The 144179-nt window shown below is 38.6% G+C and overlaps 5 protein-coding genes across 5 annotated transcripts; 2 read left to right on the top strand and 3 right to left on the bottom strand.

The window, feature by feature from the left end:
- Positions 1-4085: 4085 nt before the first annotated feature.
- On the top strand, positions 4086-15038 carry ORMDL1 (ORMDL sphingolipid biosynthesis regulator 1; the record flags this gene model as incomplete). The annotated part of the gene is made up of 3 exons (XM_080690037.1): positions 4086-4259; positions 10040-10191; positions 14903-15038. The coding sequence occupies 3 exons, from the start codon at positions 4086-4088 to the stop codon at positions 15036-15038; spliced, it is 462 nt and encodes a 153-aa protein (XP_080546163.1).
- Positions 15039-22726: 7688 nt separating this feature from the next.
- OSGEPL1 (O-sialoglycoprotein endopeptidase like 1) lies at positions 22727-32243 on the top strand (the record flags this gene model as incomplete). Its single annotated transcript, XM_080690039.1, has 7 exons — positions 22727-22947; positions 26482-26869; positions 27988-28192; positions 28271-28419; positions 30100-30230; positions 30353-30424; positions 32165-32243. 7 exons carry the CDS (start codon positions 22727-22729, stop codon positions 32241-32243), a joined length of 1245 nt encoding a protein of 414 aa, XP_080546165.1.
- A 4132-nt stretch (positions 32244-36375) lies between these two features.
- On the bottom strand, positions 36376-89406 carry ANKAR (ankyrin and armadillo repeat containing; the record flags this gene model as incomplete). The annotated part of the gene is made up of 23 exons (XM_080689361.1): positions 36376-36626; positions 38073-38119; positions 40071-40267; positions 43278-43387; positions 44567-44684; positions 45358-45516; positions 47832-47954; positions 50319-50425; positions 54091-54252; positions 54328-54481; positions 54667-54908; positions 55575-55743; positions 56594-56835; positions 59890-59994; positions 63696-63904; positions 64322-64523; positions 67889-67924; positions 69864-70083; positions 72592-72772; positions 80121-80224; positions 82042-82205; positions 84983-85420; positions 88806-89406. The coding sequence occupies 23 exons, from the start codon at positions 89404-89406 to the stop codon at positions 36376-36378; spliced, it is 4341 nt and encodes a 1446-aa protein (XP_080545487.1).
- A 4286-nt stretch (positions 89407-93692) lies between these two features.
- ASNSD1 (asparagine synthetase domain containing 1) lies at positions 93693-98856 on the bottom strand (the record flags this gene model as incomplete). Its single annotated transcript, XM_080689362.1, has 3 exons — positions 93693-93978; positions 96544-96725; positions 97399-98856. 3 exons carry the CDS (start codon positions 98854-98856, stop codon positions 93693-93695), a joined length of 1926 nt encoding a protein of 641 aa, XP_080545488.1.
- A 21-nt stretch (positions 98857-98877) lies between these two features.
- On the bottom strand, positions 98878-104263 carry ASDURF (ASNSD1 upstream open reading frame; the record flags this gene model as incomplete). Its single annotated transcript, XM_080689839.1, has 4 exons — positions 98878-98948; positions 99630-99705; positions 102188-102241; positions 104156-104263. The coding sequence occupies 4 exons, from the start codon at positions 104261-104263 to the stop codon at positions 98878-98880; spliced, it is 309 nt and encodes a 102-aa protein (XP_080545965.1).
- Positions 104264-144179: the final 39916 nt, after the last annotated feature.

Genomic DNA, 144179 nt, shown 5'->3' on the forward strand with positions numbered 1-144179 from the left:
TCTCAGAATCTTCTCTAATTAACTTCCTCTCTATACTTGTTTAATAAAAATAATAGCTAACATTAAAACTTTACATATATACATATATGTATACTATATATATATTAACACTTTATACCTATTATCCCTTTTTAGGGGAGCAAACTGGGGACTGAACCCAGGGGAGTTTTACTTTCAAACAAGGTTGCACTAAATTACTCTGCAATGATCTTGAGCCTGAGATCCTCCTGTCTCAGCCTTCCAAGTACTGAGATTACAAGCACACACCACTGCACCTGGCCTACAGGATCTCATTTAATCCTCACAACAATCCTGTGTATACTACTGTTCTATTACAAATGGGATTTAAAGGCTTGGTACTCAGCTCAAGATCACACAACTATTAGGTGGTAGACACACCCCGCATGTTTAATTCTAAAGGCTATACCCTTGAAAACTTTCCATCTAGGCACACAAAGCAAATTCAGATACTGAAAACATCACAGAAATTCTCACCCTCTACATTTTAGTCCCCAGTCTTATCTACTTCCTAAATATTTCTCAAACTAGTCTTCTCAATACTGCCTCTGTTCAGCCCCTTAATATTTCTCCTCTGAACTATTACAATAACTACCTAATCAATATTTTGAATTGAATCTCAACCACTATAGGGTTATTTCTATAATATATCATATTGATTCCCTCCTTAAAAAGGGTATATAAGGTTTCCAAACTCTTTTAACAACTGGATCTCTGCCTATTTTTCTAATTTCACCCCACCATTCCCCAATGTTCATTAAGCTAATTATACTATACAACTTGTCTCCCTTAAAACATGGTGAGACTCACTCCCCTGGTTCACATGGCTCCATCTAAGAGGATGATTTCTAATCATCCTTCCAGCTTAGTTCAAGCAACACATCTCAAGGAAGCCTTTCTTCCCTGTTCCCTGATGCCACCCCCAGTCCTCAACAGATTAGGCATGACTTCTTCTGTATTCCCACAGCACCTTTTCCTTATTTTTAATTCAGACTCATCACAAGTTATTCTGTTTGTCTGCTCCTTCCTCCTGTACCAGAGTGCTTTGAAGACTTTTATTTTAATCACATATCCCAAAAATGTAGCATCATGCTGTATGTGTATCAAATGATGTCATGCTTACAAGTCACAGCATAGACTGTCTAAGAATATCAGGAGAGTCAGTCTTCCATATTTGCTAGGAGGGAAATGGAACACTCCCAAAAGTGTGCTGATGCCCAGGAAAGTCAGTTATAATGCCAACAGATGTACCTAAAAAAGAAGTAGATGTCAGAGGACTCACAGATTTTTACAGTGAACAGAAAGAAATAATTTAAAAAGCAGGATAAATCTAATTCAATTGTTTCCACAAATTATATATATACACAACACATATACATGCCTGTATGTATAGCCAACAGTCTCTTAAATCAACTTTGAAAAGTTTCTGAAAGTTATTTCAGCATTGGAAATCACAAGTTTTATGTACTACCAAACTAAAGGAAACTTGATTTCAAAGATGATTCAAAAAATGTAATCAAGTCTTTCCCTCTTCGTCCTCAAACAAGATCAGTTTTTGGTAACCGCATTTCCTCTGGATGTAAAACAGGTGCCGGTCTTCAGCATCGGTGGATAACACTAGCAAAAATCTTCATTGAATGAAGTTTACTTGTACCCCTGGTATGTCACACATTATAATATGCCACACTCACTTGCAAGACACATTATGGTTGTTGTGGACTAATCTTCTGCTAGAAACCAACTTCTACGTCCTGCACCCAGAAGGATCCGGGAAACAGCCGCAACAAAACCCAAACCAGGACCCTAAGGAGCCTGGACCTGCGCAGAGAACGTTTCCCACGTGTGAGCGCGGGAGAATCTGCAGGGTCCTCTTCCCGTCCAGGGAGAGGCGCCAGGGCGGCCTGCTGCGCTCGAGCAAAAACCAGGACGAGTCAGGGGTTTACGCCCTCATTTCTAAAAGAATACGTGAAATAATGCCGGTTCGCCGCAGGACTCTACCTTCTAGCTCGCCCGAAGGAGGCAATGACCTGGGTCCAGCAGCTGCGCACGGCCCGGAGCGCAGGCTCTGCCGCACAGGATGCCCCAAGGCTCACTGCGCGCGCGCGGAGGGGCGGGCCCCGGCGTCCTTAGCCCCGCCCTTCTCGGGGCGGGATTGGCGCGACTCACAGCCAATCCGCTGGCGGCGAGTCCGCTCGGAAGGCCCGGCGAGCGCTGGGAAGCACCGCGGGCGCCGGGAGCCGGAGGATTCGCCGCGGTCGCCGCCGGGCTGGTCCTGCGCGGTGCGGGCGGCCGGGAGCCGGCGGCGGGTAAGTGAGCCGGGGCCGCCCGAGGCTGCGCTGCTGCGTGGCGGGTAGCGAGCTTCGGGGGCCCGGATCGGCCTGAGGCGGAGGGGCTGGGTCTGCGGCGCGGGGCGGGCGGAGCGGCCGCAGGTGCCGACCCTCCTGTGCGGCCGCGACCGGCGGCTCCACGGCCCCGGCCCGCGGTCAGCGGCGGGGAGGCCCTGCCGGGGCCGCGGGCGGGCGGCCTCCAGGGAGCCGGGCGGGGCCGAGCCTCCTCTCCAGCCGCGAGGTCATGGTGTGCGGGTGGGCGAGGCGCGGCACACCTGCCGGCTGCGGCCCCTCCATCGCTTCCAGCTGAGACGCAGGTTCTAGTGCTCTTTGGAGCGTTTGTGTCCCTCCAGTGCAAAGTGGGAAAACAGTCTTAAGTGGTGACAGGTTTTAAATGTAATGTACGACATTTAAAAATAATGTATGATAAACGATGGATGCTTATAGTAAGAGAAATACGTTAACTTACAAATGAAACATTGGCCTTTGTCTTAAAGTAGCTTTCATCACCTTAACTTTGATGTCTATTCTGTACCCGTCTAGACGGTGAAAGGGACTATACTGGAGAAACTTGCTGGGGGCAGGATTATGAGATCTCTCTCTCTCTCGATCTCTCGATCTCTCGATCTCCTCTATTATAAAGGGCCTATACGTGTTTTTTTTTTTTTTTCAATAAGAACTGTTACAAATGAAATCTAGCTCCACGTCCCCCCGCCCCGACTGCGATGATATTCTTCAGGACAATTCGATATTGTTTAAGGAAATTTTTACACCCAAGTAAACATCAGCCATTAAAAGGACTGAGAAACATTATCAGCTCTTTGGGCGTTCATCTTGGATGCAAAAGGGGAAGGGAAATTTTTAAAGAAAACAAAGAAGAAAAAGAAAGTAAAGTTTTAGACGAATTGAGTAGAGAAATATTCAGAAGAAATACTCATTGCTTTAACCTAGTTCTCAGTAAATTGAGAAACGAGCATTATCCCTCGACCGTGTGAAATTTACACATTATGTCAACAGCACGTTTCTCCCAGGTTCAGTATTCAAAGTGGAGTACTTTGAACTCTGACCACTGTGTGAATAGAACATTAGAACATTAGTCTGGCTATTCAGAAAGGGCTCAATGGGTCAGTTCTGCGCTTTTTTAACTATTAGTTTGTTCTGCTGTGCATGGTGGCTCAGTCTTGTAGTCCTGTATCTGGGAGGCTGAGACAGGAGGATCACAGGTTCCTGGCCAGCCCCAGCAACTTACTGAGACCCTGTCTATTTGAAAATAAAAATAAAACCTAAAGGGCTGAGGGGTGGCGTAGCTCAACGGTGGAATGCCCTTGGGCTCAATCCCTAGAACCATGCACACAAAAATAAGTTTATTCTGCTGGTAAATTTTATACCTAGCCGTTCACTTTTTGCTCTCAGGATATTAAAAAAAAAACATGTAAAAATGTGGATTTCTTCTTTTATTTTTTTCCTTTCTATTATTTCATTCAGTAAATCCAACATGCTACAAGACAAGCTTTAGAAAAAGAGAACCATAAAAATAAGTTTTGTTTATCTTACCCTAAAGTCAGACATTGAGGATTCTTTACGTCAGCATCTGTAAGTAGCTAATTTTGGAGAGTGTGTATGTTCTATTTCATAATGTGAGAAAAAGAATCCTGACAACATTCTGTCATGTCAGAATTGGGGCTATTTAGGTTTCTAGCTATATCAGTGTTCATTTCGTTTCTTCCCTGCAGAGCAAACATGAATGTCGGAGTTGCCCACAGCGAAGTCAACCCAAATACCCGCGTAATGAACAGCCGAGGTATGTGGCTGACATACGCACTGGGAGTGGGCTTGCTTCATATTGTCCTTCTCAGCATTCCCTTCTTCAGTGTTCCTGTTGCTTGGACCTTAACAAACATTATACATAATCTGGTAAGAATGCCTCCTTATTCTAAACACTTAAAAGCTTAAGGTTTAGTGGTTGCTAGAGGTTAAGGGGAAGAACGAATGGGAAATTATTAATGAGTTCTGAGGGGGTGTGTGTGTGTGTGTGTGTGTGTGTTCCTGGGGATTAAACCCATTCTACCTCTGAGCATTCTACCTCTGAGCTACACCCCTAGCCCTATTTTTTTACTTTCTATTCTTGAAATGGTTTTGTTAGATAGCTGAGGCTGTCCTCAAACCTGTGACCTGCCTTTCTCAGCCTCCTAAATACCTGGATTACAGACATGTACCACCACACCCATAGGGTAAAAATTGCAAGGTGAAAGAGTTCTGGAGATAGATTGGATGGTGATGGTTCCGTAACAATATGAATGTACTTAATATATTATCTTTTTAAAAAAAAACACAATTTAGTGGCATTTTGTGGGGGTTTGTTGTTGTTTTGTGCTGCTGGGGTTCTAACCCAGGACCTGAGCTAGGCCAGTACTCTACCACTGAGTTGTACCTCCAACAGCTTAGTGTTTTTAGCAGCTTTATTGAGATAGAATTCATATACTCTAAAATTAACTAATTTAAGGTAAGGTTCATCCCTAGTAATACAAATATAAAAAATAAGATTTAGTGGTTTGTAGTATAAAACAGTTAATTTTAAAGAATTCTAATCTATGATAAAATTTTACTTTTTTCTCTCATACTTTATCATTGGGCCTTTTTCTAAACAGAACTTTATTCTCCCATTTTGTATAGAGTCTAGAATATTGTAGGTAATTTTAGTAAAAATAATAAGACCCTATAATAAGACAGGTTATATTGATTAACCAGAATACTTCAAGAGCAATTATGTTTTTAACTAATGAAAATCTTTAGTTTCAAGTATACTTTCCAGTTTTGATAGAAATTTTGAACTTAATCATATTCAGCTGCATATTGACTATTATTCTCCCCCCTTATTTGCTGCATTGGATTAGCTCTGAAAGTATAAGGGTTTATTGACTTTACTAACCATTATTATGTAGCCTAGGGAATTAAAGGCACCACTGCCTGCCCAGGAAGCCAGACAGACAGCTGGATGTCAGTGGCAAAGAGATCGATATAAAGTTACCATCCAAACTGAGACTATTTTGAGAGTAAAAGTGGGATCCAGTACTAATTAAGATAACTAATCTCAAGTACTAAGATTAATATCAGCTAAAGAGAGCACCTCTTTTGCTTTTTACTCCATATTCATTTGGTCTATTCTGCTATAGTATCAACTTGATTCCCACATCCTCATTCTTTCCTCAGGTAAATTGCTCCAGTAGATCAAATGGTCTTCTTGATGTTCCTTTATTTCTACCCACCTCTATTCCAAGTTGACAGAGAAATATTTTTTAAATATATGTCTGCTCGCCGGGCGTGATGGTGCACGCTTGTAATCCCAGAGACCTGGAGGATCGCGGTTCGCGGACAGCCTCAGCTACTTAGTGAGGCCCTCTGCAATTCAGTGAGACCGATTTCAAAATAAAGAATAAAAACTAGGGCAAGGGGTGTAGCTCCGAGGTCAAATGCCCCTGGGTTCCATCCCCAGACCTGCAAACACACACACACACACACATATGTCTGCTCATATCATACTTAAATCCCTCAAGGATTCTTCATTGATTTCATGGTATACACAACGAACTTCAGATATTAGTTGATAGTACAGAGGCAAGAAAGAAACTCAATCTTTTCTCAGCTATTTGTAAACACTGGCTCTGCTCTGACAAAAAGGAAAATCATCTTCTTGTCACCTTTTGCTTTGGCTTAAGCTCATGTACTATTTCACTGTCCCTCCCTTTTTCCTACCTGCCCGGCTAATTCCTGTCTGTTCAGCAAAGTCATTCGGTATCATTTCATTCAGGAATCTGTATAACTGCATTCTGTTTTCATGTATTTATCATAATTTTATAATTTGTAGTTGATCTCTTAATTTGGGTCTCTAGTGATCTATTTAAATGTTTGCTGAATGGATTAGTCTTTTACCTTCTCCACAATAGCACCGTCTTAGGTGTATTTTAGGCACCATTCCCTATCCTCATACTCTCAGGGTTTTTGTTTTTGTTTTTTGTGGTTATGGGGATTGAACTCAGGGGCATTCTACCTTGGGGATATACCCCACCCCTAGTTTATTAGTTTATTTTTCTTTTCTTTTCTTTCCTTTTTTTTTTTTTTTTTTTTTTTTGAGGGTCTGGGGTTGGAACCTAGGGACATTCGACCCTGAGCTATATCCCCTGCCCTATTTTTTTTTATTATTTATTTTGAAAAAGGGTCTCACTAAGTTGCAGAGGGCCTCACTGAGTAGCTGAGGCTGTCCACAAACTGCGATCCTCCAGTCTCAGCCTTCTGAATGCTGGGATTACAAGCGTGCGCCACCACGCCCGGCTCCAGTTTATTTTTATTTTAAACAAAGTCTTGCTAAGTTGCTGAAAGTCTCACTCAGCACTCAGTGGTAGAGCACTTGCCTAGGTTGGCCTCAAATCTTGGATCCTCCTATTTTGGCCTCCCAAATACTGCTATTATAGATGTGCACTATCATGCCCACCTAAATCCTTGTTTTTCAAGTTGATTGATAGGAGATTGAGGTACAGTATGTGACCATGAACAAATAATAGGCAATTGACACCATTTAGGAACACCAACTTCTGATTTATTATTAGTTCACCATATTAAAACCCTAACTTAACCATCCATAGATGTAGCAATTAAATGACCAAATTTAATTTTCCTTTGAAGCCAGCTTACATTAAACCAATTAAAAATGTGCTATACATGTTGAAAGCTTTTAAACATGGGAAAATAATTATTGTACCTGGTAGAAAAAATATACTGTACTTGTCTCTTTGAACCATAAGAGAAACCTACAGTAATTATATTTATTCATTGCCACAGTTCACCCTTAGAGATATTAATGCTTCACAAAACTACTAGTCTAACTATAAAAATGAGAATTTCTTGCCTCTGTACTATTATCTTCTCTATTTTGATTCAGTAAATATTAAAAGGCTAGCCATGAACTACATATTTATATACATATTTTTATAATTCTTTTGATGTGCAAATAATCATGGTGATCATTTTTATGTAAGAACTATTAAAAGTTTTCTAATACTGGGGATTAAACCCAGGGCCTCACCCATGCTAGGCAACTGCTCTACCACTGAGCCGTACGCTTAGCCCAAATGATACTCTTCTTCACTGAAAAGGATAAATCAGCTTAAGATATTACATTCTAAACACTGGCAAGCACATATGGCTTGAATAGTCAGAGGAATGTTCTCTTAGATTCTACCTCATACATGATCTAGAGGTAGAGGTTCTTGCTTCGCAGGGGCTCATAAGAGAATCTGAAGCATACACTTTCCAGTGCATTGGTCTATTTAAAGGCCTTGTGAAAATGGTTTGCTTATGCTTACCACATAAGTACTCCTTAGCTTAATGTCATTTTCCAAAATATGTCATTTATTCTCTGTACCAGTCCTTGTTCCTGAAGTATTCAAGCTAACCAACGAGAAAATTATTAACAACTCCTAACACAATATAGTGTGCTGTAAAAGGATTTTTTCATAAAATTCTAAGTGAGTACATAAGAGGTTAATCATTACTGAGCATTTCTCTAAGGAGATGTCGTTCAAACCTTCAAAGATGAGGTAGTTGGCAAGGTAGCAAGGCTTTTCTCCCTCACCTACAAGAATCCTTACCCTCCAGTGCATTTCCTGAGCACTCTGTACCTTGATAGAAGTTTCTGCCCTTTCTACTAGTTGTTTATGAATCAATCTCTCTCTCTCTCTCTCTCTCTCTCTCTCTCTCTCTCTCTCTCTCTCTTTCACACACACACACACACACACACACACACACACACACACACCATCCCTTAGAATACTGAATTTTTAATTTTTATATATTTATTTATTTATTTATTTTGCAGTACTGGAGATGGAACCAAGGGGCATTCTACCTTTGAGCTATACCTACAGCCCTATTTTTTATTCTTTATTTTGAAACAGGGTCTCACTGAGTTGCAAAGGGCCTCACAAAGTAGCTGAGGCTGTCCACACATCGCGATCCTCCTGTCTCAGCCTCCCAAGTATTATTACAGCTAAATGGCTTTTGAATTACCTAATAGGTTAATTAGGAAACAGATTTGAAAGGTAGGGTTCTCATAAGCAGGTACAATATAAACCTTCAAAACACTAATTCTTCTATTTTTTTCTGTGTACTTATTAAAAGTAGAAATGGAAACCAAGCATGGTAATGGGATTACACACTTGTAATCCCAGTACTTGGTAGGCTGAAACATGAAGATTGCAGGTTCATGGCCAGGCTCAGCAATCGAATGAGGTCCTCTGCAACTAAGTGAGACCCTGTTTCAAAATTAAATTTAAATTAGGGCTAGGGGTGTATTTCAGAAGCAGAATTCCCATGGGTTCAATCCTCAGTACCACACAGGGGAAAAAATTGAAGTGGAAAAGAATGACACCATATCATGGTTTTCATGATAGCATTTAGACTTTGGCTATTACCAGTGCTTCAACAGTGACCTTGAAATGAAGTGCTGCTTACCATTCTAAGTCGGCATCATGATCTCAAAGAAAGCAAATCTAGTATACATTGTATTTTCCCTAATTAAGTACAAAATTAGATGTTTAATAATATCACAGTCAGAATGGATGTGTTTTACTTTGTTATTTAAAAACTGACTTCAAAAGAAATACCATTGAGGCACAGTGTTGATTTTATTTATTTATTTCAATTTTTTATGTTTTTGTGGTACTGGGTACAGAACCCAGGGGCCTTCTACCTCCAGGCTACACCCTCAGACCTATTTTTTTACATTTTATTTGGAAACAGGGTCTCACTAAGCTGCCGAGAGCCTCACTAAGTAATTAAGGTTGGCTTCAAACCTGTGCGATCCTCCTGTCTCAGCCTCCCAAGTTCTGGGATTACAAGTGTGCGCCACCATGACTGGCAACACAGTGGTGATTTTTTTTTTTTTTTTTTTTTTGGTACTGGGGGTGGAACCCAGGGGCTTTTCTACCTCTGGGCTATACTCCTAGACCTATTATATACTTTATTTGGAAACAGGGTCTCACTAAGTTGCTGAGAGCCTCACTAAGTAGCTGAGGCTGGCTTCGAACCTGTGCGATGCTCCTGTCTCAGACTCCCAAGCACTGGGATTACAAGCGTGCACCACCATGCCCGGCCAATACAGTGGTGATTTTAAAAGTGAATAAGCAATCTTTTATGCTTTGGAAAAGAACTCTTGAGATAAGAGTCCTATTATTTAATATTTCAAAACCATTTTCCACAATAGAGAGATTTCATTTATTTTTACCAACATGTACATCTTTTTACAAGTATCAGATTTACTAAGATGATACTCTGGAGAAAACTTTCCTATACATTTGGAAAAAGGTAACCTTAGTTTTCTAGAAGGAAAATAGTTAATCTAACTGTAATGATGTGAAGCTGCTCTGAAGGTACTTTTTATTTATTTTTAATTTAATAAAAATAAAGTAAAAGAGGTTACTTTAATTGATTTTTTTATTGATTTTGACCAAATAATATTTACTTACCCCAGAAAGTTTATTGTACAGAAACTGACCACAGTCTTTCATTATTATGAGAAAGCTTAAAACTTGAGCTGTTAAGTTAAATCACACACTGTATCACAACCTGAAACATCTTAATGTTTACTGGATTAATATTGTGTTTTGTATTTTTTTATCTACATCCTCACTATTTTTCAGGGCATGTATGTGTTTTTGCATGCAGTGAAAGGAACACCTTTTGAAACTCCTGACCAGGGTAAAGCAAGGCTCCTAACTCATTGGGAACAGTTGGACTATGGAGTACAGTTTACATCTTCACGCAAGTTTTTCACAATTTCTCCAATTATTCTGTAAGTATTAGAAATATTTAGATATAAAGATAAGTGGATAGCAGGAAGGTATCCACTGACCAGATTGAATTAAGAGTAGAAGGAAAATATGTTTTTGAAAATATCTACCAATAAGTAGCTACCTCAAAGTATAAGAGGCAGACAAAATTTAGACTCTTATTGGTGCAGTGTAATCTTATTGTAGTGAGATTTAAAGTGATACAAACATAAATGCACATATCACTTGGTATATTTCCCTCCTTATTCCCACCTCCCCTCTTTTTTCCTCCCTCCCCATAAATAGATTGGTAGTGATACCTTGTATGGATATAACTTTTTTTTTGGTTGCGGTACTGGGGTTTGAACCCAGAGGCATTCTACCTCATAGCTACACCCCAACCCCATTTTATTTATTCGGAAGCAGGGTCTCACTAGGTTGCTGAAAGCCTTGCTAAGTTGCTGAGGCTGGCTTCTAACCTTCGATCCTCCTGTCTCAGCCCTGCCAAGTACAGGAATTAGATGCATGCACCATCAGCCCCTACCAGACATAACCTTATTTGAACTGTTCCTTTCATCAGTCCTCTTTTTTCCCTCCTCTCTCCCCTCCCTTCACTATTTTACTGTTCAATCCCTTCCACTGTTTTACCATTTTTTTTTTCCTTCATTTAACTGAAGTCCATGTTGCTTTGTATTTTTGTTGTGGCTTCAACATAGGGGAGAAAATATGAGCCCTGACTTTCTGAGACTAGCTGCTTTCCTTTACAGGCTTTTTTTTTTTTCAGTACTGGGGATAGAACCCAGGGCTATTCTACCTCCAGCTACACTCCTAGCCCTATCTTCATTCTTTATTTTGAAACATGGTCTCACTGAGTTGTGAAAGTCTTCACTAAGTAACTGTGGCGGTCAGCGAACCGAGATCCTCCTGTCTCAGCCTCCCAAATGCTAGGATTACAAGTGTGCGCCTCCACGCCCAGCTGCAGGCAGAATTTTTAACAAGTTTATTAGAAGCCAATGTTCAGTCAGTACATTTGGAGACATTGTATGTTTGTTCATCAATATACCTAGACATTCTAAGATATCCAGGTCAAATATATTCTAGCTCCTTTGCCTAAGTTTCTTATAAGAAAATTAAACACATACATAATCATATTCTGCATTGCACTATCACATTTTAATCTCTCTAAAGAATAATTTAGTTGATCAGAAGAATTTCACCCAGCTCTATCTGGATTTTTAAACTCCTTACGAAGGAGAATTTGGTTTAGGAAAAAAGAGAGGTCAGGCTTTTAGTGTAGGAGACACCTGGCTTGAATCCTGTATATTTCATTCAACTAGCTTGGTTTGCTCAGATATAAAATTCTAGCTAATGATATCTAACTTAATATTGACACTGTTAGAAAAAAGTTAGATGGTATCTATAAATCAACTAATTTTGTATCTGGTACCTAATTTCCTCATAGTATCTACTATTCAGGGACCTCCACAAAATAGTTTCTACCTCATGCCCATTTATGTGAGTATTTTTCCCCCATCCAACTCTCACCTGATCAAACCCTTCTAAGCAGCATTTCATGAATATTTGATAGGTCATCCTATTTCTACACCTTTGTTCGAATAAATTGTACATGAAAAGCCTGCTTTTTCTTCTTTCCGATTTAAGTATAACTGATAAATAAAATTGTACATAGGCTTTTTTTCCCTCAGTGTATAAGTATATAGATTGCTTTTAATCCCACACTTAGTGGTTTGTACATATTTGAATCCCACCCTTAGTGATTTGCACATAAGTTTGTAGTTTTACACACACACGCACACACATTTTAAACAAGGGATTAAACCCAGGGACATTCATTCCTCCAAGGTATACCCCAGCCCTTTTTTAAAATTTTTATTTTGAAACAGGGTCTTGGTAAGTTGCTGAGGGTCTAACCAGATTTTAAGGCCAGCCTCAAACCTGTAATCCTCCTGTCTCAGCCTCCTCAGTAGTGCGATTACAGATGTTTACCTCCATACCTGCTTGTTTCATATAGATCTCAATACTCTGTACCACAGAGTTCATACATAATACTATATCCATGATAAAGTTAGTGCACTCTGGAGTAGCTGGAAAGACTTTCTGCAGGTGTTAGAATCTTTAAGCTGGACTGAACAGTAGGTAAGGTTTTGGGTAGATGTTTAAGTAAGGCAGGACATCTTTCAAGTGAAAAAAATAAACTGGTCATACAGCGATAGGTTTCTTTTCCTTATAGTATTTTGTGGAAATTTTAAATTGTTTTAGTCTCATGTAAAACTAACTTTAAAAGAAAAATATCTATATGGTCTAACAAAAGTAAATCCAGTACCAAGAATAATGGTAAATTAGACGATCCTAAATTTGGATTTGGGCTCTATTGCTTTCAAGCTAGTTTTGCTGTTATCTTGAAAGCCTAGTTACTTCAACTGTAAAATGTAGAGAATTGCATTTGAATACATGTAAAAAGCTTGATGTATATTGAATTTCCAAAGTAAGATGTCCCTGTGTACAATCTCCATATTTCTCAAAACATTTTTGACCCACTGGTACGATTTCAAGTATTTTGATTAAATTCCTTACAAAAGTGAAGAAATGTTATTAAGCCATTCCTACAGGAAGCACTGACCCCCCCCCCCCGCCCGATGCTGGGAATGAAACCACGAGGCAAATGCTCTCCTCCTGAGCTAGTCCCAAGCCCTAATGCTTTTCAAAGTGCTTTATATCTTTGAATTCAATCCTAATTTGTGACGCTCAATGTTATCCCAGATTTTTAGGTAAACATGCAAATGCACGACTTCGCTAAAGATATTGCAGCTATTTGGAGTAAAAAACCCAGATCAAACCTTAAACCTCTATTGTCTACCACAGGTCTGTTTCCACCAGACCTCTTAGCAAATAAACACTGTCTCACTGGTCACCACCTTGTTTTCATTCCCTCATTGGATCATCTAAGTTTTTTTAAGAGTTGGGTAATTTCTATATACTCTATACACACAATTTTTTTAAAAAGACAGGAAACTTAGGTACAGAAAGAAAAATATCGGTATGGCCTAACAAAAATAAATGCAATACCAAGAATAATGGTAAATTTGTCCCAAATTTGGATTTTGGCTCTATTGCTTTCAAGCTATGTGGGGCTATAAGGAGAAGATATGCCAAGATTTATTATCCATCTTATCAGTAAACCCATAATGATGATGGCAGATCAAGTGGGCTTACTACATGCGAATGATAACCCTATTTTGTTGAGTGAAGGAAGGATAGTCTTCAAGTTTTGTGGAAGCAGAAAGACATTTCTTGCTATTTGTTAAATAGGTGGAAGTTTGTAGGATTCCTCTGTCTAAATTCCAAAATATAAACAGTTCTTTCACTGTGATGTTTTTAGTCATACTTGGAAGTAGCTGTATTTTTGTGACCATACTAATCAAGATAATTTTCTCCCTTATGAGAAACCAATGATACTAGAGGAAAGGCTATCTGAATACTCTCCTGTGTATTCTAAAAGTAATTAACACCTGTGTGAATATTTCTTAGTTATGATCAAGTAAGTCATGATATTTTATTCTTTGCATCTTATCTATGTTAGGATGCTTGGAGAAGCCAGATGATATGTCTGCATTCTGATGCACACTTGGGGGAAAACTCGATAATCTGGACTTGATGATCTATACTCTTAAAAGTGGTTTATGCTTATTAAATTCTCAGATGTTGGATGTCCAAAAGTGCATGTGTTCAGTTATAGCAAAACAGCTGGAAATTTTACAACAGTGGCTTGCAGGTTTCCAGTTAGACTGGTTATATACCTGCTCAACAACACTATAGAATGAGAACATCTAAAGAGCAGCCAAGTATTTGTTTCTTAGAAAAATATTAGATTGAGCCAGGCATGGTGGCACATGCCTGTAATCCCAGTACTGGGGAGGCTGTGACAAGAGGATTGCAGGTTTGAGGCCAGCTTTACTTATTTCAAATTTTTTAAAGGGTTGGTGCTGGGTGTGGTGGCGCACGCTGGTAATCCCCGCGCTTGGGAGGCCGAGATAGGAGGATCGCGCAGGTTCGAAGCCGGCCTCTCTGGCTTAAGAGACCCTGTTTCCAAATAAAATATAAAATAGGTCTGGGAGTGTAGCCTGGAGGTAGAAAGGTTTCCAGGAACCCCAGTACCACCAAAAAAAAAATTTTTTTTAAGGGTTGGTGATGTGGGTAGAATGTCCCTGGGTTCAATCCAGAACAAAAATAAATAAATAAAATACTGAATTATATTAATACACTTCTACTAAAACCCTATTTTTCAGAGCTTTACAGTACTGGTTCTTAACCTTTCTGTGAGTCACAAAACCTTTGGAGAACATGAGAGATGCTTTGGATCTAGATCTTCAGAAACACAAAAATGCAAAACTATATATGAAATCTCAACGGACATATTAGACATACTTTGAAAGCCTTCTGCTTTAAAGGATGCTAAATGGCAATGAATTCTATCAAATTTAACATAATTACAGAAATGCAAAATGCCCACCTCCATTAAACACATTTTTAAATCCCAAATTGAGTACACTTGGACCAAATTGGAATGTTTTTAGTACTCAAAAGTTGTTTTACCTTTACGTATTTGTGTTTAGTGGCCCTCCTTTTAAAATCCCAAGAAATTGTTTGTAAAATTATTTTATTAGTGGAAATTTGATTTTTGGATACTATATATATATTCTTTTATCTCTACAGATACTTTCTGGCAAGTTTCTATACGAAGTATGATCCAACTCACTTCATCCTAAACACGGCGTCTCTCCTGAGTGTGCTTATTCCGAAAATGCCACAACTACATGGCGTTCGGATCTTTGGAATTAATAAGTATTGAAATGTTATGAAAGTGAACAAAAACTTTTACAACTACTGAGTTTCCTATGAGGGAGGAGTAGTTAGTTAACTGCTCCATTTCTGAGATAATGTGAAATGAGAGATATCTCATTGGAGAACCGATTGCTGGTTCTTCATATGCTGTCTTGAAGTGCAGAATGCTATTAAAAGATGCCTCTGTTTAATGCATCGAGTATATTTCTAAAGAGACGCTCAATAGGCAGGCTGGGCAGGCCCAGCCTATAAGTTAATGGCAGTACAATAAGGATGTAGTAGATAAATCCAAGGAAATAGAGGTTTGTAAGAAACTAGAAACAACTAAACCTAAAATGATGGGCATTATGTTTGTTAGGAAAATAAATTTTCCAATCATTCACTCCTAGTCAGTTTAAGCAGATTTACATGGGAACCAGAATCATCTCTACACAAGTTTACTGTGGATTGTTTTCATTACCAAATGTATTTCTCTTATTTTATATGAGAGGATATAGACCCGTTTGTTTTACATGATCCAGTTTCCACCTTATTAGTGCACTCTTTTGGTTTTGTTGGCTTGGTATTGTGTGCTGACAGATGAAGTCATTTTTGCTTTATTACATTATAAAGTCCATGAAGGTCTACCTTTGTGACTGATTAGAAAATAGCCAGGTACCTGGGTCAGCATTCTATATTTGGAACACAGTGGGGGTTACTTTTTCAGACATCAGGCTGCTAAACCAATTAAGAAAATAATTTATTTCAGGCAGTTATAGTAGATAGTAGTAAAGGTATATGCTTACTTGGTAGAGCAACTTAATTAATCAAGTCTGTCATTCTTTAGAAAAGGAAATATAAAATGGACAACTACATAGCTCCCTGTAGTCTGGCAGAAACTGCTTCTCTAGCAATAGTACCAACATCAAGTAATGGAGTCTTTTTTTAGCAAGTCTGTAATAAAAGATAATGTTCAGAGTCCTCCTGCTCTCAAGCCCCATAGTTTGCTCTTTAATATTTTGCCTTTAAATATGTGGGTCTTAGTGAAGATAACCCCAAATAGTAACTATTTTCAGAGTAGCAACTGTATTGAGTTCTTGTGCCTTAAGCAAGCTACCCATAGTTGCTAATATTAATTGCAAGAAATAACTACATATTACTTTGAAAACATCAAAAAAGCAGTTCTGATATAAGGTGAAACTGAAAAACTTGATAACATATTCAAACAAAATTGAGTGAAAAAGAATTGTAGAACCAACTTAAAATTCAATTTGTGTCAATAAACTGACTTACATGTAATTATCATTGTTTTGTATTTTAAAAGCATTAAGTTTATAAATCAGTTGTATGATGCCACCTTTGTATGTTTCTCTTCATGTATTTTTAAATACCTGGTAATATATACTTTAATAAAATTTTTCCTTGGTGTAAGATTATTTCAAAAGTTTCCTGTTCAGTCATCAAAATTACACTGACTTTGTTCAAGTTTAGTTTTAAGCACTTGAATTTATAAAATTAAGATAACTAAAAATATTCCCCTGTTAGGCTAAGACAGGAGAAAGGCAGGTTTGAGGCCAGGCTCAGCAATTTAGTGAAATATGTTTCAAAAATAAAAAGGGAGCCAGGTATGGTGCCGCATGCTTGTAGTTCCAGTATTTGGGAGGCCAAGACAGGAGGATTGCAGTTCATGGCCAGCCTCGGGCACTTAGTGAGGTCCTCTGCAATTCATTGAGACCCTGTTTCAAAATAAAGGATAAAAAATAGGGCTGGGGATGTAGCTCGGAGGTAGAATGCCAGTGGGTTCCATCCTCAGTACCAAAAAATAAATAAATAAAAAGGGCTGGGGGTATAGCTCAGAGTATGCCCTTGAGTTCAATCCCCAGTACCACACATATACACACACCAAAACTTAAAAAAAAAAATTCCTTTGTTTTGCTTTTTTTGAAATAAAAATCTTCTTCCCCTATTTTCCCTGCTTTCTCCTTTCAGTGTTTTAAGAATATTTGCTCAATAGATACATGAGGGCCCATTCTGTTGTAGGTATCGTTTTTTAGGTATCACAGATATTTGTAAACAAGACAAGCCAATACCTGAAAGCATTTACATTTTAAAGTTGGAGGACAGATAATAAGCAAACACATGTTATTTCATGTAGTGATAAATATGAGGGGGGGATTAAGCAGGTAACAAGCCTGCCTCAGAAAATCTTCCCTGAGGATCCTCTCTCGGATGATATTTGAACACAGGCTACTGATGTGAAGAAGCAAGCAGTACAGTGATCTGGGGAAAGATAATTCCCAGTGGAAGTAATGACAGTAAGGTCCTTTGACAGGAATGAGACGTGTGAGGGAGAGTAAGAGCCACTGAGACTAGAAAGAAGTAGCAAGAAGTAGAAAGAATGGTAGGAAATGGGGCCCAAAAAGTAGGTAGGGGCCAGATAATAAAGGACTTCATAGGTCAAAGGAAACCAGGCATGGTGGTGCATACTTGTAATCCCAGTACCTGGGAGGCTGAGACAGGAGGATCTTAGTGAGGCCCTCTGCAATTTAGTGAGACATTGTTTCAAAATAAAAAATAAAAAGAAATAGGGCTGGGGTGTAGCTTGGAGGTAGAATGCCCCTGGATTCCAACCTCAGTAATGCAAAAATAAAATAATAGTGTCTTTATTTTCAAGGCACCCCCACATCCCTCTTATGTAGTGCTTCAATAATTCTGTCCTTTCTGCCTTTGTAATAATAAAAATTGCTTAAGCTTGCAGCAGTTTAAAAAAAAAGTTAAAATAGGTCAAAGGAAGCAGATTTTATTCTGAGAATGACAAAGCCATTGAAGAGTTTTATACAGAAAATGATAGGGATCTAATTTTACTGTAAAAGTTACTAATGTTGAAATAAACTATGGGACTATAAAGCAGAAGAATAGTCAAGAAACTAATGAGCAAGAAGTAGCTCCAGCTTAAGGAAATAGATCAAGTGGTAAGAAGTGATGAGATTTGGAGTATACTCTGCAATACAGGTCACAAGACATACTGAATCTAGAATGGCAGGAGAAAGTAACCTCAAGTTTTTTGTCCTTAGCACATAAGGCAAATGGCACTAATTATGGAAACTTGACTGTTTCACAAATTTATGCAATTTTACTTTTAAAGTCTATGGCAATGGTTATAACAAAATCTATGACCTTGTACTAATTGCTATTAAACTGAAGTCAGGAGCCGTAATGGCAAGTTCTAAGTAGGCATGAGTTTGCAAATGCCACTAATTTTAGCACTCATCAATGGTTCTTTCCTGGAGCAATTTCTTATCGTGGAGTGCTAGTAATGATTTTCTGTTTCCTTCATTCCTCCTACATTTATTTATTGGAATTATTCTATAAAGATAATATGTCTCAGCCGGGCGTGGTGGCGCACGCTTGTAATCCCCGCGCTTGGGAGGCTGAGACAGGAGGATGGCACAGGTTCGGAGCCAGCCGCACTGGCTTAAGAGACCCTGTTTCCAAATCAAAATATAAAATAGTTCTGGGAGTGTAGCCCGGAGGATTCTCCTCTAAAGGTTATAAATGGTACTCTAGACAGGCAACAGTTGAGGCAAATTAGGAATACTTAGATTCAATTATAATTTAGTTCAAGTTGAAAAAGATTAGGCCACATTTTGTTGAAAATGCTCAAGAATAGCATTTTAACCACATGATATGATCTGCATGAAATTCTAGAGACCATACATACCTTTTCCTTAATAATTCTCTCCTACAGTATGATTTAATAAAAAATGGAGCCAGGCATAGTGGCGCACGCTTGTAATTTCAGCATTTGAGAGGCTGAGACTGGAGGATCACAGTTTGCGGGCAGCCTCAGCTATTTAGTGAGCCCCTTTGCAACTCAGTGAGACCCTGTCTCAAAATAAAGAATAAAAAATAGGGCAGGGGGTATACCTCGAAGGTAGAATGCCCCTTGGTTCCATTCCCAGACCCTCAAACAAAAAACAAACAAACAAAAAAAAAAACCACAGAAGATGTATACCTTTGCTTGCTAAATATGTGGGACCAGTACAGGTGCCCTTCATTCAACCAAGGCAAGAATAAAATTTCTTTCTAATGTGCCTTAGTGCTGTGCTATTTCACATAATGCAGCATTCAGATACTACTTTCTTAGTGTGCCTACATGAGGAAATAGAACCAATGAAAGCACACACAAGAGGTACAACTCTTGACAGTACAGGAGTGCTGGAATACACCTGCTGAACATAAATTGTAGGAAAAGTAATACTAGATATGGAAGGCTTTATGTTCAGACTGGATTCCAGTGTGTATCTTATAAGTAATCAAATAGTATGACTAATTTTTCTTAGTCTATAGTTCATTTTTCTTTCTTCCTTTTGGGATGGAAGGTCAATAATACACTCTAAGAAAAATGTTATTTAATCTGTTTTCTGACAGTTAAGGAAACAGGATCCAGAGCCAGATGGCCCAACTTTTGCTAGCTCTAAAGTTACTAGCTGTATTAAGTGGTTCATACATCATCTAAACCGTGTGGCCCAGTCGCCTGTGCAATGGGAATAGTAACTACCCCATAGAGGTTGCTTTAAGGATTAAATAAATTAATCTGCCACAGTGCTATATACAAAATAAGTGCCACTTTGTTGTTATTGTTATAAATTTAGTTGTTGTTGTTGTTGTTGTTGTTGTTGTTGTTGTATTGTGGTACCGGGAATTGAGCCTAGGGGCATTCAACCTCTGAGCTACATTACCAGCCCTATTTTTTTATTCTTTATTTGGAACAGGGTCTCACTAAGTTGCAGAGGGCATTACTAAGAAACAGGCTGGCCACAAACCTGCCTTCCTCCTGTCTCTACCTCCCAAGTACTGGTATTACATGGGTGTGCCATTACGCACAGCTTAAATTTTTGAAAAACTGAAGTTCCAACTTAAAAAAAAAAAAAAACTTCTCAACAGTATTCTGGCAATTATGCATTCCTTTATATCTAAACCTAGACTATATTCTCACTTCTCCCCATGACTTATTCATCTTTTATACGCAGACCTTCAAACACTGTGCAAGGCACAGCTGTATATGTCAGCCCTGTCCAACCTTGCATTACAAGGTCCTTGCTTATTAATACCGTAAAGCCTAGTAGTGAAGAAGAAAGATTCTTGGGATAAATCTATTTAAACAACTGCTAATACGTTAACAAAGGCAGGAATTAGAGAAATAATGTGGAAAACATTATTTTTTAAATATTTACCTTTGCCTGTTATTTATTTTTAGATTACAAAACTGAGCCACCATACTTTTTCTTAGTTAAGAAGTGAGGGTAACTAGACTGTCAAATCAGAAGCACTTTCGACCTCTGAGAAACCTTGGCAGATTCTTGGAGATGTCCCTAGTTCACACACTTTTTCTGATGAAAGCAGTCACTGGGTATCTCAGGCCTCATCTTTAGATTTGGTGATAGTTCTTCTAAGATGGAATGACAAATAATACACCCTATCCTTTCACAGCGGCATCTAAACAGCCAAAGGCAAAAAAAAAAAGTACCATACTATGGAAGCTAATGGCCTCCACTGTATCATCAGTCACTAGCTGTGTGACTTTAGAAGTCTTGTGACCTACAAACCCGGGAGAAAGGTGCGAGCGCGCTCGGCGCCGGTGCCCAGTGACGCCCTCGGGGGCGGGGCATCGCTCGCCCAGGAAGCGGGCGCGCCGCCGTGACGTCAATTCCGGGCGCCAGGTTCGGGCTTAGAGACCGGCTTTGCTAGAGAAAGCAGTGCCAGCTGCTGTCATTCACGAGGAAGGTGAGTGGAATTGCTCACACCTCGCCCCACTGATGCTCTTGCGCAGCAGGGGTGTGGGGTCCAGACCTGCTCGCACCCGCGCTGTCCTCAAGAGCAGAGACCTGCGCTGCCCCAGTCACCTGGCTCCCGCGGGAGTGCTCTTGGCCAGTAAGGGAAGTAAGCGCTTTTCACATTCGGCCCTCCCCAGGTTCATTACCGCAAGTTAAATTCCGCTGGAGCTTGGGGAGAAACTTGTGATAATAAACTTGGACTACACTGCTCGCTACTCTCTGCGAATAGGTCGCTAATCTTTAAGCCCTGGATGTACTCTGTCCCATTTCCGATCCTGTTTATTGCAGGGTTATATTGTTTGGTTTGGGGTACTGGGGATTGATCCCAGAGCATTCTACCTCATAGTTACACACCCAGTCCTATTTTATTTTTCTGAAACAGGGTCTTGCTAAATTACTGAGGCAGTCCTTGAACCTGCGATTCTCCTGTCTCAGCCTCCCAAGTACTAGGATTACAGGCATGTGCCACCATGCCCAGCTTCCTTCCATGCAGCCTTGAAGCGCTAAGTTTTGTTCATGTGGTAACGAAGGGATTTTTTTGCAGTGTAAAAATACTAGGGTGCTTAAGTGATGGGCTGCTATTACTTTGTAAAAAGGAGCTTGGTGAAAAACTTGTGATGACAAACGTGTGACAAAAGTAGATATTTTAGTTGTAAAAATTATAGCCTGCTGTGGTGGCTCACATCCATATTCCCAGTACTTGGGAGGCAGAGACCAAGGATTGCAGGTTCAAGAGTAGTGGCAGTCATTTAGCAAGACTTTCAGTAACCTAGAGACCTGTTCAATACAAAAAGTAGAAAAGGCTAGGGGGTATAGTTTGGAAGAAGAATGCCTCTAGTTTCAAGCCCCAGTAACACACACACACACACACACACACACACACACACACACACACACACCAAAATTGTAATTAAGGATAAAATAGGTGTTAGGTTGTAGTTGTCAAGTATTTCTTTTAGGATGAACTTTATGTGGCTATTATTGTAAAGTAGACTAAAGCTTGGTTGGTGTGCATGTGTGTTTTAGTTTTATATAAATTCTTCTTTTAGAACCAACTGATTAAATTTTACTTTGAAAAAAATTTCCAGGAAATGGGATGCATTTATTTTTATCTGTACCATTTGCCTTGATGTTTTATTGTCCAAATCTAAATTTTGTCTTACTTTAACTATCAAAAATAAGCAGCACTTTTCAAATAACTATTTGAGCAACTATTATTCTATGATCTTTACTGTTTTATAAGCAATAATGAATTTTTTGGGTAGAACTGCATGAAAATAACAATACTGGTTGTACATCCTTATCTGAAAAGCTTGAGAGCAAAAGTGTTTCAGGATTTTTTTTGGGGGGGGGAGTTGTTTGTTTTGTTTTTTAGAATATTGGCATATACGTGAGACATCATGAGGATGGGCCCCAAGTCAAAACATGAAATTCATGTATGTTTCATATACACTTTATACACAGTCAGAAGGTAATTTCATGTAATATTTATAATGTGTCCATGTTTTCACGATGTCACATGAAGTCAGGTGTAGAGTATTTCACTTATGCCATCATGTCAATGCTCAAAATATTTCAGATTTTAGGATTAGGGGTACTCAGCCCGTAATACCAAAAACTTTTATATCTCACTTCTCTTTTCCCTTTTGAAACACCTCATACACAGTCACATTGTTATTTATATTCATGAGTTGCTAGGGCCCTTATAAAAATTTTCATAACTTTTACAAACTTCTCTATAATTCTGGAAAGCTACATATTAAAAATAAGCCAAACATCTGATATTTTGTTTAAGTAAATGGGTTTATTGCTAAGTTAGTTCCAAAAATAAGTTCAGCTCTGTAATTCTTTTCCAGGAGTTGTTTGTAAAGTAATAAGTATGCTAATATTGAGTAAGACAGCTGGAGTTTTCTTTAAACCATTGAGAAGGAAAGTTGATGGATTTTTAAGAAGTTTTAATTTTCATCCTGGAACACTGTTTCTTCATAAAGTAGTATTGGGGATTGAAACCAGTTGTGATGATACTGCAGCTGCTGTGGTGGATGAAACTGGAACTGTGTTGGGAGAAGCAATACATTCCCAAACTGAAGTTCACTTAAAGTAAGTAGACATCGTAGTCATCCCCCGCTTTAAAAAAAAAAAAAATAGAACAGTTCTTGAGGGGAAAACTGGAAAAAGATGCTTTAACAATTCTATTTGCATAGCTCGTCTTAGCATTAATTGAAAACCTACAATTGCCAGGTAATATCTGGGACACCACAGGTGCAAATCTTTGATCTTTGCCTCACCATATAAAGTGAAGGAAAATATAGTTTTATAATCTGGTTCAGCCACTTGTAGCTTTAAGATTATATACAACTTTTTGAGCCCTGGTTTTCATATCTGGAGGAATATGGAGCTAATAATGGCAACTAGCTCATAGTAATATTATGAAGATTAAATTCTTTTTTGTTTTTAATGTGAATTCTTTTAAAAATTTGACACAGTTCTTGAAAAATAGAAAACACTCAATACAAGCTAGCTATTAGTAACAATAACTACTACTACTATCCAGAAGACAGACAGTACAGATCATTGCAATAAAGTATATAAAAGGTGCAGGGATAGAAGATTGTCTAGAAGGGTTGTCCCTTCTTCTAAGACAGAGCCTGAAGAGCATCCTTCACTTCTTCCTCACCACTCCACAAGCAAACCAGCCATCCATTCATAGTAAGTCTAGCTCCCAAATATTTCTAGAAACTTTTCTTTCTCACCAACTTAGTTCAATCCCTTATTGTTTCTTGCCTGGACTCTTGGCTTTAGCTTTCAAGCTAAATGGTTTCTCTCTTTATTACCTTTCTTCCCCCATCCATCAGCCACACTTTATACAAATTATGATATGTTGAAATTATGTTCTTATTAGTAATTCCTTGATAATAAGGCCATGATCTTGCTCTTCTTTTGTTTCTTGTGCTTAGCATAATCTGTAGAAGAGACACAGAAAGAAAAAGAGACATGCAAGGCAAGGCAGAAGGAAGAAATAAATAGGAAGGAGAGGATTTAAAGTATCTCAAATTCCAAAAAAGTAAAGGTTTTGAACAGGAAAATAGCAGAGCCAGTAACAAGGTATGCTTTATGGTATTCTGTGGCATCATGATATGGGTGGTACTCAAGGATCAGAGGACACAGCAAGGAAAATGCAATTAGAACAATGTCGAATAAACAGATAGTGAGAGCCTTTTTACTTTGATGGTGGCGATGGTGTTAAACATCAGTGTGGAGAGTGAGAGAAAGAAAGGTAAAGATGTACCTTGAAGCCCAAATGATGTGAGGTTATTGATGCCACTAAGATATGCTGAATATAAATGAAAATATCTTTGAAGAATCAAGGAAAATTGTATTATAATCTGAATGTGTTAAATAAGATAAATAATATGTATTATAACTATTAAGTAAATATTCATTGGGTGTTCTGCTGAGGATTTTTATTTCTTTGTATAGAATCAACAAGTTTCAAGACATCAAATACTTGAAGATGATTTTTATAAGACTATGGTATATTTTATCAACCCTATTTTGTATTATCTTTTTTCTCAGATTGTAAATCCGTCATATGCTAGCATATTTGTTGCTAGCAAATTTGCTTCCTAGTTTCTTATTTACTTTTGAGTAAAGAATAAAAAGTGGAGTGAACATCAACTCTTGCCACTGCGTCCATGGATCAAAAAATCTCAATTACCAATTCCAAGCACTGGGTTCCCAAACTTTATTTTAGGATTGCAAGCTATCTACTGTCCTGCTGTGACCTCAAGTGCAGTGCATTTAAAAATAAACTCATCTTCACAAAACTGTCTTCATGTTTCTCACTGTTAGTATTCTTTTCTCCCAGTCATTCTAGCCTTGGTTCCTAAATATCCAATTTTTTTTTTTTTTTTTACAATTTTCAGGGCTCTGTCCCTTTTTTTCCATTGAAACAGTCACCCAGCATAAGATATCATCACTCTACACAAATACTTTTTATTTTGCAATACTGGGAATCAAACCCAGGGCCTTGAACATGCTAATCAAGTGCCCCACCATGGAACTATATCCCCAGCCCTTTAAGAAAGTACTTTTTATTACAGTCTCTTTAAAAATCTTTGTTCAAAAATCTTTCTGTCTGCAAATTAGTTTTCATTAATATAATTTTATTCTGTCTGTCCCTTGTTTAAGACTTCTATAAAATGCTTTACAAGATTGTTTTGGTAATTTCACTCATTAGCAAATAAATCTATGGGACTTTTGTGTACATGTTTGGAAAGTCAAAAACATTTTTTTCTTAATCACTTCATATTGAGTTCTTTATTTTTAGAAAATTGTTCCAATATAATTATACATTTTAGTAAGATTTAAAGTGATACATTCATATATGCACACAACATCTCTTGGTGTTTCCCTCCTAAACGCTATCCTGCTACAAGTGCTAGTAAGAGTGATACCTGCATAAATGAACATAAATTATTGGATCTTTCCTTCCACATGTCTTTTTCCCTCTTTCAATCTCCTTCCACTATTCTACTGTCTCTCTCCTTATTGTCATGAAGTCCCATTTCTTTCCTGTTTTCTCTCTAGCTTTTTCATATAAGAAAAAACATATGACCCTTGACTTTTTTTTTGGGGGGGGGTACTTGGGTTCCTGGAAGCCCTTCTACCTCCGGGCCACACTCCCAGACCTATTTTATATTTTTATTTGGAAACAGGGTCTCTTAAGCCAGCGAGGCTGGCTCCGAACCAGCGCGATCCTCCTGTCTCCGCCTCCCAAGCGCGGGGATTACAAGTGTGCGCCACCACGCCCAGCTGACCCTTGACTTTCTAAGACTGGCTGATCTCATTTAGCATCATGTTTTCTAGTCCCATCCATTTTCCTGCAAGTTACATAATTTTGGTCTTTATAACAGAATAATTTCCATTGTATGTATCTACTACATGTTCTTTATCCATTCATTTGTTGACATATACCTACATTGGTTCATTAACCTGGCTATTATGCACTGCTGCCATAAACAACATGGGCATCCATGTATCACCATAGTATTCTAACTGTATTTTTTTTAAAAGATACTGGGGAGTGGTATAGCTGGTATATATATATGGTAATTCCATTACTAGCCTTTTGAAGAACTTTAATACTAATTTTCCTATTTTATTTTTGGTACTGGAGATTGAACCCAGAGGCATTCTATCTCTGAGCTACACTCTTAGCCCTTTTTAATTTTTATTTTGAAACATGGTCTCACTAAATTTCTGAGTATCTTGTTAAATTGCAGAGGTTGGCCTCAAGCCTCTCTCATCCTCTTATCTCAGCCTCCCAAATACTGAGATTACAGGCAGGTACCTCTGTGCCCAGCTGATATTTAGTACTGGTTGTACTAATTTACAGTCCCATCAACAGTGTCTAAGTGGTTCTTTTTCCCCACCTTTTCCAGCATTTTTTATTGTTTGTATTCTCGATAACTGTCAATTAGTGTGCTGCATTATAAAGCACACAAGTTGAAAAATATTATCATTATCAGCTATTTAATGATTTGTTTAAACCATGTCTTCAGCTATCTCATATCATTTTTCTTGTTTTTACCACTTTAAAGTTATAAAAATTTGTCTTTTTGTCTCTTTCAGGGCAGGTGGGATTATTCCTCCAGTAGCTCAACAGCTTCACAAAGAAAATATTCAACGAATAGTACAAGAAGCTCTTTCTGTTAGTAGAATCTCCCCAAGTGAACTCTCAGCAATTGCAACTACCATAAAACCAGGACTTGCTTTAAGCTTAGGAGTAGGCTTATCATTTAGCTTACAGCTGGTAGACCAGTTAAAAAAGCCATTCATCCCCATTCATCATATGGAGGCTCATGCACTTACGATTAGGTTGACCAATAAAGTAGAATTTCCTTTTTTAGTTCTTTTGATTTCTGGAGGTCACTGTCTATTGGCATTAGCCCGAGGAGTTTCAGATTTTCTGCTTCTTGGAAAGTCATTGGACATAGCACCCGGTGACATGCTTGACAAGGTAATTATTTAAGAATTTCTCTTATGTGTGTGTGTGTTACTGAGGATCAAATCCAGGTCCTCATGCATACTAAGCAACTCCTCTGCTACTACGCTACATCCCCAGTCCCTCTGTTCTCTTTTGTTATGATGTCTGTTTCAGTTAAATAGTAGTAGATGTGCTACTGTTGTTTGTCTTCAGTATCTCTCAGTATCTTATTAGACCAAAAAAAAAAAAATGCATAGTAAGAAAAAGAGGTATATAACTTTTCAGTTATTATCTGTTTCTAATACAATAGTAAGAGGTTTACAACAGTATATAAAAGCTCAAGTAGGCCAGGCATGGTGGCACACGCTTCCATACCCAGTACCACCAAAATAAATAAATAAAAGCTCAAATAGTGTGCAGCTGCAGTTATTTATTTAACCAAATACTGTATATGAAAGTACTTTGTAAACTATAACATACTGTAAAAAATGTAAAATAAGAGGATATATGAAGATTTACATAAGCCATTAAGATGCACCAAGTTCTACTATTAACTTTTTTTGGGGGGGTGTGGTACTGGGGTTCCTGGAAGCCCTTCTACCTCCAGGCTACACTCCCAGACCTATTTTAAATTTTTTTATTTGGAAACATGGTCTCTTAAGCCAGCGAGGCTGGCTCCAAACCAGCATGATCCTCCTGTCTCCACCTCCCAAGCGCAGGGTTTACAAGCGTGCGCCACCACGCCCGGCTCAACTATTAACTTTTACTATTGTTCACACCATAGACTTTTCTTTTAGAATAATACTGATCACTGCTGCCAACAGATGAATTGATAGAAAGAATAGGAGAGGTTCTTATTTGTGAGGTTTATCATTATCCAATCATTGTCAAATTCAAACTCATTTTTTTCAACTCAATATAAGAGCTAAGGTAGTGGGCAGTGATTGACCACTACTGTTAAGAAAGAAACAGGGTTATCTGCTCTACTGAACATCAGCTATAACCCATATTTGTTGAAGTATAGCATTTTTTGTTGTTGTTGTTTAGGGCATTTAAGGTTTTAAAAGCAGTTTTTCAATTTACTACTTATATCTCTTGTTTTCAAAATGTATAATGTATGACTAATAGAACTATGTTTTTGTTTTTGACAGGTGGCAAGAAGACTTTCTTTAATCAAACATCCAGAATGCTCTACCATGAGCGGCGGGAAGGCTATAGAACATTTGGCCAAACAAGGAAACAGACTTCTTTTTGATATCAATCCACCCATGCAACGTGCTAAAAATTGTGATTTTTCTTTTACTGGACTTCAAAGTACTATTGATAAACTAATAATGCAAAAGGAAAAAGAGGAAGGTATATTTCTAACTGTAAAGTTGGGCAAATAAATATCCCTATATTGTACCTAAAAAAAATCCCTGCTCATTTCTGCAGGCATTGAAAAGGGGCAAATCCTGTCTTCAGCTGCAGACATTGCTGCTGCAGTACAACATACAGCAGCATGCCACATTGCAAAAAGAACACATCGTGCTATTCTCTTTTGCAAGCAGAAAGATTGGTTACCTCTAAATAATTCAGTACTAGTAAGTCTTGTCATTTCATTTTCTTACAGTGTTTTCCCCCCAAGACTTTAATTGACCTTGTGTTTAAGATGAACAGGTTTATGCCATCTGCTGTTCCCAACTGTGAAATTATGCAGAATAGAAAAAACTAATAGCCATTTCTTGTACAGATATGGCAGCTTCACGAGACATCCGTACAGCTTATGTGACAAAGAATCCCAAGGCCACATTTTCTCACTGGACTCAAAGTGTACAATGAAGAATCCAAATACAATAATTACTGTCACTATTTTTAGAAAAGTAGGAAGGTTTCCTCCATCTTTAAATGAAATACATTTAATTATGCTTAAAATCTTTGATAATTTTCTTATTTAGTGTATCTTAAATCTTACTCTTTTGAACCAGGCGTGGTGGTGCACACTTTTAATCCCACTACTTGAGAGGCTGAGACAGGAAGATCACAGATTTGCAGCCAGCATTGGCCACTTAGGCACCACAACTAAGTGAGACCCGTGTAAAAACAAAGAATAAGCCGAGCATGGTGGTGCACATTTGTAATCCTTGCACTTGGGAGGTGGAGACAGGAGGATTGCGCAGGGTTGAAGCCAGCCTCGCTGACTTAAGAGACCCTGTTTCCAAATTAAAAAATGTAAAATAGGTCTGGGAGTGTAGCCCAGAGGTAGAAGGGTTTCCAGGAACCCAAGTTCACCAAAAAAACAAAAGAATATAAAAAATAGGACTGGGGGTATAGCTCAAAGGTAGAATGCCCCTATTTCTTTCTTTCTTTTATTTCTTTTTTTTTGGGGGGGGGTGGTGGTGGTACTGGGGGTGGAACCCACAGGCTTTCTACCTCCGGGCTATTCTCCCAGACCATTTTTATATTTTATTTGGAAACAGGGTCTCACTAAGTTGCTGAAAGCCTCACTAAGTAGCTGAGGCTGGCTTTGAACTTGTGCGATCCTCCTGTCTCAGCCTCCCAAGCACGAGTATTACAAGTGTGTGCCACCACGCCCGGCTGAATGGCCCCTATTTCTAAAAAAAAAAAAAAAAAAAAAAAAACTTACTTTTTTAAAGATTAAAAAGTAGAAAAATGATGATAATTTACAAAATGATTATTACATGAATATTAAAGATAATGATTTTTATGAGCTATGTAATATGTCGGGTGTGGTGGCACACACTTGTAATCCCCGCATTTGGGAGGCTGAGACAGGAAGATCTCGGTTCGCAGACAGCTTCAGCTACTTAGGCCCTTTGCAACTCGGTGAGACCCTGTTTCAAAATAAAGAATTAAAAATAGGGCTGGGGGTGTAACCTCAGAGGTAAAATGCCCCTGGTTCCATCCCTAGTACTGAAAAAAAAAAAAAGGTCTATGTAATAACATGAAAAAAGTGCTTAAGTAAAAAATGAAAAATGCAGGGTCTAAACTATTAGTGCACTCTGATTACAATTAACAGAAATATTTAGAAAAAAGGCTGAAAAGAAATAAGCAAAAATTTTAGTGGTGATGATAGGCTGACATTAAAATTGTTAGTGATATTTTTCATCTCCAAATTTTTATTATACAGACATATCACTTACCCATTACCTACTCCAAAATGCAGTATTTTCTTATAATGTTGATATTTTCCCCAGGTTTAGTTAGTAGCTTGGTTCATACCCATATGTGATAGTTATTAATTTTGTTCTCACTTTCTTCAGGTTGTATCTGGAGGTGTTGCAAGTAACTTATATATCAGAAGAGCTTTGGAAATTGTAACAAATGCAACAGAGTGCACTTTGTTGTGCCCTCCTCCCAGACTGTGCACTGATAATGGCATCATGATTGCATGGTAAGCCACAGAGTGTATGTGCTTCACTCTTGATCATAGACACAGCAATTACCATTTCATCATTCTGAATCTTCTTCCTTTATATCTTGGAGATGTTGATTTTATTTTGATGATATTTTTAGGAACGGTATTGAAAGATTACGTGCTGGCTTGGGCATTTTGTATGACATTGAAGGCATCCGCTACGAACCAAAGTATGTGGTATCATTTATAATCTTGGTATATGCAAGTCGAATTATAAAAGCTATAGTTTGAATTTTGCTTTTATATGTGAAGTTTTTCATTGACATACTGGTGGTACTTGAAAAAAATTACCTTAATTTTTTTCATAAACCTAGCAGAGGTTACACCTCACACGAATTTTTTTTTTTTAACTTCTGAATTGAATTATAAAAACTTTTTTTTTTTTTTTTTTTTTTTTGGTGGTACTGGGGTTCCTGGAAACCCTTCTACTTCTGGGCTACACTCGCAGACCTATTTTTGTACTTTTTTTATTTGGAAACAGGGTCTCTTAAGCCAGCACGGCTGGCTTCAAACTTGTGCGATCCCCCTGTCTCCGCCTCCCAAGCACGGGGATTACAAGCATGCCCTACCACGCCCAGCAGTGAATTATAAAAACTTTGACAAGTCATAGGTGAGCTGGGAACAGACTATAGGTAGAGGTGATGCATTTCCTTATTTGAAACCAGAAAGGGAACCATGTCTATGGCATGGACTTTTGCAATGTCAAGAGTTTCTCAGGACCAGCAGTGTGCTGGGAAACTTAAAACACACAGAAAGCATTCAGTTGTGAGATTTAGTTATTATTATGTTCTTATAAGGGCCAAAATATAGCTGTTTACTGCCACCCTTACTTCAGTCCCAAATTGAAGCTCCAATAGCACAGTTTTATAATTTGCTATCAAGTTATGATCAAAGTTAATTCTGGAATAGTAAGGACAGTTATATTTCATAATCTAATAATGCTATTTTGAACACTGTTTTGTCTGATATTTTAAAACTTATTGGCATTATAGTCCATAACTAAACAGTTGTAAAATATGATATAAAAATGTTACTACTGATGGTGAGTGAATAGAGTTGAATGAGCATTCTGCTGAAGAATCCCTTATTTTGGTGGCCTAGCCACAAGTAGATGAAATTGCCTAATCCAGTTGTGCCCTCTTGTGGTAGTGTTCAAACTGGAGATGATGACTTTGTTCAGGACAGAGTGAAGTCAAGCCTTATCTTGTGAAAAGCAGAAATCTGAAGCAAAACTTACTTATTGAAGAGGAATTAGAAAAGGTAATAGGAACTATGACGTCTTCAGTCAGTAATGACAAAGGAAGGTTAAAAGGGGCAAGCCAACTTTTGAAACCTTAGAAAAGTATTTATAGAAACTTGGGGAATTTCTAAAATGTAAATGTATATGAAAAACTGCCTTAAGCTGGGCATGGTGGAGCAGGCTTGTAATTCCAGTACTTCGAAGGCTGAAACAGAAGGATTTCAGGTTTGAGGACAACCTCTGCAACTTAGTGAGACCCTGCTTCAAATAAAGAATAAAAAATAGGGCTGGGCGTGAAGCTTAGAGGTAGAATGTCCCTAGGTTCAACCCCGAATACAGCCAAAAAGGAAAAAAACTGTCCTGTCTTTACCATTTTTTTACCATGTTATTTTTATATTTAATTTTAAGTTTTTAACATATTTTTAGTGTTTCAGAGTAATAGAACTCTCTTTCAAAAAAGATCTTAAAAGTTAAAATTCTTATTGAGATGGTCTTCATTATCCTTTCTTAATTCCACTGTGTATGTACGGAGAAACTATCATAGGATTATGAATGATACATTAAATACTTACACTGCTTGTCAGAATTCTGTAGCAAATACGTCTAAGGAACAGCAATGGATTATGAAGCAAATATTTGAAATAATATAGTTTGCCTGATTATGATGCAGATGTCCTCTTGGAGTAGATATATCAAAAGAAGTTGGAGAAGCTGCCATAAAAGTACCACCACTAAAAATGAAGATTTGACTTTTGCTTTTCAAAACAGTCTGTTCAGGTAGTATTTCAACATTAAAATTACTTTCATTTTTGTGTATTGAATTGTAGAAATTTATTACTTAGTCATCAAGTTATTTTTTTTTATGCCTGCTCTTCTGAGAAGATAATAACAACATATTAAGTAAAACATCTTGTAGGGAAAGGGAAAACCTTGGAAAAATATAGTGAACTTGTTGATCCTATCCACATACAATCTAGATCTTTCTTGGCTTTCTCAAATCAAAATAGTAGAAACTAATTTTTTACTTCTACTGAAAACATTAGCCAGACTTCTGTAATGAGACAGCAAGTTTAAAAAGTAGCCAAGTTAGCCAGGAGTGGTGGTTCACGCTTGTAATCCCAGCACTTGGGAGGCTGAGACAGGAGGATCGCACAGGTTCGAAGCCAGCCTCAGCTACTTAGTGAGGCTCCCAGCAACTTAGTGAGACCCTGTTTCCAAATAAATATAAAATAGGTCTGGGTGTAGCCTGAAGGTAGAAAGCCCCTGGGTTCCACCCATCAGGACCACACACACACAAAAAAACATAGCCAAGTCAAAGTTGTTTCTAATCAAAAGAATTCCAAATCAAGACAAAAGCTAGCAATGTATTTCATTAGTTATAAAATATATCATTAAACATTCTCTTTGGAATAAATGGGATGACTATATGGTTTTAAAAATCCATCTGAGATTTTAAAAATTTGAGATGCAAGTTACCTCTCAAGTACGTATTATACTGTAGGTGACCACATAAATTCACATCCATTCTTTTAGAGCTTGTATTTACTAGGATGGAAGCAAATGAAATGAGAAGAGTGTTTGTTTTTTGATAAACATATTGGTGAACATATGTGCAAAATTGTTTTTCCTTTAAATCTGAAATTGCATACTGCAGATACCATAACTTTTTTCACTTTTTTTCTGCCTTAGGTAACTGATAATACTGTTTTTTGACCATAAGGACTATATGGCTGTTTGATGTCTCTCAGAAAGTTGTGTTTTGATGTTGTTTGTTTGTTTGTTTGTTTGTTTGTTTGTTTGTTTGTTTTGGTGGTACTGGGTTGGAACCCAGAGGCTTTCTACCTCTGGGCTATACTCCCAGACCTATTTTCTATTTAATTTGGAAACAGTAGCTGAGGCTGGCTTTGAACCTGTGCAATCCTCCTGTCTCAGCCTCCCAAGCGTGGGGACTACAAGCGTGTGCCACCACACCAGGCTGTTTGTTTATTTTGAAACAGGGCCTCATTGAGTTGCTGAGGGCCTCATTACGTTGCTGAGGCTGGCCTTGAACCTTCAATCCTCCTTGAACCTGCAAATCTCCCAAGTATTGCTTTGAAGAGATTTTTAGCAGTAAAGGTTTATAGTACATCATCCATACTGGAACATGTTGTTAACATTCTAATCAGTAAATTGCCTTATATTAAGAAAAAAAGTTAGAATAAATATCTAGAATGGAAACATTTTTAATTTGAATTCTGTTTTGTGTCACTTTCAGAATTTCTGCAAGTATAATTATTTCTTTTATCCTAGAAAATTATAGATGAGGAAACATATCAAAATAGTTAATTTTTATGCCGGGCGTGGTGGCGCACGCTTGTAATCCCCGTGCTTGGGAGGCGGAAACGGGAAGATCGCGCAGGTTCGAAGCCAGCCGCGCTGGCTTAAGAGACCCTGTTTCAAAAAATAAATAAATAAATAAATAGGTCTGGGAGTGTAGCCCAGAAGTAGAAGGGCTTCCAGGAACCCCAGTACCCCCCCCAACACACACACACACACAAAAGTTAATTTTTGTGTTTAGCATTCAATATGGATAAGAGGAACCACAGATTTTAAAAATATGCAAATTTTGGAAGCTTTCATATCTTTAAGTCTTTCAGTACTTAGTGGTAAGTAAGTAGGGGAGGGAGGAAAGAATAAAGGGACAAAAATTAAGAGAAACAGTTGACTCTGTTAGGCAAACGTATGTGTCAAAATTATAGTTCAGCTAAGAACCAGCCAAATTGTTGAAGGGCATATATATTGAGGCTTTTTCATATATAATTTTTAAAAAGGAATAAGAAAACATGGTGTAATAAAAGTAATCTTTATGGAGGCAAGCTGTTCTTTAGAAGTACTGTAAATAGTAAAAGTGGTAGGATGGTCTGGCTAAGCCAAGATACAGCACCTATGATTAAATACAAAGAAACTCTGCCTAAAAATAGTCTTAAAATATAGTCTGGAGCCTGCCCTACGCCAGTTTCAAAGCTCAAAAATACCCCCCCCCAACTCCAGGTGTGGTAACATACACCTGTAATCTCAGTGCTTGGAGGCAGAGACAGGAGGATCACAGGTCAGAGGCCAAGTTTTTTTTTTTTTTTTTTTTTTTCAGTAATGGGATGGAACCCAGGGGCATTCTATTTTTGAGCTACACCCCCAGCCCTATATTTTTATTCTTTATTTTGAAACAGCATGTCACTGAGTTGCAAAGAGCTTCACCAAGTAGCTGTGGCTGTCCTTGAGCTGTGATCCTCCTGTCTCAGCCTCCCAAATGCTGGGATTACAAGAGTGTACCACCATGCCCAGCTTAGTCTCAGCTACTTATCAAGGACTTTAACAACTTAGTGAGACCCTGTTTCAAAATTTAAAAAAATAAAAATAGGGTTGGGGTATAGCTGAGAGGTAGACCACCCCTGGGTTCAGTCCCCACTCAGTATTATTCTCTCCCCCCCAAAAAAAATTGCTCTCCAAGGTTTGTTTTATTTTGTGTTACATATACAAAGGCTTAATATTACCATTGAATTTTTATGCTTAATGGTGCTGAGTAAATGACATAGTTTCTTATAATTAGATTTATTTCTTTTCAGTATAAAACATATCTTTTCCCCTCTGCATTTCCTATATTTTAGTTCACCTACCAGAAAATTCCAACTCGGAGCAGTTAACATAATTTAGAATTGAATTTGAAGATGTAAGAGGTATTTTCTTTGGCAATGGTTAAGCACACAGACTTTGAGCTCTACAAAAGCCCTGTATACATGTACTACCATTATCACCATAATTACTGTTATATTACGACACGTTGAAGAAAATAACTACTAATTTATGTATTCAATGCTTACTGCAGCCCAGGAAAAGAATGGATTATAGCAAGACCCCAAACCGTGTCGACACAAGAGCTTGTGGATGTAGAAAAGGGGAGCTTTGAGGAGCACAGTGAACACAGTGAAGCCCAGCTTGCCTTGGTTTTACATCTGCCTGCAGCTGTAAAACAGAAGAAGCAGACATACATCAAAACTTGCACTTGCCAGGCATGGCGATGCACACCTGTAATCCTAGTACTTGAGAAGTCGAGATAGGAAGATGGCAGGTTCGAGGCTAGCCCCAGCAATGTAGCAATACCCTTAGCAACTTAGTGAGACCCTATTTCAAAATAAAAAAGAAAATGTGCAGGAGGGTGTTGCTTGGAGGTAGAATGCCCCTGGGTTCAATCCCTAGTACCACAAAACAAGCAAAGAAACAAGAAGAAAACTTAAATCTGGAAACAGTGTTTTCTAAGCAAAGACATCATGTGGTTCAAAGCCACAAAGAAGTATCATCTTTTCTAGCTGCAAACCAATGACACTCTACAGCTAGGAAAATGGTCAAAACTGGTGGCCACATTTTTAACCATACCTGTGTATCTGATAACCAATGATTTCAGATTTTATTTTTAAGTGAAATATTTTTAGAGCATACATTTCAAGTTTTAGGAGTCTCACATATTTATAATATTTATTATTAAATATTTTAAGGTATGAAAATAAGTGTTAATGTGCCAGCTGCTTTGAACTGGGCCTCTTTTAAATCAACATACCAAATCAAAATGTTTCTAATTCTTGGTACATATGTTGGTTATACCACTCATGTCAGTTGATAAATCCTAAGGGGTTTAAATACAGGCATTCTGTTACAGAAATTTTGCTTATTTTTTAAAACTATAATTCTGACTTGATGCTAAATTACAGTAGACATGCTAAGCAAAATCTGTTTAGTATCAACATCAAGAACTTTGACTCAAGAATATTATTCAGTTATATATATTTTTATCATAATTAAAAATAAAAGATGATTCAGAAATCCTTTTCTGGTGAAATGCTTTTTGTTTTATTGGCCTTCTGCAGGCTCTGGGTTGGCTTTCTGTTCATGTTTCCCAAGTTGGTTCAAGCACACTATTCTTGGTCTTGACACACTTATGATATCCGATGAAATTGCAGATGAAAAAGAAAAAATATTATGGGAAACATTGGTCTTTTTTGTTATTTTGAACAGTCCCATGAAGTTAGTTGCAGGTGGTATTAAAGTCAAAGAATCTTTTGGTTGAATTTTAGGTTTTGCTTTTCTTCGGTGCTCTTTCCCTAAAAATTAGAAGGTCAGAATTAATTGTCTCATAAGTCTAAGGGGCATCAGTATAGATTTCAGTTCTATGTAGTTCTATTTTATTCCATAACTAGAACACTAAGAAATAGATCAGTAGCTTCCTGACTTTCAGATTTCAGAGATCAAAGATTTGTGGGGACCACACATGGCTTTCCAACTTTTTATTTTGCCAAGTTGGCACTAATAAAAGAACAAATACAAACAACTTTAAAAATCAGTTTAGCCGGGAGTGGTGGTGCACACTTGTAATCCCCGCGCTTGGGAGGCAGAGAGGAGGATCGTGCAGGTTCGAAGCCAGCCGCGCTCGCTTAAGAGACCCTGTTTCCAAATAGAGGTATAAAATAGGTCTGGGAGTGTAGCCCGGAGGTAGAAGGGCTTCCAGGAACCCCAGTACCACACACACACACACACACACACACACACACACACACACACACACAAATTCAGTTTATAAAATAAAGGAAGCACCAAAGGAGAGTGTAAAGGACATTATCTTAAAATAACAGACTTGGCACTGAATGAAATTAATTTTAACAGAAACTTCCTACATTGTCCTTATTTTTTCCTGTTACCACAAACCTGTAAAAACTTCACTAAACTATTACTGATGCAGATTGTTTAAAATCCAGTGTTAAAGAAAGACTGATGTTGACTTTATTCTTTTGTGTAAATTACTCTTATATTAAAGAAACTGTAGGGAAAAAAAAGATATTCTTCTACCCATGATATTTACAAGTACAGACTACACATACTTAGCTTCCCTCAGATGCTTCCTGAATAAAAAGTTTCTCCTCTCCTTTTACTGTCTATAGCTATTCTTTATCTTTTTCTGTCTCCAGCAAACTAATCTTGACTTCTGAATGTTTCTACCCTTGATTTTGGCTCTAGGACAACATACCAAGTAACACTGATTTTGGTCCTACACTAAGCTGAGAACAAGCACATATATGAAATTAAGTTCTGTTCCCTATTAATGTCTAATAGGAATGAATAATATAAGATCTAGACTTTAAGTTCCCTTGGATCTAGGCTCCTCAACTATTACCTACCTACTACATACCAAATTATGTTAAATATCAATGGAAAATAAGTGGTCTCTGCCCTAAGTATTGACAGAAAAGACACGAGAAACAAAACAATAGTAAGAGCATTAGGTCATACTTACGTGTTGTTTAAATAATGACATTTCTATATTGACTTGAGAAAAGGCAAAGAAAGAATAGGATGTATGGCAAGTGAGTTAGTAGCAAAGGCCCTAAACAATGTTGGCTTATAAATGGGAAGGTATTTTAAGTATATAGAATTATAGAAGAGAAGTTACAGATGTTTTTAGTTGCCTCCATATTTCAAATTTTTAGAGATGGAATACAAAATTATAAAACTTTAAGGGCTTGAAAGTATCTGAGAAATAAAAGAAAAATTACCTTTTTTAAAGATAGGAATTATGGATGGTCCTCCATTCTTCTCCAGACTAAAAATAAAATATTTTAAACAATAACATAAGTGAAGGTATTGTATTCTGAAAAATGTAAGGAGGGTTATTCCAAATACTACATTCAATGCCTAATGGCTTATTTCATGCATGTTAGCTAATCTGTAGGTATTTTATATTTTGTCACTTCTTTACTGACTCCAAACAATTGGTGCATTAAATCTGCTTGAAGTAACAGGAAGAAAAGTCACTTTAGCTGAGTTTTAAAGAAATCATATCTGAGAAAGGGGAATTTTTTTTTTCAATTCCACAAGGTCGCTATTTAGGCTAAGTATGAGAATAACTATGAAAATACTGCTTACATTATTTATTGAGTTAATTCTTTTTATATAGTGCTAAGGATTGAACCCCAGGGCATTCAACTCTAAGGTATACTGCCAGCTGTATTTTACTATTATTTCTTTTTAGTTCAAAATAGTCTTACTAAGTTGCTGGGGCTGGCTGCAAAACTACCATCCTCCTGTCTCAGCCTCCCAAGTACTGGGACTACAAATATGTGCCACCATCCCCAGTTTAAATAAATTCTTGAATCAATGAAAATTATTGAACATTGTCAGTTATAGCGATGAAAATTTTGATATTCTGGAATCTAGTAAAATAGTCCAATTTTTAATTTTTAGCTTTTCAAAGAGTTAAAGTGACTAAAGATGTATACACCTTTCTCTATTTTAAAAATTGATTTATACATCCATAATACAAAATTGAATTCTATTTTATTCTAGTATCATAAAGTTAATAATATTTTTTGAGTAGTTCTATTTCCTGTATGTGGATATTGATATTTGCAGAGAACACTTGCAATTTTACTTTATCTACAGAAAAGGAGAAAATATGCCCATAGGAAAGAGAGTCTGCTTTTTCAGAGAATTGTGGTTTTGTTGAAAGTATAACCCTAGGGCAAAATCTTCCAGGAAATGTCTGGCAAACATCACCATAACTCCAGTCACTGCATCCAATTTTAACCCTATTTCCACTCTGGGAGTTTGGGCTGCTTTGGATCAAGTCCAGAAGACCCACTAAAGTCCTGATGGTGTTTCTGTTTGGTCCAGAGCTCTCAAAGTACTGCTAAGTCTAATCTAAAATGGCTTGATCTAAAATGGTTTGATCGGATAGTCAACCAGTCTCTCCAAAACTTTTCTAAAATGCCAGCAATCCTGTCACAAAGGTTCCTCAAGATCTGGTTGTATTTTCATCATCACCCATAATTCTGGTGCTCAGATGGAATTAAAACAGCTTTGAACAGTGTTGTGGTGTGTGTCTGTAATCCCTGTGACTCAGGAGCCTGAGGCAGGGAGGATCTCCAGTTTAAGGCCAGCATGGACAACTTAACAAGACCCTGGCTCAAAACAAAAAGGGTTGGGGATGTAGTTTATTGGTAGGGTGTCCTGTTCCATGTCCAATACTAAAAATACAAGTGAGGTTTAAGCTGATCATAGGAATATGCTAATCCTAGCTACTTGGGAGGTTGAGGCAGGAGGATCTCTTCAGCTTAGGTGTTCAAGGTCAGCCTGGGCAACACAGCAAGACCTATATCAAAAATAAATAAAAGCTGAACATGGTGGTGTATACCTGTAATCCTAGTACTTGAGAGGTTAAGACAGTAGGATTGCAGGTTTGAGGACAACCTCAGCAAATAGATTTAGCAACCTAACAAGACCCTGTTTCAAAACAAAAAATAGGGCTGAGGGTATAACTTGGAGGTAGATTGCCCTTGGGTTCAATCTCCAGTACCACAAAAATAAATAAATAAACGAACAAGTAACTAAATAAACAGGCTTTGGCAATGGACATTCAGCATTAAGTTCATCTTTGATACGCAGAAAATGTAGTTACATCAAGTATACTTCCCATGGCTGATCTTCCTAAAACTTTCATAAAATCTCCTCTATTAATAATTGCATTGCTGCAACTTCAAATATAGGCACAGTACCTTAAAGAAGGAAGTCCCACCCTTTGTTGCCTTTCAAATTCCTTTAAAAATGCTGGGTTAATATTTGCATCTCTACTGATGCTATTTGTTATACGGAGGAACTGATTAGGTTTGTTCCTGCATTCATTTAACAGGATGCGGAAAGCATTTGCATTGTAAGTTAAGTAGCCCAGAGCGCAGGAGCAGGCTGCTCGAACCTAAATAAAGAAGAAACAATTCTTCCTTAACTTACACATTTTTATTCTTCAGATATCTAACCCAGTGCTCTAATTAGATACTTCACAGCAAAGTCTCTGTAGCATACATACAACAAATATGAACATAAACTCATGATCATCTAGAGAGAAAAACAACAGCCACATTTTTAGAGATGACTGAACTGCCATTGGTTTCTAGTATATATATATATATATATATATATATATATATATATATATATATATATATATATTGCAGTACTGGGGATTGAACCCAGGGGCATTCTACCTCTGAGCCACACCCCCAGCCCTATTTTTTATTTTTTATTTTGAAACAGGGTCTCGCTAAGTTGCAGAGGGCCTCACTAAGTAGCTGAGGCTGGCCGCAAACCTGTGATCCTCCTGTCTCAGCCTCCCAAGTACTGGGATTACAAGTGTGCACCACCACACCTGGCTTTGTTTGTTTGTACAATCTTGACTACACTTTAGAATCACCTGGAATATTTTTTTTTACAAAAGCCTAGCATCTACTCATAATTTTAATAACTTTTGAAGTTGAACCAAGGGAAAGATTTCAACCCTGTCCATGCAAGAATCACCCAGACTGCTTTGATAATTATGAGGAGCTTTCACTATTAAAAACTTGTTTAATTATTATTCTGGGTTCAGCCAGAGCTTCTGGATTTTTCAAAACTGCAGAGGTGATTTACATGAGAAACCAGGAAAATAAGCTAAAAGTAACTACTTGGGGACGAAAGCACTGTTTTACACTGACAAGAACAAAAAGCCTAAGTAAGTAAATTTTAGGCCACAGAAATCTAGAGAAAGTCATTTTCTTTCTTGAAGGAAGTACCCTTTGCCTATGACTTTGAAGTTATGAGGTTGCTCATATTGAGATTAAAATAAAGATACTCCTGGGAATTGGTGGGTAATTAGGTAGTTGATAGCATAAAACATTTTGTGACATGAATATAAACAGGCCTGTACAGGGCATGAGAGAGCTGACATACTTCCCTTTACACTGGCACCTGACTGTTCTGTTTGCCCACATGTCTTCCATTCCATGGTCCTGGGGCTCTGTTTTCAGTGTGTGGTTATTAGACCAGCAGCTTCAGTTGCTGAGAACTTGTCAGAACTGCAAAGTCCGGGGACAGTCTCAGATGTATTGAATGAGAAATGTACTGGATCTAGGAATGGGTCCCAGAAATCCATGGTGCGAATAGACCCTTTGAGTGATTCTTATGCTCCCTAAAGTTGGAGAAATATTTATCTAAACCTTAGGAGAACAGGAGGGGAAAACTCAGAGGCCAACTACTGCGGTGGCCAGCATGAACTCTCACCTCTGACCCTGTGAAGCAGGTAAGGAAAACTGTCCTCTAGATTCCACTTTTATTTATCCCAAATCATAGAAACGTCTTTATGAGATCACAAAAAAAGTTCTTCTATAAACAATTTAGTTATACATTTCTGTATCATCAGTGTATTTATTCCTGGGTTAAGTCTTAATTTTAGCATTAAGATGATTGTGTGTGTGTGTGTGTGTGTGTGTGTGTGTGTGTGTGTGTGTGTGGTGTGTGGTGTGGTACTGGGAATTGAACCCAGGAAGATACTACCTCTGAGCTATATCCCCAGCCCTATTTATTTATTTATTTATTTATTTATTTATTTATTTTTGCAGTACTAGGGATGGAACTCAGGAGCATTCTACTTTGGAACTACACCCCCAGTCCTAATTTTCTTTCTTTCTTTCTCTCTTTCTTTCTTTCTTTCTTTCTTTCTCTCTCTCTCTCTCTCTCTCTCTCTCTCTCTCTCTCTCTCTCTCTCTCTCTCTCCCCTCCCTCCCTCCCTCCCTCCCTCCCTCTCTCTCTCTCTCTCTCTCTCTGGCGGTACTGGGATTTCTGGAAGCCCTTCTACCTCCGGGCTACACTGCTACACTCCCAGACCTATTTTTACATTTTTTTTTATTTGGAAACAGGGTATCTTAAGCCAGCGCGGCTGGCTTCGAACCTGCGCAATCCTCCTGTCTCTGCCATCTCAAGCGTGGGGATTACAAGCGTGCGCCACCACGCCTGGCTTTATACTTTATTTTAAAACAGGGTATCACACTAAGTTGCAGAGAGCCTCATTAAGTAGCTGAGGCTGGTCTTGAGCCTGTAATCCTCCTGTCTCAGCCTCCCAAGTACTGGGATTACAAGCATGCATCACCACACCCAGCTTTCATTTTTTATTTTGAAACAGGGTCTCACTAGGTTCAGAAATATGGCCATACTTTTTAAAATTTAATTCAGAGACTAATTTGAGCAGATGTTCTTTTTAATCTTTAACAATGGTTATTTTATACTTTTTTATAATTAACATCCTGTTTTAATCTTGGAGTTAAGTGTGTACTTTTTGTGGTAATCAGAATTGTGGATGGCAGATATGACTAACTAGTACTAGAAAACTCATCTAAAGTTGAGTTAAAAACACAAACTATATTTATTATATAACATAGTTAACTTAAGGAGAAACTCTTAAGAGAATGATGGGCAAATTAATTTTTTTTGCAGCTCACCTCTTTCATCCCAGTACTTGGGAAGCTGAGACAGGTAGATAACAGGTTCAAGGATAGCCTCCGCAAATAATGACACTCAAGCAACCTAGTGAGACCTATTTCAAAACAAAATATTAAAAAGGGGAGGGGAGGAGCCAGGCGTGGTGGCGCATGCTTGTCATCCTCGCAGTTGGGAGGCTGAGATAGGAGGATCGCACAGGATCGAAGCCAGACTCAGCTACTGAGTGAGGCTCTCAGCAACTTAGTGAGACCCTGTTTCCAAATAAAGTATAAAATAGGTCTGGGAGTATAGCCTGGAGGTAGAAAAACCCCTGGGTTCCACCCTGATTACCGCAAAAAAAAAGGGGGGGGCAGGAGATGCTAGGGGGATAGCTCAGAGGTAGAATGTCCCTGGGTTCAATCCCCAGTACAAGAAAACAAAGAAAAGAAAAGAGAAAAGAAAAGGCTTTGTTTTACCTCTTCCCTTCCTGAGTACAAGTGGTAGCAGAGTCTCTGGATGGTTCCTAGTGTAGTGAATGCTTCTGGAATGCCGGCTCTAGAATGAGCCAGAGTAGCTATTAAGTTCCCTATAAATTAAAGAAGAAAAAGTACTTATGTCATTTAAAAGGAAGATGAATGAACTGTACCAATGATAGTTTGATATAGCATTAGAGTTGATAAAATTATGGCTTGGGCTGGGCATGGTGGTGCACACTTGTAATCCCCGCGCTTGGGAGGCTGAGACAGGAGAATCACACAGGTTCGAATCCAGCCTCAGCTACTTAGTGAGGCTCTCAGCAACTTAGTGAGACCCTGTTTCCAAATAAAATATAAAATAAGTCTGGGAGTATAGCCCAGAGGTAGAAAAGCCCCTGGATTTCACCCTCAGTACCACACACACACAAAAATTATGGTTTTTTTTTTTTTTTGGTCACAAACAGCAAAATTAAACAGGTTTACGTAAAAATGGAATTTTTAAAAATTAGATATTTCCTTCCATTCATGACTTAAACTGTATTATATTTTGAGATTTTTAGAATTTTTCTTTTTGATGACAATGAACATAACTATTGAATTAACATAAGAAAATTTAATATGTCCCTTTTGTAGTTCAGGTAATGGTATTTTAAAATCAAGCAATATATTGTTTTTTAAAACTTAAATCATTGAGGGCCTTACTATAGAAGAAAATATTTGGGGACTAAAATTAATAAAATGATCTATTAAGTAAATTAAATCCATACCTACCAACTTAATACTATTTCATTCATATTGGTGTTTTATTTCAAGATATAAGTGTATTTCCATGTTTGTGGGTGAATACCATATGTTGTTTTACTGTGTTGCATGGAAATATAGAGAATGCTTAAATCTTAAGAAAAATGTGCAAAATTCATCAAAAGAAAGCCAGATAGGGGTATATCAGTGAAAAATCTGATACCATTTTATAAATCAACATATAAGTTTTGTTCTTGGTTGTTCATAATTGAATTATTATATCATAGGAAAAATAATTAGGGGTTTGAAAAAGTAATTAGGAACATAAAAAGGCCATATCCAGAATTACTCTGTTCATGTGCAGGGTGCAGAGTGGATACCCATTGTTCACTGTAGACTTACTCCATAGTTTCATATAGATTAACAGTAATTCATTCATCAAACTGTGTTTGTTACTGCTGTCAGATTTATTATTTTGTTATTACTCAAATTACAAAAATTAGAAAAATAATTTTATGTGAGTACAATAGATTCTAGTCGTATCTTACCTGTTAAGGCAATGGTAGCAGCCTGAATTGAATACAGACTATCAACTAATATAGTAACACCTCTTGCAGACAAAGTGATGTGGTCTACATCTATAATCACTTTAGCTAGTACAATAATCTAAAAACAAAAAAGCAGCATATAATCATTGAAAATGTCTCCTCAGCTTCTCTAATAAAATTTTTATTATTTACGGGGATACTTCTTAGGAGGGTAAAGGGAGTTTTGGGTGTCATCTAACAGAAGAGCAGCACATGGTGGCAGAGAGGAGAGTACTTTTTTTTAACTGATCATAGCAGTGAACCTTAAAGGCAGAATTAGTCCTCTTACAATGTTTGCAACTTTTGCACCCTTGAAGTATAGGTTCAGCAAAGTACTTCTCCTTATGGTCATAGGATAGAAAATGAACGAGAATAAGATTAAGAAGCACCCAGATAGAAATAGTTGTTATACAATTGTAGAATTAGTGTGATCAGGTATGTAGTTAGAAACCTGTCTTGCACACAAACATATTCTTCTAGTTATTTTCTTATAACATGGGGTGATGAAAATAGTCCTACCTGCCTATAAACCACAGAGGGTTGTTTTGAGCATCAGATGAGGTATAAAGGCAAGAGTGCCTTATAACTTGTAAAAATCTATATAAATGAAGAAATGTTTATAGATAATGGTGTTTTATAAGGTAAATGCTGCTGATGTACAAAGTATTGAATTATATGAATCAGTAAACATTTTACCAAACCCCCAATTTTTAAGTCTTCACTAAAAATACATATTTGTCCTGATTTTGTACCTGAAATGCTGCCATTGCCTTTTCCGTTTCAATCGTTGATTCAAGAAAAGGTTCAAAAATCGATATGGTCATTATTCCACTTTCCAATATTAAGTATTGCTGAAGGCGATTATTGAAGGCAAAAAGGGTTAATGCGTAGCCTGCTCTTAAGCGAATATCCTAGAAATAGGAGAAATGTGTGTTATCTTTAATTTGCTTCATTTACTGTGTCACTCTGCTGAGACTGGCCTAGAGCCTTCAATCCTCCTGTCTCAACCTCCCAAGTACTAGGATTAGAGATGTGTACCTCCATGCCTGGATACTACAAAACTTTCAACTCACCATTGTAATGATTCTTAGAATTAAGAATTATGGGCCAGAACAGGTAACTCCTTTAGTTTAGTTCCCTAAAATCCCCTTCACCTGTACAACTGATGGACAAAGATGAATATATTATGAGCCACACAAAGGGTCCAGAGAGTAAGGCAGGTGGTGATGGCTGAGGTGAAAGAAAGAATGCTCAAGAATGACCTATGCAGTACAAGAAAAGGGAGAAGAAGGGTGTAGATGAGAAATAGGGAAACAGCAGTAAAACATTAGAAAGAGCAGACTAGATGAGGAAAAGAGGTGCTTACAGAGTCAGAGATGAATTCAGTTTTTGTTCCCTATCACTTCCCATATTTTTTGGCATTTCTCTGTCTTTTTGTGTACCACAGTAGAGTAAAATCTTATATTTTTAAAAGATGATATTTTTAATCCCCACCCCAGACCCTCCTAATGTCCCTCCAAAATATCACAGAACTTAGAGACCCTCTTGGCAGTTTTCTTCCCTGATTTCAAAATACAGTGTAGGCAAGAAGGGCTCCCATTTTCTAGGATAGCACTATTCAAAGTGGGACCCTCGGACCAGTGACAGTTCTCAAAGTTATTGACAATAGGATAGCAGATGTATCAAGAATAAACACTTAAAAGAAACAACTCTTCCTTGTGCTTGAATACTAATTATTAAATGTAGGGTCTAGTGTCATATTAATCATTGTTGCATCAATGGGTGCTAAAATTTGTGACCAACACTATGAAATTTGCAAAATATCAAAGTCTCTTGCCTTAAGATACTTAACTACAATCATAAAAACAGTAACAACAGCGGAGAAATGTGGCAGATACCACTTTAAGTAACTGATTTATTTTGTTTTATTTGGAAACAGGGTCTCACTAAGTTGCTGAGAGCCTCACTAAGAAGCAGAGGCTGGCTTTGAACCTGTGTTATACCTCCTGTCTTAGCCTCCCAAGTGCAGGGATTATAAGCGTGTGCCACCACGCCTGGCCTTACTTTAAGTAACTGAAGTTAAGATTGTCAGTAATAAGACATGTCATTATCACACACCCTTTGATCTGAGGCATTGGGAAGGAGAGTGAGCATCCACATTACTTCTGTTATGTTTACCAAAATGCACAATCATGAGAAACCATCAAATGAAGTCAAATTGAGGGACACTCATCAAAAATGTCAAAATTATAAAAGATATGAAATCATGAAAGGCACAGGCTGACTAAGCTTCACAAACTGGATACTAAAGGGATGGGACAATTAGATGTAATGTGAGATTCTGAATTGAGTTCTTGAACAGAAAATGGGTATTGATGAGAAAACTGGCAAAATTCAAATAAGGTCACACTATTACTTTTGTAAAGTTTTGAAAAGTCTAAAATTATTTCAAAACTTGAAAAATTAAAAAAATCTCTTCTTAACAGATTGCTTGGGGGTGGGGGCCTGTTTCTTCATCACAAATCGAAAAAGCATCACTTTGGGGTTTTAAGAAAGAAATGTATGACTGAGTGTTGAAAGGACATAAAGTTATTTTATTTTATTTTATTTTATTTTATTTTATTTTATTTTGGTACTGGGGTTCCTGGAAGCCCTTCTACCTCCGGGCTACACTCCCAGACCTATTTTTTTTATATTTTTTATTTGGAAACAGGGTCTCTTAAGCCAGCGAGGCTGGCTCCGAACCAGCACGAGCCTCCTGTCTCTGCCTCCCAAGAACTGGGATTACAAGTGTGCGCCACCACGCCCGGCTAAAGTTATTTTAAAAGTTTGATTCAGGACAGAAGAAAGTACTAAATATGCTACATTTCAAAGGTGAGATGAGACAATGACGAAAAATAATTATTACATTATTATAAAAGAATAGCCCACAATGAGATATTTTACATTTTTACATTTTTTTTTCTAGTACTGGGGATTGAACTCAGGGGCACTCTGACACTGAGCTATATTCCCACGCTTTTTTTTTCCCAGTTTTGAGACAGAGTCTTTCTAATCTGCTGAGGCTCTCCCTGAACATGCAATTCTTCTGCCTCATCCTTCTGAGTCTCTGGGATTACAGGTGTAATTTAAATAGCATCATGACGAAGACTGGAGAATAACTTGAAATGTGGCCTACAAACAGTTCTCCTCTACGGTGAGCTCTAATATTTCGTAAAGGCATTACCTTATCTGTCGAGTGAAGAAGATAAAGGACGTCGGAGTACTTAAATCCTTCATCTTGTTGCAATTGCTTCTGTAATACTTCGTTTCTCAGGACAATGCATGCCAAGGAAAATGCCACTTCGACCTAAATATGTGGTTGCAAACACTCTCACGCATTCTTTATCAGACGACATATTGCATTGAACAGACATATATAGAATATATTGTGGAAGAATACTATAAAATCCACTAAGGTATGATTCACTGATTTAAATCCTCTGAGTAGTATTTAAGAATGACACAACTTCTGGAAAAATATTCGTCATAATTTTTAACAGCTAGGAAATATTCTTCCTCTCTGTGTGCAGGGACAAGTGTGGAGCTTCATTTGAGAGCACGAAGGAGGTGACCAGGGCCAGCAGGGCATGTAAGGAGGTGTTACCTACAGGGATAGTTGTATCTCTTCCACTTCAAAAAATAAAGTATAAAAAACACTTTCTGGCATGGGCTAAAAAGCTGGTTCACCTCTCAAATGAAGCTCCATAGTTGTGATTCCATTGTGTGTATTTCCCATAATTTTGCAATCCATTCATCTGTTGATGGAGACCTGGGTTGGTTCCATATTTTAGCTATTACAAATAGACACTTCACAAAAGAAGAGATACAAATGGCCAATAGATACATGAAAAAAAATGTTCAACATCATTAGCCATCAGGGAGATGCAAATCAAAACTACACTGAGATTCCCTAATCAGAATGGCAAGTGTAAAGAAGTCAAATGATAACAAATGCTGGCGAGTATGTGGGGAAAGAGGAACTCTTTTACACTGTTGGTGGGAATGCAAACTAGTTCAGCCCTATAGAGATCAGTGTGGAGATTCCTTAGAAAACTGGGAATGGATCCACCATATGATCCAGCTCTACCACTTCTGGGTATCTTTCCAAAGGGGTTGAAATCAGAGAACTACAGTAACATATGCATACCCATTTTCACAACAGCACTTTTTATTTCTTATTTTGAGACAGGGTCTCACTAAGTTGCTGAGAGTCTCCCTATGTTACTTAGGCTGTCTTACAATTTGTGAATCTTCTGTCGCAGCCTCCCAAGTATTAGTGTTACAGGGATGTGCCACCAAGCTCGACTAAAACACACATTTTAAAATAAATATTTTTACATGGCATTTTCCATAATCTTGAGGAATTTACTTGTACTCTAAAAGTCAACATAGTCTTTATCTCTAATTTAAGCCAAAAGATTGCTAGCATAGCCGGGCGTGGTGGCGCACGCTTGTAATCCCCACATTTGGGAGGCAGAGACAGGAGGACCATGCAGGTTCGAAGCCAGCCGCGCGCGCTGGCTTAGGAGACCCTGTTTCCAAATAAAAATGTAAAAATAGGTCTGAGAGTGTAGCCCGGAGGTAGAAGGACTTCCAGGAACCCCAGTACCACCAAAAAAAAAAAAAAAATTGCTAGCATACTTTTTCTTAGCCAACTTTCACAATAAAATAATCTTTTTCATAACTAGAAAGGTCACATAGCATTTTCTGATAACAAGCATATGCATTATAAGAAACATTGCTATTTACTTATGTCTTTTTCTCCTATATTCTATTTACTTGTCTCCAACAGAGTCTCTGCCAAAGTTTTCGAAGAAAATGCATTTCTGTTGTTGCAGTTGTTACAATTTCTGGCTTAAATATAGATGTTATGCATTTTAAAGCTTTGCTAAAAGGATTTGAATAGATGTGAATGTCATTTTATTACGGGCATTTTACTAGAATTAAATAGAAATGTGAGCTCTTCAAAAACTTACAGTAATTCTTTGTAATGGATGCCCTTGAGAAAACTCTATCTACCAGCCAACACAGGCTGCTTGGTGGAAGGTAGGGCCGTTTTGATGGTGTGTAACTGACAGTATTCTCTTATGTTTGAAAAATAATTGCCATGTAAGTTACACATGCCCTCTATCCGTGTGTGTGTGTGTGTGTGTGTGTGTGTGCGTGGTACTAAACCCAGGGACATTCTACCTCTGAGCTACATCCTTAGCCCTATATTTTATTCTTTATTTTGAAACAGGGTCTCAGTAAGTTGCAGAAGGCCTCACTAAATAGCTGAGGCTTGCCGCGAACCTGCAATCCTCTGTCTCAGCCTCCTAAATACTGGGATTACGTGTGTGCGCTACCATACCTCACTTTCCCACCTACTTTAAAAAAATCAATATCTGAGAAAGTAGGAAAGAGAATATATGAATAAATAACCAAATATCTGCAGGAAAATTCCTTAAAGAGTAAGGACATACGACTTTCTTGTCATATTGGAAAAATTCATGCTTTAATAAAATTTACTACTATCTTATAGGTTGTCATATCCTCTTTATTTAAGCCTTTAAATTTTTATTTAAAAGGCTAAACTTTAATCGTATGAATATTCATAAAGAGACTGTTCTTAAAAAGCAATGTTTATGTTAATTTTTGCTATATCAGAAAAAATTTAAACCTTAATATATACCTTAATGATAGGTGAAGGGTGGTTTCTTAGTAGTTGGATAAGTACTGGAAAGGCATTTTCATCTGCAATAAATTCTTGACTAACAGGATTGCTTGTATGGGCTACACCTGCAAGAGTTCAATGTCAGGAAGGTAATGTTTTATTCCATCTTGTAAATGGTAAAGTCAATCTTAGCTTGGTATTATTGGTTGACCAAGTTCTCACCGAGTACTGTGTGCACACATGTATCTATTGCTCTTAACGTTGGCATGATATATGATTACAATGCACCAATAAAAATGAAAAAAGTGCATGTGGGAGGGGCTACATGAGTGATGTGTGCATGTGTTCCTCTACCACTTTGTACTCCATTATGATGTATGATTATCATGCAACAATAAAAAGTCTTAAGGTACTATTGTCAGTAAAAACAAAAGGAAATGCTATAGTTATACTATTTTAATAGTTTTATATTAAGTTTTAAGAGGCACAGTGAATAAAATATGGAATTTATTTATAATGAAATAGGCACACAATATTGAAATAGATATACAATTTAATATTGAAATATTAATATTGAAATAGACATAAAAACTAAAAATTCTATATTATCAAAGAATTAATAATAGCTATCATTTATTGAAAAATATTATGTGCTAGGTACAACTCTAATATAGTTGCTATTATCTTATATAAAAAGTTTATTTCTACAAAAATGACTAAAGTAACTGAGTTAAAAATGTATATATTTCTTAAATGACATGGGCTAAAAATATAATCTTATTGTATCCCTTTATAGCATACTACTTAATTTTTTATTTTGAGGAAGTAGTTTTATTAGTTCATATTACTTATACAGAATAATGGGTTCATTCTGGCATATTCATACATGCATGTAGCACTTTTACCATTCCTACCTCTCTATCAATCCCTTGCTCTCTCTTCCCATTTCTCCCACCCCCTTTTCCTTCTCTAATAATTTCTTTTCTACTTTAATATTGCCTTCTCTTCCCTATGGTTCACAAATGAGATAAATCTTGTGATACTTGCTTTCTAAGTCTGGCTCAATTTGTTTGACATGATCCCTCCAGTAAAATTGCAGACCTAATTTCAATGAAGAATTCAAGTCTCTTTTTAGTGGCCATGCCTAGTTTTAGTTCTGGGGTGTTAGGTGATTTTTTTTTCAAATATCAAACTATTTACACAGTAGGTTTACATATTTAAATATAAATTGAAGATTTAGCTTCTCTACGAACAAGAAAAAGAAGGCGACCACAAATTGTTATTTAGGAATATTTGAAAGAACTAGGGGAATTAAAAGGAGCAAAGAAGGCTTTCCTTTCCATATTCTCCTCTACCCCTCACTGATAAGAATACCTTTGAAGTGAACTAATGAGAAGAAATTGTGTATGGCGTGACATGTGACATATAGACTATTGTGTAGGACAGAAGGGGGCAATTTACATATATTATTATTTACTAAAATTTTAGTAATACCTATAATTTTTGTATTAACACAGGGACATTTTACCTTCACCCTAGGCCTTTTATTTATTTATTTATTTTGCAGGTCTGGGGATGGAACCCAGAGGCATTTGACCTCCGAGCTACACCCCCTGCCCAATTTTTTATTTTTTATTTTGAAACAGGGTCTCACTGAGTTGCAGAGGGCCTCACTAAGTAGCTGAGGCTGTCCGCGAACCACGATCCTCCTGTCTCAGCCTCCCAAATGCTGGGCTTACAAGTGTGTGCCACCACGCCCTGCTCACCCTAGGCCTTTCTAATGTTTTTGTTTTGTTTTGTTTTGTTTTGTTTTAAAAACGGTCTTCCGGGTGTGGTAGCGTACGCTTGTAATCCCAGCATTTGGGAGGCTGAGACCGGAGAATCACGGTTTGCGGACAGCCTCAGCTACTTAGTGAGGCCCTCTGCAATTTAGTGAGACTCTGTTTCAAAATAAAGAATAACAAATAGGGCAGGGGGTGTACCTCAGAGGTCGAATGCCCCTGAGATCCATCCCCAGACTAATAATAATAATAATAATAATAATAATAATAGTTTCTGGTCTGATTTTGAACCTGTGAGCCTACTGTATCAGTCTCTCAAGTACTGGGATTACAGGTGTGCACCAACATGCCCAGTTAGTAGTATACATAAGCAAGGAGAAAAAAAGAATTAGGAAGCCAATTCCTAATACTTCATTAAGCTGGATTACTATTGAGGAAATATTGTGGAAATACCTAGAAATAAAAATATTATTTTCTTCTTGTTGGCCCTGCATTCATAGAGATCAGCAAAGAATCCAAATTTTAACTTTTGTTAAGTAGATCACTGACAATTCCGCACTTTCCAGGTACCCCTAAACATCAATTCTTTTGCAATTAAGGTCCCATTATAAGCAAAGAATATTATGGAAAGAGACTGAAATTTTTAAAATGTATCTCAGTATTAGAAACTTTTATAGAGCTTGGGAAATGTAGTTCTTGAAATTCAAAATACGAAATAGGAAGAAATATTTTTTTTAACTTAAAAAATGAAGCCAGGCATGGTGGTACACATTTGTGATTCCAACGTTGGGAGTCTGAGACAGGAGGATTGCGGTTTGTGGACAGCCTCAGCTACTACTTAGGCCCTTTGCAACTCAGTGAGACCTTGTTTCAAAATGAAGAATAAAAAATAGGGCTGGGGGTATGACTCAGAAGTACAGTGCCCCTGGGTTCCATCCCCAGTACTGCGAAATAATAAATAAATAAATAAATAAATAAATAAATAGATAAATAGATAAATAAATAAATAAAACTTAAAAAATGAGGTTGCTTGGTTGCTTTAAGTCAAAATAGTTCCGGCTCACTATCTTAATTTTCTACTCTACCTGAAGTTCAATAGCAAAGTTCAGTGTAAATTTTCTTTCGTTTTTTTCCTTTTTTCTTTTTTTGTTTCTTTTTGTGGTGCTGAGGATTGAACCTAGGGGCACTCTACCTCTGAGCTACACCCCCAGATTTTAAAAATTATAATTTGTTTTGAAAGAGGGTCTCACTACGTTGCTGAGGCTATCCTTAAAACTGTGATCCTTTTGTCTCAAGCTCTCAAGTACTAGGCTACAGGTGTGTACCACCACCTTTTACCGTGGAGCTTGGCTCCAATGTAATCAATGTAATATTTTTTTTTTTTTTGTATTGAGGATGGAACCCAGGAGCATTCTACCTCCAAGCTATATCCCCAGCCCTATTTTATTTTGATTCTTTATTTTGAAACAGGGTCTCACTGAGTGGCAAAGGGCCTCACTAAGTAGTAGCTGAGGCTGTCTGCGAACCGCGATCCTCCTGCGTCAGCCTCCCAAATGCTGGGATTACAAGCATGTGCCACCACGCCCGGTTCAATGTAAAATTCTTAATGACAGCACTATTATGCACTATGATCTTGGGGAAAACTTTTTTTTATGTATGTGTGTGGTACAGGTAATTAAACCCAAGGGCATTCTACCTCAGAGCTATAACCCCAGCCCTTTATTTATTTATTTTATTTGGAAATGGTCTCGTTAAGTGGCTGACAGTTTCATTAAGTTGCTGAGACTGACTTTGAACTTGTGATCCTCACGTTTCAGTCCCTCAAGTACTAGGATGACAGGCATGTGCCACCACGCCCAGGTGAGAAAATTTTTATAAACCTTTCATGGATTAAATATAGTTTAGGTCTCTAACAGTGAGGATTCAGAGGAATCTCTTTAATATCGGCTTCTCTATTAAGTCCTTTCTCTTAAAGATTTCTTAAAGAAATGAAGAATAAATATACAAACCAATGCAAATGGATCCCACTGCTCTGATGACACTGAGCAGCGTGCCTTCAGCGACCTTACTAATTCGCAGTAAGCGAACCAGTGGTGCAATTCCATTCCCTTCACAGATTTGATTTTGATGCATCCTGCTGTCCTTACTTAAAGCAATGACTGCCTCGCCTCCTAATAAAGAAAGAGACGGGCATGACCTCCATGTGTAGGTACCCTGTGCAGATTTATGTACAGACAGGAACTTACCAACATACTGCATTTTAGCTGATGGCGACAAAAGCATATTAATTATAAAGTTGTAACCAATTTGTTCTGCCATATACTTCTGTTGTTTCAGTGTTTGTCCTGCCAAGGCCCAAAGTGCTACAGCTCCTTGTTCTTTGACATCTATTTGAAATGCCTGTTTAGAAACAAACAGCCCTTCCATTCATTCAGTGAACATTTCTTGAACATTTTAGGGAGGTGTGTTTTATAAAATTCAAATTCAGAATTGATTTTGATTTCTTATTCACCAAACAAAATTCAAATGGAGTTAAGTCGTCTATGAAAAAATGGCCAGTAATGATAAAAAAAAAAAATTCCTACCTTTAGAAGTTTTAATAGATATTTAGTTAATTTTTTTTCCAGAAATGCCTTCTGTATAAGAGGGTTGTTACTTGCTAGGGATTCCACAGCCATTGCACCTTTCATTTGGACACTTAGATGTTTTCCTTTGAAAAGAGCCACCAGGGGAGGAATCCCCCCTTCCATGGCGATAGCATCCTGAACGTCCTTATTGTTACGCCCAACCTCAGCAAGTGTAGCAGAAGATATAGCCTTCAGCACATCTTCAAACGAATCCGAGAACAAGTTAAATAAGTCTTCCAGAAAGTAAAAATATTAAAACGCAACCTATCGTTGGTTTCCCATATTACAAGATCAAAATTTTAAAAGCGCGAAGAAAAATTAAAAAACAAAAAAATAGAAAGAAAAGTGAAACTGTCCAAGTTTACCACCTAAATATAACCCCTTTCCCTTCTTCGGGGCCCTTTCTCTATCCTCCTGGTCTCCCTTCCATTCTCATGAGATCCCCTCAGCGTGCTTTCTTTCATTTTTTCTCTTTAATGTCCACATATAAGAGTAAACACATGACCCCTGACTTTGAATCTAGCAAATATAAAACTCCTTTTGTAACCTGCACAAGAGTTACCAATGAGACATCTACTCCCCAGGGTATATTATCTGCATTAATTTCATTACTCATGTCACTATTTCCATTTATAAAAATGTCTAACCAAATATTTTTAAATCATGCTTTTATGGGTCAATGCTATATAAACCCAATTCTATATAAACTTAAATATAAATAGTACTTAAATATTTGACTTAGATAACTTATATCTAGATTCATTTAAAGAACCCAGGACAACTGCGCATACAGCACAATTCCAAATCCATGTTTGCTTTACTTAATAGTATAATAAATTTTAAATAGCACAGAGGTAGAGACTCACCAGAATTAGAACTCAGAAATCTGACGAGGTGTGGAATACCGTTATGATCTCTCACTGCTTTTTGATTGTTTTCATTCCCAATACATAATACACGTATACAGTTCATTATATTTATTAGCACACTCTCAATGTTTAAGTTCAAGAGATTTATCAGAGCTGGGATACCATTCTAAAAGTAAACAAAAAAGTAATTACATTTGAATTTATTTAAGGTCATTGCAATCTCTGTTTAGAAGTGCAAGTCTATATCATCTTTCTTCCTGTAAATATCTGCTTATTTAGGAGAGCGCAATGGCCTATAAATAAATGTGTTTATAGATAATGACCTTAAACAACAGTTGCCATAAACATTTTCAAAATCCTAATGCTTTCATATAAGGTAAGTACTTAATAAATATATTTTAAAATAGTACTTAAAATAATTTGAGGCTGCTTCAGTAATTTAGTGAAATCCTCTGGAACTTAGTGAGACCCTGTTACAAAACAAAAAATTAAAAGGGCTGAGAGTGCAGCTCAAAGGTAGACTGCCCCAAATTCAATCTCCAGTACCAAAAATAACAACAACCCAGCATACAAAACAAACTGGATTGTGTTTGAGGAAATATAGTGTGGGAAAGATTGCCTGGTGTTCATCAAAAATAATTTTCTTCTAATTTTTTATTTCTGGTATATAATTAGACTACCTTTCTCAGCCAGAATAGAAATAGCTAGAATGGTAGTGTTTAGAAACAATCAGTATAGTCTAACATATGAAAAAAAAAGTCCCTCTTTCTATGTCTGGGATACACTCACGTGACAACTTCTTAGTGAAGTCTTTTTCCTCAGGTTACCTCCTTCCCCCTTGGTCTTTTAATTTATCGCTGAGTTTTATCACTGTATAACAATATGGGTCTCTATCTTTCTAGCCTGGGGACATAGCTCAGTGATAGAATGTTAGTCTAGCATGCATAAGTCCCTGGGTTCAATTCCCAGCATCACACATAGACACACATGAATGATGTTCTATGAAAAGAGCTTACATATTCAGCAATAGCATTCTTGTTTGCACCCTGAGCAATATCATAGAGAATGACAGCGCAGCGAGAGTGTAGTTCAGGTTCCTCAGAAACCAGCAGGTTGATCAAAGCTGGAATACCTCCCGCTTCTACTATAGCATGCACTACGCTTACGTGGGTTGAGATGTTACTCAATAACCCGACAGTTTTGCATTGTAATTTTATTTTGGGAGTTTTTAATATATTGATTAAGGCAGGAATGGTGCCTGCAAATAAAAGACAAAAAAGCACAAATTATTTGTAATGATCTGTAGTCAGTTTGTCATGACAAGATTTAAACAATCTTTATGGACGTTGCAATATAAATGATTAGCAAAAAATTCTATAAAATACCATTTGAAATTACGTGAATATATTTTTGTCTCATCTATAGTATATGCCACTATTATTGTTTATGCATTTGATATCATGTAGCACACAACCATTTATTTTATATTGGTGACCCTAAATCATCTTTAAAACTCAAAAATTTGGCTTAAAGATATTAATAAATTATTTGAGCCACCATATGGTAGAGTTCAGCTTTAGCTCATCTACCAATTTTGTGCGACAGTGTTTGTACAATTATTTGAATATTAAATTTATCCTTATTTTATGCTAGTGAGGAGATAGAAAGGAAATAGGCAGATAGGGAAAAGGCCTTGGTAGAAAAAGTTAATTTCCTGAGTTCCCTGAGGGGCAACAAATGCCTGAAACTCCAAAGGCTCAGAGATAAGAAGGTCACAAAGCTTCACAAGGCCATCCTGAGTTTCCTAATCAACAAACCCACCCAGCAAGTCTGGCATTCCTGAAAGGAGACCCTTCAAAGAACTTGCAAATGTCCTATGCAAATTCTCCTTGGAGTCACCACAACCACAAACGGACTTGCAAGCGGTCAGGCATCAGCCAGTCAGATGGCAAAAGTGGGTCACTTTCCCACTCGGGACCCCCTCCCCTTTTGGGGAGCTGTTCTCTCTCTCGCAGGTCGTGTTGGCCCTGAGAGAAGGCAGAGTGCATCTGAGGGCACGTGGCTCGGGCGACTCTCGAGTAGTGACCTGAAGGCCTCTGCTGGACATCATGGCTGACCAGGCCCTTAGGGGTGACCTGTACCTCTTTTCTGGCAGATCGCGTGGACTCTGGGACGGCACTTGGCTCGGGCAACACTCGAGTAGTGACCTGAAGGCAGCTACTGGACAACAGAGACCCGACAGCCCTTAGGGGCGGCCACTTTTCTCTATTCCCTTCTGGCAGATCGCGTGGACTCCGGAAGAAAGCAGCCTGCACCTGAAGGCAATTGACTTGGGCTACTCTCAAGTATTGTCCTGAAGGCAGCTGCTGGACCCAGAGTTCCAGCCCCTTTGGGGGTGTTCAGCCACCCTTGCCCCATTCCCTGCTGCTTCCAATAAACCTTTTACTCCCCTTCCTGAGGTCTGCGGGTGTCATTCTTCGCTCTCCGTAGACAAGAACTCGCCGGGGTTTTCTCGCAAGAAACCCCCATTTCACTAGCAAGTGAAAAAAAGTGTTTGATTGATTAAAATTTAACACTAACCTCATTGATTATAATTGGTTCAGAGGTGGAAATCATTGGACATAGCAAAAACAGAAAGTTTGGCTTTAGTTGGATGCTTGTTATGTCAGTTCAATATGAAATTTAAAAAGAGAACATTATAGAACACATACAAAGTGCTAGAAAAACAATGGATATAATTGGGGCTTTACTTATCTCTTTAGCTACCTGAAATGAAACATCTTCATTATTTGTTTAAGTTTATAGTTTAAACTTTTGGACATAGAATTTTTTTTACATGCTCTTAGGAATACATTAGGTGACTGGCTATAATTAAATGCATCCACAGCATCTCACATGTGCTCAGTATCCACACTGGGGTAGTGGCTACCATGTGTGATAGTACAGATAGGACTTTTCTGACATTTCAGAAAGTCATAATGAACAGAGCTATTTTCGAAACCAACCCTAATGAGGTGGAACCATTTTGTTAAGAGGGAACTAGGCTAGAAAGGCTAAGAAATTAAATTCTAATTGTGAAACTAGTTACAGACACTTGCTCTGATTTTTTAATTTAAAAAATAAGTTATGAAAATACATAATAGAAATAATTTCCAAGTGGAAGTAAATGTAAGAGCAGTATGGTAAGCCAGACATGGTAGTGCCTGCCTATATTCCCAATTCTTGGGAGGCTGAGATAGGGAGCTTGTGGCCAGCCTCAGCAATTTAGTGAGTTCCTCTGAAACTATGTGAGACCTTATTTCAAAATAAAAAAATAAAATAGGGCTGGGGGTGTAGCTCAGAGGTAGAATGTTCCTAGATACCATCCCAGTGCCACCAAAATAAAAGAGAGAAAGAGGAGAGAGAGAGAGAGAGAGAGAGAGAGAGAGAGAGAGAGAGAGAGAGAGAGAGAGGAGAGAGGAGAGAGGAGAGAGGAGAGAGGAGAGAGGAGAGAGGAGAGAGGAGAGAGGAGAGAGGAGAGAGGAGAGAGGAGAGAGGAGAGAGGAGAGAGGAGAGAGGAGAGAGGAGAGAGGAGAGAGGAGAGAGGAGAGAGGAGAGAGGAGAGAGGAGAGAGGAGAGAGGAGAGAGGAGAGAGGAGAGAGGAGAGAGAAGAGAGGAGAGGAGGAGGAGGAGGAGGAGGAGGAGGAGGAGGAGGAGGAGGAGGAGGAGGAAAGAGGTATGTTAAAGTAATGTAATGACAATTTCTAAATGGAAGTAAATATAAGAGTAATGTGGGAAAGTAATTTAATACCAATTTTTAAGTTACCAAACCTTTAGAGAAATAGTTCCTCTAAATTTACATAGTTTTTTGGTCTTGTGCAGCTTTCACATGGAAAATAAAATATAAGCATTGATAGATTTTTAAGAAGTTTAAACTCAACTAAAAATATCCTTTTACAATTAAAAACATATATTAGAGCTGGTGGTATAGTTCAGTGGTAAAGGACATACTTTGCATACACAAGGCCCTAGGTTCAATCCCCAGCACCACCCCCAATATATTTTTAAAAGTTATTGATCCGCTGGGCGTGGTGGCGCACGCTTGGGAGGCAGAGACAGGAGGATCGCACAGGTTCTAGACCAGTCTCGCTGGCTTAAGAGACCCTGTTTCCAAATAAAAATATAAAATAGGTCTGGGAGTGAAGCCCGGAGGTAGAAGGGTTTCCAGGAACCCCAGTACAACAACAACAACAACAACAAAAGGTTATTGATCTGAATATAATATAGATCTACTCAAAATAGCATTAAACATAATTAATAGACTTTGCATCACCTGCATCCAAAATACATTTCCAGTATTGATCATTTGATAAGCAAATAACTTCTAAGGACATGACGGCCATCATTCTCCGCTTAAAGCTTTCACACTGCAACATTTCTGGAAAGTGTAGAACAGAAAAACAAAAGCCGTAATTTACCCAAGTAGTAATAAAATAATGGATTCTCTTTCCATGTAGGCAGTGAACCTAAGAGTTGAAATCACCACTATGACCACCAACTGTATACATTAAATTCCCCTCTGTGTACTGCCCTTTGTGAGATGCTGAACAGATTAAAAATGTGCTATAGTTTAGACCTGGAAAGAATCCCCAGAGGCCCATGTGTTAAAGGCATAGTCCCTTTTGGTACTATTGGGAGGTGGTGGAACCTTTAAGAGGCAGGGCTTAATGGGAAGTTTGAGGACATTGGGGGTGTGTCCTTGAAGGGGATTGTGAAACCCTGCCTCTTCCTCTTCTATTTTTCTTCCACACTCAATCATGAGATGAATGGGCTTCCTCTGTCACAGGTTCCTGTCATGATGTGCTTACTGACTTGCTAAAGGCTGAAAAGCAGTGGTGCCAGTGATTGTTTTGGTACCAAAACTCTGGAGTGATTGTTTTGCCTCCAAAACTCTGAGTTGAAATAAACTTGTCTTCTACGTAAATTGATTATCTCTGGTATTGTTACATGAATATAAATCTAACTACCACATTATACCTTTCATCTTTGAGTTCTAATCTATATAGTTAGTGATTCTTAAATTCTTTATCTTTGGTCCAAATGGCTTAGGCTGGCTAGAAACATAGTTCAAATTCACTCGCAAAACAGTGTCTCTCTCATGCCTAAAATCAGTTTTGAATAAAATTTGAATATGGGTTTTCAATGATGGCAAAGTAAACTATATAATCTAATAAAATTTTAATATACATTAAATTAGAGGCAAGGCTTTGTATATTTATTGAGTATGGAAATATTCTTTTTTTTTGGGGGGGTGCTGGGGATTGAATCAGGGGCATTCTAGCTCTGAGCTACATCCTAAGTCCCCCTAACCCTGGTTTAATTTTTTATTTTGAAATGGTCTTGCTAAGTTGCCAAGAATCGTGCTAAATTGCTGAGGCTGGGCGCAAATCTATGCTCCTCTTGTCTATAATCCCAGTGCTTGGGAGGCTGAGACATGTGCCACTACATTCAGTTTAAAGAACAATAAAAAAAATCTTAGGTGAATTTGTACTCTAGGCAAAAGATAATATGAACATTCATATCCTTCTAAACAGTGTCTATGGCATGAAGAAAGACTAATAGACATATTCCTTCTTCACCTCTTTATCCAGCTACTTTTCTCAAATTCATCCTGACGCTATCTCTTAGATGGATCACTCCATGGTGCTCTTTTAAAATTCAGCTTCTACTCCAAGGGCTAAACCTGGAGGCTTCTAGTAAACTAATTATTCTATTACCCATGGTGATAATGGACAATATGAGGATAAACTTCCCAAAAATGGCTATAGGAAGCAGTGGCCATTGGGCTTCTTTGGTACCATCAAGCTATTCTTGTTAGGGGCCAGACTCCTACTATTAAGGTAGGATTTGCAATGGTTTAGTGCATTAAAAGTAATAGGACGGAGCCAGGCACAGTGATGAATGCCTGTAATCCCAACTACTGGAGTTTGAGGACAGCCTTGGCCACTAGCAGGATCTTGTCTTAAAATAAAGTAAAAAGGACTAGGGATGCAGCTCAGTAGTAAAGTAGCTCCTGGGGTAAATTTCCAATTAAGGAAAAAAGAAAAGTAACAAAAAACTAAGATATAATTATATATCTGCATATAAATAAACACTGAGCATTTCCAATATCTCTCAGGGCTGATATTCTTAGAATATGTCACTAGTACCCAGCAAATTCCAGGGTTAGTACTAAGTCCATTTTTTAAGAAAATATTCAGCTGGGCGTGGTGGCACACGCTTGTAATCCCTGCACTTGGGAGGCGGAGACAGGAGGATCGTGCAGGTTCAAAGCCAGCCGTGCTGGCTTAAGAGACCCTGTTTCCAAATAAAAATATAAAATAGGTCTGGGAGTGTAGCCCGGAGGTAGAAGGGTTTCCAGGAACCCCATACCACCAGAAAGAAAGAAAGAAAGAAAGAAAGAAAGAAAGAAAGAAAGAAAGAAAGAAAGAAAGAGAAAGAAAGAAAGAAAGAAAGAAAGAAAGAAAGAAAGAAAGAAAGAAAATATTCAGACTTCTTGAACCAGTAGAATGGGTTGAAAAACCTCAAATCTATCTTGTTCAATCCTAAAATAAATTGGAGGAAAAATCAGCCCTCACTCTCCTTTTCTTTTTGATTCAATTAGTTTTTATTTCCTTTTCAGGATTCAAAGTCAAATATTACTTCAAGGCCTATAGCAAAATATTGTGTTATATGGCCCCACACCACCTACTTTTCTGGGTTCATTTCTCCAGATTTAACTAACCACTTTAGACTCTTTTCTCCAAACCTTTGGATATTTATGTCTCCTTATTTCTATGCACTAACACTACCACATTTCACCATACCAATTTGAGACATGTTCTTTCCATTTCCTCTTGTTGCCCTTGGGCTATATTTATGGTTTATTAAATCAATGTTCAGTACTTACATTAAAATATCCGTACAAATATAATTCACAGAGGACTATTGCTGTATACTACCGTTGTGTCTGATCTCTGGCCTTTATTTTTTCTGTAGGTAATAATTTTCTTATTTTATTTCTTTTTCTTATATTTTTTGTATTATTCTCCCCTAGGCTGGGTGCAGATCAATTCTGGAACTTCCTGTTGCTGACACCCTTGAAATTCCCTTTGCTTTTCTTTTGGGTCAGACTTCCAGTTTCCCAGGGTCCTTTACCCTTCTGTCTATCAGAAGGAATTCCAGCCTTGGTCCCTTTAGATACTTTTTGGCTGGGTTCTGAGGAGCACCCTCCTTACCAGCCTTCCCGGGTCTCAAGTCTTCTGAGGATTTGAGGGTGTGAGTCTAGAGGTTCTCTTCTTTCCCAGCATTGTTCTGGAGTGGTTTTCTCTGCCCAGATAAGTGCTAAGACTTGCCTGTTTCCATTGTGTAGCATTTTTACTGCTGCTAGAGCTTTTGTTTTTCCTTTGAATGTTTGTCTTCTACATCTGATATTATTATCTAATTTTCACGCAATTTTAATAGGGCCTTTGTAAGGAATAAAATTAGATGTTTACGTTCAATTGGCTTCGTAACTCTTTCCCTTATATTTCTGGTTAGATCAATCACAAACTTGGTGGGGCAAATCTCAAACAGAATTTTTTATAAAATATTTATAAAAGTATGAAGAAGACTTGTTGAATTTGTCTCTGAAATTCGGGGTTCAGGAGTAAATTGGAGGGTATCTTTTCCACCTAAATTGTAATTTTCTTTTTTATTCACTTTTTATGGAGGAGAGTATGGTTTGATTTATATGAAAGTTGGGAAGTAAATAATAAATATTATTGTGTAACATAGAGCCTATGGAAGGCTAAAATATACAGTCTGATGTGATATATAATTACAATGCACCCATAAAAAGTACATAAAATAAATGCAATCAGTTTGGGTCACAAATCTTTTAACTTAGCCATAAAACTACTTTTGCATGCAAAATATAGCTTTTCATTCAGTTGTATTTTTATTTCTGATTTTAATTCCCATGTTTTATTTAGATTTTTAAGTGTTTAAAATATAGTATGTACATTATTCATTTGCTCTATTTCAGTCTAAGCATCAACAATTAAACCAAATAATAACCAGAACACATATTTACAAAGACACTATGTGGTCTATACTCACCTACCAAAGTTTTCCAAACTGGGAGTTCAGGAATATTTAATTCTATTATATGCTTGAGTACCTCTGTGTGAAAGGTTAACACTGATAAATGAATTATATTATTTCCTTTAATATCTGTTTTTCTCCAATTAGCACCAAGAGAAAACAGGTATTGAATCGTGTCCAGTGCTCCTGATGTGGCAGCAAGTAACAGCGGAGTACATTGATTCCTGAAATTCAAGGAATATATTATAGCAATACTATAATATATATTATATATTATATATAATATATATGTCACATATATATAATATATTATATATATATATATAATATATTGGTGGGGGGCTCACCAAGTGCTGTGGCTACATTATGATGCAAGACTATAATGGACCAATAAAAGTATGTTAAAATAATAAAAATCTTGATTTTAAACAAAAAAAATTATAAATTATAAAAAGATATAGCAGGAGAAGATAGTGAATAGAAATTACATCAGACCAAGCCTAAAAATATTTTCAAAATCAACCATATTGATTTTTCAAGTGAACCATATTGATATTTCAAATCAGTCATGCCTTTTATTGTCAATGTGTGGGGAAAGCATGAAGAGAAATTTATGTTTTCAGAAATGCTTAATCTCTTACTCAGCTGTTGCCTCCGCTTCTAACAAAGTAGGATCTTTCCTGTAGAGAACAATGATGATGCAGATGTTGTCATAGAAAGCGGCAAAATGTATTGGCATCCAGCCTCTTTTTTCAGAAAGTGTGTAATCAGCTCTAAAACCGAGTAGACAGATGGTTGATTCTAATGAGCAAGCCTGTGCAGCCAGATGTAAAGGCGTTGGACCTAGAATGAATGAGCAAAAAAAAAAAAAACTACTTAAATGTTAAAAACACTCCTAAAAAAGCATGCCTTTTTGGTATTCAACCACAGAGCTTACTTTGTTGTTGTTTGTACTAACGATTGAACCCTGGGGCATTCTAACTCAGAGCTATGCCCTGCACCCCCCCCCCTTTTATGTTAAACTGGAGTCTTGCTAAATTGCTGAGGGTCTAATTAAGTTGCAGAAGCTGGCCTTGAGCCTGTGATCCTCTTTTCTCAGCCTCAGAGCTTAGTATTATATGGTTTAAAAAATTTCCAAAATAAGCACTAAAATGTGGATTTATTTAGCTCAGGGTATATGACCATTAAAATATTATACTTCTTAATATATGAGGAAAAATAAATAACATTTAACATATTAAATATCCAAGTGTCTAAGTTAATATTTAAGATAGTATTGTGATAAAATAAGCTATTTTAAAAAATATTTCCCATTCTACTTAAATATTTTGCAGTAGGAGATAAGGCCTCCTTTCTCACTAATTCCAGTGGGCATTTTTAAATTCGTATCTTATCTCTCAGTAGTGTTTTATTTTATACTGTTGCCCACTTCTTCCTATTTAAAATAGTTCCTTCCCTGGCTTTTGTGATGACACAGTCCCTATTTTTCTATACCTTTCTGTTTCTGGCTACCCCTCTGCAGTCGCCTTCAGGTCCTTCTCAGTGTCCCAGTGTTCAGCTGGACCTTGAGGCTCCATCTCCTGCCCTTTTCTCTCATTTGCCATCTAAAGTTGGTGACTCCCAGGATTATGTCTGATTCTTTCTCTGAACTCCAGATCTATATCACCAACTTCTCACTAAGCATCTCCACACATCAGCTCAGACAGAAACCTCTGGAACTGTGAGTCAAAATAAGCCTTTCCTCTTTTTCGTTTGTCAAAGTAAACCTTTCCTCTTTTTTTGTTTTCCTCAGGTATTTTGCCACAGTAATAGAAAGCTGAGTAATATACTTCTCCACGGGGATACTGGTGTCTCTCCAGAACATGCCCAGAACATGTCATGGGGAAATCAAGTTTAGCTATCTTCAAGAGAGAAAGTTAAAGTTGGGTGTCAGCACAGGTATAGGCAAGAATGAGTCTGTACTATGTCTGGCTGAGGTTGGAAGTTGTTGAGTACTGGGAGACATGTTATCTATGAATCTGAATTGAAGCCAAGTCAGGTGAGTACTCTTTAATGGACTGAGCAGGCTTGGCAGAGAGGGTGAGAACATAGGTAATCAGACAGGAATATGGAGAAATTCTGGTCAATCGGTTGGGTTTGTACAGAAGGACAGCAGAGGGATAAATCAAGAGTTGAAACAAAACCAAATAAATAGCAAAGTTCCACCCACAGGCAAGCCTCACGGTGAAGGTCTGTAACAGCATGCTAGTGAGATTTCCAAGTAGCCTCAACCAGTACTGGTTCATCTCAATCCATGAAAAGCACTGAGCTGAGAAATATCAAAATGACCTGAAGAGCTTCTTCTAAACCATGCCAGACTCCCCACGGATGTCTCTTCCTTCCCAAAAATATATTTCAGACCAGCCTAGGGGAAAGGATATAATTCTTATCTCCCCCCTTTTCCTGCTGAAAGTGTGCTAAGTGTTCTCAGTGGGAATGCAGAATCCTGACACCCACCCCATGTCTTTGGATCAGACCCTGCATGTTAACAAGATTTCTGGTAACTCCTGTGTACAACAAAGAATCACTCAGCCCATGGTATGAATCATGGCGAGGGTAAGAAATGCCGCTCTAAGATCTGTGAGAGTCAAGAAAGTTATGGAGGGACTTAGATAGTCTGAAGAAGCTTCTCTCTGGTTGTGAACCATAATGTATGAAGAAGATGCCCCAGTAGGATCTGAAAATCATATTTATCTTCTTTTTCTCTGAATTTCCATAGTAGACTTCTATATATTAATTATGCCAGGGGTGAGAAAATGCTACCCTGCACTGAATTTCCACATAATAAACATCACATAAATATTTCCTGAGCACCTATGAAAGCATGGCTTTGTTCTGGGTGCTAGAGGACTATGGCAGACAAGAGATGGAGTCCTTGTCCTTCAAGGGACTTGTATTCAAGTGAAAGAGATACAATAATATCATATAAAGTAGTCACAGTGGTATTTAGAAAATAAAAGGAGGAAAAACAGTGGTAAAACAAGAGGCACAGAATGCTGCTGTTACCCATCTGAAAGCTCTTGCAAGCAGGTGGGCCAGGCACACTTTCTTTGTCCCTCTGGGACCACTAACCTCCCTTTACAATCTCCTTGCAGAGTTAGTAACCCATCCTCCTGCTTCTTGTCAGAGAAGCCCTCCCAGGAAATTGGGAGGGAAAGGAGAATGAGGTCAGATTCCTTCTCTGAGGTCATCCCAAGTTTTCTGTTCCTCCATCAATATAAGGTGATCAGTTTAAATAACAATTCCCCTTCCTCCCTTTGCAGTTCATCCTTCTTATAAATAAACTCCTAGAATTATCTTTTCCTTTTTTTGGTGATATTGTGGATTCAGACCAGAGGTATATAGCCCTGAGCTACACCCAGGCTCTATTTGTAATTTTTTATTTTGAATCAGAGTCTCTCTACATTGCTGAGGCTGGCCTTGCACCTGTGATTCTCCTGTTTCAGCCTCCCACATACTGGGACTACAGCAGTATGCCACCATATCTAGAACCTTAGAGTATGAAGATATAGCCTCTTAATATAGGAAGGTAGAACCTCTTAATATTTTTGCTTTTCTTCATACCTAATACTTATATGTAATCAATTCTAACAATAATGATCATTCCTAAGACACCATAGATCATTACAGTAACTAGATGACAGAGGATCTAAATTATATCAACTGCTTTTTATAAAAGTGTAAAAACAATTTGGATATAGAATTTATAAAAAATAAACGGAGGTAAAAGAAAATTTCGTATGAGAGGGAGGGATGAAAAAGAGAGCCTCAAACCCCAAATTTAGGAAAAATCTCAATGAATAACCACGGATTTCAAAATTACACCTAAAGCTGGGCGTGGTGGCGCGCGCTTGTAATCCCCGGGCTTGGGAGGCGGAGACAGAAGAATCGCGAAGTTTGGAATCCAGCCTCGCTGGCTTAAGAGACCCTGTTTCCAAATAAAGAAAATATAAAAATACATCTGGGAGTGTAGCCCGGATGTAGACGGGCTTCCAGGAACCCCAGTACCACCACCCAAAAAAAAAAAAATTACACTAAAAATGAATATAAAACGTCATTATGTGACATTCCCATGCAATGGAGCATTTAGCAGATTACATACAATAAGGAAAGTTTTAATATATTCAGTAACGTTTAAAAACACAACAAATAATTTGCTTATGTCTTACCATTTCTTTCTTTCTTCATGTCCATTTTGGAGGAATCTGTTTTAAAAGGTAGTACACATAGATGTGTGATTATTAATATAGACACGTTTTCTAGATTAGTAAGAAAGATGCTTATAAGTCAGAGGAATATGACCGTTTAGGTACCAGAGGAGGGTTACGTCAGACAAGACTGAGTGTAACTTTTGCTCAAACCACCGACGCACATTACGTGCACCTGACACGTCAGAGCAGACCCAGAAACTCTGCCTCTCAAGGGGCTCATCAAAACTCAGAGCTGAGCCGGGTGTGGTGGTGAGAGTTTATAATCCTAGCATTCGGGAAGCTGAGACTTGGGGGATCGCGGTTTGCCATCAGCCTCAGCTACTTAGTGAGGCCCTCCGCAACGGAGTGAGACCCTGTTTCAAAATAAAGAATAAAAAAATAGGGCAGGGGGGTGTAGCTCGGTGGTAAATGCCCCTGGGTTTCATCCCCAGACTTGGAGAAAAAAAAAACCTCACAGCTGGGATAATTTTATACTGATTAGGCAATAATATTGCCAGTAGATTTATACATGCTTTAAATCTACCCAGAGCCGGGAGTGGTGGCACACACCTGTAATTCCAGTATTTGGGAGGCTGAAATAGGAGGGTCACAGGTTCCAGGACAGCCTCAGCAAGTAGCGAGACTCATCAACTTAGTAAGACTCTGTTTCAAAATAAAATTTTTAAAAAGGGCTGGGGGTGTGGCAAAGAGGTAGAATGTCCCTGGGAGTTTAATTCCCTAGTACCAGAAAAAAATAAAAAAGAAAGAAAGAAAAGTAAACCTCCCCAATTTTTAGCAAACAGAAATCTATGAAGTGAGAGAATGAAAGAGAGACTTCGATTTACCAAAGACTTTTCACACTAAAAGGCTTAAAGACAATATATATCTCTAAGTAATAGGCTACTATTGTATTTGAATTTGACTCAATTGTGCAATTGTGCTTCATTTAGCAAGATTAATTCTATATTGAACATTTCATTTGAGTAATGAATGAATCTTGGTGCCATATAAAACTTTAAAAAACATTTTTTTGCAGTGCTGAGGATCATACCCAGGGCCTTGAACAAGCTAGGCCAGTGCTGTACCACTGAGCTATACCTCCAGCCTACATATAAGATGTTTTAATCATACTGATAATACTACTGAATTTACTAATAGTCAATAGGATTAAAGCATAACTTTTTTGGTGTGTGCAACAATTTTTAACACAGCTAAGATACTAATCTCACTGAAATATAAGTTCATCATCTTTTCCTGACAATTTACCTTTATTTCTCCTTTTAGCTATGGAAAACCACTGCTTTCATTTTCAACTTTACTAATTTTTATGCTAGCTAAACTTATTTCAGTGAAAATAAAGATATATAGCAAAAATGCCTTCTTTTAAAAGTGCAAACTAAGCTTTGAGGAAGCTATTGATCCTAAAATTATTATAAAATAATGTTTTAGTTATTAAATATATGTAATTTAAATGTATTCCCTGTTTGAGAATCTTGGGGTAAGGATAATAACATTCTACTGGGACCTAATAGTCATATTGGTCAATTTTTCCTCTGAACCTCTATAGAACACCAGTATATATTCTAGCAGTGCTTATCAAAGTCTATTTTGAATTCATCCATCCAGACACTCATTCAACAAATATTTCCTGAGCAAGTATTAATGCCAGGCTTTCTTCTGGATACTGATGCCATAGCAAATGAGGTAGAGAAAATCCTTGCCCATTATAGTTTATACTCAACTGAGGGGAACACAGCAAATATAATACTCTGTAAGCTAGCCATAAGTGATACTTAGAAAACTAAAAGGAGCCCTTCTGAGATAAAAGAAGCAAAACCCTCAACTTTGCTTAAGAAATCAATACCAAATTTTAAGCTTTCTCGAAGATTAACATGTACTGTTAATGCTGAATAAAATTAAAAAAGACATTTTAGGTCTAACAACTTTATGGCACCTTGGCTGAACATAACAAAACGTCTCTGGTTGACGTTGAAGTTCGCATTGCACAGCTGGCATATGATGGAAACTCTGTTGTGCAGAGCCGCGTGATGGAAAATCGTATAACCGGCTTCATCTGAAACATTGATTGTGGAGCTCGAGGTTTTTCGACTAAATGTATGGAAAACAGCAGATAGCCCTCTTTCAACGGCAGACTTCATACCAAATGGGATGCTCTAAAATTATGAAGAAGAACATAGTTGGTTTTTAAACCATATACCTAAAGTTTGCTTTAAGAAACATAAAAGACATGAGATACTCTAACAGGGTCACATAATTGCTGCTCTATTATAGGAGAATGTTCACGAGATCTGGGTGGAAAGTTTCTCACTGGGAAATTCTTAGTCATTAGAACTATAAACACTACAAACTTTTAATGAATAAACATTGGAAAGTTTTCTTTTCTCCTTTAAGAGTAAGTCATCGATCCTTTTTTCAGACAGTTAAAATAGAAAAGACAAATATGTTTTTGAAATATTTTAAAAGCAAATGGAAAGCCCGCATGGTGGCTGTAATCTCAGTACTTGGGAGGCTTAGACAGTAGGATCACAGCCAGTGGCCAGCCTCCACAACTTAACAAGGCCCTCAGCAACTTAATGAGACCCTGTTTCAAAACTTAAAAAAATTAAAATAGGGCTGAGCAATCTCATTATCATGTGTGGAGAAGGGGAAGTACAGAGAGAGCTGGGGGAAAGCTTACCAACTGCTGCGTGCATGTATGTCACTATGACTATGAACTACATTATGACCAGAAACTATAATGCACCATTAATGTGTGTGTGTGTGTGTGTGTCTGTGTGTGTGTATATATATATTTATATAATATATAATATATAATATATATATATTATATATATATAATATATATATAATATATATAAATATATATATTATATATATTATATATATTATATATATAAAAATATATATATATATATTTTTGTGGTACTGGGGTTCCTGGAAGCCCTTCTACCTCCGGGATACACTCCAATGGGCTACACGCCCAGACCTATTTTTTTTACCTTTTTATGTGGAAACGGGGTCTCTTAAGCCAGCAAGGCTGGCTCCGAACCAGCGCGATCCTCCTGTCTCTGCCTCCCAAGTGTGGGAATTACAAGCATGCGCCACCACGCCCGGCATAAATATATATTTAATACAATAAAATAGAAGCTGGGGTTGTAGCTCAGAGGTAAAATGCCCCTGTGTTCAATCCCCAGTACCACATAATAATAATAATAATAATAATAATAATAATAATAATACCAACAATAATATTTCTAAAAAGTAAATGGAAGGTTCCTTTTTAATTTAAGAACAATCTAAATGTCTAAAAACTTGAAATATATAGCTATGGAAATACAATTTGTCTTCTTTGCTGTAGGACTCAAAATGGGTCAAAATGAGGAGTTAAAAATATCACACACTCCTTTTTTTGTGGTACTGTGGATTGAATCTCCATCCCTTTTAATTTTTTTGTTTTGAAACAGGGTTTCCCTGGGTTGCTGAGAGTCTCACTAAGTTGCTAAGGCTGGCCTTGAACCTGAGATCCTCTTATCTCAGCTTCTCAAATACAAGGATTATAGATGTGTGCCACTATGTCTAGCTCACACACTTTTTTTTTTTTTTTTTTACAGTACAGGGGATGGAACCCAGGGGCATTTGACCTCCAAGCTATACCCCAGCTCTATTTTTTTATTCTTTATTTTTTGAAACAGGGTCTCACTGAATTGCAAATGGCCCAAGTAGCTGAGGCTGCCCATGAATCGCCATCCTCCTGTCTCAGCCTCCCAAATGCTGGGATTACAAGCCTACACCGCCATGTCCAGCTAGATCACACACTTTTAAATGTTCTGGATACTAAATATTGTAAAATTTTAGTTTTTAAATATGGATTTTTTTTCTGTACTTGAAATGGAACCCAGGGGGGCATTCTATCTCCGAGCTACACCCCAGCCCCATTTTTTTAATTCTTTTTTTTTTTTGCAGTAATGTCTCGCTACATTGCAGAGGGCCTCACTAAGTAGCTGAGGCTGGCCACAAACCTGCAATCCTCCTGTCTCAGCCTCCCAAATGCTGGGACGACAAGTGTGTACAACCACGACAGGCTTTAAATATATTAAAACAAAAAATGGAAATTAAATACCAGTATACTTTTGAAGTTGCTGCGCCTAATTAATCAGTTCCATAAAAAGTCAAAGTTTGTTAAATGGGTGCAGAGATGTGATTCAGGATGTTAGGTTTCCTCCTTTAGTTTCACTGAAACCAAAGTGGTTTCTTTGGAGGACTGAAGCCAGGCTCTGCCATTTATCAATTGTGTGATTTGGTGAAGAGCCTTACCTCTCAGCTTAAATTTCTTATTTGTATAATACAAATGATAATAATAGAACTAATACCTTAAAGTAGTTTTTAAAAATCTATAACCATGTCTGACATACAACAAAAAAGCAATTAGCCATTATTAAGATTAATTACAATCTAGTTCATTACCAGGTTATGTATTCTGCCAAATATATAAAATCCACAATTGTATAGCTTTTTAGCCATCAAAATATGGAATTTTAAATTTATACTGAAGAACATCATTTAGCCTATTATTTATCTCTAAGATAAAATTTGTTTGAGACATATACTTAATGATAATACATATCTTCTTATCCTAAAATATGTGATCATTATTGAAATACCTTGCATTTCATAGCTTTTTTGAAACCAAATTTTTTCTTAAATTGTTCGTGTAATTGAGCATCCGTCAGTGGAAGTCTTTTCACTCTCAGATTATTCACTATTTCATTTATGGCTCCCCACCACTGGGTCTTATACAGTTGCTGATAAAAAATTTCAAGTTCAAAACAGATCACATAGTAGCTACAAGAAATAAAGAGTTATGATTTGCTACTTTTTCTATGCTAGCAAAACTCGAGTTTTATAATAAAAATGTGAAATGTAGTTTAAATTGTACTGGACTATAAATATATTAATAACACAGTTATCAACTTATTAACCAGATCTTTATATAAAAAGTACCTTCTCCATATTAACCCTTATAATTGACTTTGTTTTTCCCATGCCAGAGATTCAAAGTGCCCAGAATGATGGCTGGCAAAAACAACAAAAAATCCGCTGGGCGTGGTGGCACATCGCTTGTAATCCCATTACTTGGGAGGCTGAGACAAAAGGATTGCAGGTTCACGGCCAGCTTCAGCAACTTGTGAGGCCCTCAGCAATTGAGTAAGATCGTGTCTCAAAGTAAAGAATAAAATAGGACTGGGGGTGTCTCTCAGAGGTAGAATGCCCCTGGCAGTACTAAAAACAACAACAAAGTCACTGGAAGCCCCAACTGTGACTGAAAGAGTCCCAGGTTTAACATCAAAACCTCTGCTTTCCCTCCTCTTACTTTTAAATATAATTACATCCATGTTTGTTTTCTCAGGGGTTTTCCTCGAGTCTGATCTAGAATGATGCTTTTTGGATAATGGCTTTTTGGCTTTTACCCACTGAAGCAGAAAACTAGAGAAACACCCACCGGTCAGGTCCCTAGGACATAGGTGGCTGACCCTGGGGCCCTTTCAGTCTAGAATGGAAAAATGATTAACTTTTGAGTTATTCTGTTTCATGAGGTTGCTTATTATCACAGGTAAAAAAAATGGTGACCTTCCTCCACTCCCCCCAATACAAGGTAATTTTCAAATGACCAAATTTCGATGGTGAGTACATCAGTTTCTAACCCTACCAGTCAGTGGGATGCCTCTTAATGTTTCCTAGGTTTTTCCTCGAAATGCAATTTCTTTTTGCTGTACATACAGTGTTCCTGACAGTGGTTCCCCTCTCCTACTGCTCTGCAGTCTGCAGCTCAGGGATATCAGCTTTCCTGATGTTGTGAAATTTGCTCTACCATACTAATTTCTAAGGAAGTTGGTTATTCTCTCCGCCAAGGAAACTTCTTGCCCACTGGCCGAGGGAGAATAATTGGGCCCCATGGGTCAGTTACAAGAAGCTCTTAGACAGTAACACTTTTTTTAAAACTTTACTTCTAGTTTTCTGAATATAATAGATCTCAGTGTATAGATGGAGGTATGTTTGGAGACTGTGCACATTTATTTGAGGATGTCATTATTTCTTGTTGGGAGCTATCTTAAAACCATACACTAAGATTAGCATGTTAAACTGGTGTGGGTGTGTACATTGTACTGCTGGGTGGAATTTGTCCATAAGCAGACAGACTTCCAAGGGACCTGATGGAATCAGTAAGAGCACATGCCAGGTGTGGAGGCGCACGCTTGTAATCCCCGTGCTTGGGAGGCAGAGACAGGAGGATCGCGCTGGTTTGAAGCCAGCCCCGCTGGCTTAAAGAGACCCTGTTTCCAAAAATAAAAAAGTATAAAATAGGTCTGGGAGTGTAGCCCTTCCAGGAACCCCAGTACACACACACACACACACACACACACACACAAAGAGCACAGACTTTGATGTCTTCTCCATCTACCAGTAATGTTTAACCTTTTCTTTCTCCAGGCTTGTCCCATGACTGCTTTGATGTCTTTCCTTCTCTTTTTTAATTCTTTTACTGATGCATTATAGTTAATCTTCCTGTAGTACAAGATGGTAGAGGCATACAGGCACACATCACTCATTTAGCCCTTCCTCGATTCCCACCCCATTCCCTTCCCCTCCCTCCTTCTCATGTTTGACTTAGTGACTGATTTTGATATGTTTGTGAATGTACATTATGTACATTAGAGAATTCCCCTCTTCTCCCCTGCCATCACCCCAGTTAGGCCTCCTTATTAGCTCATCTATGGTTTCTCCTTCTTCATCTAGAGTTCCTCCTATGCCCCTTTCCCTCTCTAGCTTCCACATATTAGGGAGAGCATCTAATTTCTTACTTTTTGTGACTGACTAATCTCACTTAGTATAATGTTCTCCAGTTCCATCCATTTCCCTGTAAATGACATAACTTTGTTCCTCTTTATGACACAGTAAATTTTCATTTTGTACATATCCCATAGTTTTGTAATCCATTCATCTGTTGATAGACATCTTAGCTGGTTCCACAGTTTGGCAATGGTGAATTGTATGGCTATGAATATAGATACACATGCATTAATTTGGTAGTTTGGGTTCCATTCTTTTGAGGAGACACCCAGTAATGGTGTTTCTGGCTCATTTAGTAGGTTTGTTCCCATTCTTCTGAGGATTTATTGTACTGTTTTCCTACGTGGCTGCACTAATTTGCAATCCCACCAACAGTGTATTTGAGTTCCCAATTCTCCACATCCTTACCAGCATTTGTTGTTTCTGTTTGCCATTCTAATTGAAGTTAGGTAAAATCTCAGGGTAGTTTTGATTTGCAGCTTTCTGATTGCTAATAATGTTGAGCATTTTCTTTCATACATTTATTGGCCATTTGAGTTTCTTCTTTGGTGAAGTGTCTATGTAGTTCACTTGCCCATTTTTTGATTGGGTTATTTGTTTTCTTAGTGCTGAATTTCTTGAGTTCTCTGTATGTTCTAGAGATTAGTTCTCTCTAAAAAAAAAAGGGATAGTTGGCAAAAATTGTCTCCCATTCTATTGGCTCTCAGTTAAGGTTCTTGATAGTTTCATTTGCTGTACAGAAGCTCTTCAGTTTAATGCAATCCCACATACTGATCGCCTTTTAGTTTCTTGTGCCTTTGAGGTTTTGTTAATCAAGTTTTTACCTATGCCTATGTATTGAAGTGAGCTGCAAGGTCTCTGGTCTGATTTTCAAGTCTTTGATATATCTTGAATTGACTCTTGTGTAGGGTGAGAAAGTGGGGTTTATTCCCATTTTTCTGCATATGATTAACTAGTTTTGTCAAACTATTTGTTAAAGAGGATATCTTTTTTTCAGTGTATGCTTTTGGCCCCTTTGTCAAAAATCAATTGGCTTAAGTGTGAAAATTTGTTTCTGAGTCTTCTATTCTGCTCAATTGGTCTATGTGTCTTTTGTGCCAGTACCATGCTGTTTTTATTCTTATGGCTTTGTAGTATAGTTTGAAGTCAGGTAGTATGATGCTTCCTGCATAGTTTTTGTTGGAGAGAACTTCTTTGGCTATTCTGGATTTTTGTTGTTCCAAATGAATTTAAGGACTGATTTTTCTATGTCTGTGAGGAATGACCTTGGTAATTTAATGGATATTGGGTTGAATCTGTAAGTCACTTTTGGAAATATGGCCCTTTTGATGATATTTCTTCCTATAAAAGAATATGGAAGATCTTTCCATCTTCTAAGGTCTCCCTCAATTTCTTTTTTCAATGTTTTATAATTTTCTTTGTAGAGGTCTTTTACCTTCTTGGTTAAGTTTATTCCTATTTTTTTGCATGGTATATCCTGAGTGTAAGTGTTTTCTGTATTTCATTTTCAGTGGATTTATGGTTGGCATATAAGATATAGGCTTGTAGTTTTCTTTCCTTGAGCTGTCTTTATTTGGTTTTTGTATTACTGTGATATTGGCTTCATAGAATGTATTTGGGAGAGTCACGTTTCTATTTCATAAAATAGAGTGAGGAGTATTGAGATGAGCTCTTCTATAAAGGTTTTATAAAATTCACTTGGGAAACTATGTGGTCCTGGGCTTTTTTTTTTTTAATGGTAGGCTCTTTATTGCTGTTTCAATCTCTTTGATTGCTATTGGTTGGTTTAAATTTTTTTCTTTCTTTTTGGTGGTACTGGAGTCCCAGGAAGCCCTTCTACCTCTGGGCTACACTCCCAGACCTATTTTTTATGTCTTTTATTTGGAAACAGGGTCTCTTAAGCCAGCGCAGCTGACTTCGAACCTGCGCAATCCTCCTGTCTCCGCCTCCCAAGCGTGGGGATTACAAGCGTGCACCACCACGCCCGGCTTGGTTTAAATTTTCTATATCTTCAAGATCTCTTGATTTTACCCCATTCTTCTTCTATGACCCAGTCTTTGTTCAGCAGTGTGATGTTCAGTCTACATGTTTATGTGGTTTCTTTGGGTCTTATTATAGTTGATTTCTAGTTTCATTCCATTGTGGTCTGAAAAGACACAGGGAAGTATGTCACTTTTTTTTTTTTAATTTTCTAGTGCTCACTTTGTGGGCCAGGATGTGATCTATTTTGGAGACTGTTCCATGAACAGCTGAGAAAAATGTGAACTCTGCTGTAGTTGGGTGGAATATTCTGTGTGTCTGATAGATCCATTTGGTTTATGGTGTTCTTTAGGTCTGAGGAATCTTTACTGACCTTTTGCCTAGAAGATCAGTCTAGTGGTGTGAGAGGAGTTTGGAAGTCTCCCAGTATTACTGTATTTGGATCTATGTGTGACTTAATGTCACAAAGAGTTTGTTTTATGAAAGTAGCTGCACCTATGTTTGGAACATAAATGTTGACTATCATTATTACTTCTTGCTGGATTATTCCTTTCACCAGTAAAAGAATTACCTTTGTCTCTTCTGATAAACTTGGGCTTGAAGTATAACTTGCCTGATATCATAGTTGCTACTCCTGCTTCTCTTCGAGTTCCATTGGCATGGATTACATTGCTCCAGCCCTTCACTGTTACTTGTAAGTTGTGTTTCTTGCAGGCATGAGATAGATGTATTCTGGTTTTAATCCATTTTGTCACCTTATGACTTTTTTATGGGGTAGTTGAGGTAATTTATGCTCAGTGTGATTATTGAGAGATTATTTTTAATTCCTAACATTTTAATTTTTAACTTCTGTTTGAGGTAGTATTTGTTCTTCTTTACTTAGTTGTTTGCTTGATGGAAATTATTGTGTCCTTGTTTATGGCATTTATTACTTATTTCTTCTTTACAGTTAATCTCTTTGAGTATTTTTCCTAGTGCTGGTTTGAAAGACGTAATTTTTTGTGTGTGGTACTGGGGTTCCTGGAAGCCCTTCTACCTGTGGGCTACACTCCCAGACCTATTTTATACTTTTTTTTTAAACAGGGTCTCTTAAGCCAGCACGGCTGGCTTCGAACCTGCGTGATCCTCCTGTCTCTGCCTCCCAAGCACAGGGATTACAAGCATGCGCCACCACGCCTGGGGAAAGACATAAATTTTTTAGCTTCTGTTTGTTGTGAAAGATTTTTATTTCCCTGTGTAATTTGATAGTTTTGCTGGGTAGAAAATATTTGGCTGCAAGTTGTTTTCTTTCAGAGTTTGAAATATGTTTCCCTTTATCATTGGTACCCAAAGTCTGATAAAACCAGGAGAATAAAGGTATATTCAGAAGTGTCTCCTGGATACTATTCAGCTTGGCAAGGATTGTGTGTGGAGTATACTAACAGGTTGCTGGGTCTCTGAGCCAGACATATTTCCTCCAGGAAGATGCACACTATCTAGCCAGTCCAGAGGAATGAGTCTGCTGCATGGATTTCACAAACCATGAGATAACACCCTCAAATAAAAATGAGTAGTTCCTCAAACATACCTCCATTCACACACTGATCCCCATCCTTCAGAATTATGGCAGTCACTAGCCACATGTTCCCTGACTTCAGCTCTGGTGTTACATATTCATCTAGGCAGTACTCAACAGAAGGATCTACTTTTCATATTTTATCCAGATCTCCCTATCTATGCCTTATTTCTCTTATTCCCGTAACTGCTGTGCATCTTGAAGGAAATGAATAATCTTTGTTTCTACCTACCCATCTAATTAACTTTCCCTCACTTTACCATTCAGCTCATTGCAAATACCCTTCTTCAACTGCAACCCTACCAAAAGTCTCTTACTTACCAAAGTTCTCTAAGTCATAGCCAAATTTAAAGGAAAATTTTCAGTCTTAAATTGGCTTGGTCTTATTCTACTTTGAATTTGATGTTTTTCCCTATTTCCATATTCTTAAAACTCTCCCCATCTGGCTTCCACTCTATTGCCCTCTCCTGATCCTTTTATACCTGTGTGATTCCCTATGTCTCTTTTTTCTTTCTCCACTACCTCTTCCTTTTAAGAGCTACTGTTCTCTAGCATCCCAAGTTTGGCCCTAACCTCTCAACCACCTCTATGCCTCCAAAACAGACTATAAAAACACCACTGTGTTCTTTTTTGCTTGTTTCTGGGTTATTGAATCTTTATTTTTATATATTTTTATTAGTTCAGTATAGTCTTTCACCATAGTGATAGTGACATGTCTGCACACAGCACTTGTAGGGCTTCACCCGCCCCCCCCGCCATTCTCCTCCCCTTCCCATACATGGTATTGAGATTGACACTGATATTCTCATGTGTGTCCATAATGTCAGTGGAAGTTTTCCTTCAATGATCCTGCCTCCCCTCTTCCTCTCCCCTAGACCATCTCCCTGGCTCCACTGAAGTTTCTTCTACATTATCTGAAGCCCCTCTGATGTCTAGATTACTCCCCAGCTTCTACATATGAGGGAAAACTTATGACCCTTCACTTTCTGCGACTGGCTAATCTTACTTAACATACCCAGGTCCATCCATTTTCCTGCAAATTACACCATTTTGTTCTTTATTGCCAAGTTCCTGTATGCTGTAATCCAAATATTTCCTCTGAGCTCTATTTTTTCAAAAAATTTCCAAAATTCATTTTTCCAAAATTCAGTGTTCAGAATGTAAAAATCCAAGAACACAACACGTAAAAGAACTTGGAAATACTGGGAGGAAACGTGCCCCTCCACAAAATGACAGGCATATCAGACCTGGCAGAAGAAGGGTTTAAGCCATTTATATGGATATCTCATATATATGATTGAACTCAAGGGAAATTTACTTTTGAGCTACACCCCAGACCTATTTATTTTTTATTTTGAAACAGAATCTCTTTCAGTTGATGAGGCTAGCCTTAAACCTATGATCCTCCTGTGTCAGCCTCTCCAGTGCTAGGATTATAGGCACGTGCCAACAAGATTAGTTAAGCACTATTTTTCATGGAAGTAAAGTGATCCATGCTGAGTTTATTGCTTTCAGTTGCCCCACAGGATTTGATCCCCATATCCATTGATATTTAACCACTGTGTTAATTGTAAGAACTAATTACAAGCCCCAAGAATTACTATGCAGGATGTATCAAAGTGTAGGAAGTAATAACTATATCCTTTAATACTTTGTTGAGTCAATATGCCATTCATGGGATTACTGTTGTTCTAGGATCTCTATCCTAAGGTTTGAAATTAGCCTTTGCATTTTGACACTTTCCCTGTTATCTATTAACATACTACAATATGTGTTAAGTGTGAATAATTACTGAAAGTTCTTTACCTTTTTCCATAGAACTCCATGACTGGTATTGAGTAATATTCTTTGTATCCTGAATCTTCTGCAAATGACTTAGCAGCACAGTCCCGTATTTTTTCTAAATTGATCTAAAATATGAGTTATGTTACTACAAACTATCTTTAAACAAATCCAAACAATATAATATACATAATCAGAAAGCTCTTGTATAAAACTTTGTGTACATAAATGACAAATCTTTTTTGTGTGTGGTACTGGGGATTTAACATAGGGGTATTCTACCTCTGAGCTACACCCCCAGCCTGGCTTTTTTTTAAAACAGGGTCTCATTAAGTTGCAGAGAGCTTTGCTAAATTGCTGAGGCTGGCCGTGAAGCTGTGATCCTCCTGCCTCAACCTTCCAAGTACTGGGTTACAGGGGGATGCCACCACTCCTGGCTTAAATGACAAATTGAAAATATAATACCCCAGAAAACCTTAGAGCAACTGCACAATTCAATCTCTACTGTGAGAATTAAATAAAAGAAGGAAGAATATATAATATAGACAGGGTAGAAAAGCAGTGTCGGTTGAAATGTATGATGTGTATGCAAATTCCAGAAGCAGAAGTGCTGTTCCCACAAATCTACCGTTCAATCCAGCATTCCTGGGTATCTACCCAAAAGAAAGGAAACCAAACTACCAAACCACCAAACGAATGCATGTGTATCTACGTTCATAGCTGCACAATTCACCATAACCAAACTGTGGAACCAGCCAAGATGTCCATCGACAGATGAATGGATTACAAAACTGTGGGAGATGTACACAATAGAATTTTACTCAGCCATAAAAAATACAATTGCGGTATTTACAGGGAAATAGATGCATCTTGAGGACATTATGCTAAGTGAGATTATTCAGTCACAAAAAGCAAGGAATCAGATTCTTTCCCTAATATGTGAAAGCTAAGGTGAATGGGTCATAGGAGGAACTCTAGGTGAAAAAAGAGATCCTATAGAGGAGAAAATAAGACAACCTAACTGTGGGGATGGGAGTGGGGAGAGGGAAACGCTTTAAAGCGCATGATGTACTTACTCATATCGAAGTCAACTGCTAAACCAAGCATGGGTGGGAGGGATGGGGAGGGAGTGAGGTGGGGACTGGGTGGGGGCTGGCTGGGCGATGTGTGCATCTACGTCTACACAAGTTTTTTACCCCATTATGATGTATAAATACAATGCACTAATATATATATATATATATATATATATATATACATATATATAAATAAAATAAAAATAAAAGTAGTATTGTTCCCAAATTCTAGAGACTCTTTCTCTCTCTCTCTTTCTCTCTCTCTCTTTCTCTCTCTCTCTCTCTCTCTCTCTCTCTCTCTCTCTCTCTCTCTCTCTCTCTCTTATACTGACATTTGAGGAGAAAGGAAGCATTAGGTGAAGTTCAAGGCTTTCTATTGCACTCTCTAGTTAACTATTCTGGGCAAACATGGTCCATTAGAAGTCTGTATATTCTGTGAGAATGATCATTGTATCTAGCTTGCTTGTCACTTTCTGACATTCAACATAGTTTCTTTGATATAGTTGCACTTAAAAAAGATATAGTTAGCTGGGTGTGGTGATGCATGCCTGCAATCTCAGTACTTGGGAGGTGGAGACAGGAGGATGGCAGGTTAGAGGATAGCCTCGGCAAGTAGTGGGACTCTCATCAATCTAGTGAGACCTTGTATCAAAATAAAAATAAAAAATAGGGCTGGGGGTGTAGCTTGGCAGTAGAATGCCTCTGGGCTCAACTCCTAGTGTATATATGAAAGATATAGTTGCCCTTAATTCATGTGCCTGTATCAACAGAGGCATTTCTTGATAGAAAAACAGGAAAAAAAGGGTTGAGAAACAATGAACTGTCTTAATAATAATAATAATAATAATAATAATAATAATAATTCACACCTTAAACTCATCCAGAGCATTTTCAATTGAAGCAGTGCTGATATCAAATTCAATTCCTCCATGCGCATGAAAATACTGATTCTCTTTGTAGTGAAAATTCTGGCATTTAAAGTCTCGTCCATAAATAAATGGAGGCAGTTCTCGCTCTGTTTTGACCTTGTCATCTCCCCAAATGAAAACAAACGCAAACTTTAATCAATTAATGGCACTTAGGGTGGAACCCAGGGTCATTATTCTACGTCTGAGATACACCCTTGTCCCTATTTTATTTATGTTGAAGCAGGCCTCACTAAGTTGCTGAGACTGGTCCTAATCCTGCAATCCTCTTGTCTCAGTCTCCCAAGTATTGGGGTTATAAGCATGGGCCACCACACGTGGCTCAACTTTTATTTTAAAAGAGAACAGCAGAAACAATTATATTTTTGGAGATCTAAATTCTCATTTATGGAACCAAAGTGAAAAAAATAGCACATGAAATTAAAATCTTGGTAATCACCGTCTACAAAATTAATGTATATAGAGAGAATACTAAGTTAAATTTATATAATACACTTTGGGCATTTTCTGTAGTTTTATTGTGCAGATATTTCAAAAGCATAGTCAAAACATAACTGTACTGGATTTTTATGAATAATCTCAAGACTAATGTGTATCCAAATCTTAAGAAAATACTAGAAATTCTGTGCCTTAGAAAATCTTTAGTTAAATAACAAAAACTCTCTTCGTTTAGGTAAAAAGAGACACTATAAAGAAGCAGCTGCTTGGAGTCAGGTGCGCACCGAGTACCAGTACTTGGGAGGCTAAGACAAGAGAACTTCGTGTTCAAGGACAGCCTCAGGAGTCCTGAGACCTATCAACCTAGTGAGGCCCTGTTTCAAAATGAAAAGAAAACAGGGCTGGTGGTGTAGGAGGTAGAATGTCCCTGGATTCAATCTCCAGTACTATAAAAAAGAAGCAAACAACGACAACAAAAAAAACTAAGTGCTTGGGAGACTGAGACAGGAAGATCATGGGTTTGAGGACAACCTCAGCGCAGAGCGGACCTCTCAGCAATCTAGGAAGATCCTGTTTTCAAACCAGGGCTCTGGGTGTAGCTTGAGAGTGGAATGCCCCTGGGTTCAATCCCTAGTACCTACCCAAACACAAATAATCAAAATTTTCTCATATGATAAAAATAACAAGCCTGTATTTCTGGAAAGTAATGAAATCACACATACAGCTTGTTTAAAAATAATTTTCTAAAATCTAGCAAAGATTAGGTTTATTCAATATTTTTGATGGTTATTAGATGGTTTTATCAATATAAGGTACATAATGCATTTTTTTTTTTTTTTGGTGGTACTGGGGGTGGAACCCAGAGGCTTTTTCTACCTCCGGGCTATACTCTCAGACCTATTTTCTACTTTATTTGGAAACAGGATCTCACTAAGTTGCTGAGAGCCTCACTCAGTAGCTGAGGCTGGCTTTGAATCTGTGCAATCCTCCTGTCTCAGCCTCCCAAGCGCTGGAATTACAAGCATGTGTCACCACGCTTAGCTATATAGTGCATTTTGAGAAATGTAAAAGATGCATAAACATGCAAAATATCATAGCCTAACCTCACTACCTCTAATTAACTATTAACATATAGATCCTATTTGCTCAGGTATTTCCAGTTCAATTTATGTTTCCTCTGTCCCCGAAGAAAAGCACTGTTGTGATTTCATTTTTTAATTTTTTGTGGTACTGGTGATTGAACCCAGGGGCATTCTACATAAGAGATATATCTCCAGACCTATTTTATATTTTAAAACAGTGTCTTGCTAAGTTGTTGAGTTTCTTGCTAAGTTTGCTAAGTAAGGCTGGCCTCAAACCTGTGATCCTCCTTTCTCAGCTTCCCAAGTACTAGAAATATCGGCATACATCACCACATCCAGTATGATTCCATTTTTAAAGAGTTCAGAGATAGAAGCCTGCCTGGCTGCCTTCCTTTCTTCTTTTTTTCCTTCCTTCCTTCCTTCCTTCCTTCCTTCCTTCCTTCCTTCCTTCCTTCTTTCCTTCTTTCCTTCTTTCTTTTTCTATCTTCCTTGGTACTGAAGATTGAATCCAGAACCATTCTACTTCTGAGATATATTCCTAACCCTTTTTGCTTTGAAACATATTCTCACTAAATTGCTGAGTCTTGCTATGCTGTTGAGGCTGCCCTTGATGCTGCAATCCTCCTGTCTCAGCCCCCCAGTACTGGGATTAGAGATGGGGTCACCACTCCTGGCTGGGCTAGGGATAATATTCACCATCTGACATCTCATGATATAACTTTTCATTAAATTATTTCCAAATTTCTACTGAATATTTGCCATCTTAAGAGAAAGTTCATTTTAATAAGCCCTCATGTTTGACACCAGTTAGAAGGTATAAAGAGTGTGGCACTTTGGATAGTATGAGGAGTTTGCAAGGAAGTCATCAAACTCTATATAAGTGAGGTTCTATTTGAGCTCTCTTCCCTTATGCTTCTATTTATTATAATTATAATGCATATATTGCCCTCATGCAATTACTATAGTTTTTAATGTTTCAATGTCCTTTTCAGAAATTAAAGCCATTCAACTTGTACACTTTAAGAAAAACAAAATATAGATATTTAAATAGAGGTATATTGACTTTATAAGCAATTTGGATAAAACTGGCACATTTCCCTTATTACTTAGAGCTTGTTTTAAATCTTTCTGTAGACTTTATAATTAGTATAAATGTATGCAAAATATTTACATATACCAAATATTTTTAATGACATTAAATATATTAAATATCATTTTTCTTTCCTATCAGGTTATAACTATGCTATATGCATGACCCACATACTAGAGAAAAAAATTAAATTTTAATATGCCTTAGAGTACTGTGCATTAAATATACTTAATACACAACTACACTTCATATTTGACTGTTGGTGATATCTTACCTGAAAAAGGCTGAAGTAGACTATTTAAGTATGGCACTTTCATCTTCTTTTTTAAGCTCAGTAAAAATGGAATCAGAAAACATATCAGCTTTAGATAGCCTATCCCTTTTCTGACTTCACTTTTCTTCTCAAAGTGTTTTTGAATAATCTTTTTCTGAAGATACAGTCTTTGTTGGAGTCTCTGATAGGTACAAATATCAAGATAATCCTGATTATATTTTATAGCATTAGTAAGCCAATAGCTTGTTTCAAATATGAAGACGTTTTCATACTGTTGAATTTGTGTGGTACTGAACGTCAACTTTAACAAAATATTCTCAGCGTATTTCATGAATACGGCCTTTTCTTCGGGGCTGTTGGGGCTGTACGTTGGATCTTCATTCATGTCTTCATCATAGATTCCACTGAAGTCTGGGTCTCTTGTAATATCAATCAAACCTTCACAGTAAAAGAGAAAGCTTTAAGATTGTGGAAGCTTCACACTTGGCTTCGGGGTAAATACAACAGACTGAACACAGGGTTTCAATTGAGATCCTGCCAGAACAATAGTTGTTCTTTTGGAGTAAAGAAACAATATCACGGAAACATAATACATTTCCATGTTTAATCAAGAAAAACATGGAAAGACAATAAGAAAATGTCTTTTTTTTTCTGTACTGGGATGGAATCCCGGGGCACTCTATCTTTGAGCCACACCCCCCCCATCCTATTTTTTATTCTTTATTGAAACAAGACCTCACTGAGTTGCAAAGGGCCTCACTAAGTAGCTGAGGCTGTCTGCAAACCGCGATCCTCCTGTTCCAGCCTCTTAAATGCTGGGATTACAAGCGTGCGCCACCACACCCAGCTATGTGATGTCTTTTAAAGCAGGGGATCAGCTTCTCACTTGGGCAAAAAGTATAATCTGTAGCTGGGCATAATGTTTTAGGCCTGTAATCCCAATATTTGGGAGGCTGAGACGGGGAGTTGCAGGTTTGAGGGCAGCCCCAGCAATTTAATGAGGTTCTATTTCAACATAAACATTAAAATTGGGCTGGAGGTGTAGTTCGGGGGTAGAATCCTCTTGGGTTCAATCCCTGCCCCGCCCACTTACACAAGGGAGACAATATATAAGAAACAACTCGTTTGCTAAACTACTCATGATGAAACAAGAATTAAAACTTTATTTTACTATAAAAAACGACAAATTTCCTATGCTACCTTTTCTTGCCATTCTTCTTGTAAAATTGTTTTTTGAGGTAGTTGCATCAACAATGTTACTCTTACTCTTATCTTGAGAAAGGTAAGACTTGAAGTCAGAAAATACGATTTTGTAGAAAATGTGAAGTCTGTTTGTCACCTATGTGCTATTTGTAACATAAGTGAAAATGATAAAACATTTCTCCCCTCTCTTTTTCCATTTTTATTCTTCATATCTATAAAAACTCTAAACATGTTAGATTTTTCTTTTTCTTTTTCTGGTACCGGGGATCAAACCCAGGGGCATTTTGCTTTGGAGTCACACTATCACCTCTTTTTTATTTTTATTTGAAACAGGGTCTCGGTAAGTTGCTGCGGGTCTTGCTAAATCGCTAAGTTTGTTCTTAGACCTGGGATCCTGCTGTCTCAGCCTCCTAGGTGCTAGGATTACAGGCATGTGCCACTCTGCCCAGCCACTGTTGGGTTTTCAATATAGCCACTGTAATTCATCTTCCTTTTGCAATAGAGTTATTAAAAAATAAAGAGATTACAAAGAAGTTAAGGAGATTCTGAGTTTTAACAATATCTAAATATAAGTCCAAGAAGCGTCGATACCACTAAAACTTTCTGGCTGGTGGTGGAAAGGACCCAGCATGAAACACATCATTTGCCATTAAACCGCAAGGAGGTTTAGGACTTGGAAGTACCTAGTGGGGCGTGGGAAGGACAGGCTTCCCAATCCTAGGCTGTCTTCCCCAGATAGCACGATCCTGTTCTCTTTCTCACTGAAAGCGCTGCAAAGCACAGCTGAAGGCCAGGAGGAGCAGTTTAGCTGAAGAGGGGTTCAGAGTGGCCTTGTGAACAGGGAGACCATAGCACTTTCCCCTCCTGTGGCCCCAGATTCAACTGCTCTAGACACGGGACTGGAGGAAACAGATGGAACATTTGGGGCGGAGGCTCCCCAGCGAAGGTCAGGGTTTCCTCCTGATCACCCCACTGTGAAATCTACCTGCAAGCGAGCCCCCACTACTGACTCACTACTGAAAGGTTTGGTATCTGGGGAGGGCTCATTCTCTGGTTCATAGATGCTGTGTTCTTGCAAGGTAGATGCGTCATGAACCGATAAAATGATGTCTTGATTTATTTACATTTTATTTACATGACTTGAACTAGTCTTGGAGGTCCGGAAGTGATGGCACTTCCAAGTGAAACATAATATATTTTAAGATCTTGGTCATGCCATATTCTTTTCACCAGTGAAACTGTACAGTGCCAGATTTTCAGTGGGCTTTGAGAGGAAACCTCCAGAGGTACCAACACCACAGATAGAACAATATTCTCCTATGGGAGAAATAATTTCTACCTTATACCCTCTATCCTTAAAATCTGCTCTCAGCAAAAGCTGATTACCTTGTATGAGTACCATCTCCAAGAAACGGAACTGCTTGTAGGTACAACAAGGCTGGAGAGCCTGAAACAACACACCTGGAAATCCAGCCCATAGCAGACGAGTCAGGCTTCCTTACTGTCATCAAACAAATCTTTAGTCTCAGGAATCTGAACTCAGCACTCCGGGCACAGGTACAGTTAACAGCAGAGTTAGCAAAGAAACACCACTGTGTTTCAACTCCTAACAAGAGATTCAGAAGTAGTCGGTGGCCAGGTGCAGTGGCACACACCTGTGATCCTGGCAACTTCGGAGGCTGAGGCAAGAGGATAAAAGTTGGAGGCCAGCCAGGGCGATGTTTTTGTCTCTAAAACCAAAACAAAGCAAAAGGTCTGGGGGATGTAGCTCAGTGGTCGAGTATCCCTAGGTTCAATCTCCAGTACTGGAAAAAAAAGTGTTTAGTGGTATGTAGCGATGGTGGTGACTGGGGACGACTCTTTTGTGTAACCACTGTACCTAGATATCATTGAGACTGGATGCCTGAGGACATTCCAAACTTTGAGAATGGTCCATAGGAAATTTTAGTTGGCCTGCATCTGTTTTTTGTTCTTTTTTTTTTTTTTTTTTTGGTGGTACTGGGGTTCCTGGAAACCGTTTTACCTCCGGGCTACACTCCCAGACCTTTATATTTTTTATTTGGAAACAGGAGGGTCTCTTAAGCCAGCAAGGCTGGCTTCGAACCTCCACGATCCTCCTGTCTCTGCCTCCCAAGTGCAGGGATTACAAGTGTGTGCCACCACGTCCAACCTTGCTTGTTCATTTGTAACTTGGATTCAATGTCATTCTTTTTTAAAGTTCACAAGAATTGTAATGTGGAAAGCTAACCAACCAGGCGACTGATGATTTTCACATTGTCCTCGAATTCCACTCTTTTTCCTGGTTCTATTATTGATTTTCTTGCTTAGCCGCTGTAAGATAAAAAGTGTGAACCCAAAACTACCCGACAGTTGGAATCTGATCTGATCTGTTCTGCAGAAATTGGGGATTAAGATGAAAGACGCAAGATGCTTGACTTAAACATTGTGGTGGTATTTATACATCATTAAATTTTATTACAGAGAATAATACAATTATTCTACAAAGTTATTTATTTTAGAAATAATGGGTCTATTTGGAAATTTATGTCAAAAAATAAATTACTTTTAAACTAAAAATGGTTTCTGGTGAAAAAAAATAAGAAATGTTAAATCCTCTTACCTGCTGAACTAAACTCTGCAAAAATATCTTTTGTTGTTTGAGGTTTCCCATCTGGATCAATGTCCATGATGGTACGCCATAATTCCGAGAACCTGGCTCGTTTCTCTTTGGGCATATAGATTCCATGCCACAGTGCTTTCAGCATATAGTCAACATAGATCAGAATTTGCCCAATTCTGGTATCATAATAAGCTGGAGGTAACTGACAAGAAGAACTCTGATCATAATTAGCTTCCAAACTGATTGAAGGAATTTGATTTAAGCAGTAAATTCCAATAGCCAACTCCCTTATGATCTGATGGATTTCTCTGTAGTCTAGGAGGGCGGTAGGGTCGACGGGCATCAGCAGGATGGCAGTGGAGAAGCCCACATTATTCATCTGACTCATAAGGCCACACGGGATCTCCAGCTGAGAGCGAACGTCCTCTTTGGTAGACAACCAGCTAACTAGTGCTGTGGTTAGTAACTCTTGCACTTCACTTCGGTCAAATTTTTCAAAGAAAGCAGAAGCATTTCTCTGTACTGCTAAGTTTTCCAAATAAGTTTCTTCATCTTGAACTTGATCGAATCTAGTTAATCCTTTTTTGGGCAATCTTAACATTTCTCAGTAAATCTAGGGTGTCCTTCTTGAAGTTCCTGCAATGAACAAAAGGGAGAAGACAAGCAATAAAATTTGCCGTGGTATGGGAGCTGGGTTTCCCTAGAAATAAATCTGTACCTTTGATCTTTCTAAGGCTAATCTTTTCATGGTTAACCATTACATTGTTTTAATCTTAATTGCAGTCTGAGAGAGCTGGTAGTCTGGGCTCCACACTCGGAGAACCCAGCTCAGCAACACAGGCATTATAAGACGAAGAGATGGAGACTTTAAAGATGACAAGACTTGAGGTCTGAGGTTTCACATCTATCAGAATCAGAACACACGTGTGTCTGTACTCAAGCCCAAGCGCTGCGGCCACCTGCAGCTCACGTCTGATATGGAAAAGGGGAGGAGCCTACTTTGGAATAATTGCTCTCTTCTTTAGGCGAGGGAAGCCGCGTCCACCATGGTCCTCAGAGTATTTTCAGGAGCCTGGGACAGTCGTTCCCTTGAGTGGCTTCTCTCTAGGTCCTGGGCCCACCCTCAGGTCCTCGGGTGGGGAGAAGCAGGCCGCTCAGGGAGCACTGCTCGCCCTCTGGGGCTCTGCCGGGCCTGCTGGGCCGCGCCGTTGGTCCTCGGCCGGGGAAGCGCCTCGGGCCAGCGCCTCGAGGACCGCTGGGCTGGACCGCTGGGCTGGACCGCTGGGCCACGGCGCTCTGTGCCGCCGCCTGCAGCCGGCCACCGGGTGACCCTATGCTAACGATCCTGACCCTTCTCTAAAACTAGTCCACCTTCACGCTCTGGGCTCCGCGCTTCTATTTGTTTCTGCTCAAACACAAATGGATAGGCAGGGGCCAGAGCAGCAGGCTTTGACGGGGTCCAGAGACGGAATCCCACCTGCGTTATCATTCTTGGACTCAGTAAACACGCATGGGTCACCAACTGTGAGCCGGGCACTGTGCTAGAGGCTGGAGATCCTGGAAGACAGAGCCAACGCCAACCTCCCGGGAGCTTCCCGCTGAGCTGAAAGCCACACAGGTGCGTTTGCCCGGGAAATAAATACACAGTGTGAAGGCGGCAGCTGGAGGAAAGCTCACCTAGGCCAGGGATTCTAAAAGGCCGCCCAAGGAGGGACTCTTAAACTGAGAGAGACTGGAATGAAAATGAGCCACCCAGGCAAAGAATAAGAGAAGTAGCTTTTCAGGAACAGAGAAGCGTAGGTGAGGAACGATTGAAGTGAAGGGAAAAAGTTGACATTTTTGAAAAGCAGAAAATCTTGCCTAGAGAAGAAGTGTGAACACAAAATAAGTCTTCGAGGCAGGCGCGAGAGAGCGTGATTGTCTAAAAGACAGTGGAGATGGAGGCAGTGGAGATGGAGTGTACGTGTGGCTGTGGATGGATTTAAATGAGGTAGCCTACTGGTAATAGATTAAATAGGGAGGTATCGAATGGAGACTATGTGGAGGTGCCTCTGGAACTTCTTTCAGGAGCCACACAGTTTACTTTGAAGTACTGGAGAGAAACAGATGTAAGATATGCCATACACATGTGCCATAACCCAGACATATACAGGTCTGGGTTAAGGGTGGCAGCGGAGGCGAGATGTATACCTTTGCACAGTTGTTACGGTCTTAAAAGCAGAAAGTGATGAGAAACACCAAAGGAGAGCATGGTTGAGAACACAGGGTGGAGGCCTATGCCCTTTACACTTTTAGGTCAGGTAAACCCAGGTATGGTGGTGCACGCCTGCAATCCCAGTACTTGGGAGGCTGAGACAGGAAGCTCGAAAGTTCAAGAACAGTTTCAGAGAGACGCTCAGCAACCTAGCAAGACTGGTTTCAAAAAGCAAAACTAAACTAAAATAAAATGAAATAATAAAAAATAAAAAAATGGCAGGAGGAAAACCAAAATTAGTCAGAGATCCACAGAGTATTTTAAGAATAAGGGAATGGCCACGTTCATTGGCTGCTGCCAGGTCAGGGAAGATGAGAAATGAAAATTCTTTACAAGATGGAGGTTCTGGGTGACTGGAACAGAGCTTCTCTTATATCAAACATGTCATTATTTTAGCTACTATGGAAATAAGGAATATTAATAAATGTATGGTAGCTATTCCAATGCAAGAAATGTCAAAACACATACCATCTTTTAAGAGACTTAAATGTTTGTACTTGTGAAGTATGACCCTACGTGTAAATTCTTGTTAGAGTTGTTTTTTTTTTAATGTTGTTCTGGTAGCTTGTTTGTTCTGTGTCTTAAATCTTGGGTTAAGAGTTGTCCCCCCCCCACCTTTTAAGATTAAAATAGAACATCCCAAAGTTCATGGGATTACACAGCAAGAAGGCTATAAACCAGGCCCTCTGTGGGTAAAGTGTATGCACATGTATATGTGCACACCCCCCTCCACATACACACACAGTAACTTGCTGTAGCAGATAACTTGGAAATTCCTTAGAGGCTCAACTGATTAAATCGATATAATATATATAAAGCTCACAGACTAGTTCCTGGCATGTAGCAGTATGTTTTGATAGTTGTTTTTCACTGTATTGGTTTTTTTGGTCAAGATAATTATATACTCAATGCTAAGCTATGGGGCATCCCTTATTCCCAGAACATGCAATGTCAATTTAATGTTCAGGACCACTTTTGAACTTACTTGTCTTCAGATGGAGGGATGAAAGCCATGCTGGTAATACCTAAGGCTGGCCTGATCATTGCGTTTACCAAGAAACAAATGCAGAACATGAAAGCCTCTGACAGGCTTCTACTTCTGTCTTAAAATTTCTTTCCTCTGATTAAGGAATCAAAGTGTGGGCAGATCTAGAAAGGACGTCAGCCCTACCTGAGGAGTTTCCAGTGATGTTGGTTTGGTAGTTAATGGTCGAGTACTGTGGATGGATGTCGGGTTGGAATGGGATTAACAGACTAAAAAGGTGGAGACAGTGTGTGCATGAGAGGTCAGAGATGAAAAGTAGAGGAAGATATAAGACCAGGGATGTGCATTTAAATAGGGAAAGACAGCTGGGCATGGTGGCACACATCTGTAATCACAGTACTTGAGAGGCTGAGACAGAAGGATCGCAGGTTTAAAGTCAGCCTCAACAACTTAGCAAGACTGTTTCAAAATTTAAAAAAAAAAAAGGTTGGAGGTAGAATGTCACTGAATTTAATCTCCAGCACCAAACCAACAAAAAATTGGTAAAGATATTAGTAATGATGACCAAAATTTTAAATTATCGCTTATGAACCTCTTTTGATCACATTTGAGTTGACTTATGATAAGCTTCCCTCTGCAACCTCAGAATGGGACAAGTCAGAAGACCATGTGTTTAGAAGGTTGGAATTTGAACCTACTCACTGCTTCTAGAAAGTGAAGTGAGTTGGGTTGGAGATTAAACATAACCAAGCTATATAAACTTTTTTTTTTTTTTTTTGGTGGTACTGGGGTTCCTGGAAGCCCTTCTACCTCCGGGCTACACTCCCAGACCTATTTTTACATTTTTATTTGGAAACAGGGTCTCCTAAGCCAGCGCGTGCGGCTGGCTTCGAACCTGTGCGATCCTCCTGTCTCTGCCTCCCAAGCGCGGGGATTACAAGCGTGTATATAAACTCTTGAAAAAAAGATTTAACAATTTTGCTGAAATGGAGGTACCAGAAGGGTGGCAAGCCCAGAGGGCATGGAAGCTCTCTTTGGCCGCCTACCCCCGTATGCCATGCCCTGTACATCTCTTCCATCTGACTATTCCTGAGTTACAGCCTTTGTAATAAACTGCAATAAAGTGTTTACCTGAGTTCTGGCAGCCTTTCTAGCAAATTATGGAAACTGAGGAGGGGGTTGTGGAAACCTGTGATTAATAGCTGGTTAGCCAGAAGCACCAAAGGCCTCAACTTGTCACTGGCAATTGGAAGAGATCATCTGTGACACCCGTCCTCAACCTGTGGATCTGATGCTTGGGTGGAGTCAGAACTGAATTAAATTGTAAACATATAGGTGATGTTCAGAGTTGGAGAATTGATTGGTGTAAAAAAAAAACCAAAAAAAAAAAAACCAAAAAAAAAAAAAAACCAAAAAAAAAAAAAAAACCCCACACATCAGGTGTGTCAGTAGTATGAGAATGTAAAGAGGCTGAGTTTGTTTTCCCATACTAACTCTCTTTATGGTAGTAACACAGAGAAATATCACAATCATGGAGCTTTAAAATAGGAAAATCAAAATTCAGTAAATGACCTTTATTGTACAATAATAAAGCAACAAAGTTATTATATAACCATCAATCAGAAAGTACCACTGCATTGTGAAAACATTATGATTTAACTTCCTTTTTAAAAGAAAAGTTTTCTAAGGAAATGGTTTGGAGCCTGCTGCATTTATCAGATGCCTTTTCATTTCTTCTTTCTAACTTTGCAATTCTGGATCCAAATTGCATGGCCCGCTTTGGCAGAAGACTGGAGGCCGTAAGACCAAGTTCCACAGCTGCGAGACGTAAAAGCAGTTTTTCACCAATTCCACGAGGCAACGTCAAGTTTGCCTTTTCCCAAACTGGCAGGGAATTTAGAAAGGAGACAACATTTTCATCCAGGAAAGGAAATCTGAAATACAGAGATAAATAATGCAACCACTTTATAAAAAGAAAATCATTCTGTATGATTATGTATGTATTTTTATTCCTATATTTAACCACATTAAAATATTTCATAACATAAAATGGAGGTACACTTTGATACACTTAATTTTAACAAGTTACAAAATAATTTATACTTGATAAAATAGGTCTACAATGTCAAGAAATAATTTGAAATTCTTTCACAAGGTATCTTTGGAATGCCTTGAAAACAACCATGATCTTAGTTAACAATTCATTCCGATCTGTCTGACCTTTTTGTTAAACAAACTGAACTTTAGGGATATAAAACCAGTATTTCTAGGCACTGACTGTAAAAGAGCTCTACAGTTTAGGACTTATAAAACTTTAACTTATGGTATCAAAATTGTTTAATTACATTAAACATTCAAATGGTGACAAACTGCTAGAACGAAGTTTTTTTTTTTTTTTTTTTTTTTTTTTTGTGCAGTACTGGGGATGGAACCTTCTCCCTCCAGGTTATGCTCCCAGATCTTTTTCATATTTTTTATTTAGAAACAGGGTCTAAGTTGCTGAGAGCCTCACTACGTAGCTGAGGCTGGTTTTGAACCTGTGCTATCCTCCTGTCTCAGCCTGGGATTACAAGTATGAGCCACCACATCCAGCTAAAATATCATATATATATTTTTTTGGGTGGGTCTGGGGATGGAACCCAGGGGCATTAGACCTCCGAGCTACACCTGCCCTATTTTTTATTCTTTATTTTGAAACAGGGTCTCACTAAGTTGCAGAGGGTCTCACTAAGTAGCTGAGGCTGTCCGCGAACGGGATCCTCCGGTCTCAGCCTCCCAAATGCTGGGATTACAAGCATGCGCCACCACACTTGGCAAAAATATCAGACTTTTAAAAAATAATTTTCTGGAAGCCGGGCGTGGTGGCGCACGCTTGTCATCCCTGTGCTTGGGAGGCGGACACAGGAGGATCGCACGGGTTCGAAGCCAGCCTCAGCTACTCAGTGAGACCCTGTTTCCAAATAAAATGTTAAAAAAAAAAAAAAAAAAAAAGGTCTGGGAGTACAGCCTGGAGGTAGAAAGCCTCTGTGATCCACCCCCAGTACCACACACACACACAAAATAATTTTCTGCCCTTTTCACTTCTCTATTTTCCTACAGAATTCTGTTTTTGCTCCCCTTTTGTCTTGTTGTCTCCAATACTTAAACATCCTTTATTCTCACCAATTCTCCAAAATACAAAACAGTTACACTAGCGTTGCATTTCGTCAGATTTCATTCTAGCTCAAGTAAAATGATTGAGGCATTTGTTATATAGAATATTGTATAAAAATGAAATGTAAAAATACAGACTATAATAAACTGCTGTCACTATGTATAGAAATATACATGATAATAAATTACTGAGCTCTAACCACTATAATGGTATTTGTTATATTTTAATTGTGTATTAGCTGCTTCTTTTGTTTGTTCGTTTTCCTTTGGTGGTTGCTAGGAGTGACTCCAGGGGCAGTCTACCTCTGAGATACTCCACCTGCCTTATTTTATTTTGAAACAGGGTCTCACTAAGTTGCGGAGGCTGGCCTCAGACCTCTGATCCTCCTTTTTCAGCCTCCCTCCCAAGTACTGAGATTATAGGCACGAGTCATGGCGTCTGGCTGCATTAGTGATTTTAAACATTATTCACGTGCATTTTTATCTGAGTGTAACTTTTTTTATATGTGCCCTTTAGAATGAACTCCTTTGACTAGATCAATTCCATTCTCTCTAACCTAGCTGAAAAATGGATTACATTTCTATCCTTCTGCCACTTTCTCTTATCACATCTTTAAAAGGAAAACCAATTTACAGATTTATAGTATGGTATTATTTATTTACTATGAGATCTTAAAAATTATAAAATATAACGACAACACTTAATTATATATAACAGGACTGGCAATATAGTAACAACTGTTTAAAGGCCACCACAGTTCAGTGGGAAGAGAAAAATACTGAAGAAGCAAAGAAAGCGACGAATTAGTACGTTTTAAAGCTTCAATTCCCACGAGGCCTACTTGGCCGCTTTGCTTTTGTGTCTAAACCCTTGTAATAAAGTGACTGGGACCATAATTCAAATGAGCATAGACGCAGGCACGAATGTCTAGAGGCAAAGGCCGACTCTACGGCAACGGAGGAGACGCAGGCATTTCAAACAAACGCAACTCTGAGTCCCGCCTGGCGTCACGCCTCGATCTGCCCTCACGGCGCTTTGCACTGCAGGCTTATACTGCATCATCTTGGATGGCACGTTACTAGAAAGACCAACATTACTCTGGGAGACTGAGTTCTGGAAAGCGACGGCTCCAGCCGCTCCTCAGGCTCTGCTTCTGTTTAATAATAAAAGCAGGAATTCTGAATAATTCTGTGTATCTTATTCTGGACTATAAAGCCAAGATATTACTGCTGCTCCTGTCCTTCGTGTAAACAGTCTTCAGATACAAAGGAACTTAAAAAGTCTCCTTTTATAGCCTACTATTTTTGCTAACACACCTCAACAGCCCTCAGATGAATAAACTCACCTTGCTTCTTTTCCATGATCACCAATAACTCTGTCATCACGACCAAGATTTCTAGAAGAAATTCGACCCAGTTCCATTGCTAATTCCTTATTCAACCCTTCCAGGCCAAGTGTCTGAAAGCGGATACGATGACGGGAGTAACCTGCAAGCTGCTCATCTGCACCGATTCCAGTGAGAATAACCTGGAAAAGTTGAAAGAAATCTATACTGAAAATATGAGCTACTACGCAGTAAGGAAAGTAAAATAAAAGCTTAAAAATTTTTAACTATGAAGGTAACACTTTTAGAAAAAACCCACATGGAGCTAGAAGACATATATATCGTATTTCAGTTCAAATGAAACTAAAATATGCTATGTTCTTGTAACTGTAAATGCTAAAAGCTCTAAAGATCAAAATTAGGTTGCAAGGCCAGGCGTGGTGGCACACGCTTGTGATCCCAGTACTTGGGAGCTGAGACAGGAGGATCGAGGTTCTCAGACAGCCTCAGCTACTTAATGAGGCCCTTTGTGACTCAGTGAGATTGTTTCAAAATAAAGAATAAAAGATAAGGCTGAGGGTGTAGCTCGGAGGTAAATGCCCCTGGGTTCTATCCCAGTACTGCAAAACAACAACAAAAAACAAATTAGTTTTCAAAAAACTTTTCCAGTACTGGGAATTAAACCCAGGAGTGCTCAATCACTGAACTCCATCCCAGCCCTGTTTTGTTTTATGTAGAGACAAGTTCTTGCTAAGTTGCCAAGACTGGCCTCAAACTTGGGATCCTCCTGCCTTAGCTCCCTGAGTCACTGGGATTACAGGGGTGCGCCACTATACCCAGCTCAAAAATTCTTGAGAAGATAATACTGAGCCACACCTTTGCATCGCTCTGATACGACTTCACTTCATCCTGGTTCACTACCTGACCGATTCCTCTAGAAGCAAACCAGACTGCACAGCCAATGCTGTCATCCAAAACTGTATCCAAGGGCTGAACCAAGTGACATATGTGAGTTCTTCTCAGCTTTTGTAGTTCTTCCAGAGAAACATTAATTTCAACAAAATTCCAAATCCGAGAAGGGTTAGCAGTTTGCAGTTCCTTTAGTCCTGCTCTTCCTGTAATTCTGTCTGGCACAGTATCAGCGGGGCTAATGGCGGTAGCACCAGCAACGTTCTTAGACAAGTCTTCAGAAGGCATTTCACAATTACTTTTCTGTTCACTCTTTTTCTTACTAAAGCTAACTGGTGGGCTGTTTTCTTTAGTCATAAAAGCCACATTAAGAAGATCAATTGGTTCCCCTAAAGGAACGTGGCGATCTGCAAGGGTTGCGATCACCATGGAATCAATGCCCCCAGAAAACAGGATTGCAACATTTGCTTTCCTTTTACAAGTTTCCAAACCTGCATTCGGTGCCAGGTTTTCATCCCTAGGTAAATACAAGACACGTCTCTGAACGGCGACACTCAGGACGTCAATGAACCGCTGAACCACTTTTTTCGTGTGTCCATCTGTAAGAAAGTCCTGCAGTCTCCCTCTTGTAGGCGGAGTGCTAGAGATGGGTCTGCAGTGAGTTTCCAATGGCGCTTGTGGCAACATTCTATTTAAAGGAACGACAGGTTTTTCAAGATATAATTTGGCTTCACTTGCCACCACGGAAACAAACGCCGGCAAGTCTGCTGAAATCTGAGCCAGGCTATTAACACACTCTTCATCAATAGTCTCCTTACAAATGTATTTCCAAGGATATAATTTTAAAATCACACATCTAGAAATGGCAGTAGAATGGAGATCGATTCTGAAAATCCCAGAGGCTGGAACTTCCCGCCACTGATTTGCCCCCCCAGATTTCTGGGGGCCAACTGAAGAGAGGCAGAAACTCTTGCCCAAACTACTGAAATGCCACAGCAAGCTACGGCGGCCAAAAAAATCGCGGCCAAACCATAAGAAGTGAGTAGATGCTTGATAATATATAAAAGACCAAGGGCCTTGGACTTTGGAGAAGAGTGACAAAATATCAGCTTCATCCTTGCAAGAGGAAAGGTGATTAAACATAATCTGGGTATCATTCTCTTCAGCTTCAACCCGTAGTCCACTAAAGACTTCTCCGTTCCACAGGAACACATTGCCTCTCCTGTCCTCCACAGGCTGGGCAGTCAAGGCGCCTCTCAAGTGAAGGACGTGACCAGAAAATAAACACTGGTAGTTAACATTAGATTTTAACAACCGTTTGCTTCTGCTGGGTCCCCGTCGTTTCAGATTGTACAGTAAACTTTCTTCTAAATCTCTGCTGAAATGCTCAACAGAAAAGCTTACAGAACAACAAATGCCACACATGGTGTATGTACATAAAGGGGGCTACTTCTTCGTTTTTGTCTTCTCTGAGTTTTCTATGTCTTGATATTCTTTTTTCAGTTCATCCAAGATATCTGAGGAAGGGACAAAGGAAAACACAGTAAGTAAAATAAAATCCTTGAGTTTTGCCTAGTAATTCATAGGACAATATAAGCTATTTACCACGACCAAGAACATACATACACGTAAGTGCACAGTCTTATTTTAAATCGCACGATACTTTGGAGGCTCACAGTATTTGACCCAAAGTCACAAAGACAGAAAATGATATAATGGTTTTTCATACTTAAAAACTCTTAAACACATGTTAGTAACTACTGCTTTCTAATACATCTGACAGGTCTCTTTTACAAAAATGTAGATTAATCTTTAGAAGGCTAATTTGAAACAAATCACTATATTAAACTTTAAAGATTTACTTATTTATTTATTGGTGGTACTGGGGTTCCTGGAAACCCTTAAACTTCCGGCCACACTCCCAGACCCATTTTTATACTTTTTATTTGGAAACAGGGTCTCTTAAGCCAGCGCGCGCGGCTGGCTTTGAACCTGCGCGATCCTCCTGTCTCCACCTCCCAAGTGCGGGGATTACAAGCGTGCGCCACCACGCCCGGCTTAAAGATATACTTAAACATTCAGATGCACACAGTTTAATTGAAGCATTGCTACGAATTTCCACAGAAAGCTTACCAAAGATTTTCTGTGCTTTCCCATATAAAATACTAACTAAAGTATTTCTATTAAAGAACACTTACTTTTACTTTCTGAAAGCATTTCTGTTCGGTCTGCAAGAAAGAATATGTTGCTGTTCTGTTGTTGTTTATATACTTTCTGCAAAACATAATTTAGGCTAAATCAAGATTTGACCTAAAAAATAGATGTCAAAACTCTAAATCCTATTATCACTCACTCTTGAACTTCAGGATACAGGTTTAGAACAAAAGATAGCAAAGTGAAATGCTTTTCTTCTTTGTACATACCACAACACCATTAAAAAAAAATTGTACTGGGAATTGAACCCTGAGGCATTCTACTTCCGAGCTACATCCTATTTTATTTTTATTTTGAAACAGAGTCTTGCTAGGTTAGTGAGAGTCTTGCTACTTGCTGAGGTTGTCCTTGAACCTGTGATCCTCCTGCCTCAGCCCCCCAAGTACTGAGATTATAAGCATGCGCCACCATGCCTGGCTTCATTTTTCTTTTTACAAAATAGGCTCTTACCAAACCCATAGGCTTATAATTTATTTTAGTAAATAAGCAATATGTTGAGAATACTTCCTTATTAACACTTATTAATAAGGGTTCTTTCCTAACATTACTGTATGGGTACAACTCACCACAGTGTATTTGCTGAGTACTCAAATTTTAGATATTAAGTACTACCAAGTCTTCATTATAAATCAACATTGTGATGAACATCATGGTAACTAAAATTTTGTACACTTCCATGATTGTTTAAATATAAGTCACTGAAGAGAACTGCTAGGTCAAAGTGTCATACAATTTTAAGGCCTTGATACATTCTGCCAACTTGCCCTCCAGAAAGTCTGTATTAATTTGCCTTAACTTTTTTTTTTTTTTTTTTTGGTGGTACTGGGGTTCCTGGAAGCCCTTTTACCTCCGGGCTACACTTCCAGACATATATATACATATATGTATACATATACATATAAATACATATATGTATACATATACATATAAATACATATACATGTATATGTATATATATACACATATATATTACGTGTGTATGTATGTGTGTGTGTGTATGTATGTATATATATATATATATATATATATATATATATATATATATATATATATTGGAAACAGGGTCTCTTAAGACTGGCTACGAACCTACGCGATCTTCCTGTCTCCGCCTCCCAAGCGCAGGGATTACAAGTGTGTGCCACCACACCCAGCAATTTGCCTTAACTTTTAATATTGCATAGTGATAATATCAGAAATATCTAATCTGTCTGCCATTAAATAATCTTTAAAAATTTCTAGCTGGGCGTGGTGGCGCACGCTTGTAATCCCTGCGCTTGGGAGGCTGAGACAGGAGGATCACATGGGTTCGAAGCCAGTCTCAGCTACTTAGTGAGGCTCTCAGCAACTTAGTGAGACCCTGTTTCCAAATAAAATATAAAAAAAGGTCTGGGAGTATAGCCCGGAGGTAGAAAGCCTCTGAGTTCCACCCCCAGAACCACCAAAAAAAAAATTTCTAAAAAAATTTTTAGAAGGTCGGGTATGATGGCACAAGCTTGTAATCCTAATGCTTGGGAGGCTGAGACAGGATTGCACAGGTTCGAAGCCAGCCTCAGCTACTTAGTGAGGCTCTCAGTAACTTACTGAGATCCTGTTTCCAGATAAAGTATAAAAATAGGTCTGGAAGTATAGCCTTGAGGGTAGGAAAAAACTCTAAAGAAGTTGGGTATGGTGCTATATACCTATAATCTCAGTACTTGGGAGGCTGAGCAGAAGGATTGCAGGTTCCAGGCCAGCTTCAGCAACTTAGACTCTTTCAAAATAAAATAGAAAGGGATCCTGAAGGTTTAGATCAGAAATAGAATGTCCCTGGGTTCAGTCTCCAGTACCAAAAAAAAAAAAATCCTCTAAAAAGCTCAAAACCACTTCTGAACTTTAAAATGTAGTTTTCACAGTAACTAAACATGAAGCAGTTGCTTATTTATAAATACATTGGTGAAAACAGTATTAAATAACTATGTTAAGAATTTAGAAAATTTACCTAAAATAATTAAAGTTCCCTTCCTTCCTTCCTTCTTTCCTTTTCTTTCCTTTTCTTTTCTATTTTTTGCAGGTCTGGGGATGAAACCCAGGGGCATTCTACCTCCGAGCTATATACCCCTGCCCTATTTTTTTATTCTTTATTTTGAACAGGGCCTCACTAAGTAGCTGAGGCTGTCCGCAAACTGCAATCCTCTGGTCTCAGCCTCCCAAATGCTGGGATTACAAGCATGCACCACCACGCATGGCTTAAAGTTCATTTATTTCAAAAGAAAACATTGAATTCAAGAATATTATTAGTGGTTGCAGCTGCAAGATGTCAAAGTACAATTAGCATTTGTTCCAAAGATAATGTAAATGGCATGATAGGGAAAAGGTATCCTCAACTCTGAGATATAGCTATATATGCATTAAAAAAAATAGAACACTTTTTCAGTTTAACTGAAAAGATGTTGAAATCTTATCAATTTTAATATAAAATAATTTTCATGTATATAATTCTTAAAAGTTTAGCATACAGTTAATAACCAAGCCTCCCACATATTATCATCCTCTAGTGACTTACCCTATTCTTCTTCAGGTTAGAAAGTTCATCCACAACAACTTTTTGTTCTTTAATCTATTGAAAGAGAGCAAAAACTTAAGTCAGAGGTTTTCAAAGTATGCTCAATGAGGACCCTTTAAGTAATTGTTTAAAAACTAGAGATGAGATGGGATAAGGGGCTATCATGTACTGAATGTTCAAACGGGCAGTCTGCAAACATAGATTCTTTTCAACAGCAGTTTGTGAGCAGACAAAGTAGGGGAAAGCTAGAGGAAGAAAAAGTGGCTGAAACTGCTCAAAGGCAACCCATTGAGTCCAGACAGGAGGGTTGGTTTTGGTACTAGCATTCATGCTGAGGGCGTCAGTTACTAAACATGGTTTATTCCTTTTATTAAAAATAGACAATGTATACCAAAAGTAATACCAGACTTTCAGTTTAGGTTAAAAACAAACAAACAAATTGAATAAGTGGCCTACTATTTTTTTGTGTGTGTGGTACTGGGGATGGAACCCAGGGGCATTCTACCTCCGAGCTACACACTCCAGCCCCATTTTTTAAAAATTATTTTGAAACAGGTTCTCACTGAGGGCCTTACTAAGTAGCTGAGGCTGTCTGTGTACTGCGATCCTCCTGTCTCAACCCCCAAATGCTGAGTTTACAAGCGTGCTCCACTACATCTGGCCTACTTTTTAAAAATTACCAGTGCTCATGATTTATGATTACATGCACTATGGTTTATGTACTAAATGACATAGCCAGACATTCAGATCTAGCAAATAATACAAAATATCCTACTGGGGAATTGAACCTTTCAATTTCCATCTTTTTATCATTCCTCTGTATATTAAAGACTAAGCACAGCGGTGGCACTAATGAACAAAGCTTCATTTTTTTTTAATCAGAAAAAAGCTCAATAAAGTGAAAAGTAAATTTATTAACTCTTTTCAGTAGCTAGTTATTTTGTGAACATGACTGATTACAGAGCATCACTACTACCTCTGAAAACTGGTTTTATAATTTTTGTGATAGTTAATGCACCTTGGTGATCTTGCTATGGTAATAATCAGAGCGGGCTGTGTGTATTTTGAAAACTCACCCTTGCCCCGACGAGTGTACTTTTCTGGCTCCACAATTGGCACAGGTGGAGTTAAGGGATAAGATTAGGTTGAATCCCAAGATCAAATTTGTACGACCTCCTTGAGAGTTAAGTTTATTTGTACAGTGCTTTTCCATTCATTGTAGGAATAGCAAGTATATATCGATTTACATGAAAGAAACAAGTTGATATAGGGAGACTGAAGACATTTGCTAGAGGAATGTCAGCAGTAGTTTGGGATAGAACCAATACAGAATCTAGGACACTTAAAGGCTATACCCATTCAAAGGTTTTGTCTGTTTATGGCAGTTAAGATTGGTGTTACATGGGCTCCCCCTCCACTCTGCTCTTTCAGTAGAGGACTGACAGTCAGATGCATATTTTAGGATTTAGATTAGCACAAGAGGAGAAAGCCCTGTTAGGAGGGTTTTGCTGGTGTCCAGACAAGAGGCGAAGGCGGTTGCTTTGGTGTGTAAAACGGTGTCACATGGTGGTAAAAGGACATATTTGAACTGAACTTCAGGGAGAGAATTCATAGGCCGCCACGACTGACCACAAGGATGACTCTCAGGTTGCCGGCGTGGATAAACTGGATGGAGAATATCCGTGGTACAACAGATTTGGTAGGTAGGCGGTTTAAAACGAGTAGAGGGTAAAATCCAACCCCAAACTCCGCCCCAAGGCCACCTGGGTCTAATCCTTGTGCCAAGTTTGAGGGTCTCTCTTACTGCAGCTATTTCAGGAAAGAGAAGGATGAACTGCAGCTGTCGAGGGCCATAACCGTGAAGAGTCGAGGCCGCGCCGGCCCCCAGGCCGCGGAGGGCCGCCATCTCCGGGGTCCAGCGACGCCAGGTCCCGAGCCCTCGTGCTTCTCGTTCCGCCTCCCACTCACCTTGCTGTTAAGATCCTCCTTGTGCGCGGCCGAGTGGTCGATGGAGACCTGAGGCGCGCTGTGGTCGGGGCGCGCCCCGGGACTGGGCATCTCCACGCCGCGAAACATCCGCTAGAAGCACAGCTGGGACGGAGCCCCGGGAGCCCCAGGCCCAGATGCGGCGCTTGCGCGCTCCCGCGGCCCCGCCCCTCCCTTCCGGGTTTACTCACGCCTGCGCAGTCCGGGCTGACGCGGGCGTCGTTCTGCGCGTGCGCACAACTGCTTAGGGTGCGAAAGAGCTGAAGCTTCCCGCAGAATCTGAGGGCTTTCTTCTTCCGTCGCCCTCTAGCGGATTGGATGTAGAAACGCTTTTGTAAACTTTTCACGCACTTGTTTCAAATGAATTTACAGGATTAAACGCGCCTCCCAGTGGTAAATATAAAGAATAGTAGTGCAATAGAAATGCTTTGCAAGCCGGGCAAAGTAATCCCAGCATTTGGGAGGCTGAGACCTGGAGAATCGCGGTTCGCGCACAGCCTCAGCTACTTAGTGAGGCCCTCTGCAACTCAGTGAGACCCGGTTTCAAAATAAAGAATAAAAAATGGGGCAGGGGCTGTAGCTCAGAGGTCGAATGCTCCTGGGTTCCATCCCCAGACCCAAAAGAAAAAAAAAAAAAAAAAAAAAAGAGTAATGTTTTGCAAAAGCATGCAGTGTCAGCCGGGCGTGGTGGCGCAAATTTGTAATCCCAGCATTGGGGAGGCTGACCCAAGGATCGCAGTTCGCAGACAGCCTCAGCTACTTAGTGAAACCCTCTGCAACTTAGTGAGACCCTGTTTCAAAATTAATAATAATAATAATAATAATAACAACAACAATAATAATAAAGGTGTGTAGGTCAGGGATCGAATGACTCTGGGTTCCATCCCTAGGCCTGCAAAAAACAAACAAAAACCCCAAACCAGCTGGGTGTGGTGGTGCACACGTGAAGCTCTCAGCAACTTAGTGAGACCCTGTTTCAAAATAATAATAATAATTAATAATAATAATAATAATAATAAAAGGTGTGTAGGTCAGGGGTCGAATGACTCTGGGTTCCATCCCCAGGCCCGCAACAAACAAACAAACAAACAAACAAACAAAACCCCCCAAATCAGCTGGGTGTGGTGGTGCACACGTGAAGCTCTCAGTAACTTAGACCCTGTTTCCAAATAAAATACAAAATAGGTCTCAGAGCAGTATAGCCTGGAGGTAGCAAGCCCCTGGGTGCCACCCCCAGGACCACCAAAAAAATGAAATAAAATATATCATTTCAGATGAGTTGTTTTTCAGTAGATGTCCCATGCAATATTGGCAATATTTCATTCTTTGTGAAAAAGTGACTACATCTTGGAAACATCTTGGTAACAGGTGAAGCAAATTACTAGATGTTCTTTCAGTGCTTTTCTGGGCTTATTTTCTATTAACTGGCCTGTTCTACAGCTCAACCCATGCAAAAGTTAACTGTAGAGGAAGAAGGTAGAGGCAGGTTAGGTTAACTCATACATTTTTGTTAGGTAATGATGCAAATAATTTCTCTTCGAAGGACCAGATAACCCCACAGGTTATGATGTATTGTTCTGTATGACATTAATTGTGTGTCTAACTCTGAAATCTTAACATGTTTTTATTAATACACTGCCTAACTCCCCAAATACTCTCCAAATTGTAACACAATACAAAGTGATGATAATCATATTAGTATGGTGCTAAACTATTTCCACGGTATCGTTTTTTCATGTTTATCCAGTTGCTTCCATTTCCCCCTTTGAACACTCTACATTCTATTTTGCTTGCAGTCACACGTCAGGAGTAGCTGGTATCATTTGTCGTGCCTGTCTGGTTCCAGACTGCTCGTCTGCAGCCCACTACTATACCACCAGTTTCTTCCTTTGTTAATGATTCATTGCTTTTGTGTAACCTGACTACTAGGATGATTTCATGTTTATTGATTTCATTTATAGTCTCCCTCTGATGCTACACTCATAATATATTTAATTCTGTTTAACAAGTGATTTTATTAGCCTCTATTCCAAGGTTCTAAATGAGTAGTCTTACTACTGGGGCTACTAATAGAATTACTGTTCCGGGCTATACTCCCAGATCTATTTTATACTTTATTTGGAAACAGGGTCTCACTAAGTTGCTGAGAGCCTCACTAAGTAGCTGAGGCTGGCTTTGAACCTGTGCGATTCTCTTGTCTTAGCCTCCCAAGTACTGGGATTGCAGCCTGTGCCATCACTCCCGGCTTGTTCTATACTATTTTTTTTTTTTTTTTGTGGGTCTGGAGATGAAACCCAGGGGCATTCGACCTCTGAGTTACACCCCCTGCCCTATTTTTTATTCTTTATTTTGAAACCGGGTCTCACTGAGTTGCAGAGGGCCTCACTAAGTAGCTGAGGCTGTCCGCGAACCGCAATCCTCCTGGTCTCAGCCTCCCAAATGCTGGGATTACAAGCGTGTGCCACCACGCCCAGCTCAATTCTATACTATTGATGGAGCAAAATTAAACATAACCATCTGTGAGTTAGATTGCAGTACATGGCTCAGTTAATTAAATAAAAATAATTATGAAATGTTTATATCAGAGGAGTTGCAAATAGTGATTAGGCATTTATTGTTAGCAAGTTTGCATCTCGATGCTTATAAGACATGCGGAAAGCGGAGTATGGTGGCCCATGCCTGTAATCCCAGCTACTCAGGAGGCTAAGGCAGGAAGAAGATCACAAGTTTGAAGCCACTTTGGGCAAATTAGCAAGATGCTGTCTTGAAATAAAATAAAAAGGGATGTGTGTGTAGGAGGGGTAGGTATAGCTCAGTGCTTGAGGCCCTGTGTTCAATCCCTAATGCTGAACAATGAAAAAAAGAAAAGAAAACCATGCAGAATTGTGTCCAAACCAACAGGGACAGATAAAGTCTAAATGATATATCAGTGATAACTATTTACAAATGCAAATGCTATGTTTATAGAAACTCCTCATTAGAATGCAGAGTTCTTCATAGCATTGGTGTTTTTATGGTTGTGTGTGTGTGGTACTAGGGATGGAACCCAGGGGCTTTCTACCTCTGGGCTACACTCCCAGACCTATTTTGTATTTTATTTGGAAACAGGGTCTCACTACGTTGCTGAGACCCTCCCTCACTAAGTAGCTGAGGCTGGCTTCAAACTTGCAGGATCCTCCTGTCTCAGCCTCCCAAGCGCGGGGATTACAAGCATGTGCCACCACGCCCAGCTATTTTTACATTATTTATGAATGTTAAGAATAATAAGGTTTTAACAAATTGTTAATCAAAATCTGTTTATGGCCACCATATAATTCTGCCTAAGGGCTTAAAATATGTTTTTCTTTGTGAAGCAGCTCGCTAGGGCAATTCTACTTGTTTTACTATAGTGTAAGAATGCAAGTTAACTCGGTTCACCTGTGTTTGCCCAAAGGTCCTGCTTGGTTTTAAAAACATTGCTATGCTGTGATTGTTGGTTTGACCTAGAAAAACAAAACAACACATGGACATGGTGTGTAAGGCTGAGATTAAGTTGTGGAGGACCAAAGGCATACTTAAGCCACACTGTGGTTTGATGTTAATTATAGGTGTGTTGCCACTGTGCTTGAGCCTGTGTGGTTGAGGCTTCCTGCGAGGAGGGTCACGTGGTGCCTTCTGCAGGAGGAATGAATCCAGGGGTCAGAAGAAGAGGGAGAAGATGAAAGGGTACAAGGGTAGTTGGGCAATTAGAACTTGGGAGGCAGTTTGGCTTAAAAAAACAGAAATTGTTATTATACTGCTGGCACCAATATTTAAACTAGCTATGTACAATTAAGCCAGTGAAGACAAAACACAACTAGGTAGAGTCCTCTGTGAATATAAATTGGTAACTGTGAGCTGGGCTTGGTGGCACACACTTGTAATATCAGTACTTGGGAGGCTGAGAAAAGAGGATCCCAGGTTTGAAGCCAGCCTCAGCAGGTAAACGAGGCCCTCTACAACCTATGAGACCTTGTTTCAAAAATAAAATATAAAATAGGGATGGGGGTGTAGCTCAAAGGTAGAATGCCCCTAAATTCAATCTTTAGAACAATAACAACAAAAAAATGGTAACTGTGTTTCCTTTTACAAAATACATGGGCTTAAATTAAATTGTTGATTTAGTTAAGCTCTTTAAAACACTTTTATGTAGGCTTGGACATTTGTATCACAGGACTCACAAAACCCCATATCACTTTCTCACTTCTTCATTTCATTCATACATTTTTTTTTCTTGAAGAACATGAAATTTTTAATGAGTTTCCTAGTTATAGTAACTAAAATGTTATGTTTCTCATGAAATCCAAGGAAAGTTACATATTAGAGGAAGAACCAGAAAGGAATCCATCTGAGCGCTGGACCATGTTTTGAGAAGCATTGCTTCAGTCAGCTTCCAAGTCTTATTTATTTCTTTCTGGTAGACATTTTTTTTTTTTTTTGGTGGTACTGGGGTTCCTGGAAGCCCTTCTTCCTCCGGACTACACTCCCAGACCTATTTTATTTTTGGAAACAGGGTCTCCTAAGCCAGCACGGCTGGCTTCGAACCTGCGCGACCCTCCTGTCTCTGCCTCCCAAGCGCGGGGATTACAAGTGTGCGCCACCATGCCCGGCTCTGGTAGACATTTAACACCCTTGTTTAAAAAACTTTTTAGTATAGAAACTTTCAAATGTGTAAAATACAGAAAGAGGATAAGGAAACTCTGTGGCCATCACTCGGCTTCAATAAATCTCAACTCATGGACTTTTGTGTACACCCTACCCCTTATCTTCTCTCTTATCTTAAAGCAAACTTTGGATTTCATATAACTTTTTGCATGAGTCACTCATTGTAAATATTTTAAAATAAGAACTTTAATATACATGTGATCAACTTATCACATCTAAAAACAGTAATTTTTCAATTTAATTAAATATCCAAATACTATTTCAGCTTTTCTAGATTATCTCATAAATGTTCTTTTTTCGCTGTGTTTTTATGAGGTTCTATATAAGTCTACACATTAAAGTTGATTTGGCATGTACCTTAATTCTTTAAATCCATAAGTTCTCTCCTCACCATTTCTCCCTCAATCTCTTTTCCTCCTTCATAATTTATTTGATAGGAAATGGGTTTATTTTATAGAATTTAACACTGTCCTTTGTATTTATTGAAAGTAGTTAAATATCAAGGCTTAGTCAGATTTAGGTTTGATATTTTTGAAGAATACTTCTTCAATATTACTATTTTTTTTTTTGGTGGTACTGGGGTTCCTGGAAACCCTTCTACCTCCGGGCTACACTCCCAGACCTATTTTTTATATTTTTATTTGGAAACAGGGTCTCTTAAGCAAGCCAGCAAGGCTGGCTTCGAACCTGTATGATCCTCCTGTCTCTGCTTCCCAAGCATGGGGATTACAAGTGTGTGCCGCCACGCCCAGCAATATTACTATTTTTTCCATAAAATGGCGTGTAATATCTGGTTTTCTTTCTTTATGATGTCAGCAGTTATTGTTGATCATTATAAAGAATGATTATTTGTTAAGGCATACAAAAATAATGCAATTCTAGTTCTATTATTTCTTCTTCTTTTTTTTTTTTTTTGGTACTGGGGTTCCTGGAAGCCCTTCTACCTCTGGGCTACACTCCCAGACCTCTTTTTACATTTTATATTTGGAAACAGGGTCTCCTAAGCCAGCGCGCGCAGCTGGCTTCGAACCTGCGCGATCCTCCTGTCTCTGCCTCCCAAGCGCGGGGATTACAAGCGTGCGCCACCACGCCCGGCCTAGTTCTATTATTTCTTCTTAATTTACTAGTGTACCTCTAAAAAGAGGTACATTCATTACCAAAATATAGTTTGTATTTGAAAAACCGAATAGGTGTTGGATTGATTCTATTTCCCTATCAGTTTTCCTAGTCTCTTCCAAGAGTGACCAATGAGGCATTTTTTTTTACTTCATTATAACTTCTCATGGATTTAAACATAATCATATTTGAAGTGTATCAAACCATTGTATTTATACTTATTAGTCCTCAAATTGTTCCATCTTTAGCAGTGGGCAAAAGGCCCCCAACCCTATTTTTTATTCTTCATTTTGAAACAAGGGCTCACTGAGTTGCAAAGGGCCTCACTAAGGAGCTGAGGCTGTCCACGAACCACAATCCTCTTGTCTCAGCCTCTCAAATGCTGGGATTACAAGAGTGTGCCACCACGCCCAGCCAGTCATTTGTTTTTCTTCATGTCTTTTAAGAGTTGCATGCAGTGTCTTGTCTTTCTTATCATGTGTTGCTCTTTTGCAGGCAAGGGCATGAAAGCTACATGTCTTTTTTCATTTTTTTAAAAGTTAAGTGAAATTTTTAGAATGAGTGGAATTAGAAAAATGTCTTAGGTCTCAGATAATGGAGGGGAAATATCAGCAAAGTTTGAATGGAAAGATAGGAGAGGAGGAAGGCTGATCTTGATTAATGAGGGTCTACATCTGAATATGTGTAAAATTATGAATATGACATGGTTAACCTGGACAACCACTGGTGGGAGGGGGAAGGGAAAACGGGGGTGGGGGGGGAGAGGGCACCAAATATAGTTTAAATGTATACTATTTATGTTCAATAAAAAAATGTTAAAAAAAGAAATATGCCTTTTATTCTGAGCAGCCATGCTATTTTAATGTCTGAATACTGAAGCAGAAAGCTAGGTCATATTTCCCTGGTTATGGAGGGTTTCTGACCATTTGTTTTGTGGAGTAAATATTGGCTCTATTGGCATTTTCTTTCAGGGTCTTTAAGGCCTGGTCTATTGAAGCTGCTTCCTGGTCCTCCTTCCAGCAATCTCAACCTGTTGCCATGGTGATACCTACCTAGTAAATTCCAGCCTCCTTAGCAAGCATTACTTCTAGAACTGTGGTCATATTGACAACATCCATCCCCTAGGTATGGAACATGAAACTTACAGCTAAGGCCAGGCCCCTCACTTGGGACCAACTTTCCCTCTGAGTAACACTGGAATCCTAGCTTCTTAGCACTCTCTGTGAGGACTTCTCTTGTTTGGTGGCACATTCCTCTAGCACAGGAATGACTTCCATCAAAAAGGCCTGAGGCTTTTTATTCTGTCAATAAACTGACCAAGAATGATTATATTGCCAGACTGAATCTCCTTTCTTAAGGAGCCAGACCTCTGGTCACTATGACACGTGTACGGGGGTCTCTTTCTTTGAGACCCCCGTGCTCCCCCAGTAGTTGTCTTATGAAGGCTTGATGGTATGTTCTTCCCATCCCACCCCCATCCTTTGCAAGGAGAATGCATTTTTTTATCTCCTCCCACAACAAAGGGATCAGATGACTTGCCAAACTGAGTATCTACATATTTTTTTAGTTTTTCCCTCTACAATTTCTGGATCATCCAGACCTGTTCCAGCAGTTATTTTGGTCTCCCCAATGGTGGTGGTGGCACCCAAAGCCACAAGGAAAGGGGCTGGGCAGGTAGAGCACTGGGTGAGTGGACTGAGAAGTGGAGCCAGTCACGCAGTGTGGCAGCGAGTGGTACCAAGTTGCAAGCTTTTATTTTGGCAAGAAATCAAATGATAGAAGAATGCAAAAGGAAAATTCCATCAGCAATAGCGACAACAATAAACCCCACACCAAACCAAACCATTCAAATGAAGCTGGGTGTAGTGGCCCATGCCTGTAATCCCAGTACTTGGAAGGCTGAGAAAGGAGGATCCCAGGTTCAAGGACAGCCTCAGCAAGGGGTGAGGCTCTCATCAATCTAGCGAGATTCAAAATAAAAATAAAAATTTCAAAATAAAAATAAAAATAGGACTGAGAGTGTATCTTGGAGGTAGAGTGTCCCTGGGCTCAATCTCCAGTACCACATACACAAACAATTCAAATGAACGGACTGAAAAGAGAACAAAACAAACAAGAAACAAGTAGAAATAGAGATTAATGAAGGTAAAATTTGAAATTGTTAAATAGGAATTTTGGGGGGGAGATCCTTACTGGAAAATGAACCCAGGAGTACTCTACCACTGATCTGTATCCCTAGCCCTTTTATTATTATTATTTATTTTTTTGGTGGTACTGGAGGTGGAACTCAGAGGCTTTCTACCTCCGGGCTATACTCCCAGACCCATTTTATATTTTATTTGGAAACAGGGTCTCACTTAAGTTGCTGAGAGCCTCACTAAGTAGCTGAGGCTGGCTTCGAACCTGTGCAATCCTCCTGTCTCAGCCTCCCAAGCGCGGGGATTACAAGTGTGCGCCACCACGCCTGGCAATCCCTAGCCCTTTTTATTTTTTATTTTAAGAACAAAAGTGACTCAAGAAAAAACGAACAGAAACAAATATAGTAGACTCGTGTGTGTGTGTGTGTGTGTGTGTGTGTGTGTGTGTGTGTGTGTGTTTGTGTGTGTGTGTTACTGGGGATGAAACCCAGGGGCCTTCTACCTCCGGGTTACACCCCCAGACCGAATTTATATTTCATTTGGAAGCAGGTTTTCACCAAATTGCTGAGACCTTCACTAAACTGCTGAGGCTGGCTTCAAATCTGTGATCCTCTGGTCTCAGCCTCCCAAGTACAGGGATAAAAAGCGTGTGCCACTGAGCCTGGGATAGTATATATTTTTATCTAACTACTGATTTCTTCTAAACTACAAAGAATGGAAAGTTTATATATTTTAACTCTTCTAATTTAGAGAAACTTATGAAAAATTATGAAAAAAAATCCAGTTTATAAAGCTAACGTATTTTAAGTCCCAAAACTTAATTTTGAAAATTAACTCCCCCAAACTTATGAATATAGGTGCAAATATTTAACACAACTATTAACATATTGAGTCTATCATCATATTGGAAAAAGACCACAAGAAAGTAAAATTTATTCTAAGATTATAAGGATGGGTTTCCTTGTTGATAATTTAAATGACAAAGCCAAGATGCTAATAGAAAAAGGGAAGTTTGCAGCATTGTCCAGAGACTTAAAACAAGTAATTAGAGCAAGAATTATTCTGTATGAAATGCAATTACTTTAAGTGGATATTTATAAAATTTGCCTATATTATTTAAAAAAATCTAAAATTTTAAATTTAGTGACAGATAAGGACCCATGGTCATATAATGATACCAATAGATGTCAAAATCTGGTTCTATAAGAAAACAACATAATAATACATTTCAGAGAAATGTTTTAAGCTTTAACTAAATTTTAATCAGAAAAAATATTTTCATCTGGTGAAAAACTTTGATAGTGGCTCTAGTGTATATTTTTTAAAGTTTGAATTTATTGTTTTATATTAACATAACCACTTAACTGATTTATCAACTTTTTTACATGGTGAGAATATTCAGGTTAGAGGGTTTTTTTTCTTTTTTTCTCGGTGGTACTGGGGTTCCTGGAAACCCTTCTACCTCCGGGATACACTCCCAGACCTATTTTTATATTTTTATTTGGAAACAAGGGTCTCTTAAGCCAGCGAGGCTGGCTTCGAACCTGTGCGATCCTCCTCTCTCGGCCTCCCAAGTGGGGGGATTACAAGTGTGCGCCACCACGCCCAGCAGGTTAGAGTTTTAAGATTAAAAAATACCCACACGTTATAATTAAATTATGAATATGAGAAAGTTGTGATGAAATAATTTTTCATTTAAAACTCAAGAAAAGTTCCCCAAAGATTAAAGTGATAAAACTTAAGCCCTCCAGTTACTACTGCTTAGCAAAATGCCTGGTGCTTATTATTAAGTATTCAAATATTTGCTGAATTCAACAAATACTTTTACAGCCATTCAAAACCATTTCACAATTTTGTTCATGGAACTCTTCTATGATAAAAGGTCAGTGGAAAATAAATAGTTCTGGACCCTGGTATCATCTCTGTACTAATAAATTGCGTGACAGACAAATCATTAAATTTGGGGACATTATGATTTATGATCAGCACTTTTTCAACATCCTGGACTTGTAACCATTTTTTGTAGATGAATGAATTTCTCTTTTTTATTGTTTTCTTTTTTATTGGTGCATTATGATTATAGGTGAATGACTTTATTTACTTACCAATATATTAGAGAAACTTAGGAACTTACAAATTTCTAAACATTTTCTGGAACACTTCTGTTCAAAAGAAATACAGTAGAAGCTAAAAATATGAACCATATCTTCATATAAAATATTCTAGGAGCTACAGTAAAAACTAAACAGAAACAGGTAAAATGAATTTAATATCATTTTAACTCCACATCTCTAAAACATTGTCACTTCACCATGTAATCAGTGTAAAACTTACTAATAAAATATTTTGTATTTTTAATATTGTCTTCAAAATCTATTGTGTATTTTATAACACATCTAAATTCAGACTTTTAACTTTAGGGGGCTTAATTTTCACATGTTCCAGTGGTTAATTGTCAGTACAGTAAAAGGCAGCTGACTTAATAAAATAATACAAAAGAGAGTTTTCCAATATTGTGTGAAATCCAACGTCATGGCCAAATAAGCCTTCAAATGATTCTGGAGAACATCAGTGGAATAAAAGTTTCTCTTTTTGATATGTAAAGCAGATGAATCAGATCATGTCAGAGATGACCTACGAGAGCCCTTTCCTTTCTGATATTAGTGGTGTGGTTCTATCTACATGCTTTGCAAGAATGAGACACTTACCATTGTACTATGCAGTGTGTAGACTTTATGTATATGCCCTGTCTCATTCCATAAAAGCTTCAATGCAGAAACTATTTGGAGAATGGAGGGGGGATAAACAAAAAAGGAGGGAGAAAGGATAAAAGGAATTTAGAGGGGGAGAGAAAGATGGAGGGGAAGTGAGAGAAGAAAGAGAACAGAAGGGAAGAAAAATGACAACTGGAACATGTTCAAATCTTAGAAATATCAGTCTTCATTCAATTGATAGGTAGTTACTTATATTAAGGAGCCTTAGCCGTTTGATGCAGTGCTCTTTTAAGCTACAAAGTACATTTAAAAACAAGACCATAAGCCGGGCGTGGTGGTGAACACTTGTAATCCCCATTCTTGGGAGGCGGAGACAGGAGGATCGCGCAGGTTCGAAGCCAGGTGCACTGGCTTAGGAGATCCTATTTCCAAAAAATAAAATAGGTCTGGGAGTGTAGCCCAGAGGTAGAAGGGCTTCCAGGAACCCCAGTACCACCAAAACAAAACAACAAACAAAAACAACAACAAAAAAACAAGACCATGTCCCAAGAACCCCTTAGACTGTAGACTTGTTTACAGATGGCACAGGCCAAACAGACCTTGTGCTTTGTGATCACAGCACTGTAAACTGTAAAGTTTACATCACTGTGTAATGACCAAACACACGATCTGTGGCTTGCTCCCTGGATTGTCTTGTTCAGTGATACTTAAAAGGATGTGCTATCAATGGAAACATATTTCAAGTTGTAAATTTTAGTTTTAACATTTAAGTGAAATCTCTCAGTAGATACAGAGGTACTGCTCACTGACATCTACTATTTTAGAACAAAGTGCAGGTTAGTCAACTTTCTAGTTCTGGGTCAAATTAGTAGATACACCTCTAGAGAGTAGAACAGAGAGGGGATATAACTACTGTGATCAATAATAGTTTTGGGTGGAAGTAATATAAAAAACTCCAAAGGGTAGAACAGAGAAGGGATGTACCTACTGTGATCAGTAATAGGGATTTTCAGTGTGGCTTATATGTCAATTGAACGAAAATTCTGGCCTTGCACATAGATTGCTGTATTTGTTGGAAAGTGAAGCACTTGAGCACAGTGAATATACAGTCCCAGTGTCTTCCAGAGAAAACACACAGTAGGTGATCTCATCTACCTCCGATTACTTCGATTATTATCTGTATGCTGACAGCTCTCAATTTGTAGTTTGGTCCACGTTTTTCTTTTGAGTCCCACACCCATTTTACTCAAAACCTCCACTTAGTTGACTCACAGGTGCTTCCCACTCAGTGTGTCCCAGCCTGAATTCATTATCTTTTCACTGGACTTGCTCCACCTCCAGGATTCCTTCTCATTAATGACATGGACATCCACCCAGCTATTGTGTCTGAAACCATGACTCCTTAGGATCCTCTAGTTCTCACAAGCCACCAATCACCAAGCTCTTCTGAGTTTCTTCAGGTGCATGTCTTGAATCGATCCACCTTTCTCCATTCTGCACCCATCACTTGAGTCCAACATTCTTTCCTAGACTATGGCAATGGCCTCTTTTCTCTGTCCCCATCCATGCATTCCTGCACCCCAAGGGAATTTAAATGTGTAAGCTGTATCACTTCAGCACCCTGCTTACAGTTCCCAGGAGTCTTAGAGTAAATTCTAAGCTCACTTACTTGGTCCTCATGGTCCTTGCTTACTAGTGTCAGTTTTTTTGATGTTCTTTCTCTTCCTACTATACTCTGAGCTCTTACTGCCTCGAACTCCTCCAACGTGCAGTTCACCTGGGCCTAACACATGCTTGAGTCCAACTTGTCAGGTTTCACTTCCTTCTCTCAGCCTTTCCTGAATGAGTAGGGTAAGTCCCTCTTTATGTGTTCTTGTCAGCTTCGTGTTCCTTGGTAATCCTTGTCACAGTTTTAATCTTGGCCCAGTGTTTATCTTTCCACATAGACTTGTTCTATTTTCTTATGTATTGCAGCATCCCCAGTAGCTAGCATAGGAGTGGCTAGACAGCAGGCAATTAACAATAAATTGTAGTTGAAATACTTAATAAGTGGGTAAATAGATCCCCATTTTGGGCCTAGACAGTTGTTGATTTTCACCTATCTTTTGGCCTAAAATTTTTAAGATTTCATTAGACTTCTGAATATTTTTGCGTGGTAGTAATAGCTCAAAAGTAGTTTAAAACTGGGTGTGGTGGCACATGCTTGTAATCCCAGCATTTGAGAAGCTAAGACAGGAGGATCTGGGTTCATGGCCAGCCTCAGCTACTTTAGTGAGGTCCTTTGCAACTCAGTGAGACTCTGTTTCAAAATAAAAAATAAAAAATAGGTCTGGAGGTATAGCTTGGAGGTAGAATGCCTCTGGGTTCTATTCCCAGTGCCATAAATAAATAAATAAATAAATAAATAAATAAATAAATAAATAAATAAATGTAGTTTAGAATAATTTAGCCTGTTTTATTTGTGAAAATCAGATATATAACAAAATATGATATTGAAAAAGAGTGGAACTAAGAGTATACATATTTTTACACATAGTATGAAATAAATGTCTAAAGCTGACACAAAGATTTTAAAGCCACAACATAAGTTTTTGTGTGTCTTACTGGGGATTGAACCCAGGGGTGTTCTAACTCCAAGCTATATCCTCAGCCCTTTTTATTTTTCATTTTTGAAACAGGGTTATGCTGGGTTGCTAAGAGTCTTGCTAAGTTGCTGAGGCTAGTCTCAAACCTGTTATCCTCCTGTCTTAGCCTCCCATGTAACTGGGGTTATGGATATATGCCACCACACCCAGCTTAAATATGTAATTATTAAATCGAAGAATCATTTCAGAGTTGGAAGGCATCTTAAAAATCACCAGATCAGTTTATTTAAACCTCAACTATACAATAGAATCACTTAAATAAATTAAATTGGAATTCTTGGAGGTGGTATGTTCCAAAATGTCCTGAAGTGATTCTAGTGTGTATCCTTGAAAAGAACTACTGATCTGGTCTAACTCTTTATTTTTCTGTAAGTGAGGAACTTGAGGTTTAGAATTCCTGAGTGACTTGTTCAAGGCAAAGTGGCTAGTGTCTATATTAGTAGGCCATTAGTAGTACATACTTCCTTATATTAATAGCTAGAAAAATGGAAACTGATAAGTAGGAGCACTATTAAGTTCTTAAAATTAATGATCTCTTTCTCTAGAGCACCTGCTTTCTGACTGGCAATTGAATCTGAATTATCTTATTGGATTTTATTTTGAAACAGGGTCTTGCTAGGTTGCTGAGAACCTCACTACGCTGGTGATGCTGGTCTCCAACCTGTGATCCTCCTGCCTCAGGCTCCTAAGTACTGGGATTATAGATGTGTGTCACAACATCTGGCTGAGAGATATAATTATTAAATCAAATAGTCATCTCAGTACCTTAGGTCAGTGTTTGTTTGCCTCAACTGATCATAAGAATCACCTAGAATTCTTGTTCATTGTTCTAACTTCTAGACTTTATCCTAGATAAGACAATGTGATAAGTCTGGAGCAGGGACCAGAAACGTATAGTAACCGCTTAAGTAACTTTATCCTCAGTCATATCTGGGGACCATTGGCTTAGATGATGTCATAATTTCCATCTCCAGAGATGCCAGTAAAGAAGCCATAAGGAGCCAACTTCAGCATGGTCAGTGTCAAAGACCATGGTGCAGAAGTAAGTCAAGCTGTGCTGATAAGAAAGGACACACAGAGACTTGAAAGCTAAGGGCCAGTACAGGCCCCAGGCTGGAAATGAGTTGGCAAAAAGCAGGTGTGCTGACTTCCGGGAAGATGGCGACGGAGCAAAATGGGGCTTACGAGCCCCGCTAACAACCAATCTCTATTACCACAGAATCGGCACCTTTTATAGCCAGAGAACACCATCAGCAGAGAAACAAAAGATGTAATTTTAAGGGACAGAGAAAAGAGGGCTGGAAAAACGAGACACCAGAAACCAGACCGCAGTGCTGCAGCCTGAGCCACGGCATGAAGCGGCGGGCGCCATTTTGCCTTGCAGCACCAGGCTCCAGAGAGGAAGGGAACTCATAACGTAGCCCAGAAACCAGAGAGGAGATACGCCAGCCTCACGCGCGAGAACGCGGCAGCAGCGCCTTACTGCTGGCGGCAGCGGCGAGTTCATTGGACGGCACCAGACCAACGCACTCAACAGCCCACCAAATTCCAGAGAGGAGCGACAGACAGCGAGCCGAGGTGAGCCGCTGCGGAACAGCTGGGCGGGATTCGGCAGATTTCTCGGCGCAGGGAACAGCTAAAGCTCCCAGGGGCTGGGCTCAGCGCACCCTGCAGGGACTCAGAGTGGAGTTCAAAACCAGAGAAGAAATACACCAGCCTCACGGCTGAGGGCGTGGCAGCGGCGCCATATTGCTACCGGCAGCAGCAGCAGCGAATTCACTGAGTCCACGACAGCTCCATCTGCGCACTCAACAGTGAGTCAAATTGCGGCCCCTAGAGGAGAAATCCCAGTACTGTACTCCGAGGGACTTGACCCAGTGGGGGAGTGGTGGTGGCAGAGATATTACACCATAGGAGAACGCCCAACCTGGCACCCCCCATGGTCTAAAGCAGCCTCGATTGACTCCCTGGGTCTGAGACTCTGCGATACAACCCAGTAAAGGAGTAGTGGTGACTGAGATACCACAGACTCGAGATCCACAGCACCTTAAGTGAAGTCATAGTGACCCAAGGGAAGAACCCAGAGAAGGCACAAACTTCCGAAATCATGGGAAAGAGGAATAACAATGGAGCAATGAATGCCCACAACCCCACAACATCAGAACCTGATAAAACAGAAATTCAGAGATTTATGGAAGATCAAATCAGGAAAATAACTGTAGAAATAATAGAGGTGTTTCGAAAAGAATTCAGAGAGAGCCAAAAAGAGATAAAGGATGCAATTAATGAAGTAAAGGCCTCAATTCAAAGTACAAACAACCGATTAGACCATATGGAGAATAGAATCTCGCTCCTAGAAGATGATCATTCCAAAAATGAAAGCATAGTTTCTAATTTAGAAAAAAAATCCGACAGCAGGAATCTGACATTGAAGAAATATGGGCCCATTTTAAGAGAGCTAACCTAAGAATAATTGGAATAAAGGAGGGAAAAGAAGGTGAAACCAAAGGGATTAACAATCTTTTCAAGGAAATAATAGCAGAAAATTTTCCAAACATAGAGCAAGAGGTTGATACACAGGTCCAGGAAACTTATAGAACCCCCGTTAGAGAGGATCAGAGAAGAGGATCCCCACACCACATAATTGTCAAAATGACCAATGTGGAAGCCAAGCAGAGAATCTTAAAGGCAACAAAAATGAAGGGCCAGGTGACATTCAGAGGCAACCCAATTAGAATCACTCCAGACTTCCCAAACCAAGTCATGAAAGCCAGAAGGGCTTGGAGTAACATATTCCAAATTCTGAAAGAAAACAACTTCCAGCCAAAAATTTTCTACCCAGCAAAACTTTCTATCCAATTAGATGGGGAAATAAGAAGCTTCCATGACAAACAGAAACTGAAGGAATTTATGTCTTCAAAACCAGCGCTAGAGAAAATACTCAAATTAACTACAAAGAAGGAATAAGTAACACACACCAGAACCAGAGAAATAAGATTTTCCATCCAAAAGACAACTAAGATTGGTTATCTGTGGAGATTTATTATTTATGTTAGTCTTTTACCTATCTCTAAATTGTATTGTTTGCTTTTATTGTTGCTATTTTGAGGATTTCTAGTTGGAATATTAATATACCTTCAGATATAGCATTTGGAAATATTTTATCCCATTCTATCAGTAACTTTTAACTCTGTTTACATTGTCTTTGGATATATAATATTTTTTTTTATTTTTTAGAGAGTTTGTATACTCTTCTGTTGCCTGTGCCATTGAAATAATATCCAAGAAATCACTGCCAATTTCAGTGTTGTGAGGGTTTATGACACAGATTTTCTCCTAAAAGTTTATAGTCTTAAGATTTATATTTAGGTCTTTTATCTATTTTGAGTTAATATTTGTATATGTGTTAGGTAAGGGTCCAATTTTATTCTTTTTCATGTAATTATTATTTTTCAACAATATTTAGTTAAAAGATTATTATTTCCACCACCAAATGTTCGTGGAATCCTTGTCAAAAATAACTTGTCAACATATGGAAGAATTTATCTCTAAGCTTTTATTTAAATCTAATGGTTTATATACCTGCCTGTAGAACAGTACTACAATGTTTCAATTATTGTAGCTTTATATGGTTTGAAATCAGAAAATATACATCTTCTTGCTTTGTTCTTCTTCGAGATTGTTTTCAGTATCTAGAGTCCATATTCCATATCAGGATAGATTTTTTCTGAAAAATAAATAAATAAATGTATGATAGCTTCACCTAAAAAAAAAAGAAAAGAAAAGAAAAAAATATTCTCTGGTAAGAAAGAAAGCAAAAAGAAATATTGAACTGTTATCTTTTAGTTATCAAAAGCTTGGTATCAGACAAATGAAACTGTTTTGTGAGATTATTATCATTAATATTGGATAAATTGCTATAAAACTAGATGTCAACCACTAAGCCAAGCATTGGAAGGAGGGATGGGGAGGGAACGGGTGGGGATTGGGTAGGGGCTAACTGGGCGATGTGTGCATGTATGTCTACAAAAGTATTTTCTTTGTACCATTATGATGTATGAATACATTGCGCCGATAAAAAAAAAAAGTTAAAAAAAAAGCAGGTGTGCTGGTGATGGCGTCTCCAAGTGGCAGTGAACATGAAGTGACCTCATATTGGGTGGAGCCCCAGACATAAAGATAAAGTTAGAGACACATACTCCTCTGAAGTGTTCCGTCTCTTCCTGGAGTAGCTGGAGAAACCTGTGGAGTTCATTTGCAAGAACTCATCAGGGATGTTTTCAGAGCACAGCCTGTAAGTGTAAGACATGATACCTACATGCAGCAGAATGATAACCTATTTGAGAAACATGAAGCTCCAGCAGATACCAGAGATTTAAGATGCTATGTGGTATGGGATAGACTATTGCTCAGAACTAGGTTACCTTTATGTGGAAAGGCCTTGAGGCAGCAATAGTCAGAGAATGCTTTGTGGAGGGACTTCAGCTGAGCTTGGTCTGAAAGAGTGGTCAGCACTTTCACATGGAGACACAGATAAAAAGGGTTATTGATGAGCAAGGAAGCCATAAGATGAGGGGCTTGGAGAAACGGGCTTCCCCTTTAGTAAATAAAGAAGACAGCTGTGTGGGAGAGGAAAGACTGCATGACAAGGGGTCAGAGAAAGAGCATTTGAAGAGCTGTGAGATTTAAATACGACATCCCAGAAAATAAGGATTTATTTGTGCTTTTGCTGGTGGGTAAGTTAACGTTGTAAATTTAATTACTGTGAAAGATTGGTCTGGCAGCAGAATGCTGAGCACACTGCGTAGTCAAGCAGGGAGTGTGGGCCATTGCAGCATTCAGGGAAGGGGCTCTTGTGAGGGCCAGGGATGAGGCAGAATTTGTAGAAACAAAAGAAGCCGAGTAGAAGAGTGACCATATGACTTGGTGAGGAACTTGGCAGGAAAACCAAGGAAGAGGAAGAACTAAAGGTGGAAACATATATTTTTGAACTCACATTCCTGAGTGTGTTTGTAGGATAATGCCTCTTTTGCTTATTTACCCACTCCTGGTGGGAGCTACCAAAACCCCGTGGCTCTGCATAGGCATATTGCAGTGCAAGGGCATGAGGATTCCTAAGATCATTTCACAACTCCGTGGAGGTGACATTCGTCTTTCCCGTTAACCTCCACATGTCCTCTTGTGGCCTCTGCCAATAGGTACTGCCTCGTGTGTGGGAAGCTGAGGGAGAAGCATGAAGACAAGTCACCTACATTACAGAGTTAGTGATGCACAGTCAGGACAGTGGAGTTGGCTGAACCTGAGAGACTGGGTCACCTTGGACAAGTTGGTAACTTTGCCTTATCTTTAAAATAGAGGAAATACCATTCCCCTATTTTTCAGATTGTTTTGAGTAGTCAATCAAATGTTTGTAAAAAGCGTGGTTTAGTCCCAGGGCTTTCACTCAGGGATGACTTGGCTCCCAAGCATATTTATTATGGCTGGGAAGATGCTGTTGGCATCTGGTGGGTAGAGACCAGGGATGTGCTAAATATCTTCCAAAGGTGGGACAGCTCTCCACCACGGAGGCTCTTCTGGCATCAAATGTCAGTTGTGCTAAGGTTGAGAAGCCCTGGTATCTTCCCTGACGTAGTATAGGCATTCAAAAATGGCTACTATTTTTAGAGCATTTGATATGTGTAAGACTAAGTATGTAGCATTTGTTTTCTACTTTTATCCTTTCAAAAATTTGGTGGAAGCCGGGCGTGGTGGCGCACGCTTGTAATCCCAGCATTCAGGAGGCTGAGACCGGAGGAGGATTGCGGTTCGCAGACAGCCTCAGCTACTTAGTGAGGTCCTTTGCAACTCAGTGATACCCAGTTTCAAAATAAAGAATAAAAAATAGGGCTGTACCTTGGAGGTCAAATGCTCCTGGGTTTCATCCCCAGACCCACAAAAGAAGAAGAAGAAGAAGAAGAAGAAGAAGAAGAAGAAGAAGAAGGAGAAGGAGAAGGAGAAGGAGAAGGAGAAGGAGAAGGAGAAGGAGAAGGAGAAGGAGAAGGAGAAGGAGAAGGAGAAGGAGAAGGAGAAGGAGAAGGAGAAGGAGAAGGAGAAGGAGAAGGAGAAGGAGAAGGAGAAAAAGAAGAAGGAGGAAGAGGAGAAGAAGAAGAAGAAGGAGGAGGAGAAGAAGAAGAAGAAGAAGAAGAAGAAGAAGAAGAAGAAGAAGAAGAAGAAGAAGAAGAAGAAGAAGAAGAAGAAGAAACAAAACAAAAAATAACAAAAAAAAATCTGGTGGAAAGTGATTAAATTTGTAGGTTCACTTTATGGATGAAGAAACTGGAGGCCTGGGAAGTTAAGGACTCTCCCTAAAACAAATAGCTGGTTTCTGTATTCAGGAAGTCTGAATCTGGAGAGTTGTTTTTTTTAACCATCCTACTATATGGTTAGTCTGGAGGATGGTATGGATTATTGTGGCTATTACTGTTATGTAAAGGGAATGTACATTTCTGAGCTCATTCATTAATTCAACAAATTCAGTGCCTCCCAAGCCAGGTTTATTCTACCTTACCAAGGCAGACGAATCGTGAACTGTGAAGCACAAAGGCTGAGCTTACATTCATTGACAATTTGAGCTTCTTATCTCTCCCCCTTCTCTGAATATGGATAAGACGAATGAAGACTTGCTGCCGCTGTCACTCCAGTTAACGATTTCTGAATGGTGATGGGGTTTCCCAGTGGGGCTATCATGGTGGCTGAGATACTGGGTAGAACAAGGTGTCACTGTAGTCTCCCTGAGATTCTTGCTCAAAGGATGTTATTGTACAAATGGTCAAAAATTGTCTGCCACCATGGACTGCTAGTCTAGGTCGCTGTTTCAAAAAATAAAAATAAAAAAATAGGGCTGGGTTTGAAGTTCTGAGGTAGAATATCCCTGGGTTCAAATCCCTAGCCCGCCCCCTATATATGGTTAAAAAGAAGCTGGAGACAGAAGTAGAGACTTGCTTTTGTACTACAATTTTTTCCCCGATACATTTGTAGTATTGCTCATCTGACCATATTGTTGGATCTGGGTGAAGGTTAAACTTACATTTTATCATTTAGAGTGCTTTCATGTTTTCTGATTCTGCTTTCATGTATTTTCAGATTTTTAAACTACCTTACTCTGGTATGCAATGCGAAAATGTTACAAAGGTTGACAATCTTGTTGCTAATTAGGCAAGGATTCTTTCCATAGTCATCATCCATTTTTATCAGCAATAATACTTTAATTCTTATTAATAATTCATCCACATGTGTTGAGTGTGTTTATCATCCCCTAATTGTTTTAGCAGAGTTCAAACTGCTGCTGATCAAATGCGGAGCGCAAAAACCCAACCCTTCCCTCTCCTTGATATTGATGTTTCTCTTAGTTCAAAGTACAGCGTTTTATGGTTCTTTTTAAAAGTTGTACATTCCTAGAAGTTCACTAGGGAAGCGGTCATAGCCACATAAGAGCCCATCATAACTTTCGGTGTCATTATAGTAACTTTTAAAAAGTAGTTTCTTGAGGTAAAAGGTTTAGGTCAGAGTTTTTCAACTGCACCACTATTTGGCCGTTGGGACCAGATCACTTTTTGTTGTGGCGGCTGTCCTGTAGATGTTGAGCCCCATCCCAGTTGCAGCCCCATCCTCGAAGGAGTTAACAACCAAAAGTCTTCCAGATATGGTCACATGTCCCCTGGGGACAAAGGCATCCCCAGTTGAAATCGCTGGCTTACTTTGTTCTCTTTCTTTTCCCAAACTCCCCTCTCCTCTTCCTTCTCCCAGCCACCTTCTATTTGCATGCAGTCTCTTTTCTTTCCTATTTTCTCTTTAGTTTTCAGATATGAGAGAAAACACGTGGACCCTTGATTTTCTGCGTCTGGCTGGTCTCACTTAACATGATGCTCTCTGGTTTCATCAGTTCTGCTGCAAATGAGATAATTTTGTTCTTTATGGCTCAGTAAAACTCCATGATGAGTATATACCATATTATATGAATATATCACTATGAATATCACAAGCATCTATGGGGAGGGAGGATATAGAGGTGGGGAGAGGTGTGAGAAAGGAAACAGACCAAGTGATGTTGTGTGCTTGTATGACTGTATAACTCTAAATCTCACTGTGAAGCCAGGTGTGGTGATGCACGCTTGTAATCCCAGTACTTGGGAGGCTGAGACAAGAGGATCGCAGGTTCATGGCCAGCCTCAGCTACTTAGTGAGGCCCTCCACAACTTAATCAAATTTCATTTCAAAATAAAGAATAAAAAATAGGGCTGGGGTGTACCTCAGATGTAGATTGCCTCTGGGTTCAATCTCCAATACCGCAAAATGCACCAATAAAAATTAATAAAAACAACTTAAGTTATATCCATTGCTAATTTTGAATGTATGATCTTATTTTAATTTTTTGGTTGTATGTGTTTGTGTTTGTGAGACGCTGGGGAGTGAACCAAGGAATGCGCTATCACTAAGCTACACCCTCATCTCTTTTATTTTTTTATTTTAAAACAGGGTCTTGCTAAGTTGCTGAGGCTGGCCTTGAACTTGGAATTCTCCTGTCTCGGCCTCTCAATTACTGGGATTATAGGTGTCTCCTACTGTACCATTTAAAATCTTTAAAAACATATGAAGGCCGGGTGTGATGGCGCATACTTGTAATCCCTGTGCTTGGGATGCTGAGACAGGAGGATCACACAGGTTCGAAGCCAGCCTCAGCTACTTAGTGAGGCTCTCAGCAGCTTAGTGAGACCCTGTTTCCAAATAAAATATAAAATAGGTCTGGGAGTATAACACAGAGGTAGAAAGCCTCTGGGTTCCACCCCCAATACCACCAAAAAATAAAAATAAAATAAAATAAAATAAAACCATATGAATCCAGGTGTAGTGGTACACACTTGGAATCCCAGCACTGGGGAGGCTGAGACAGGAGGATTTCACAAGTTTGAAGCCAGCTTCAGCTACTTAGGCTGTCAGCAACTTACTGAGACCCTCTTTCCAAACAAAATATAAAATAGGTCTGGGAGTGTAGCCCGGAGTTAGAAAGCCCCTGGGTTCCACCCCAGTACCACTCCTTCCTTCCTTCTTCCTTCCTTCCTGCTGAGGAAAAACAAAGAGAATATTTTACTTTTATGTGATTTCTAAGAAAAAGTTCAGATTCACATCAAAAAGCTTCTTTTATTTATTTTTCTTCTGAATATCAGCAAACTTGTGAACTGTTTTACATCATGAGAGCCAGAGTCTTGGCATACTTATTATTTTTATTTTTTGTGGTACTGGGGGTGGAACCCAGGGGCTTTCTACCTCCGGGCTATGCTCCCAGACCCATTTTATATTTTATTTGAAAACAGGGTCTCACTAAATTGCTGAAAGCCTCATTAAATAGCTGAGGCTGGCTTCCAACCTGTGTGCTCCTCCTGTCTCAACCTCCCAAGTGCAGGGATTACAAGTGTGCGCCACCATGCCCGGCAGCACACTTATTTTTAATTTTTTTTATTTTCTATGTGCATTTTTTGGTTTTGTTTCTTTTTTTTTTTTTTGTATGTGTGATACTGGTGATTGAACTCTTGGCATTCTACCTCCAAACCACACCCCCAGCCCTATTTTTTATTTTGAAACAGGGTGTCACTAAGTTGCAGTGAGCCTCACTAAGTTTCTGTGGCTGGCCATGAGCCTGCAATCCTCCTATCTCAGCCTCCCAAGTACTGGGATTGCAAGTGTGTGCCACCACACCCAGCTGTGCATTCATTTTTGTGTTTATTTTTTCATTTAAAAATTGTACATGCCAGCCGGGCATGGTGGCGTACGCTTGTAATCCCCGCATTTGGGAGGCTGGGACAGGAGGATCGTGCTGGTTCGAAGCCAGACTCGCTGGCTTAAGAGACTCTATTTCCAAATAAAAATATAAAATAAGTCTGGGAGTGTAGCCCGGGGATAGAAGGGTTTCCTGGAACCCCAGTACCACAAAATAAATAAATAAATAAATAAATAATAAAAATAAAAATTGTACATGCCTGCTTTACAAGTGTGGAAAATACTGAGAAGTAGAAAGAAAAAAATTCATTGAGAATTCCACTACTCAAAGCCAATAAAATTTTAACAAAATTAATAAAAATTGTATTTACCTAGAAGCATTCAGAATGTCAATCAAATAGTTGTAACTTTTTTCTGGTTATAGATTGACATACAGTTAACTGAGCAATTATTTCATAAAAGTGGCATTGGAGACAACTAAAGGTGAAAAAGCTACATCCCCAAATATAACTAATTTTTTCTGTGCACTAAGAACCTACTTTAAATTCTTATGCCAGTTTATAACCCTTTTACTGTACCAAGCAAAGTTAATGGTCACTAGAGTGGTGGTGCACGCATGTAATCCCAGCATTTGGGAGGCTGAGACTGGAGGATCACGGTTCGCGGACAGCCTCAGCTACTACTTAGTGAGGCCCTCTGCAATTTAGTGAGATCCTGTTTCATAATAAAGAATAAAAAATAGAGCAGGGGGTATAGCTCGGAGGTCGATTGCCCCTGGGTTCCATCCCCAGACCTGCAAAAGCAAAAACAAAAACAAAAAGGACAGAGTTTAAAAACAAATTTTAGCTGGGCGTGGTGGCGCACGCTTGTAATCCCCGCGCTTGGGAGGCAGAGACAGGAGGATCGCGCAGGTTCGAAGCCAGCCGCGCGCACTGGCTTAGGAGACCCTGTTTCCAAATAAAAATGTAAAAAAAAAAAAATAGGTCTGGGAGTGTAGCCCGGAGGTAGAAGGGCTTCCAGGAACCCCAATACCACCAAATAAATAAATAAATAAATAAATAAATAAATAAATAAATAAATAAAAATAAAAACAAATTTTACACAACATTAAAAAAATTTTTTTTAAAAAGTTGCCAGGAGGGGTGGAGAATGCCTGTAATCCCAGTGCTTGGAAGGCTGAGACAAGAGGATCACAGGTTTGAGACCAGCCTCAGCTACTTAGTAAGACTTTCAGCAACCTAGTGAGACTCTGGTTTTTTTTTTTGTTTTTTTTTTTTTAAAGGAATGAGTTGTATACAGAGGATCGCAGTTCAAGGCCAGCCTCAGCTACTTAGTGAGGCTCTCCGCAACTTAGTGATACCCTGTTTCAAAATAAAGAATAAAAAATAGGACAGGGGGTGTAGCTCAGAGGTCGAATGCCCCTGGGTTCCATCCCCAGGCCCGCAGACACACACACAAAAAAATTCATATAAACAGACGGAATGCTATGTGGGCTTTTGTGACCGACTTTTTTTACTCGGCTGGTGTTGTCAAGATTCACCCATGTTTTAACATTTATCAGTTCTTTATTTTTTTACTGCTAAATAATAATTCAGTTGCATAGGTGTGTGCCATATTTTACTTATCCATTCATAAGATGATGAACATTTGATTTTGCATCCATTGTATAGCTCTTATGAATAATGCTGTTTTTAAGACCCACATACAAGTTTTTGTGTGGGCACTTGTTACAAGGCAACCTCTTTTTTTACACAATAAAAAGATAGCTTTATTAGTCAACCAAATAATTCCCCATGATTTCAAGATAGAAGTAAATGATCCCTGCCCTGATTGACACCTACCTTTCCTTTCTATGTTTATATATACTTCCTTAGGAGATAATCATAATAAAAGCAGATAACATATTAAATTCTAATTGTTCTGGAGACAGAATAATCCACATGGCCCTAACTTCTTATGCTGGACCCACAGTTCAGTGGTGATAGTCACAATAGGCACTCAAGGGGTTCTTCTTTTTACCTTTGTTCAGGCCCTATAAATCACATTTGCCTTGTTCTTTGTGGTCTCATCCTTTTGATATCTTCTTTACTTGCAAATATTCCCCTTAGAGTCTGTGGCTTTAATACAGTTGACATGGAATAAGAGAATCTAAGGTAAAATGGTTAAAAGTAGGCAAAGATGGGAACCCATTTGGTATCTCTAACTACCACGTCTTCAGATTGCTATATTGGAGTTCATGGTAACTTGAGAACCACCGCACTCCTGGGGCAAGGTATGGAATCCATCTGTAGTGCATGGACTGTGGGCATCTCTGCAAGAGGTGTGCCAAGACTCCACCAAGAGCATAACAGCCGCAGGTGGTTGAACTCTATGCTCAGAGGATGTGCTCCTGTACATTGTCATCAAGTACAAGATGAGAGGAGCACACCTAGGTCACAGACGAGAGAAGAAATACTATGACAGTATTTCTATAAATGTGATTTTTGTGCTCAAAGACTAGACTCTTGCACATTTCCACCAGGATGGTACAAATATGATCATAGTGCTTGGGGACCCTCTGGGAGATAAGGTATAGATCAGGTTGTATATTTTTGGAAGGGGACTGATTGCAATTAATAGGAACAGTTTCATTTTTTCCCAACCAACTGGATCACCTCTCCCTCCCACACCACTACCCTTTACTCTTTCTTCCTCCTTATTTACTAAAATCCAAACCATTTTCTGCCTCATTTTCCTCTAGGAATACAGAGGTGGCACCATGGTATCCACCATGGGTACCCAGGTGATAGCTTTGCAGATAAATGATATCAAGCCTCTGGGGAGGGGCTTTATTTTCCTATGGTACCTGCTTCACAGGGAGGCCTTTTGGTCACGTTTAAAGTTTTCTCCCCAGATTAACATCAAGATATGATAGACCCTTAAACAAACTTATCTTGATCTTAGGCTGTGCCCTGGGCCAGCCCAGAGTACAATATAGCAACACCACTAACCACACAAATCTCCACCCAGTGTATAGGTAGGCCTATGTCAGGAGTCAATTTTATATATCAGGCTTGGAATCTCATTCATTGAAAATGAATGAGATTCAGTGGTTGAAAATGACCTGAGTATTAAATGAAAATATATAGAAATTGCTGTTCAAGTCTTCTTTTATTTCCTGTACTTGTTCTTCCCTCTTTGGGGTTTTCTTCTGACACAAAGAATAACAATTCTCTTTCCACCTTGACTACAAAGAATTATATACTCAGGCAGCCAAGATGAATATGCACAGACTAATGGACCAGCAAGACTCAAGCTGTGTTCTTTTCATCTTCTCTGGGGCAAGAGAGGAAGAAAGGTCTGTAGCCCATTTATAGGGCCATTGGGAATGAGCCACTTTTCATTTGGTTCAAGAGGATGAACAAGACCCAGAAGACCCTGATTTCAAATCAATTCCTGAAGACCCAGGGCCAGTTCAGAAAACCCAGCCATAAATTCTATATTAAGTTTCTGGTACTATATTCTGTATCATCCTGATTCAGCCATAAAACATAAGTAGTAGTGTATGTGTGTATGTATATGAATATACATATATGTGGACTTTTGTAAAAGATTGGCTCACACAACTGTGAAGGCTGGCGAACACACATGAAGTCTGTAGGGTAGAAAAATAAGTCATGAGCAGAATGAGTTCCATGGTGATGGGAAGAAGCTGCTGACAGATTATTGGGAATCAAAGATTACAAGAGCAGCTTGAGCTGAATCTTGTCCACAGGAGAAGTTATAAAGGCAGATTCAGAGAGGAGGGAGAGCAGTTCTACACTCAGAGGCTGTACAAGCTAATGGGGATCCTACACCTTCTCTTACCAGGCTTGTGTGAGGAGGCCAGGCCCACTAACTTAAAGTCAAATGATTAAGGATTCAATCATAACTGTAAAGTCCTTTCATTGAGTGCCTAGGTTTTTTTTTCCATTTTATTTATCTATTTATTTATTTATTTATTTATTTATTTATTTATTTATTTATTTGGTGGTACTGGGGTTCTTGGATGCCCTTCTACCTCCGGGCTACACTCCCAGACCAATTTTATGTTTTTATTTGGAAACAGGGTCTCTTAAGCCAGGCGGCTGGCTCCGAACCTGCGCGATCCTCCTGTCTCTGCCTCCTAAGCGCGGGGATTACAAGCATGCGCCACCACGCCCGGCTGAGTGCCTAGTTTTTGATTGAATACACAGGGAATTAGTTCAGTTAGCAAAGTTAATTCAAACACTGTCATACCATATATATGCCCATGAATTGATGATCAGATAAATTGTGGTGCATCTATACAATGGATTACTTACCATTAAGAGCAAACTACTGATATGTACAAAGACATGGATGAACACCAAATTCATCAGACTAAGTGAAAGAAGCCAGACTCAAAATATTACATGCTACAAAATTCTAATAATGTAGCATTCTGAAAAATGGCAAAACAACAGGAACAATAAACAAATCAGTTGTTATAAGGTCTAGGGATAGGGGTGCTGATTGACCAGAACAGTGCCTGTGGGAAAAAAATTTTTTTTTTGCAGTACTAGGGAGGGAACCCAGGGGCATTCTACCTCCAAGATACACCCCCAGCCCTATTTTTTATTCTTTATTTTGTAACAGGGTGTCATTGAATTGCAAAGGGCTTCACTAATTGGCCTCAAATTGCCATCCTCCTGTCTCAGCCATCCAAATGCTCGGATTACAAACATGTACCACCATGCCCAGCTTGCCTGTGGGATACTATTCTGTATTTTTATTGTATATTTCATGTATGAATTTCTTTGTCAAAATTCATAGTACTGTGCACACAAAACTAACGAATTTTACTTTTATAAATAAAACCTCAGTCTGCATAATTTATAACAAAAATGAAGATGCTGATATAAAGATATTTTAGGAGATATTGAGAGCCTGAACAAGGTTCAGATGGCCATTGAAATGGTAAGTAATAAGGAAGTTAAGGACACAGTTCAGATGTATAATCAATATGATTTAGGAAACCATATTGTTAAAATAAATAAAGATAAGTATCTTGCTTTACTTTTTATGGTATTCAGGATTGAACCCAGAGTCTTTCACTTCCCAGCTACACCCCTAGCCACTTTTAAATATATTATTTTGAAACAGGGTCATGCTAAATTGTTGAGGCCGTCCTGGAACCTGTAATCCTCCTGTTTCAATCTCACAAGTAGTGGGATTACAGGTGTGCACCATTGTGCTTGGCTTCATTTACCCATTTATTGATTAGATTACTTAATCTTTGTTATTTTTATATTGCTATATATTCTGGATATTAATCCTCTGCCAGAAGAACAATTGGAAAAATCAGGTTTTTTGTTTGTTGTTTTTAGTAGTACTGGGAATTGAACACAAAGGCATTCTACTTCTGAGCTATGCCCCTAGACCTATTTTATTTTATTTTTTGTTTTGAAACAAGAGTCTCGCTAAGTTGCTGAGTCTGTCCTTGAACCTGTGATTGTCGTGTCTCAGCCTTCCAAGTACTGAAATGACAGGTATGTGCCATCACAGCCAGTGAAGTCAGATCCTAATTTCAAGAGGTCAGTAAACTCCCACAATGTTTTTGTTAAAAATAAAAAAGAAATAAAGGTTTTGTAGCATATAAAAGCTGAAATAATTTATCAGTAGATACACACTACAAGAAATGTCAATATGTTAAGAAAAGGAAGTATGTTAGGTGGAAGAAATACTCAGTCGGGCATGGTGGTACACGCTTGTAGTGCCAGTACTTGAGAGACTGAGACAGGAGGATTGCAGGTTTGCAGTCAGCCTCAGCTAGTTAGTGAGGCCTTCTGCAACTTAGTGAGAATAGAATAGGGAATAAAGAATAAAATAGGGCTTGGATGTACCTTGGGGATAGAATGCCCTGGGTTCAATCCCAGTACCACACACACAAAAAAAGAAAGAAATACTTATATCAGGTGGAAATATGGGTTTTTCACTTAGTATTGAAGAGTACCAGAAATTGTAACTACACAGATAAATATTATGTGATTAGACTTGTTTTGCACAAATTTTTGTGCACAAGGGATTCCAGCCTATAAGTTGTTTACAATTTAGCAGGCAAGGTATGGTAAAATTTCTTAAGAATGAATCAGCATTTTTTTTCCCGGAACTGGGGATTGAACCCAGGGACATTCTACCTTCAAGTGACGCACTCAGCCCTAGTTTTTATTCTTTCTTTCTTTTTTTAGTACTGGAGATGGAACCCAGGGGCATCCTACCTCTGAGCTACACCCCAGCACTGTTTTCTATTTTATTTTGAAACAGGGTCTCATTGAGTTGCAAAGGGCCTCACTAAGTAGCTGAGACTGTCTGAGAGCTGCAGTCTTCCTGTCTCAGCCTCCCTAATGCTGAGATTACAAGTGTGCACCACCATGTCTGGCTTTTATTCTTTATTTTTGAAACAGGGTCTCACTAAGTTCCAGAGGGCCTCACTAAGTAGCTCAGGCCGCCTGCAAACTTGTGACCCTCCTGTCTCAGCATCCCATGTACTGGGAATACAAGTGTGTGCCACCATGCCTGGCTCATATTTTATATTTTAAACATGTTGATGAAGTTAGGCATTGTGGCACATGCCTGTAATCCCAGTGCTTGGGATGCTGAGATAGAAGGATCATAGAATCACAGGTTTGTGGCCAACCTCAGCAATTTAGTGAGGCCCTCTGCAACTCAGTGAGATTCTGTTTTTTGTTTGATTTTTTTTTAAAAGAATAAAATAGGACTGTGGTAGAGTCCCTGGGTAGAATGTCCCTGGGTTCCTCCCACAGTACCACACACCAAAAATAGTATATATGATAGAAAAACTAAAAAGGGAATTGTACTGGGCATGGTAACACACACACATGCTTGTAATTCCAGTACTTGGGAAGCTGAGACAGGAGGATTGCAGGTTTGCCACTAGCCTCAGTTACTTGGTGAGACTCTGTTTCAAAGTAAAGAATAAAAAAATTGGGCTGGGGGTGTAGCTCAGAGGTAGAACGTTCCTGGGTTCAATCCCCAGTAGCTTTAAAAAAAAAAAAAAGTCAATTGCTAGAATCCGCCATAATGTACAATTTTAATTACCTGCCACTGTTGTGTTAGATAACCATTTGGAAATTATAATCAATATAGATATTTAGGACCACAATAATAAAGCAATCCTAGAGGGCATCTAATCCACTCCCTGTGTCAGAGATTAGCAGAAGACAACTCTTGTAAATAAAAATCTATCCCATTTTAACCTCATGAAAAATATGGCTTACTAAAAAGACACCTTCATTCTAGGATAATAAAGTTATACTGGCATAATATTGTTGGAGTTATGCCACTTTCTCTTTGAATTACAGGATTTTAAAAGAGAACATATAATTTTGGTAAGTATCAAAATAAAAGATCTGAGGGGAAAATCTCTTATTTATTTGTGGTACTGGGGATCCTTCGGCTATCAAATAATATCAATGTCATTTTGGGTGCATTGTGAATTAAACTAGCTTCCTTTGGGGCTAGCCAGAAGACTTTATCAACACATCTCAGGTTTTATGGCAAAATATAAACAATTTCCAATCAAACAATGTATAAATAATCATTTTGAAGAGATGATGGACATCTGTTCTCTGCCTACTGAACATGCAGCTCTCTTCTGGTAACCGTACCTGATTTTACTTACGCTGGGAGTCCGAGTGGGAGTTTCTGTTAGTACATCCTTTTATCTCTTAGGCAAGGGGTGGACATATGACCCAAAGTAAGGTAACTTACTGAAAAGAGTAACGTGTCACCTGAAATAACTGTGCTTCTTTGATCCCAAGGACAAGACTCTGAGAGGCTGTCAGCTGGTTGCTGACACCTAACCTCTATTGCTGGGTGGATCCATCCCCTCTCAATTGCTTCCACTGGGGATCCCGTTCAGCTGAACACAGAGCAGACCCACAGCACAGACATCATGCTGCCAGCATTTCCTCTACTTACCTGCTTATTCTGACCCCTGTCTGCACACTAGAATAATTAGAGAACCATTTATGAACTTGTAGATTCCCAAACCCAGGGGCTTTCTATCTCTAGGCTACACTCCCAGACCTATTTTATATTTTATTTGGAAACAGAGTCTCACTGAGACTCTGCTGAGAGCCTAAGTAACTGAGGCTGGCTTCGAACTCCTGTGATCCTCCTGTCTCAGCCTCCCAAGTACTGGGATTACCAGTGTGTGCCACCATGCCCAGCTACCCCAGACCTTTTAAGGGGTGGGATTCAGGAATATAATTTTGATGTCATATTTGGGACTTGTTGGTGCAAAGAAAAGGATTCTTTTTTTTTTTTTTCAGATCTGGGTATGGAACCCAGGGACATTCAACCTCCGAGCTACACCCCTTGCTCTATTTTTTATTTATTTTGAAACAGGGAGGGTCTCACTAAGTTGCACAGGGCCTCACTAAGTAGCTGTCCACGAACTGCGATCCTCCGGTCTCAGCCTCCCGAATACTGGGATTACAAGTGTGCACCCCCACACCCGGCTACAAAGAAAAGGATTCTGAGAATATGTGGATATTTTTTACCCTTACTTTGATTTTGATTTCTTTAAGCATTGCTTTCCCAATCTGTAGAATGGGGAAACAAGGCCACACATATCACAAATTGTTATGAAGTTTGTGCTTACAGAAGACATTTTGTCAAAATGCTGCATTATTATTATTTTCAATAGGAAGCAATTTACAATAAACATTTTTATTTTGCTAGAGAAATGGAGCTTACAAAGAACAATGGACACAAACACAGAAAATTTCCTCAAATGCAAATTGTATGGAATATGTTTGCCCAGCCTGATTGCCATTGCTGGGTCTAGATCTAAACCTCATTAGAGGTCAGCTTTCAGAGTACTATAAGGAACTTTGAGAATACTATGGGGAACTTTGAAGGTACTATTATTCATCCCAACTTGGACAATGAGGCCTAAATTTTTTTTTTTTTTTTTTTTTTTTTTTTTTTTTTTTAGTGGTACTGGGGTTCCTGGAAGCCCTTCTACCTCCGGGCTACACTTCCAGACCTATTTTATATTTTTGAAACAGGGTCTCTTACGCCAGCGCGGCTGGCTTCGAACCTGCGCGATCCTCCTGTCTTCGCCTCCCAAGCGCGAGGATTACAAGCGTGCGCCACCACGCCAGGCCTAAATTTGTTTTAATAAAGGAAAAATTTTTTATTATATAATTAAAGACTCAAAACACATTTCATGAGGTTAACAAGTTTCCTTAGACTAACCCAATAGCCACACTGGCTGAAATCTTCCATAGTCCCCACATGAAAGTAGTTTAGGAGAAGGTTGAGTGGTATACAGGAGACTGATAGATGACTTCCCAGCAGCTGGGAGGCATGGAAGGGTTCCGTCAAATGGATTGGAAAATATAGGTCAGAAACACTAGAGAAATATGCACACAAAATATGTATGTTTCAAAACTTTGTCTAGAGCTAGTTGCTTGTTTAATGTTTTATTTTATTTCGAGGTAGCTTCAACTTTCTTACACCAAATTTGCCTGCCTTTTCTGGTAGAAAGTAAAACTATCACAGAGATTTTGCTTGATGGAATAAACATTGGTAAGTGTCTCATCTTTAGTTGGCTCATATTTGCAGAAAGAAGGAAGAGGAGCAGGGAGGGTGAGAATCTAACATCTAAAAGTTGTCAACTTGCTATGTGTCAGTGGGGTATTTGTCCTTAGTTCTGCTATTTCCCTTTTAGAAATCATGCTTGTTCTATTTAAGGTTAAAGATATTTCGGAATTTGAGATTTGACACTTTTGGTCAATACTTGGAAAATAGCACAGAAGCATATTAGAAAAGAATTGCAGGAAATGGAGTTCTGGCTACTATAGGGCAAAGAGAAGATATAGCTTTGCATGCTTTAACCTCTGCAACTGGGGACTCTCACTATCTGACCCAGCCAGTGATGTGGCCCAGATATCAGCTTCACTCTCTTAAAATCCTGCAGACTCATGGTGGTCAAAAACAAGAAAAACAACTCAGTCACGGTTACAAAGGGGGTAGGCTGGAGACAAAAACATTTTTTCTGTTTCCTTTTTCTTGTCAGCCCACAGATATTTAGAAAATGTCATTGCTTAGCTTTCTATTTGTTAGGAAGGAAGAAGAGAGAAATACCTTGGCGATCTATCTATCTATCTATCTATCTATCTATCTATCTATCTATCTATCGTGTGTGTGTGTGTGTGTGTGTGTGTGTGTGTGTGTGCAAAATGTTCTGCCAGGTTTTGCAACTAGGAATGAAATGCCATCCTTAGACTGATTTAATAAGCATTCTGTTCCCTAGATAGAAGACAAGGAGTCATGTGTAACCCAAAGTCTTCGTTCAGCTTGAAATCAGTGAGGGTTCCACAAGTGACACATGAATCACTCCAACTTGAAAGCCAACTACAGCATCTGCTGGCAGGTACCAGCCTTGATACCATCCCTTCTTTCCTGTATAATCGCTTCCAGTTTTTCTGCCAAAGAAGGCAAGCAAGAACACCTGGCTCAGCTCTTAATAGTGGGATGAAAAAATACATAGTTTCATTTTCATGTTTTGCTGACATTAAGCATTTGAACTGGTATGTTTAGACATTTTGGATGGCAAAGGCATATTAACTCAGAAAGTACCTTAGTAATACAGATAAAGCCATTGAAAACCTACTCTTGGGGGGCTGTGAACCATTGTTCCCATTTGGCTATAAAAAAAAAAAACCCTCATGTTTCTACAGTTTCATGACCAGCTCTTTTCTATTGAAAAATTCAATTTAGGTCCTCCCTCTTCCTTCTCCTTTTTAGTTACTATGTATATTTTATCACATATATTAATTTTATTTCTAGCAAGGCAAGGAAAGATTGTATTGGAGTCCTGGAAGACTGCCAAATTACATCTTTGATGTTTAAGTGGTTGGCACAGTTTCTGGGATAAAGGAAATTCTTGTTTGAAGGGTACCATTTGTTCTTACACTTGATTTTGTATCACATGAGTTGAACTCTGGAGTTTGTATATGAAATTGCTCTTGAAGGGTAAGATATATAGACAGCCAGTTGTAACTAGCTTGTTTAAAATGAGCCTAGTGCAAGGCAGACCTGTGAGAGGGAGGGGCAGAAGTGCCAGATGAACCTGCCAGCAAGGGTGTAGACTGTTCAAACCAGTTGAATGTGCTTATGGAAGCAAGAAGCATCCTGGAAGAAGCCAGCTCCAAAAATAATGGCTTTAGACAGCATGAGATTTCAGGAATGTTGGACTTTTGAGACTGACCCTGTGTGTGTGTGTCTGTGTGTGTGCACGCGTGTGTGCATGCGGTACTGAATATTGAACCCAGAGGCATTCTACCTCTAAGCTATACCCAAAGCTTTATTTATTTTAAAACAGGTTCTCACTAAGTTGCCGAGGGCCTTGCTAAGTTGCCTTTTCTGGCCTAGAACCTATGATACTCCTGTCTGAGCTTTCCAAGTACTGGGATTACAGGTGTGCACCCATGCCTGGCTAACTCTTTTTGGCAAAGTTTTGCAACAACTCAATTAAACATTGTGGAAATTTGTATATTAATTAGAAATCAAGAGTATGGGTTTTTATGCCCAGTTACAGTCTGTTGGCTTAAAAATGAGTTCCAATAATCTAATATTCTACTTATTACATTGTAAAATAATGTCATGCTTTTCAAATCTGTTAACACATAAGGGAATTTTGAGTTTTGCTGTGTATATGTGTGTGCTTTGTGTTTAATAATTATATTTAAAATTATTCATTTATGAAAATTGTCTTTTATAGTGGTTATCCATGACTGAAAGAAGTTTTGTTTCTCTGGATCCCAAATCAGTGTGTTTTAAACCACAGCCTTGACATATTCTTGAAATAGGGGTCTATTTTTTACTTATCCATGAAAAATACTGCATGGTCTTGGGCAGATGAGTTCATCTGGAACCCTAATTTCTTGTTCCTTAAAATGTTATTTGTAATACTTACAGATTAAGCGTCTACAATATATATAAGGCATTTGGAACTTAGTAGGTGCTAAGTTCTTTGCCTCATTCACTGGAGATATACAGAAGTACAAAACAGATATAAGGACTCCTCTTCCAGACAGAGTTATTTAGCTCTCCTTCCTCAAGTAAAGAAGGTACAGGGCTCTGACAAGTCATTGCCATGAGTCAGCTTCCATAAAACTGTACTTGGTTGGAATGTAACTTCAAATCCATTAGAAGGAATCTCATATTTTTAGTAGAGTGTTCTAGTTAATGCAGTGTAACTGGACTGTTTGTATTTTTCCAGCCCTCTGAGGTTGCTCTCCCCATTAACATCCAAATAAAAATTGTACAACCCCCATTTGCTACACACAAGAAAGTAACTTCCCTTCTGGGTGTTTTTGAGAGTTCCTGCATCTTACCTATTCTGTTATTTGTTACTTACTTACTTTAATTAATTAATTAATTAATTAATATATCTTGTGGTGCTGGGGATTTAACCCAGGTGCATTCTGCCTCTGAGCTGCACCTCTAGCCCTATTTTATCTTTTATTTGGAAACAGGGTCTTGCTAAGTTGCTGAGAGTAGCTGAGGCTGGCTACAGACCTGCGTTCCTTCTGTCTCATCCCCCAAGTACTGGAAATAGAGGTGTGCGTCACCATACCTGGCTTGTCACTTTGTATTGAGCTACTTTCCTATTCTTGGTTCCCGGTTGTCACTGGCCGTCAAATCTCATACTCCACATTGGTACTTCTCCGTCTTCTTCTCAGCACCTGAATGAGAGCAGAGTCCCTCTATCTTGTCCTATGGAAGTAGTGAGGCTGGTGGATACTGAATTGCTCCTGTGTTTTCTCCCTATTCTCCATCAGGAGGTGTTTCTGTTTGGTGCTTTCTCCCCTTGGGTCCCAGGTGTCAGCCTGTTGCTAGAGTCAGCTGCTCTTCAGATCTGATACATTTCCCTACCTTGGTTTCTGGAAGTCCCCAGGCCTCCATCCCCTGAGATTCATCCCAGATGCCCAGAGTGCTATTATCAAATAGTTACTCCCCTAAAATAACACCTCACAGCTATGAACCAAAATATTACCTGGTAAAATGCCAGTTGTGAAAACTTAGATCCTAATTCTTTTAATGTCATTAACTGATAGATCTGAGTCATTCCTTCTACAACATAATTTTATTGCATTTGGGTCCGATTGGCAGAGGTGGAGCTGGAACTTGTAGAAGATGCAGATATATAGATGCAGAAATAGAAAAAAATGACCACTGCAGTTATTTCAAATTCATATTCTAACATCTCGTTAGTCTTAAGAAAAACACACATGCACTTCAATTAAAGTGTCCTTATATAGTTATATAAACTTAATAATGAAATCACCAAACTCTAGGTATAGTCAGTCTAATTTGGTTTCTAAATTTTACATAGAAAGTTGGGCATATAGCAACAAGATTAATTTCACTGAATTGTCATGTCAGTTATTTCTCTCTTTGTGAATATTAGTCTTCTGGAAAAAAATGATTTTGGAGGATGGGAGGAAACGAGGTACTTGTTATTGCACTAAATATATATTTCATATAGCAGAGAACTATATCTGATACAAAATAACTGGTTGGATTTTTTATACCTTTGTAATGAGCTGATTTAAAATTACATTACATTGAGATTATGATATTATTCTATAAAAAAAAGTCTGACCAGTTTATTTTTTTCTGTCTTGGGGGCAGGTATATACTAGTAATTTCTCTGGTTTGAGGTTATAAGAAGGAATCTGAGATAAAAGACCTGGATTATAACCCTGATTCACCCTTTAGACATAGTCAGTGGTCCTTTTCATGTTTAAGTTTTTGAAAAAGAATTTAGGAGGTCCTTAGGTCTCACCTCACACTTTAGGTAGGTGAGTAAGGTACCAAAACAAAAACAAAAACAAAACAAAAAAAACAAATAATCCCTCTAACTCCAAACCATGTAGACCCAGAGCCAGTGCGCACATAGGCTGTCTGGGCGTGGTGGAGCAGGGCACATGCCCTGCCCCAATACTGTGTAGAATGTACAAGGTGTGTGGAGACAACAGGGGGCAGAAAAGAAAGGCTGCACTGCCTCTCTTAGTCATGCTTCATCCTGTTCTTCGCTTGACTGTTGATTATAAAGGTTGGAGTTATACAAATAATTTCATTTAAAAATCTCAGTTATTATTGTTTGCAGGCAGTAATTAAAACCTCAGTCAATATTTTGTACATGCATTAACATACGCACACATTTTAAACATATGCTTTTTTAAAAAGGACACAGCAAATTATCTCTTTCAATGTCCCTTCACCTTCCTCTAAATATTGGTGATTCTCATCTCTTTATCCCATCATTTAGAAAGAATTGAAAACAAAACAAAACACAGAAGATCTGGCCCTGAGAACTGCTGACTTGCCAATGCAGCCTCGGAGACGGATCACAAATCATAAGGTAGTTAATAAATACTCCTTGCACTTACTTGGTTGTGTGGTTTAGTTCTTTTACACTAAAAAACTTAGTTTTTTCACGGTTGCTAAAGTTGCCGCATCAGAATGGAATTATTCTGTAAAAAAGACGTATATATTTAAGTTAATAGCAGTACAATCATTCCTCAGTATCTGTGGGGATTGATTCCACCACCTCTCTTGGGATGTCAAGATACACAGACGGTCAAGTCCTTCCTTCAGAATGCTGTAGTATTTGCATACAATCTCCGTGTATCCTCCCAAATACTCTTTAAGTCATCTCAAGATTACTTATAATACCTAAAACAGTATAACTGCTATGTGAATAGTTGCTATTAGCTTTATTTTTAGAGAATAATGACAAGAAAAACATCTGCAGATGTTCAATATAGATTCATTTTTCCAAATATTTTTTTATCTACATGAATTATAAATCAACAAATACAGAATCTGTGGATACAGTGGGCTTACTGAAAATTCTGTTCATTTCTTGTTTACAGTAATGGGAACAGCAATTACTTTATCCAGAAAGGAGGAACAAATAACATATATTTAAGACAAGCCCTGTAATAACATTGCTATCATGTCACCCTCTTGAAAGCCTTTGTTTTGTTTGTTTTACCTTGTCTTTGTCTTTTGTTTGTCCTTGATGTATTGTTGTCATATATCTTGACAAAAATATACAAAATGGTAGAGGCATACATATATTTGTTTTTGTGTGTGTGATACTGGGTATTGAATCTAGGACATTCTACCTCCAAGTTAAACGTTCAGCACTATCTTATTTTAAATTTTGAAACAGGGTGTTACTAGGTTGCTGAGAATCTCACTAAACTGATGACCATTTTTCTTGTGCTTTGAAGTGCAAAGTATACGTAGAAATCGCTGCTCCAGAGCTGCCCATTTTTCACTTTTTTTGTGGTGTTGAGGATTGAACCCAGGGGCATTCTACATCTAAGCGACACCCCCAGCTCTATTATTTATTATTTTGAAACAGGATCTCACTAAGTTGCAGTGGGCTTTACTAAGTGGCTGGCTGCGAAACTGTGATCCTCCTGTCTCAGCCTCCTGAGTACTGGGATTACAAGTGACCGCCACCATGCCAAGCCCCATTTTATACTTTGTATGCTGCAAATATTTTTCAAAATAAATTTCACATGGCTCTGAAATATGTAATACCAGTAAAGGCACAGACACTCTGGTGGACATGGTAGAGTACAGGAACTGGGAAGTTACAGAACCTCAAGGGATGAGCTTCTTTTTGGATATTCTTATTCCCCAACAGTCCCTAGGCACCTCTGTAGAATCTGAGGGCCAGGAAAATGTTGCAACATAATAATAGAATTCCCTGAAATGGTCCAAATATATATCCACTATCTGAGCCTGCATGGAAGAATAGTAAAAGGATCACAATGATCTCAAACTCTGTGATGAGCCATCAAGTAGAGGAGGAGGGACCCAGGGGATGGGTCTGCTCTTTACCCCTTGTCTCTGCAGACAGAGTGAGCAAACACACACACACACACACACACACACACACACACACACACACAGAAAGAGAGAGATACTTATATGTTTATTATGTTGGGATTCATATATTTTTAAGGGTTCAACTTCTAAAAAGTAAACAAAAAAGCACCCACAAATCTTTGTTTTATAAAACTAATCTGTAAGTAATCAAACTGAAGCAGCTTACAGTGGCTACGTGGTCTTCAAATCTTCAACATCAACCTCTACAGAGTAGTCTGCAGAGATTTTAAGTCTTAGAAAACAAGGACAAGTAGTTATTGGAAAAACAAAATTTAAAAAATGGAAGGAATTTCTAAGAAAATAAACAAAAAGCCAACAATTTTATTTCACCATCTCTACATATTTTGTGATTGTGCCATTGGACTGTTCGATTCGCCCCCATGATTGTCCCTGTTTATGTGACCTCTTTTGGGAAACAAAACCACAGTATAAGGGTCACTGAAGGGACACTGGGTTGAGGTTATAGAAAGCAAGAAAATGGGAATTTTTTTTAAATGAGAGAGAAAGAAAAAAAAAAAACACATCAAAGTTATGCAGCCTCCACTGCCAGTCATCAGCACCCTCAGTGCTCAATATTGAGCGGGAGGAGCTTGAGCAGCCCCACAGTATGCACACCTCCCACTCATTACCCAGCTGCTATAGCACCTGGCGGCGCCCCTCACAGAGCGTTCTGTGACCACTGTCAGAGACAGGAGAGACAAGAACTTGGGTGTCCACGATGCTGCTTTGGTTGTTATATAGTTCACAAAGTATTGGAAAGATTTAACAAATAATCTTGTCACATTTGGAAACATTTTAATATTTAATTTCATAGCAATCATTTCTAACTCATTTTTTTTTGCCTTTTGTCTCTATGAGACAAGGCATAACCTTTAACAGGGCTGCCAGTAAAATAGGCAATAGGGACAGTGAAAGATGACAGATCAATATCCTTCTACAGTAGACAACCAAATATGGTTTTGATAGATGG

The sequence above is a fragment of the Muscardinus avellanarius genome (assembly GCF_963383645.1).
Source record: "Muscardinus avellanarius genome assembly, chromosome: 2".
Lineage (NCBI taxonomy): Eukaryota > Metazoa > Chordata > Mammalia > Rodentia > Gliridae > Muscardinus > Muscardinus avellanarius.